Below are 144,179 nucleotides of genomic sequence, written 5' to 3'. Positions count from 1 at the left end.
TTAAAGCCAGATCGTCACATTGTCGGCCCTTCTCTCTGAAACGGTTGTACTTATCGTCTGCAAAGCTATGTCGCGCGCTGCGGTATGCCGAGACACTAAAAATACCATAGCAGAACACGGATGAAGCTTCTAAGTTGATGTAATAGCCAGTAAGAAGTAGTACAATTCAAGTTTTAGGCATCGATTATTGACTTTTAGCTGGCTTTGGTGCCTTGGACATGAGCTAGGACCTTAAGATTCTGCATGAAAAGAGGGTTAGCAGCTGAGTTGCACGGGAGAATGTGAAAAGTGTTCATATGTAGTAAAAACCTGAGAAATCCGTCCGTTTTCGTCATTTGTTATCGAATCGACTTAAAGCCAGATCGTCACATTGGCCGCTCTTCTTTCTGAAACGGTTGTACTTATAGTCTGCAAAGCTATGTCGCGTGATGCGGTATGCGGTGACACTAAAATCACCATAGTAGAACACAGATGAAGCTTCTAAGTTGATGTAATAGCCAGTAAGAAGTAGTAAAATTCAAGTTTTAGTTATCGATTATTGACTTTTTAGCAGGCTTTGGTGCCTTGGACAAGAGCTAGGACCTTAAGATTCTGCGTGAAAGCAGGACTAGCTGCCGAGTTGCACGGGAGAATGTGAAAAGTGGTCATATGTAGTAAAAACCCAAGAAATCCGTTCGTTATCGTCATTTGTTATCGAATCGTCTTAAAGCCAGATCGTGACATTGGCCGCTCTTCGCTCTGAAACGGTTGTACTTATCGTCCGCAAAGCTATGTCGCGTGCTGCGGTATGTGGAGACACTAAAAGCACCATAGGAGAACACAGACAAAGCTTATAAGTTGATGTAATAGCCAGTAAGAAGTAGTACAATTCCAGTTTTAGGTATCGATTATTGACTTTTTAGCTGGCTTTGGTGCCTTGGACATGAGCTAGGACCTCAAGATTCTGCATGAAAGGAGGACTAGCAGCCGAGTTGCACGAGAGAATGTGAAAAGTGTTCATATGTAGTAAAAACCTGAGAAGTCAGTACGTTTTCGTCATTGGTTATCGAATGGTCTTAAAGCCAGATCGTCACATTGGCCGCTCTTCTCTCTGAAACTCTTGTACTTATCGTCTGCTAAGCAATGTCGCGTGCTGCGGTATGTGGAGACACTAAAAGCACCATAGTAGAACACAGACAAAACTTCTAAGTTGATGTAATAGCAGGTAAGAAGTAGTACAATTCCAGTTTTAGGTATCGATTATTGACTTTTTAGCTGGCTTTGGTGCCTTGGACATGAGCTAGGACCTCAAGATTCTGCATGAAAGGAGGACTAGCAGCCGAGTTGCACGGGAGAATGTGAAAAGTGTTCATATGTAGTAAAACCCGAGATATCCGTCCGTTTTCGTCATTTGTTATGGAATTGACTTATAGCCAGATCGTCACATTGGCCGCTCTTCTCTCTGAAACGGTTGTACTTATCGTCTGCAAAGCTATGTCGCGTGCTGCGGTATGCGGAGACACTAAAAGAACCATAGTAGAACACAGATGAAGCTTCTAAGATGATGTAATAGCCAGTAAGAAGTAGTACAATTCAAGTTTTAGGTATCGATTATTGACTTCTTAGCTGGCTTTGGTGCCTTGGACATGAGCTAGGACCTTAAGATTCAGCATGAAAGGCGGACTTGCAGCCGAGTTGCTCGGGAGAATGTGAAAAGTGTTCATATGTAGTAAAAACCTGAGAAATCCGTCCGTTTTCGTCATTTGTTATCGAATCGACTTAAAGCCAGATCGTCACATTGGCCGCTCTTCTCTCCGAAACGGTTGTACTTATCGTCTGAAAGCTATGTCGCGTGCTGCGGTATGCGGAGACGCTAAAAGCACCATTGTAGAACACAGTCGAAGCTTCTAAGATGATGTAATAGCCAGTAAGAATTAGCACAATACCAGTTTTAGGTATCGATTATTGACTTTTTAGCTGGCTTTGGTCCCTTGGACATAAGCTAGGACCTTAAGATTCTGCATGAAAGCGGGACTAGCAGCCGAGTTGCACGGGAGAATGTGAAAAGAGTTCATATGTAGTAAAAACCTGAGAAATCCGTCCGTTTTCGTCGTTTGTTATCGAATCGACTTAAAGCCAGATCGTCACATTGGGCGCTCTTGTCTCTGAAACGGTTGCACTTATCGTCTGCAAAGCTATGTCGCGTGCTGCGGTATGCGGAGACACTAGAAGCAGCATAGTAGAACACAGATGAAGCTTCTAAGTTGATGTAATAGCCAGTAAGAAGTAGTACAATTCAAGTTTTAGGTATCGATTATTGATTTTGTAGCTGTCTTTGGTGCCTTGGACATGAGCTAGGACCTTAAGATTCTTCATGAAAGGAGGACTAGCAGCCGAGTTGCACGGGAAAATGTAAAAAGTGTTCATATGTAGTAAAAACCTGAGAAATCCGTCCGTTTTCGTCATTTGTTATCGAATCGACTTAAAGCCAGTTCGTGACATTGGCCGCTCTTCTCTCTGAAACGCTTGTACTTTTCGTCTGCAAAGCTATGTCGCGTACTGCGGTATGTGGAGACACTAAAAGCACCATAGTAGAACACAGATGAAGCTTCTAAGTTGATGTAATAGCCAGTAAGAAGTAGTACAACTCAAGTTTTAGGAATCGATTATTGACTTTTTAGCTGGCTTTGGTGCCTTGGACATGAGCTAGGACCATAAGATTCTGCATTAAAGGAGGGCTAGCAGCCGATTTGCAAGGGAGAATGTGAAAAGTGTTCATATCTAGTAAACACCTGAGAAATCCGTCCGTTTTCGTCATTTGTTATCGAATCGACTTAAAGCCAGATCGTCACATTGGCCGCTCTTCTCTCTGAAACGTATGTACTTATCGTCTGAAAGCTATGTCGCGTGCAGTGGTATGCGGAGACACTAAAAGCACCATAGTAGTACACAGATGAAGCTTCTAAGATGAAGTAATAGCCAGTAAGAATTAGTACAATAACATTTTTAGGTATCGATTATTGACTTTTTAGCTGGCTTTGGTGCCTTGGACATGAGCTAGGACCTTAAGATTCTGCATGAAAGGAGGACTAGCAGCCGAGTTGCACGGGAGGATGTGAAAAGTTTTCATATGAAGTAAAAACCTGAGAAACCCATTAGTTTTCGTCATTTGTTATCGAATCGACTTAGAGCCAGATCGTCAGATTGTCCGCTCTTCTCTCTGAAACGGTTGTACTTATCGTCTGAAAGCTATGTCGCGTGCTGTGGTATTCGGAGAAACTAAAAGCACCATAGTAGAACACAGATGAAGCTTCTAAGTTGATGTAATAGCCAGTAAGAAGTAGTACAATTCAAGTTTTAGGTATCGATTTTTGACTTTGTAGCTGGCTTATGTGCCTTGGACATGAGCTAGGACCTTAAGATTCTGCATGATAGGAGGACTAGCAGCCGAGTTGCATGGGAGAATGTGAAAAGTATTCATATGTAGTAAAAACCTGAGAAATACGTCCGTTTTCGTCATTTGTTATCGAATCGACTTAAAGCCAGATCGTCACATTGGCCGCTCTTCTCTCTGAAACGATTGTACTTATCGTCTGCAAAGCTATGTCGCGTGCTGCGGTATGCGGAGACACTAAAAACACCATAGTGGAGCACAGATGAAGCTTCTAAGTTGATGTAATAGCCAGTAAGAAGTAGTACAACACTAGTTTTAGGTATCGATTATTGACTTTTTAGCTGGCTTTGGTGCCTTGGACATGAGCTAGGACCTTAAGATTCTGCATGAAAGGAGGACCAGCAGCCGAGTTGCACGGGAGGATGTGAAAAGTTTTCATATGTAGTAAAAACCTGAGAAATCCATTAGTTTTCGTCATTTGTTATCGAATCGACTTAAAGCCAGATCGTCACATTTGCCGCTCTTCTCTCTGAAACGGTTGTACTTATCGTCTGCAAAGCTATGTCGCCTGCTGCGGTATGCGGAGACACTAAAAGCACCATAGTAGAACACAGATGAAGCTTCTAAGTTGATGTAATAGCCAGTAAGAAGTAGTACAATTCAAGTTTTAGGTATCGATTATTGACTTTTTAGCTGGCATTAGTGCCTTGGACATGAGCTAGGACCTTAAGATTCTGCATGAAAGGACGACTAGCAGCCGAGTTGCATGGGAGAATGTGAAAAGTGTTCATATGTAGTAAAAACCTGAGAAATTCGTCCGTTTTCGTCATTTGTTATTGAATCGACTTAATGCCAGATCGTCACATTTGCCGCTCTTCTCTCTGAAACGGTTGTACTTATCGTCTGCAAAGCTATGTCGCGTGCTGCGGTATGTGGAGACACTAAAAGCACCATAGTAGAACACAGATGAAGCTTCTAACTTGATGTAATAGCCAGTAAGAAGTAGTACAACTCAAGTTTTAGGAATCGATTATTGACTTTTTAGCTGGCTTTCGTGCCTTGGACATGAGCTAGGAACTTACGATTCTGCATGAAAGGAGGACTAGCAGCCGAGTAGCATGGGAGAATGTGAAAAGTGTTCATATGTAGTAAAAACCTGAGAAATCCGTCCGTTTTCGGCATTTGGTATCGAATCGACTTAAAGCCAGATCGTCGCATTGGCCGCTCTTCTCTCTGAAACGGTTGTACTTATCGTCTGCAAAGCTATGTCGCGTGCCGCGGTATGTGGAGACACAAAAAATACCATATTAGACACAGATGAAGCTTCTAAGTTGATGTAATAGCCAGTAAGAAGTAGTACTACTCAAGTTTTAGGTATCGATTATTGACTTTTTATCTGGCTTTGTTGCATTGGACATGAGCTAGGACCTTAAGATTCTGCATGAAAGGAGGACTAGCAGCCGAGTTGCACAGGACAATGTGAAAAGTGTTCATATGTAGTAAAAACCTGAGAAATCCGTCCGTTTTCGTCATCTGTTATCGAATCGACTTAAAGCCAGATCGTCGTATTGGCCGCTCTTCTCTCTGAAACGGTTGTACTTATCGTCTGCAAAGCTATGTCGCGTGCTGCGGTATGCGGAGACACTAAAAGCACCATAGTAGAACACAGATGAAGCTTCTAAGATGATGTAATAGCCAGTAAGAAATAGTACAATTCAAGTTTTAGGTATCGATTATTGACTTTTTATCTGGCTTTGGAGCCTTGGACATGAGCTAGGACCTTATGCTTCTCCATGACAGGAGGACTAGCAGCCGAGTTGCATGGGAGAATGTGAAAAGTGTTCACATGTAGTAAAAACCTGAGAAATCCGTCCGTTTTCGTCATTTGTTATCGAATCGACTTAAAGCCAGATCGTGACATTGGCCGCTCTTCTCTCTGAAACGCTTGTACTTATCGTCTGCAAAGCTATGTCGCGTGCTGCGGTATGCGGAGACACTAAAAGCACCATAGTAGAACACAGATGAAGCTTCTAAGTTGATATAATAGAAAGTATGAAGTAGTACAATTCAAGTTTTAGGTATCGATTATTGACGTTTTAGCTGGCTTTAGTGCCTTGGACATGAGCTAGGACATTAAGATTCTGCATGAAAGGACGACTAGCAGCCGAATTGCATGGGAGAATGTGAAAACTGTTCATACGTAGTAAAAACCTGAGAAATTCGTCCGTTTTCGTCATGTGTTATCGAATCGACTTAAAGCCAGATCGTGACATTGGCCGCTCTTCTCTCTGAAACGCTTGTACTTATCGTCTGCAAAGCTATGTCGCGTGCTGCGGTATGCGGCGACACTAAAAGCACCATAGTAGAACACAGATGAAGCTTCTAAGGCGATGTAATAGCCAGTAAGAAGTAGTACAATTCAATATTTAGGAATCGATTATTGACTTTTTAGCTGGCTTTGGTGACTTGGACATGAGCTAAGACCTGAAGATTCTGCATGAAAGGAGGACTAGCAGCCGAGTTGCACGGGAGAATGTGAAAAGTGTTCATATGTAGTAAAAACCTGAGAACTCCGTTCGTTATCGTTATTTGTTATCGAATCGACTTAAAGCCAGATCGTCACATTGGCCGCTCTTCTCTCTGAAACGGTTGTACTTATCGTCTGCAAAGCTATGTCGCGTGCTGCGGTATGCGGAGACACTAAAAGCATCATAGTAGAACACAGATGAAGCTTCTAAGTTGATGTAATAGCCAGTAAGAAGTAGTACAATTCAAGTTTTAGGTATCGATTATTGACTTTTAAGCTGGCTTTGGTGCCTTGGACGTGAGCTAGGACCTTATGGTTCTGCATGAAAGGAGGACTAGCAACCGAGTTGCATGGGAGAATGTGAAAAGTGTTCATAAGTAGTAAAAACCTGAAAAATCCGACCGTTTTCGTCATTTGTTGTCGAATCCACTTAAAGCCAGATCGTCACATTGGCCGCTCTTCTCTCTCAACCGGTGGTACTTATCGTCTGCAAAGCTATGTGTCGAGCTGCGGTATGCGGAGACACTAAAAGCACCATAGTAGAACACAGATGAAGCTTCTAAGTTGATGTAATAGCCAGTAAGACGTAGTATAATTCAAGTCTTAGGTATCGATTATTGACTTTTTAGCTGGCTTTGGTGCCTCGGACATGACTAGGACCTTAAGATTCTGCATGAAAGGAGGACTAGCAGCCGAGTTGCACGGGAGAATGTGAAAAGTGTTCATATGTAGTAAAAACCTTATATATCCGTTCGTTATCGTCATTGTTATCGAATCGACTTAAAGCCAGATCGTCACATTAGCCGCTCTTCTCTCTGAAACGGTTGTTCTTATCGACTGCAAAGCTATGTCGCGTGCTGCGGTATGCGGAGACACTAAAAGCACCATAGTAGAACACAGATGAAGCTTCTAAGTTGATGTAATAGTCAGTAAGAAGTAGTACAATTCAAGTTTTAGGTATTGATTATTGACTTTTTCGCTGGCTTTGGTGCCTTGGACATGAGCTAGGACCTTAAGATTCTGCATGAGAGTGGGACTAGCAGCCGAGTTGCACGGGAGAATGTGAAAAGTGTTCATATGTAGTAAAAACCAGAGAAATCCGTCCGTGTTCGACATTTGTTATCGAATCGACTTAAAGCCAGATCATCACATTGGCCGCTCTTCTCTCTGAAACGGTTCTACTTATCGTCTGCAAAGCTATGTCGCGTGCTGCGGTATGTGGAGACACTAAAAGCACCATAGTAGAACACAGATGAAGCTTCCAAGTTGATGTAATAGCCAGTAAGAAGTAGTACAATTCAAGTTTTAGGTATCGATTATTGACTTTTTAGCTGGCTTTGGTGCCTAGGATATAAGCTAGGACCTTAAGATTCTGCATGAAAGGAGGACTAGCAGCCGAGTTGCACTGGAGAATGTGGAAAATGTTCATGTGTAGTAAAAACCTGAAAAATTCTTCCGTTTTCGTCATTTGTTATCGAATTGACTTAAAGCCAGATCGTCACATTGGCCGCTCTTCTCTCTGAAACGGTTGTACTTATCGTCTGCAAAGCTATGTCGCCTGCTGCGGTATGCGGAGACACTAAAAGCACCATAGTAGAACACAGATGAAGCTTCTAAGTTGATGTAATAGCCAGTAAGAAGTAGTACAATTCAAGTTTTAGGTATCGATTATTGACTTTTTAGCTGGCTTTGGTGCCTTGGACATGAGCTAGGACCTTAAGATTCTGCATGAAAGGACGACTAGCAGCCGAGTTGCATGGGAGAATGTGAAAAGTGTTCATATGTAGTAAAAACCTGAGAAATTCGTCCGTTTTCGTCATTTGTTATTGAATCGACTTAATGCCAGATCGTCACATTTGCCGCTCTTCTCTCTGAAACGGTTGTACTTATCGTCTGCAAAGCTATGTCGCGTGCTGCGGTATGTGGAGACACTAAAAGCACCATAGTAGAACACAGATGAAGCTTCTAACTTGATGTAATAGCCAGTAAGAAGTAGTACAACTCAAGTTTTAGGAATCGATTATTGACTTTTTAGCTGGCTTTCGTGCCTTGGACATGAGCTAGGAACTTCCGATTCTGCATGAAAGGAGGACTAGCAGCCGAGTAGCATGGGAGAATGTGAAAAGTGTTCATATGTAGTAAAAACCTGAGAAATCCGTCCGTTTTCGGCATTTGGTATCGAATCGACTTAAAGCCAGATCGTCGCATTGGCCGCTCTTCTCTCTGAAACGGTTGTACTTATCGTCTGCAAAGCTATGTCGCGTGCCGCGGTATGTGGAGACACAAAAAATACCATATTAGACACAGATGAAGCTTCTAAGTTGATGTAATAGCCAGTAAGAAGTAGTACTACTCAAGTTTTAGGTATCGATTATTGACTTTTTATCTGGCTTTGTTGCATTGGACATGAGCTAGGACCTTAAGATTCTGCATGAAAGGAGGACTAGCAGCCGAGTTGCACAGGACAATGTGAAAAGTGTTCATATGTAGTAAAAACCTGAGAAATCCGTCCGTTTTCGTCATTTGTTATCGAATCGACTTAAAGCCAGATCGTCGTATTGGCCGCTCTTCTCTCTGAAACGGTTGTACTTATCGTCTGCAAAGCGATGTCGCGTGCTGCGGTATGCGGAGACACTAAAAGCACCATAGTAGAACACAGATGAAGCTTCTAAGATGATGTAATAGCCAGTAAGAAATAGTACAATTCAAGTTTTAGGTATCGATTATTGACTTTTTATCTGGCTTTGGAGCCTTGGACATGAGCTAGGACCTTATGCTTCTCCATGACAGGAGGACTAGCAGCCGAGTTGCATGGGAGAATGTGAAAAGTGTTCACATGTAGTAAAAACCTGAGAAATCCGTCCGTTTTCGTCATTTGTTATCGAATCGACTTAAAGCCAGATCGTGACATTGGCCGCTCTTCTTTCTGAAACGCTTGTACTTATCGTCTGCAAAGCTATGTCGCGTGCTGCGGTATGCGGAGACACTAAAAGCACCATAGTAGAACACAGATGAAGCTTCTAAGTTGATATAATAGAAAGTAAGAAGTAGTACAATTCAAGTTTTAGGTATCGATTATTGACTTTTTAGCTGGCTTTAGTGCCTTGGACATGAGCTAGGACATTAAGATTCTGCTTGAAAGGACGACTAGCAGCCGAATTGCATGGGAGAATGTGAAAACTGTTCATACGTAGTAAAAACCTTAGAAATTCGTCCGTTTTCGTCATGTGTTATCGAATCGACTTAAAGCCAGATCGTGACATTGGCCGCTCTTCTCCCTGAAACGCTTGTACTTATCGTCTGCAAAGCTATGTCGCGTGCTGCGGTATGTGGAGACACTAAAAGCACCATAGTAGAACACAGATGAAGCTTCTAAGTTGATGTAATAGAAAGTAAGAAGTAGTACAACTCAAGTTTTAGGAATCGTTTATTGACTTTTTAGCTGGCTTTCGTGCCTTGGACAAGAGCTAGGACCTTAAGATTCTGCATGAAAGGAGGACTACCAGCCGAGTTGCATGGGAGAATGTGAAAAGTGTTCATATGTAGTAAAAACCTGAGAAATCCGTCCGCTTTCGTCATTTGTTATCGAATCGACTTAAAGCCAGATCGTGACATTGGCCGCTCTTCTCTCTGAAACGGTTGTACTTATCGTCTGCAAAGCTGTGTCGCGTGCTGCGGTATGCGGCGACACTAAAAGCACCATAGTAGAACACAGATGAAGCTTCTAAGTTGATGTAATAGCCAGTAAGAAGTAGTACAATTCAAGTTTTAGGTATCGATTATTGACTTTTAAGCTGGCTTTGGTGCCTTGGACGTGAGCTAGGACCTTATGGTTCTGCATGAAAGGAGGACTAGCAACCGAGTTGCATGGGAGAATGTGAAAAGTGTTCATAAGTAGTAAAAACCTGAAAAATCCGACCGTTTTCGTCATTTGTTGTCGAATCCACTTAAAGCCAGATCGTCACATTGGCCGCTCTTCTCTCTCAACCGGTGGTACTTATCGTCTGCAAAGCTATGTGTCGAGCTGCGGTATGCGGAGACACTAAAAGCACCATAGTAGAACACAGATGAAGCTTCTAAGTTGATGTAATAGGCAGTAAGACGTAGTATAATTCAAGTTTTAGGTATCGATTATTGACTTTTTAGCTGGCTTTGGTGCCTCGGACATGACTAGGACCTTAAGATTCTGCATGAAAGGAGGACTAGCAGCCGAGTTGCACGGGAGAATGTGAAAAGTGTTCATATGTAGTAAAAACCTTATAAATCCGTTCGTTATCGTCATTGTTATCGAATCGACTTAAAGCCAGATCGTCACATTAGCCGCTCTTCTCTCTGAAACGGTTGTTCTTATCGACTGCAAAGCTATGTCGCGTGCTGCGGTATGCGGAGACACTAAAAGCACCATAGTAGAACACAGATGAAGCTTCTAAGTTGATGTAATAGTCAGTAAGAAGTAGTACAATTCAAGTTTTAGGTATTGATTATTGACTTTTTAGCTGGCTTTGGTGCCTTGGACATGAGCTAGGACCTTAAGATTCTGCATGAGAGTGGGACTAGCAGCCGAGTTGCACGGGAGAATGTGAAAAGTGTTCATATGTAGTAAAAACCAGAGAAATCCGTCCGTGTTCGACATTTGTTATCGAATCGACTTAAAGCCAGATCATCACATTGGCCGCTCTTCTCTCTGAAACGGTTCTACTTATCGTCTGCAAAGCTATGTCGCGTGCTGCGGTATGTGGAGACACTAAAAGCACCATAGTAGAACACAGATGAAGCTTCCAAGTTGATGTAATAGCCAGTAAGAAGTAGTACAATTCAAGTTTTAGGTATCGATTATTGACTTTTTAGCTGGCTTTGGTGCCTAGGATATAAGCTAGGACCTTAAGATTCTGCATGAAAGGAGGACTAGCAGCCGAGTTGCACTGGAGAATGTGGAAAATGTTCATGTGTAGTAAAAACCTGAAAAATTCTTCCGTTTTCGTCATTTGTTATCGAATTGACTTAAAGCCAGATCGTCACATTGGCCGCTCTTCTCTCTGAAACGGTTGTACTTATCGTCTGCAAAGCTATGTCGCGTGCTGCGGTATGCGGAGACACTAAAAGCACCATAGTAGAACACAGATGAAGCCTCTAATTTGATGTAATAGCCAGTAAGAAGTCGTATAATTCAAGATTTAGGTATCGATTATTGACTTTTTAGCTGGCTTTGGTGCCTTGGACATGAGCTAGGACCTTAAGATTCTGCATGAAAGGAGGACTAGCAGCCGAGTTGCACTCGAGAATGTGGAAAGTGTTCATATGTAGTAAAAACCAGAGAAATCCGTCCGTGTTCGACATTTGTTATCGAATCGACTTAAAGCCAGATCGTCACATTGGCTGCTCTTCTCTCTGAAACGGTTGTACTTATCGTCTGCAAAGCTATGTCGAGTGCTGCGGCATGCGGAGACACTAAAAGCCCCATAGTAGAACACAGATGAAGCTTCTAAGTTGATGTAATAGCCAGTAAGAAGTAGTACAATTCAAGTTATAGGTATCGATTATTGACTTTTTAGCAGGCTTTGGTACCTTGGACATGAGCTAGGACCTTATGATTCTGCATGAAAGGAGGACTAGCAGCCCAGTTACACGGGAGAATGTAAAAAGTGTTCATATGTAGTAAAAACCTTAAAAATCCGTTCGTTATCGTCATTGTTATCGAATCGACTTAAAGCCAGATCGTCACATTAGCCGCTCTTCTCTCTGAAACGGTTGTACTTATCGTCTGCAAAGCTATGTCGCGTGCTGCGGTATGCGGAGACACTAAAAGCACCATAGTAGAACACAGATGAAGCTTCTAAGTTGATGTAATAGTCAGTAAGAAGTAGTACAATTCAAATTTTAGGTATTGATTATTGACTTTTTAGCTGGCTTTGGTGCCTTGGACATGAGTTAGGAACTTAAGATTCTGCATGGAAGGAGGACTAGCAGCCGAGTTGCACGGGAGAATGTGAAAAGTGTTCATATGTAGTAAAAACCAGAGAAATCCGTCCGTGTTCGACATTTGTTATCGAATCGACTTAAAGCCAGATCGTCACATTGGCCGCTCTTCTCTCTGAAACGGTTGTACTTATCGTCTGCAAAGCTATGTCGAGTGCTGCGGCATGCGGAGACACTAAAAGCACCATAGTAGAACACAGATGAAGCTTCTAAGTTGATGTAATAGTCAGTAAGAAGTAGTACAATTCAAGTTTTAGGTATTGATTATTGACTTTTTAGCTGGCTTTGGTGCCTTGGACATGCGCTAGGACCTTAAGATTCTGCATGAAAGGAGGACTAGCAGCCGAGTTGCACTCGAGAATGTGAAAAGTGTTCATATGTAGTAAAAACCAGAGAGATCCGTAACTGTTCGACATTTGTTATCGATTCGACTTAAAGCCAGATCGTCACATTGGCCGCTCTTCTCTCTGAAACGGTTGTACTTATCGTCTGCAAAGCTAGGTCGAGTGCTGCGGCATGCGGAGACACTAAAAGCCCCATAGTAGAACACAGATGAAGCTTCTAAGTTGATGTAATAGCCAGTAAGAAGTAGTACAATTCAAGTTTTAGGTATCGATTGTTGACTTTTTACCCTTCTTTGGTGCCTTGGGCGTGAGCTAGGAACTTAAGATTTTGCATGATAGGAGGTCTAGCAGCCGCGTAGCACGTGAGAATGTGAAAAGTGTTCATATATAGTAAAAACCTGAGAAATACGTCCGTTTTCGTCATTTGTTATCGAATCGACTTAAAGCCATATCGTCACATTGGCCGCTCTTCTCTCTGAAACGGTTGTACTTATTGTCTGCAAAGCTATGTCGAGTGCTGCGGTATGCGGAGACACTAAAAGCACCATAGTAGAACACAGATGAAGCTTCTAAGTTGATGTAATAGCCAGTAAGAAGTAGTACAATTCAAGTTATAGGTATCGATTATTGAGTTTTTAGCTGGCTTTGGTACCTTGGACATGAGCTAGGACCTTATGATTCTAAATGAAAGGAGGACTAGCAGCCCAGTTACACGGGAGAATGTGAAAAGTGTTCATATGTAGTAAAAACCTAAGAAATCCGTCCGTTTCCGCCATTTGTTATCGAATCGACTTAAAGCCAGATCGTCACATTGGCCGCTCTTCTCTCTGAAACGGTTGTACTTATCGTCTGCAAAGCTATGTCGCGTGCTGCGGTATGCGGAGACACTAAAAGCATCATAGTAGAAAAAAGATGAAGATTCTAAGTTGATGTAATAGCCAGTAAGAAGTAGTACAATTCAAGTTTTAGGTATCGATTATTGACTTTTAAGCTGGCTTTGGTGCCTTGGACGTGAGCTAGGACCTTATGATTCTGCATGTAAGGAGGACTAGCAACCGAGTTGCATGGGAGAATGTGAAAAGTGTTCATATGTAGTAAAAACCTGAGAAATCCGACCGTTTTCGTCATTTGTTGTCGAATCCACTTAAAGCGAGATCGTCACATTGGCCGCTCTTCTCTCTCAACCGGTGGTACTTATCATCTGCAAATCTATGTGTCGTGCTGCGGTATGCGGAGACACTAAAAGCACCATAGTAGAACACAGATGAAGTTTCTAAGTTGATGTAACACCCAGTAAGAAGTAGTACAATTCAAGTTTTAGGTATCGATTATTGACTTTCTAGCTGGCTTTGGTGCCTTGGACATGAGCTGGGACCTTAAGATTCTGCATGAAAGGAGGAATAGCAGCCACGTTGCACTCGAGAATGTGAAAAGTGTACATATGTAGTAAAAACCAGAGAAATCCGTCCGTGTTCGACATTTGTTATCGAATCGACTTAAAGCCAGATCGTCACACTGGCCGCTCTTCTCTCTGAAACGGTTGTACTTATCGTCCGCAAAGCTATGTCGAGTGCTGCGGCATGCGGAGACACTAAAAGCCCCATAGTAGAACACAGATGAAGCTTCTAAGTTGATGTAATAGCCAGTAAGAAGTAGTACCATTCAAGTTTTAGGTATCGATTGTTGACTTTTTACCCTTCTTTGGTGCCTTGGGCATGAGCTAGGAACTTAAGATTTTGCATGATAGGAGGTCTAGCAGCCGCGTTGCACGTGAGAATGTAAAAAGTGTTCATATGTAGTAAAAGCCTGAGAAATCCGTCCGTGTTCGACATTTGTTATCGAATCGACTTAAAGCCAGATCGTCACATTGGCCGCTCTTCTCTCTGAAACGGTTGTACTTATTGTCTGCAAAGCTATGTCGAGTGCTGCGGTATGCGGAGACACTAAAAGCACCATAGTAGAACACAGATGAAGCTTCTAAGTTGATGTAATAGCCAGTAAGAAGTAGTACAATTCAAGTTATAGGTATCGATTTTTGACTTTTTAGCTGGCTTTGGTACCTTGGACATGAGCTAGGACCTTATGATTCTGCATGAAAGGAGGACTAGCAGCCCAGTTAAACGGGAGAATGTGAAAAGTGTTCATATGTAGTAAAAACATAAGAAATCCGTCCGTTTCCGCCATTTGTTATCGAATCGACTTAAAGCCAGATCGTCACATTGGACGCTCTTCTCTCTGAAACGGTTGTACTTATCGTCTGCAAAGCTATGTCGCGTGCTGCGGTATGCGGAGACACTAAAAGCGCCATAGTAGAACACAGATGAAGCTTCTAAGTTGATGTAATAGACAGTAAGAAGTAGTACAATTCAAGTTTTAGGTACTGATTATTGACTTTTAAGCAGGCTTTGGTGCCTTGGACGTGAGCCAGGACCTTATGATTCTGCATGAAAGGAGGACTAGCAACCGAGTTGCATGGGAGAATGTGAAAAGTGTTCATATGTAGTAAAAACCTGAGAAATCCGACCGTTTTCGTCATTTGTTGTCGAATCCACTTAAAGCCAGATCGTCACATTGGCCGCTCTTCTCTCTGAAACGGTTGTACTTATCGTCTGCAAAGCTATGTCGCGTGCTGCGGTATGCGGAGACACTAAAAGCATCATAGTAGAACAAAGATGAAGATTCTAAGTTGATGTAATAGCCAGTAAGAAGTAGTACAATTCAAGTTTTAGGTATCGATTATTGACTTTTAAGCTGGCTTTGGTGCCTTGGACGTGAGCTAGGACCTTATGATTCTGCATGAAAGGAGGACTAGCAACCGAGTTGCATGGGAGAATGTGAAAAGTGTTCATATGTAGTAAAAACCTGAGAAATCCGACCGTTTTCGTCATTTGTTGTCGAATCCACTTAAAGCGAGATCGTCACATTGGCCGCTCTTCTCTCTCAACCGGTGGTACTTATCATCTGCAAATCTACGTGTCGAGCTGCGGTATGCGGAGACACTAAAAGCACCATAGTAGAACACAGATGAAGTTTCTAAGTTGATGTAATACCCAGTAAGAAGTAGTACAATTCAAGTTTTAGGTATCGATTATTGACTTTCTAGCTGGCTTTGGTGCCTTGGACATGAGCTAGGACCTTAAGATTCTGCATGAAAGGAGGACTAGCAGCCAAGTTGCACTCGAGAATGTGAAAAGTGTTCATATGTAGTAAAAACCAGAGAAATCCGTCCGTGTTCGACATTTGTTATCGAATCGACTTAAAGCCAGATCGTTACATTAGCCGCTCTTCTCTCTGAAACGGTTGTACTTATCGTCTGCAAAGCTATGTCGCGTACTGCGGTATGCGGAGACACTAAAAGCACCATAGTAGAACACAGATGAAGCTTCTAAGTTGATGTAATAGTCAGTAAGAAGTAGTACAATTCAAGTTTTAGGTATTGATTATTGACTTTTTAGCTGGCTTTGGTGCCTTGGACATGAGTTAGGACCTTAAGATTCTGCATGGAAGGAGGACTAGCAGCCGAGTTGCACGGGAGAATGTGAAAAGTGTTCATATGTAGTAAAAACCAGAGAAATCCGTCCGTGTTCGACATTTGTTATCGAATCGACTTAAAGCCAGATCGTCACATTGGCCGCTCTTCTCTCTGAAACGCCTGTACTTGTCGTCTGCAAAGCTATGTCGCGTGCTGCGGTATGCGGAGACACTAAAAGCACCGTAGTAGAACACAGATGAATCTTTTAAGTTGATGTAATAGGCAGTAAGAAGTAGTACAATTCAAGTTTTAGGTATCGATTATTTACTTTTTAGCTGGCTTTGGTGCCTTGGACATGAGCTAGGACCTTAAGATTCTGCATGAAAGGAGGACTAGCAGCCGAGTTGCACTCGAGAATGTGAAAAGTGTTCATATGTAGTAAAAACCAGAGAAATCCGTAACTGTTCGACATTTGTTATCGATTCGACTTAAAGCCAGATCGTCACATTGGCCGCTCTTCTCTCTGAAACGGTTGTACTTATCGTCTGCAAAGCTAGGTCGAGTGCTGCGGCATGCGGAGACACTAAAAGCCCCATAGTAGAACACAGATGAAGCTTCTAAGTTGATGTAATAGCCAGTAAGAAGTAGTACAATTCAAGTTTTAGGTATCGATTGTTGACTTTTTACCCTTCTTTGGTGCCTTGGGCGTGAGCTAGGAACTTAAGATTTTGCATGATAGGAGGTCTAGCAGCCGCGTAGCACGTGAGAATGTGAAAAGTGTTCATATATAGTAAAAACCTGAGAAATACGTCCGTTTTCGTCATTTGTTATCGAATCGACTTAAAGCCATATCGTCACATTGGCCGCTCTTCTCTCTGAAACGGTTGTACTTATTGTCTGCAAAGCTATGTCGAGTGCTGCGGTATGCGGAGACACTAAAAGCACCATAGTAGAACACAGATGAAGCTTCTAAGTTGATGTAATAGCCAGTAAGAAGTAGTATAATTCAAGTTATAGGTATCGATTATTGAGTTTTTAGCTGGCTTTGGTACCTTGGACATGAGCTAGGACCTTATGATTCTGCATGAAAGGAGGACTAGCAGCCCAGTTACACGGGAGAATGTGAAAAGTGTTCATATGTAGTAAAAACCTAAGAAATCCGTCCGTTTCCGCCATTTGTTATCGAATCGACTTAAAGCCAGATCGTCACATTGGACGCTCTTCTCTCTGAAACGGTTGTACTTATCGTCTGCAAAGCTATGTCGCGTGCTGCGGTATGCGGAGACACTAAAAGCACCATAGTAGAACACAGATGAAGCTTCTAAGCTGATGTAATAGCCAGTAAGAAGTAGTACAATTCATGTTATAGGTATCGATTATTGACTTATTAGCTTGCTTTGGTGACTTGAACATGAGCTAGGACCTTAAGATTCTGCATGAAAGGAGGACTAGCAGCCGAGTTGCACTGGAGAATGTGGAAAATGTTCATATGTAGTAAAAACCTCAGAAATCCTTCCGTTTTCGTCATTTGTTTTCGAATTGACTTAAAGCCAGATCGTCACATTGGCCGCTCTTCTCTCTGAAACGGTTGTACTTATCGTCTGCAAAGCTATGTCGCGTGCTGCGGTATGCGGAGACACTAAAAGCATCATAGTAGAAAAAAGATGAAGATTCTAAGTTGATGTAATAGCCAGTAAGAAGTAGTACAATTCAAGTTTTAGGTATCGATTATTGACTTTTAAGCTGGCTTTGGTGCCTTGGACGTGAGCTAGGACCTTATGATTCTGCATGTAAGGAGGACTAGCAAGCGAGTTGCATGGGAGAATGTGAAAAGTGTTCATATGTAGTAAAAACCTGAGAAATCCGACCGTTTTCGTCATTTGTTATCGAATCCACTTAAAGCGAGATCGTCACATTGGCCGCTCTTCTCTCTCAACCGGTGGTACTTATCATCTGCAAATCTATGTGTCGAGCTGCGGTATGCGGAGACACTAAAAGCACCATAGTAGAACACAGATGAAGTTTCTAAGTTGATGTAACACCCAGTAAGAAGTAGTACAATTCAAGTTTTAGGTATCGATTATTGACTTTCTAGCTGGCTTTGGTGCCTTGGACATGAGCTAGGACCTTAAGATTCTGCATGAAAGGAGGAATAGCAGCCACGTTGCACTCGAGAATGTGAAAAGTGTACATATGTAGTAAAAACCAGAGAAATCCGTCCGTGTTCGACATTTGTTATCGAATCGACTTAAAGCCAGATCGTCACACTGGCCGCTCTTCTCTCTGAAACGGTTGTACTTATCGTCCGCAAAGCTATGTCGAGTGCTGCGGCATGCGGAGACACTAAAAGCCCCATAGTAGAACACAGATGAAGCTTCTAAGTTGATGTAATAGCCAGTAAGAAGTAGTACCATTCAAGTTTTAGGTATCGATTGTTGACTTTTTACCCTTCTTTGGTGCCTTGGGCATGAGCTAGGAACTTAAGATTTTGCATGATAGGAGGTCTAGCAGCCGCGTTGCACGTGAGAATGTAAAAAGTGTTCATATGTAGTAAAAGCCTGAGAAATCCGTCCGTGTTCGACATTTGTTATCGAATCGACTTAAAGCCAGATCGTCACATTGGCCGCTCTTCTCTCTGAAACGGTTGTACTTATTGTCTGCAAAGCTATGTCGAGTGCTGCGGTATGCGGAGACACTAAAAGCACCATAGTAGAACACAGATGAAGCTTCTAAGTTGATGTAATAGCCAGTAAGAAGTAGTACAATTCAAGTTATAGGTATCGATTTTTGACTTTTTAGCTGGCTTTGGTACCTTGGACATGAGCTAGGACCTTATGATTCTGCATGAAAGGAGGACTAGCAGCCCAGTTAAACGGGAGAATGTGAAAAGTGCTCATATGTAGTAAAAACCTAAGAAATCCGTCCGTTTCCGCCATTTGTTATCGAATCGACTTAAAGCCAGATCGACACATTGGACGCTCTTCTCTCTGAAACGGTTGTACTTATCGTCTGCAAAGCTATGTCGCGTGCTGCGGTAAGCGGAGACACTAAAAGCGCCATAGTAGAACACAGATGAAGCTTCTAAGTTGATGTAATAGACAGTAAGAAGTAGTACAATTCAAGTTTTAGGTATCGATTATTGACTTTTAAGCTGGCTTTGGTGCCTTGGACGTGAGCCAGGACCTTATGATTCTGCATGAAAGGAGGACTAGCAACCGAGTTGCATGGGAGAATGTGAAAAGTGTTCATATGTAGTAAAAACCTGAGAAATCCGACTGTTTTCGTCATTTGTTGTCGAATCCACTTAAAGCCAGATCGTCACATTGGCCGCTCTTCTCTCTGAAACGGTTGTACTTATCGTGTGCAAAGCTATGTCGCGTGCTGCGGTATGCGGAGACACTAAAAGCATCATAGTAGAACAAAGATGAAGATTCTAAGTTGATGTAATAGCCAGTAAGAAGTAGTACAATTCAAGTTTTAGGTATCGATTATTGACTTTTAAGCTGGCTTTGGTGCCTAGGACGTGAGCTAGGACCTTATGATTCTGCATGTAAGGAGGACTAGCAAGCGAGTTGCATGGGAGAATGTGAAAAGTGTTCATATGTAGTAAAAACCTGAGGAATCCGACCGTTTTCGTCATTTGTTATCGAATCCACTTAAAGCGAGATCGTCACATTGGCCGCTCTTCTCTCTCAACCGGTGGTACTTATCATCTGCAAATCTATGTGTCGAGCTGCGGTATGCGGAGACACTAAAAGCACCATAGTAGAACACAGATGAAGTTTCTAAGTTGATGTAACACCCAGTAAGAAGTAGTACAATTCAAGTTTTAGGTATCGATTATTGACTTTCTAGCTGGCTTTGGTGCCTTGGACATGAGCTAGGACCTCAAGATTCTGCATGAAAGGAGGAATAGCAGCCACGTTGCACTCGAGAATGTGAAAAGTGTACATATGTAGTAAAAACCAGAGAAATCCGTCCGTGTTCGACATTTGTTATCGAATCGACTTAAAGCCAGATCGTCACACTGGCCGCTCTTCTCTCTGAAACGGTTGTACTTATCGTCCGCAAAGCTATGTCGAGTGCTGCGGCATGCGGAGACACTAAAAGCCCCATAGTAGAACACAGATGAAGCTTCTAAGTTGATGTAATAGCCAGTAAGAAGTAGTACCATTCAAGTTTTAGGTATCGATTGTTGACTTTTTACCCTTCTTTGGTGCCTTGGGCATGAGCTAGGAACTTAAGATTTTGCATGATAGGAGGTCTAGCAGCCGCGTTGCACGTGAGAATGTAAAAAGTGTTCATATGTAATAAAAGCCTGAGAAATCCGTCCGTGTTCGACATTTGTTATCGAATCGACTTAAAGCCAGATCGTCACATTGGCCGCTCTTCTCTCTGAAACGGTTGTACTTATTGTCTGCAAAGCTATGTCGAGTGCTGCGGTATGCGGAGACACTAAAAGCACCATAGTAGAACACAGATGAAGATTCTAAGTTGATGTAATAGCCAGTAAGAAGTAGTACAATTCAAGTTATAGGTATCGATTTTTGACTTTTTAGCTGGCTTTGGTACCTTGGACATGAGCTAGGACCTTATGATTCTGCATGAAAGGAGGACTAGCAGCCCAGTTAAACGGGAGAATGTGAAAAGTGTTCATATGTAGTAAAAACCTAAGAAATCCGTCCGTTTCCGCCATTTGTTATCGAATCGACTTAAAGCCAGATCGTCACATTGGACGCTCTTCTCTCTGAAACGGTTGTACTTATCGTCTGCAAAGCTATGTCGCGTGCTGCGGTATGCGGAGACACTAAAAGCGCCATAGTAGAACACAGATGAAGCTTCTAAGTTGATGTAATAGACAGTAAGAAGTAGTACAATTCAAGTTTTAGGTATCGATTATTGACTTTTAAGCTGGCTTTGGTGCCTTGGACGTGAGCCAGGACCTTATGATTCTGCATGAAAGGAGGACTAGCAACCGAGTTGCATGGGAGAATGTGAAAAGTGTTCATATGTAGTAAAAACCTGAGAAATCCGACTGTTTTCGTCATTTGTTGTCGAATCCACTTAAAGCCAGATCGTCACATTGGCCGCTCTTCTCTCTGAAACGGTTGTACTTATCGTGTGCAAAGCTATGTCGCGTGCTGCGGTATGCGGAGACACTAAAAGCATCATAGTAGAACAAAGATGAAGATTCTAAGTTGATGTAATTGCCAGTAAGAAGTAGTACAATTCAAGTTTTAGGTATCGATTATTGACTTTTAAGCTGGCTTTGGTGCCTTGGACGTGAGCTAGGACCTTATGATTCTGCATGAAAGGAGGACTAGCAACCGAGTTGCATGGGAGAATGTGAAAAGTGTTCTATGTAGTAAAAACCTGAGAAATCCGACCGTTTTCGTCATTTGTTGTCGAATCCACTTAAAGCGAGATCGTCACATTGGCCGCTCTTCTCTCTCAACCGGTGGTACTTATCATCTGCAAATCTATGTGTCGAGCTGCGGTATGCGGAGACACTAAAAGCACCATAGTAGAACACAGATGAAGTTTCTAAGTTGATGTAATACCCAGTAAGAAGTAGTACAATTCAAGTTTTAGGTATCGATTATTGACTTTCTAGCTGGCTTTGGTGCCTTGGACATGAGCTAGGACCTTAAGATTCTGCATGAAAGGAGGACTAGCAGCCAAGTTGCACTCGAGAATGTGAAAAGTGTTCATATGTAGTAAAAACCAGAGAAATCCGTCCGTGTTCGACATTTGTTATCGAATCGACTTAAAGCCAGATCGTCACACTGGCCGCTCTTCTCTCTGAAACGGTTGTACTTATCGTCCGCAAAGCTATGTCGAGTGCTGCGGCATGCAGAGACACTAAAAGCCCCATAGTAGAACACAGATGAAGCTTCTAAGTTGATGTAATAGCCAGTAAGAAGTAGTACCATTCAAGTTTTAGGTATCGATTGTTGACTTTTTACCCTTCTTTGGTGCCTTGGGCATGAGCTAGGAACTTAAGATTTTGCATGATAGGAGGTCTAGCAGCCGCGTTGCACGTGAGAATGTGAAAAGTGTTCATGTGCAGTAAAAGCCTGAGAAATCCGTCCGTGTTCGACATTTGTTATCGAATCGACTTAAAGCCAGATCGTCACATTGGCCGCTCTTCTCTCTGAAACGGTTGTACTTATTGTCTGCAAAGCTATGTCGAGTGCTGCGGTATGCGGAGACACTAAAAGCACCATAGTCGAACACAGATGAAGCTTCTAAGTTGATGTAATAGCCAGTAAGAAGTAGTACAATTCAAGTTATAGGTATCGATTATTGAGTTTTTAGCTGGCTTTGGTACCTTGGACATGAGCTAGGACCTTATGATTCTGCATGAAACGAGGACTAGCAGCCCAGTTACACGGGAGAATGTGAAAAGTGTTCATATGTAGTAAAAACCTAAGAAATCCGTCCGTTTCCGCCATTTGTTATCGAATCGACTTAAAGCCAGATCGTCACATTGGACGCTCTTCTCTCTGAAACGGTTGTACTTATCGTCTGCAAAGCTATGTCGCGTGCTGCGGTATGCGGAGACACTAAAAGCGCCATAGTAGAACACAGATGAAGCTTCTAAGCTGATGTAATAGCCAGTAAGAAGTAGTACAATTCATGTTATAGGTATCGATTATTGACTTATTAGCTTGCTTTGGTGACTTGAACATGAGCTAGGACCTTAAGATTCTGCATGAAAGGAGGACTAGCAGCCGAGTTGCACTGGAGAATGTGGAAAATGTTCATATGTAGTAAAAACCTCAGAAATCCTTCCGTTTTCGTCATTTGTTTTCGAATTGACTTAAAGCCAGATCGTCACATTGGCCGCTCTTCTCTCTGAAACGGTTGTACTTATCGTCTGCAAAGCCATGTCGCGTGCTGCGGTATGCGGAGACACTAAAAGCATCATAGTAGAACAAAGATGAAGATTCTAAGTTGATGTAATACCCAGTAAGAAGTAGTACAATTCAAGTTTTAGGTATCGATTATTGACTTTCTAGCTGGCTTTGGTGCCTTGGACATGAGCTAGGACCTTAAGATTCTGCATGAAAGGAGGAATAGCAGCCAAGTTGCACTCGAGAATGTGAAAAGTGTACATATGTAGTAAAAACCAGAGAAATCCGTCCGTGTTCGACATTTGTTATCGAATCGACTTAAAGCCAGATCGTCACACTGGCCGCTCTTCTCTCTGAAACGGTTGTACTTATCGTCCGCAAAGCTATGTCGAGTGCTGCGGCATGCGGAGACACTAAATGCCCCATAGTAGAACACAGATGAAGCTTGTAAGTTGATGTAATAGCCAGTAAGAAGTAGTACCATTCAAGTTTTAGGTATCGATTGTTGACTTTTTACCCTTCTTTGGTGCCTTGGGCATGAGCTAGGAACTTAAGATTTTGCATGATAGGAGGTCTAGCAGCCGCGTTGCACGTGAGAATGTGAAAAGTGTTCATATGTAGTAAAAGCCTGAGAAATCCGTCCGTGTTCGACATTTGTTATCGAATCGACTTAAAGCCAGATCGTCACATTGGCCGCTCTTCTCTCTGAAACGGTTGTACTTATTGTCTGCAAAGCTATGTCGAGTGCTGCGGTATGCGGAGACACTAAAAGCACCATAGTAGAACACAGATGAAGCTTCTAAGTTGATGTAATAGCCAGTAAGAAGTAGTACAATTCAAGTTATAGGTATCGATTTTTGACTTTTTAGCTGGCTTTGGTACCTTGGACGTGAGCTAGGACCTTATGATTCTGCATGAAACGAGGACTAGCAGCCCAGTTAAACGGGAGTATGTGAAAAGTGTTCATATGTAGTAAAAACCTAAGAAATCCGTCCGTTTCCGCCATTTGTTATCGAATCGACTTAAAGCCAGATCGTCACATTGGACGCTCTTCTCTCTGAAACGGTTCTACTTATCGTCTGCAAAGCTATGTCGCGTGCTGCGGTATGCGGAGACACTAAAAGCGCCATAGTAGAACACAGATGAAGCTTCTAAGTTGATGTAATAGACAGTAAGAAGTAGTACAATTCAAGTTTTAGGTATCGATTATTGACTTTTAAGCTGGCTTTGGTGCCTTGGACGTGAGCCAGGACCTTATGATTCTGCATGAAAGGAGGACTAGCAACCGAGTTGCATGGGAGAATGTGAAAAGTGTTCATATGTAGTAAAAACCTGAGAAATCCGACCGTTTTCGTCATTTGTTGTCGAATCCACTTAAAGCCAGATCGTCACATTGGCCGCTCTTCTCTCTGAAACGGTTGTACTTATCGTGTGCAAAGCTATGTCGCGTGCTGCGGTATGCGGAGACACTAAAAGCATCATAGTAGAACAAAGATGAAGATTCTAAGTTGATGTAATAGCCAGTAAGAAGTAGTACAATTCAAGTTTTAGGTATCGATTATTGACTTTTAAGCTGGCTTTGGTGCCTTGGACGTGAGCTAGGACCTTATGATTCTGCATGAAAGGAGGACTAGCAACCGAGTTGCATGGGAGAATGTGAAAAGTGTTCATATGTAGTAAAAACCTGAGAAATCCGACCGTTTTCGTCATTTGTTGTCGAATCCACTTAAAGCGAGATCGTCACATTGGCCGCTCTTCTCTCTCAACCGGTGGTACTTATCATCTGCAAATGTATGTGTCGAGCTGCGGTATGCGGAGACACTAAAAGCACCATAGTAGAACACAGATGAAGTTTCTAAGTTGATGTAATACCCAGTAAGAAGTAGTACAATTCAAGTTTTAGGTATCGATTATTGACTTTCTAGCTGGCTTTGGTGCCTTGGACATGAGCTAGGACCTTAAGATTCTGCATGAAAGGAGGACTAGCAGCCAAGTTGCACTCGAGAATGTGAAAAGTGTTCATATGTAGTAAAAACCAGAGAAATCCGTCCGTGTTCGACATTTGTTATCGAATCGACTTAAAGCCAGATCGTCACACTGGCCGCTCTTCTCGATGAAACGGTTGTACTTATCGTCCGCAAAGCTATGTCGAGTGCTGCGGCATGCGGAGACACTAAAAGCCCCATAGTAGAACACAGATGAGGCTTCTAAGTTGATGTAATAGCCAGTAAGAAGTAGTACCATTCAAGTTTTAGGTATCGATTGTTGACTTTTTACCCTTCTTTGGTGCCTTGGGCATGAGCTAGGAACTTAAGATTTTGCATGATAGGAGGTCTAGCAGCCGCGTTGCACGTGAGAATGTGAAAAGTGTTCATATGTAGTAAAAGCCTGAGAAATCCGTCCGTGTTCGACATTTGTTATCGAATCGACTTAAAGCCAGATCGTCACATTGGCCGCTCTTCTCTCTGAAACGGTTGTACTTATTGTCTGCAAAGCTATGTCGAGTGCTGCGGTATGCGGAGACACTAAAAGCACCATAGTAGAACACAGATGAAGCTTCTAAGTTGATGTAATAGCCAGTAAGAAGTAGTACAATTCAAGTTATAGGTATCGATTTTTGACTTTTTAGCTGGCTTTGGTACCTTGGACGTGAGCTAGGACCTTATGATTCTGCATGAAAGGAGGACTAGCAGCCCAGTTAAACGGGAGTATGTGAAAAGTGTTCATATGTAGTAAAAACCTAAGAAATCCGTCCGTTTCCGCCATTTGTTATCGAATCGACTTAAAGCCAGATCGTCACATTGGACGCTCTTCTCTCTGAAACGGTTGTACTTATCGTCTGCAAAGCTATGTCGCGTGCTGCGGTATGCGGAGACACTAAAAGCGCCATAGTAGAACACAGATGAAGCTTCTAAGTTGATGTAATAGACAGTAAGAAGTAGTACAATTCAAGTTTTAGGTATCGATTATTGACTTTTAAGCTGGCTTTGGTGCCTTGGACGTGAGCCAGGACCTTATGATTCTGCATGAAAGGAGGACTAGCAACCGAGTTGCATGGGAGAATGTGAAAAGTGTTCATATGTAGTAAAAACCTGAGAAATCCGACCGTTTTCGTCATTTGTTGTCGAATCCACTTAAAGCCAGATCGTCACATTGGCCGCTCTTCTCTCTGAAACGGTTGTACTTATCGTGTGCAAAGCTATGTCGCGTGCTGCGGTATGCGGAGACACTAAAAGCATCATAGTAGAACAAAGATGAAGATTCTAAGTTGATGTAATAGCCAGTAAGAAGTAGTACAATTCAAGTTTTAGGTATCGATTATTGACTTTTAAGCTGGCTTTGGTGCCTTGGACGTGAGCTAGGACCTTATGATTCTGCATGAAAGGAGGACTAGCAACCGAGTTGCATGGGAGAATGTGAAAAGTGTTCATATGTAGTAAAAACCTGAGAAATCCGACCGTTTTCGTCATTTGTTGTCGAATCCACTTAAAGCGAGATCGTCACATTGGCCGCTCTTCTCTCTCAACCGGTGGTACTTATCATCTGCAAATCTATGTGTCGAGCTGCGGTATGCGGAGACACTAAAAGCACCATAGTAGAACACAGATGAAGTTTCTAAGTTGATGTAATACCCAGTAAGAAGTAGTACAATTCAAGTTTTAGGTATCGATTATTGACTTTCTAGCTGGCTTTGGTGCCTTGGACATGAGCTAGGACCTTAAGATTCTGCATGAAAGGAGGACTAGCAGCCAAGTTGCACTCGAGAATGTGAAAAGTGTTCATATGTAGTAAAAACCAGAGAAATCCGTCCGTGTTCGACATTTGTTATCGAATCGACTTAAAGCCAGATCGTCACACTGGCCGCTCTTCTCTCTGAAACGGTTGTACTTATCGTCCGCAAAGCTATGTCGAGTGCTGCGGCATGCGGAGACACTAAAAGCCCCATAGTAGAACACAGATGAAGCTTCTAAGTTGATGTAATAGCCAGTAAGAAGTAGTACCATTCAATTTTTAGGTATCGATTGTTGACTTTTTACCCTTCTTTGGTGCCTTGGGCATGAGCTAGGAACTTAAGATTTTGCATGATAGGAGGTCTAGCAGCCGCGTTGCACGTGAGAATGTGAAAAGTGTTCATGTGTAGTAAAAGCCTGAGAAATCCGTCCGTGTTCGACATTTGTTATCGAATCGACTTAAAGCCAGATCGTCACATTGGCCGCTCTTCTCTCTGAAACGGTTGTACTTATTGTCTGCAAAGCTATGTCGAGTGCTGCGGTATGCGGAGACACTAAAAGCACCATAGTAGAACACAGATGAAGCTTCTAAGTTGATGTAATAGCCAGTAAGAAGTAGTACAATTCAAGTTATAGGTATCGATTTTTGACTTTTTAGCTGGATTTGGTACCTTGGACATGAGCTAGGACCTTATGATTCTGCATGAAAGGAGGACTAGCAGCCCAGTTAAACGGGAGAATGTGAAAAGTGTTCATATGTAGTAAAAACCTAAGAAATCCGTCCGTTTCCGCCATTTGTTATCGAATCGACTTAAAGCCAGATCGTCACATTGGACGCTCTTCTCTCTGAAACGGTTGTACTTATCGTCTGCAAAGCTATGTCGCGTGCTGCGGTATGCGGAGACACTAAAAGCGCCATAGTAGAACACAGATGAAGCTTCTAAGTTGATGTAATAGCCAGTAAGAAGTAGTACAATTCAAGTTTTAGGTATCGATTATTGACTTTTAAGCTGGCTTTGGTGCCTTGGACGTGAGCCAGGACCTTATGATTCTGCATGAAAGGAGGACTAGCAACCGAGTTGCATGGGAGAATGTGAAAAGTGTTCATATGTAGTAAAAACCTGAGAAATCCGACCGTTTTCGTCATTTGTTGTCGAATCCACTTAAAGCGAGATCGTCACATTGGCCGCTCTTCTCTCTCAACCGGTGGTACTTATCATCTGCAAATCTATGTGTCGAGCTGCGGTATGCGGAGACACTAAAAGCACCATAGTAGAACACAGATGAAGTTTCTAAGTTGATGTAATACCCAGTAAGAAGTAGTACAATTCAAGTTTTAGGTATCGATTATTGACTTTCTAGCTGGCTTTGGTGCCTTGGACATGGCTAGGACCTTAAGATTCTGCATGAAAATAGGACTAGCAGCCGAGTTCCACGGGAGAATGTGAAAAGTGTTCATATGTTGTAAAAACATTAAAAATCCGATCGTTATCGTCATTGTTATCAAATCGTCTTAAAGCAAGATCGTCACATTAGCCGCTCTTCTCTCTGAAGCGGTTGTACTTATCGACTGCAAAGCTATGTCGCGTGCTGCGGTATGCGGAGACACTAAAAGCACCATAGTAGAACACAGATGAAGCTTCTAAGTTGGTGTAATAGTCAGCAAGAAGTAGTACAATTCAAGTTTTAGGTATTGATTATTACCTTTTTAGCTGGCTTTGGTGCCTTGGACATGAGCTAGGACCTTAAGATTCTGCATGAAAGGAGGACTAGCAGCCGAGTTGCACGGGAGAATGTGAAAAGTGTTCATATGTAGTAAAAACCAGGGAAATCCGTCCGTTTTCGACATTTGTTATCGAATCGACTTAAAGCCAGATCGTCACATTGGACGCTCTTCTCTCTGAAACGGTTGTACTTATCGTCTGCAAAGCTATGTCGCGTGCTGCGGTATGCGGAGACACTAAAAGCTCCATAGTAGAACACAGATGAAGCTTCTAAGTTGATGTAATAGCAGGTAAGAAGTAGTATAATTCAAGTTTTAGGTATCGATTATTGACTTTTTAGCTGGCTTTGGTGCCTTGGACATGGCTAGGACCTTAAGATTCTGCATGAAAATAGGACTAGCAGCCGAGTTGCACGGGAGAATGTGAAAAGTGTTCATATGTAGTAAAAACATTAAAAATCCGATCGTTATCGTCATTGTTATCGAATCGACTTAAAGCCAGATCGACACATTGGCCGCTCTTCTCTCTGAAACGGTTGTACTTATCGTCTGCAAAGCTATGTCGAGTGCTGCGGCATGCGGAGACACTAAAAGCACCATAGTAGAACACAGATTAAGCTTCTAAGTTGAAGTAATAGCCAGTAAGAAGTAGTACAATTCACGTTTTAGGTATCGATTGTTGACTTTTTACCCTTCTTTGGTGCCTTGGGCATGAGCTAGTAACTTAAGATTTTGCATGATAGGAGGTCTAGCAGCCGCGTTGCACGTGAGAATGTGAAAAGTGTTCATATGTAGTAAAAACCTGAGAAATCCGTCCGTTTCCGTCATTTGTTATCGAATCGACTTAAAGCCAGATCGTCACATTGGCGCTCTTCTCTCTGAAACGGTTGTACTTATCGTCTGCAAAGCTATGTCGCGTGCTGCGGTATGCGGAGCCACTAAAAGCACGATAGTAGAACACAGATGAAGCTTCTAAGGCGATGTAATAGCCAGTAAGAAGTAGTACAATTCAAGTTTTAGGTATCGATTATTGACTTTTTAGCTGGCTTTGGTGACTTGGACATGAGCTAAGACCTTAAGATTCTGCATGAAACAAAGACTAGCAGCCGAGTTGCACGGGAGAATGTGAAAAGTGTTCATATGTAGTAAAAACCTGAGAAATCCGTCCGTTTTCGTCATTTGTTATCGAATCGACTTAAAGCCAGATCGTCACATTGGCCGCGCTTCTCTCTGAAACGGTTCTACTTATCTTCTGCAAAGCTATGTCGCGGGCTGCGGTATGCTGAGGCACTAAAAGCACCATAGTAGAACACAGATGAAGCTTCTAAGTTGATGTAATAGCCAGTAAGAAGTAGTACAATTCAAGTTTTAGGTATCGATTATTCACTTTTTAGCTGGCTTTGGTGCCTTGGACATGAGATAGGACTTTAAGATTCTACATAAAATGAGGACTAGCAGCCGAGTTGCATGGGAGAATGTGAAAAGTGTTCATATGTAGTAAAAACCTGAGAAATCCGTCCGTTTTCGTCATATGTTATCGAATCGACTTAAAGCCAGATCGTCACATTGGCGCTCTTCTCTCTGAAACGGATGTACTTATCGTCTGCAAAGCTATGTCGCGTGCTGCGGTATGCGGAGACATTAAAAGCACCATAGTAGAACACAGATGAAACTTCTAAGTTGATGTAATAGCCAGTAAGATGTAGTACAATTCAAGTTTTAGGTATTGATTATTGACTTTTTAGCTGTGTTTGGTGCCTTAGACATGAGCTAGGACATTAAAATTCTGCATGAAAGGAGGACTAGCAACCGAGTTGCACGGGAGATGTGCAAAGTGTTCATATGTAGTAAAAACCTGAGAAATCCGTCCGTTTTCGTCATATGTTATCGAATCGACTTAAAGCCAGATCGTCACATTGGCGCTCTTCTCTCTGAAACGGTTGTACTTTTCGTCTGCAAAGCTATGTCGCGTGCTGCGGGAGGCGGAGACACTAAAAGCACCATAGTAGAACACAGATGAAGCTTCTAACAAGATATAATAGTCAGTAAGAAGTAGTACAATTCAAGTTTTAGGTATCGATTATTGACATTTTAGCTAGCTTTGGTGCCTTGGACATGAGTTAGGACCTTAAGATTCTGCATGAAAGGAGGTCTAGCAGCCGAGTTGTACGGGAGAATGTGAAAAGTGTTCATATGTAGTAAAAACCTGAGAAATCCGTCCGTTATCGTTATTTGTTATCGAATCGACTTAAAGCCAGATCGTCACATTGGCCGCTATTCTCTCTGAAACGGTTGTACTTATCGTCTGCAAAGCTATGTCGCGTGCTGCGGTATGCAGCGGCACTGAAATCAACATAGCGGAACACAGATGAAGCTTCTAAGTTGATGTAATAGCCAGTAAGAAGTAGTACAATTCAAGTTTTAGATATCGATTATTGACTTTTTAACTGGCTTTGGTGCCTTGGACATAAGATATGTCCTTAAGATTCTGCATGAAAGGAGGACTAGCAGCCGAGTTGCATGGGAGAATGTGAAAAGTGTTCATATGTAGTAAAAACCTGAGAAATCCGTCCGTTTTCGTCATTTGTTATCGAATCAACTTGAAGCCAGATCGTCACATTGCCCGCTCTTCTCTCTGAAACGGTTGTACTTATCGTCTGCAAAGCTATGTCGCGTGCTGCGGTATGCGGAGACACTAAAAGCTCCATAGTAGAACACAGATGAAGCTTCTAAGTTGATGTAATAGCAGGTAAGAAGTAGTATAATTCAAGTTTTAGGTATCGATTATTGACTTTTTAGCTGGCTTTGGTGCCTTGGACATGGCTAGGACCTTAAGATTCTGGATGAAAATAGGACTAGCAGCCGAGTTGCACGGGAGAATGTGAAAAGTGTTCATATGTAGTAAAAACATTAAAAATCCGATCGTTATCGTCATTGTTATCGAATCGACTTAAAGCCAGATCGACACATTGGCCGCTCTTCTCTCTGAAACGGTTGTACTTATCGTCTGCAAAGCTATGTCGAGTGCTGCGGCATGCGGAGACACTAAAAGCACCATAGTAGAACACAGATTAAGCTTCTAAGTTGAAGTAATAGCCAGTAAGAAGTAGTACAATTCACGTTTTAGGTATCGATTGTTGACTTTTTACCCTTCTTTGGTGCCTTGGGCATGAGCTAGTAACTTAAGATTTTGCATGATAGGAGGTCTAGCAGCCGCGTTGCACGTGAGAATGTGAAAAGTGTTCATATGTAGTAAAAACCTGAGAAATCCCTCCGTTTTCGTCATTAGTTATCGAATCGACTTAAAGCCGGATCGTCACATTGGCCGCTCTTCTCTCTGAAACGGTTGTACTTATCGTCTGCAAAGCTATGTCGCGTGCTGCGGTATGCGGAGACACTAAAAGCACCATAGTAGAACACAGATGAAGCTTCTAAGTTGATGTAATAGCCAGTAAGAAGTAGTACAATTCAAGTTTTAGGTATCGATTATTCACTTTTTAGCTGGCTTTGGTGCCTTGGACATGAGATAGGACTTTAAGATTCTACATAAAATGAGGACTAGCAGCCGAGTTGCATGGGAGAATGTGAAAAGTGTTCATATGTAGTAAAAACCTGAGAAATCCGTCCGTTTTCTTCATATGTTATCGAATCGACTTAAAGCCAGATCGTCACATTGGCGCTCTTCTCTCTGAAACGGATGTACTTATCGTCTGCAAAGCTATGTCGCGTGCTGCGGTATGCGGAGACATTAAAAGCACCATAGTAGAACACAGATGAAACTTCTAAGTTGATGTAATAGCCAGTAAGATGTAGTACAATTCAAGTTTTAGGTATTGATTATTGACTTTTTAGCTGTGTTTGGTGCCTTAGACATGAGCTAGGACATTAAAATTCTGCATGAAAGGAGGACTAGCAACCGAGTTGCACGGGAGATGTGCAAAGTGTTCATATGTAGTAAAAACCTGAGAAATCCGTCCGTTTTCGTCATATGTTATCGAATCGACTTAAAGCCAGATCGTCACATTGGCGCTCTTCTCTCTGAAACGGTTGTACTTTTCGTCTGCAAAGCTATGTCGCGTGCTGCGGGAGGCGGAGACACTAAAAGCACCATAGTAGAACACAGATGAAGCTTCTAACAAGATATAATAGTCAGTAAGAAGTAGTACAATTCAAGTTTTAGGTATCGATTATTGACATTTTAGCTAGCTTTGGTGCCTTGGACATGAGTTAGGACCTTAAGATTCTGCATGAAAGGAGGTCTAGCAGCCGAGTTGTACGGGAGAATGTGAAAAGTGTTCATATGTAGTAAAAACCTGAGAAATCCGTCCGTTATCGTTATTTGTTATCGAATCGACTTAAAGCCAGATCGTCACATTGGCCGCTATTCTCTCTGAAACGGTTGTACTTATCGTCTGCAAAGCTATGTCGCGTGCTGCGGTATGCAGCGGCACTGAAATCAACATAGCGGAACACAGATGAAGCTTCTAAGTTGATGTAATAGCCAGTAAGAAGTAGTACAATTCAAGTTTTAGATATCGATTATTGACTTTTTAACTGGCTTTGGTGCCTTGGACATAAGATATGTCCTTAAGATTCTGCATGAAAGGAGGACTAGCAGCCGAGTTGCATGGGAGAATGTGAAAAGTGTTCATATGTAGTAAAAACCTGAGAAATCCGTCCGTTTTCGTCATTTGTTATCGAATCAACTTGAAGCCAGATCGTCACATTGCCCGCTCTTCTCTCTGAAACGGTTGTACTTATCGTCTGCAAAGCTATGTCGCGTGCTGCGGTATGCGGAGACACTAAAAGCTCCATAGTAGAACACAGATGAAGCTTCTAAGTTGATGTAATAGCAGGTAAGAAGTAGTATAATTCAAGTTTTAGGTATCGATTATTGACTTTTTAGCTGGCTTTGGTGCCTTGGACATGGCTAGGACCTTAAGATTCTGGATGAAAATAGGACTAGCAGCCGAGTTGCACGGGAGAATGTGAAAAGTGTTCATATGTAGTAAAAACATTAAAAATCCGATCGTTATCGTCATTGTTATCGAATCGACTTAAAGCCAGATCGACACATTGGCCGCTCTTCTCTCTGAAACGGTTGTACTTATCGTCTGCAAAGCTATGTCGAGTGCTGCGGCATGCGGAGACACTAAAAGCACCATAGTAGAACACAGATTAAGCTTCTAAGTTGAAGTAATAGCCAGTAAGAAGTAGTACAATTCACGTTTTAGGTATCGATTGTTGACTTTTTACCCTTCTTTGGTGCCTTGGGCATGAGCTAGTAACTTAAGATTTTGCATGATAGGAGGTCTAGCAGCCGCGTTGCACGTGAGAATGTGAAAAGTGTTCATATGTAGTAAAAACCTGAGAAATCCCTCCGTTTTCGTCATTAGTTATCGAATCGACTTAAAGCCAGATCGTCACATTGGCCGCTCTTCTCTCTGAAACGGTTGTACTTATCGTCTGCAAAGCTATGTCGCGTGCTGCGGTATGCGGAGACACTAAAAGCACCATAGTAGAACACAGATGAAGCTTCTAAGTTGATGTAATAGCCAGTAAGATGTAGTACAATTCAAGTTTTAGGTATCGATTATTGACTTTTTAGCTAGCTTTGGTGTCTTGGACATGAGATAGGCCCTTAAGATTCTGCATGAAAGTAGGACTAGCAGCCGAGTTGCGAGGGAGAAAGTGAAAAGTGTTCATATGTAGTAAAAACCTGAGAAATCCGTCCGTTTCCGTCATTTGTTATCGAATCGACTTAAAGCCAGATCGTCACATTGGCGCTCTTCTCTCTGAAACGGTTGTACTTATCGTTTGCAAAGCTATGTCGCGTGCTGCGGTATGCGGAGCCACTAAAAGCACGATAGTAGAACACAGATGAAGCTTCTAAGGCGATGTAATAGCCAGTAAGAAGTAGTACAATTCAAGTTTTAGGTATCGATTATTGACTTTTTAGCTGGCTTTGGTGACTTGGACATGAGCTAAGACCTTAAGATTCTGCATGAAACAAAGACTAGCAGCCGAGTTGCACGGGAGAATGTGAAAAGTGTTCATATGTAGTAAAAACCTGAGAAATCCGTCCGTTTTCGTCATTTGTTATCGAATCGACTTAAAGCCAGATCGTCACATTGGCCGCGCTTCTCTCTGAAACGGTTCTACTTATCTTCTGCAAAGCTATGTCGCGGGCTGCGGTATGCTGAGGCACTAAAAGCACCATAGTAGAACACAGATGAAGCTTCTAAGTTGATGTAATAGCCAGTAAGAAGTAGTACAATTCAAGTTTTAGGTATCGATTATTCACTTTTTAGCTGGCTTTGGTGCCTTGGACATGAGATAGGACCTTAAGATTCTACATAAAAGGAGGACTAGCAGCCGAGTTGCATGGGAGAATGTGAAAAGTGTTCATATGTAGTAAAAACCTGAGAAATCCGTCCGTTTTCGTCATATGTTATCGAATCGACTTAAAGCCAGATCGTCACATTGGCGCTCTTCTCTCTGAAACGGATGTACTTATCGTCTGCAAAGCTATGTCGCGAGCTGCGGTATGCGGAGACATTAAAAGCACTATATTAGAACACAGATGAAACTTCTAAGTTGATGTAATAGCCAGTAAGATGTAGTACAATTCAAGTTTTAGGTATTGATTATTGACTTTTTAGCTGTGTTTGGTGCCTTAGACATGAGCTAGGACATTAAAATTCTGCATGAAAGGAGGACTAGCAACCGAGTTGCACGGGAGATGTGCAAAGTGTTCATATGTAGTAAAAACCTGAGAAATCCGTCCGTTTTCGTCATATGTTATCGAATCGACTTAAAGCCAGATCGTCACATTGGCGCTCTTCTCTCTGAAACGGTTGTACTTATCGTCTGCAAAGCTATGTCGCGTGCTGCGGGAGGCGGAGACACTAAAAGCACCATAGTAGAACACAGATGAAGCTTCTAAGGCGATGTAATAGCCAGTAAGAAGTAGTACAATTCAAGTTTTAGGTATCGATTATTGACTTTTTAGCTGGCTTTGGTGACTTGGACATGAGCTAAGACCTTAAGATTCTGCATGAAACGAGGACTAGCTGCCGAGTTGCACGGGAGAATGTGAAAAGTGTTCATATGTACTAAAAACCTGAGAAATCCGTCCGTTTTCGTCATTTGTTATCGAATCGACTTAAAGCCAGATCGTCACATTGGCCGCTCTTCTCTCTGAAACGGTTGTACTTATCGACTGCAAAGCTATGTCGCGTGCTGCGGTATGCGGAGACACTAAAAGCACCATAGTAGAACACAGATGAAGCTTCTAACAAGATATAATAGTCAGTAAGAAGTAGTACAATTCAAGTTTTAGGTATCGATTATTGACATTTTAGCTAGCTTTGGTGCCTTGGACATGAGTTAGGACCTTAAGATTCTGCATGAAAGGAGGTCTAGCAGCCGAGTTGTACGGGAGAATGTGAAAAGTGTTCATATGTAGTAAAAACCTGAGAAATCCGTCCGTTTTCGTCATTTGTTATCGAATCGACTTAAAGCCAGTTCGTCACATTGGGCGCTCTACTCTCTGAAACGGTTGTACTTATCGTCTGCAAAGCTATGTCGCGTGCTGCGGTATGCGGAGACATTAAAAGCACCATAGTAGAACACAGATGAAGCTTCTAAGTTGATGTAATAGCCAGTAAGAAGTAGTACAATTCAAGTTTTAGGTATTGATTATTGACTTTTTAGCTGTGTTTGTTGCCTTAGACATGAGCTAGGACCTTAAAATTCTGCATGAAAGGAGGACTAGCAGCCGAGTTGCACGGGAGAATGTGAAAAGTGTTCATATGTAGTAAAAACCTGAGAAATCCGTCCGTTTTCGTCATTTGTTATCGAATCGACTTAAAGCCAGATCGTCACATTGGCGCTCTTCTCTCTGAAACGGTTGTACTTATCGTCTGCAAAGCTATGTCGCGTGCTGCGGTATGCGGAGACACTAAAAGCACCATAGTAGAACACAGATGAAGCTTCTAAGGCGATGTAATAGCCAGTAAGAAGTAGTAGAATTCAAGTTTTAGGTATCGATTATTGATTTTTTAGCTGGCTTTGGTGACTTGGACATGAGCTAAGACCTTAAGATTCTGCATGAAACGAGGACTAGCAGCCGAGTTGCACGGGAGAATGTGAAAAGTGTTCATATGTAGTAAAAACCTGAGAAAACCGTCCGTTTTCGTCATTTGTTATCGAATCGACTTAAAGCCAGATCGTCACATTGGCCGCTCTTCTCTCTTAAACGGTTGTACTTATCGACTGCAAAGCTATGTCGCGTGCTGCGGTATGCGGAGACACTAAAAGCACCATAGTAGAACACAGATGAAGCTTCTAACATGATGTAATAGTCAGTAAGAAGTAGTACAATTCAAGTTTTAGGTATCGATTATTCACTTTTTGGCTGGCTTTGGTGCCTTGGACATGAGCTAGGACCTTAAGATTCTGCATGAAAGGAGGACTAGCAGCCGAGTTGCATGGGAGAATGTGAGAAGTGTCCATATGTAGTAAAAACCTGAGAAATCCGTCCGTTTTCGTCATTTGTTATCGAATCGACTTAAGGCCAGATCGTCACATTGGGCGCCCTACTCTCTGAAACGGTTGTACTTATCGTCTGCAAAGCTATGTCGCGTGCTGCGATATGCGGAGACACTAAAAGCACCATAGTAGAACACAGATGAAGCTTCTAAGTTGATGTAATAGCCAGTAAGAAGTAGTACCATTCAAGTTTTAGGTATCGATTGTTGACTTTTTACCCTTCTTTGGTGCCTTGGGCATGAGCTAGGAACTTAAGATTTTGCGTAATAGGAGGTCTAGCAGCCGCGTTGCACGTGAGAATGTGAAAAGTGTTCATATGTAGTAAAAACCTGAGAAATCCGTCCGTTTTCGTCATTTGTTGTCGAATCGACTAAAAGCCAGATCGTCACATTGGCCGCTCTTCTCTCTGAAACGGTGGTACTTATAGACTGCAAAGCTATGTGTCATGCTGCGGTATGCTGAGACACTAAAAGCACCATAGTAGAACACAGATGAAGCTTCTAAGTTGAGTAATATCCAGTAAGATGTAGTACAATTCAAGTCTTAGGTATCGATTATTGACTTTTTACCATTCTTTGGTGCCTTGGACATGAGGTAGGACCTTAAAATTCTGCATGAACGGAGGACTAGCAGCCGAGTTGCAAAGGAGAATGTGAAAAGTGTTCATATGTAGTAAAAACCTGAGAAATCCGTCCGTTTTCGTCAGTTGTTATCGAATCGACGTAAAGCCAGATCGTCACATTGGCCGCCCTTCTCTCTGAATCGGTTGTACTTATTGTCTGCAAAGCTATGTCACGTGCTGCGGTATGTGGAGACACTAAAAGCGCCATAGTAGAACACAGATGAAGCTTCTAAGTTAATGTAATAGCCAGTAAGAAGTAGTGCAATTCAAGTTTTAGGTATCGATTATGACTTTTTAGCTGGCTTTGGTGCCTTGGACATGAGCTAGGACCTTAAGATTCTGCATGAAAAGAGGACTAGCAGCGGAGTTGCACTGGAGAATGTGGAAAATGTTCATGTGTAGTAAAATCCTGAGAAATCCTTCCGTTTTCGTCATTTGTTATCGAATCGACTTAAAGCCAGATCGTCACATTGGGCGCTCTACTCTCTGAAACGGTTCTACTTACCGTCTGCAAAGCTATGTCGTGTGCTGCGGTATGCGGAGACACTAAAAGCACCATAGTAGAACACAGATGAAGCTTCTAAGTTGATGTAATAGCCAGTAAGAAGTAGTACCATTTAAGTTTTAGGTATCGATTATTGCCTTTTTGCTGGCTTTGGTGCCTTGGACATGAGCTAGGACCTTAAGATTCTGCATTAAAGGAGGACTAGCAGCCGAGTTGCACGTTAGAATGTGAAAAGTGTTCATATGTAGTAAAAACCAGAGAAATCCGTCCGTGTTCAACATTTGTTATCGAATCGACTTAAAGCCAGATCGTCACATTGGGCGCTCTACTCTCTAAAAAGGTTGTACTTATCGTCTGCAAAGCTATGTCGCGTGTTGCGGTATGTGGAGACACCAAAAGCACCATAGTAGAACACAGATTATGCTTCTAAGTTGATGTAATATACAGTAAGATGTAGCACAATTCAAGTTATAGGTATCGATTATTGACTATTTAGTTGGCTTTGGTGCCTTGGACATGAGCTAGGACCTTAAAATTCTGCATGAAAGGAGGACTAGCAGCCACGTTGCACGGGAGAATGTGAAAAGTGTTCATATGTAGTAAAATCCTGAGAAATCCGTCCGTTTTCGTCATTTGTTATCGAATCGACTTAAAGCCAGATCGCCACATTGGCCGCTCTTCTCTCTGAAACGGTTGTACTTATTGTCTGCAAAGCTATGTTGATTGCTGCGGTTGGAGACACTAAAAGCACCATAATAGAACACAGATGAAGCTTCTAAGTTGATGTAATAGCCAGTAAGAAGTAGTACAATTCAAGTTTTAGGTATCGATTATTGACTTTTTAGCAGGCTTTGGTACCTTGGACATGAGCTAGGACCGTAAGATTCCGCATGAAAGGAGGACTAGCTGCCGAGTTGCACGGGAGGATGTGAAAAGTGTTCATATGTAGTAAAAACCTGAGAAATCCAACCGTTTCCGCCATTTGTTATCGAATCGACTTAAAGCCAGATCGTCACATTGGCCGCTCTTCTCTCTGAAACGGTTGTACTTATCGTCTGCAAAGCTATGTCGCGTGCTGCGGTATGCGGAGACACTAAAAGCACCATAGTAGAACACAGATGAAGCTTCTAAGCTGTTGTAATAGCCAGTAAGAAGTAGTACAATTCATGTTATAGGTATCGATTATTGACTTCTTAGCTGGCTTTGGTGCCTTGAACATGAGCTAGGACCTTAAGATTCTGCATGAAAGGAGGACTAGCAGCCGAGTTGCACTGGAGAATGTGAAAAGTGTTCATATGTAGTAAAAACCAGCGAAATCCGTCCGTGTTCAACATTTGTTATCGAATCGACTTAAAGGCAGATCGTCACATTGGGCGCTCTACTCTCTAAAACGGTTGTACTTATCTTCTGCAAAGCTATGTCGCGTGTTGCGGTATGTGGAGACACTAAAAGCACCATAATAGAACACAGATGAAGCTTTATGTTGATGTAATAGCCAGTAAGAAGTAGTACAATTCAAGTTTTAGGTATCGATTGTTGACTTTTTACCCTTCTTTGGTGCCTTGGGCATGAGCTAGGAACTTAAGATTTTGCATGATAGGAGGTCTAGCAGCCGCGTTGCACGTGAGAATGTGAAAAGTGTTCATATGTAGTAAAAACGTGAGAAATCCGTCCGTTTTCGTCATTTGTTATCGAATCGACTTAAAGCCAGATCGTCACATCGGGCGCTCTACTCTCTAAAACGGTTGTACTTATCGTCTGCAAAGCTATGTCGCGTGCTGCGGTATGCGGAGACACTAAAAGCACCATAGTAGAACACAGATTAAGCTTCTAAGTTGATGTAATAGCCAGTAAGAAGTAGTACAATTCAAGTTATAAGTATCGATTATTGACTTTTTAGTTGGCTTTGGTGCCTTGGACATGAGCTAGGACCTTAAAATTCTGCATGAAAGGAGGACTAGCAGCCACGTTGCACAGGAGAATGTGAAAAGTGTTTATATATAGTAAAATCCTGAGAAATACGTCCGTTTTCGTCATTTGTTATCGAATCGACTTAAAGCCAGATCGTTACAATGGCCGCTCTTCTCTCTGAAACGGTTGTATTTATTGTCTGCAAAGCTATGTCGAGTGCTGCGGTTGGAGACACTAAAAGCACCATAGTAGAACACAGATGAAGCTCCTAAGTTGATGTAATAGCCAGTAAGAAGTAGTACAGTTCAAGTTTTAGGTATCGATTATTGACTTTTTAGCAGGCTTTGGTACCTTGGACATGAGCTAGGACCGTAAGATTCTGCATGAAAGGAGGACTAGCAGCCGAGTTGCATAGGAGAATGTGAAAAGTGTTCATATGTAGTAAAAGCCTGAGAAATCCGTACGTGTTCGACATTTGTTATCGAATCGACTTAAAGCCAGATCGACACATTGGCCGCTCTTCTCTCTGAAACGGATGTACTTATCGTCTGCAAAGCTATGTCGCGTGCTGCGGTATGCGGAGACACTAAAATCACCATTGTAGAACACAGATGAAGCTTCTAAGTTGAGTAATATCCAGTAAGATGTAGTACAATTCAAGTCTTAGGTATCGAATATTGACTTTTTTCCATTCTTTGGTGCCTTGCACATGAGCTAGGACCTTAAAATTCTGCATGAACGGAAGACTAGCAGCCGAGTTGCACGGGAGAATGTGAAAAGTGTTCATATGTAGTAAAAACCTGAGAAATCCGTCCGTTTTCGTCATTTGTTATCGAATCGACGTAAAGCCAGATCGTCACATTGGCCGCCCTTCTCTCTGAAACGGTTGTACTTATTGTCTGCAAAGCTATGTCACGTGCTGCGGTATGTGGAGACACTAAAAGCGGCATAGTAGAACACAGATAAAGCTTCTAAGTTAATGTAATAGCCAGTAAGAAGTAGTGCAATTCAAGTTTTAGGTATCGATTATTGACTTTTTAGCTGGCTTTGGTGCCTTGGACATGAGCTAGGACCTTAAGATTCTGCATGAAAAGAGGACTAGCAGCCGAGTTGCACTGGAGAATGTGGAAAATGTTCATGTGTAGTAAAAACCTGAGAAATCCTTCCGTTTTTGTCATTTGTTATCGAATCGACTTAAAGCCAGATCGTCACATTGGCCGCTCTTCTCTCTTAAAAGGGTTACTTATCGTCTGCAAAGCTATGTCGCGTGCTGCGGTATGCGGAGACACTAAAAGCACCATAGTAGAACACAGATGAAGCTTCTAAGTTGATGTAATAGCCAGTAAGAAGTAGTACCATTCAAGTTTTAGGTATCGATTATTGCCTTTTTGCTGGCTTTGGTGCCTTGGACATGAGCTAGGACCTTAAGATTCTGCATTAAATTAGGACTAGCAGCCGAGTTGCACGTTAGAATGTGAAAAGTGTTCATATGTAGTAAAAACCTGAGAAATCCAACCGTTTCCGCCATTTGTTATCGAATCGACTTAAAGCCAGATCGTCACATTGGCCGCTCTTCTCTCTGAAACGGTTGTACTTATCGTCTGCAAAGCTATGTCGCGTGCTGCGGTATGCGGAGACACTAAAAGCACCATAGTAGAACACAGATTAAGCTTCTAAGTTGATGTAATAGCCAGTAAGAAGTAGTACAATTCAAGTTATAGGTATCGATTATTGACTTTTTAGTTGGCTTTGGTGCCTTGGACATGAGCTAGGACCTTAAAATTCTGCATGAAAGGAGGACTAGCAGCCACGTTGCACGGGAGAATGTGAAAAGTGTTCATATATAGTAAAATCCTGAGAAATACGTCCGTTTTCGTCATTTGTTATCGAATCGACTTAAAGCCAGATCGTTACATTGGCCGCTCTTCTCTCTGAAACCGTTGTACTTATTGTCTGCAAAGCTATGTCGAGTGCTGCAGTATGCGGAGACACTAAAAGCACCATAGTAGAACAGAGATCAAGCTTCTAAGTTGATGTAATAGCCAGTAAGAAGTAGTACAATTCAAGTTTTAGGTATCGATTATTGACTTTTTAGCAGACTTTGGTACCTTGGACATGAGCTAGGACCGTAAGATTCTGCATGAAAGGAGGACTAGCTGCCGAGTTTCACGGGAGGATGTGAAAAGTGTTCATATGTAGTAAAAACCTGAGAAATCCGTCCGTGTTCGTCATTTGTTATCGAATCGACTTAAAGCCAGATCGTCACATTGGCCGCTCTTCTCTCTGAAACGGTTGTACTTATCGTCTGCAAAGCTATGTCGCGTGCTGCGGTATGCGGAGACACTAAAAGCACCATAGTAGAACACAGATGAAGCTTCTAAGCTGTTGTAATAGCCAGTAAGAAGTAGTACAATTCATGTTATAGGTATCGATTATTGACTTCTTAGCTGGCTTTGGTGCCTTGAACATGAGCTAGGACCTTAAGATTCCGCATGAAAGGAGGACTAGCAGCCGAGTTGCACTGGAGAATGTGAAAAGTGTTCATATGTAGTAAAAACCAGAGAAATCCGTCCGTGTTCAACATTTGTTATCGAATCGACTTAAAGCCAGATCGTCACATTGGGCGCTCTACTCTCTAAAACGGTTGTACTTATCTTCTGCAAAGCTATGTCGCGTGTTGCGGTATGTGGAGACACTAAAAGCACCATAGTAGAACACAGATGAAGCTTCTAAGTTGATGTAATAGCCAGTAAGAAGTGGTACAATTCAAGTTTTAGGTATCGATTGTTGACTTTTTACCCTTCTTTGGTGCCTTGGGCATGAGCTAGGAACTTAAGATTTTGCATGATAGAAGGTCTAGCTGCCGCGTTGCACGTGAGAATGTGAAAAGTGTTCATATGTAGTAAAAACCTGAGAAATCCGTCCGTTTTCGTCATTTGTTATCGAATCGACTTAAAGCCAGATCGTCACATTGGGCGCTCTACTCTCTAAAACGGTTGTACTTATCGTCTGCAAAGCTATGTCGCGTGCTGCGGTATGCGGAGACATTAAAAGCACCATAGTAGAACACAGATTAAGCTTCTAAGTTGATGTAATAGCCAGTAAGAAGTAGTAAAATTCAAGTTATAGGTATCGATTATTGACTTTTTAGTTGGCTTTGGTGCCTTGGACATGAGCTAGGACCTTAAAATTCTGCATGAAAGGAGGACTAGCAGCCACGTTGCACGGGAGAATGTGAAAAGTGTTTATATATAGTAAAATCCTGAGAAATACGTCCGTTTTCGTCATTTGTTATCGAATGGACTTAAAGCCAGATCGTCACATTGGCCGCTCTTCTCTCTGAAACGGATGTACTTATCGTCTGCAAAGCTATGTCGCGTGCTGCGGTATGCGGAGACACTAAAATCACCATTGTAGAACACAGATGAAGCTTCTAAGTTGAGTAATATCCAGTAAGATGTAGTCAATTCAAGTCATAGGTATCGATTATTGACTTTTTACCATTCTTTGGTGCCTCGCACATGAGCTAGGACCTTAAAATTCTGCATTAACGGAAGACTAGCAGCCGAGTAGCACGGGAGAATGTGAAAGGTGTTCATATGTAGTAAAAACCTGAGAAATCCGTCCGTTTTCGTCATTTGTTATCGAATCGACTAAAAGGAAGATCGTCACATTGGGCGCTCTACTCTCTAAAACGGTTGTACTTATCGTCTGCAAAGCTATGTCGCGTGCTGCGGTATGTGGAGACACTAAAAGCACCATAGTAGAACACAGATGAAGCTTCTAGGTTGATGTAATAGCCAGTAAGAAGTAGTACAATTCAAGTTATAGGTATCGATTATTGACTTTTTAGCTGGCTTTGGTACCTTGGACATGAGCTAGCAGCTTATGATTCTGCATGAAAGGAGGACTAGCAGCCCAGTTGCACGGGAGAATGTGAAAAGTGTTCATATGTAGTAAAAACCTAAGAAAGCCGTCAATTTCCGCCATTTGTTATCGAATCGACTTAAAGCCAGATCGTCACATTGGCCGCTCTTCTCTCTGAAACGGTTGTACTTATCGTCTGCAAAGCTATGTCGCGTGCTGCGGTATGCGGAGACACTAAAAGCACCATAGTAGAACACAGATTAAGCTTCTAAGTTGATGTAATAGCCAGTAAGAAGTAGTACAATTCAAGTTATAGGTATCGATTATTGACTTTTTAGTTGGCTTTGGTGCCTTGGACATGAGCTAGGACCTTAAAATTCTGCATGAAAGGAGTACGAGCAGCCACGTTGCACGGGAGAATGTGAAAAGTGTTTATAAATAGTAAAATCCTGAGAAATACGTCCATTTTCGTCATTTGTTATCGAATCGACTTAAATCCAGATCGTTACATTGACCGCTCTTCTCTCTGAAACGGTTGTACTTATTGTCTGCAAAGCTATGTCGAGTGCTGCGGTTGGAGACACTAAAATCACCATAGTAGAACACAGATGAAGCTCCTAAGTTGATGTAATAGCCAGTAAGAAGTAGTACAGTTCAAGTTTTAGGTATCGATTATTGACTTTTTAGCAGGCTTTGGTACCCTGGACATGAGCTAGGACCGTAAGATTCTGCATGAAAGGAGGACTAGCAGCCGAGTTGCATGGGAGAATGTGAAAAGTGTTCATATGTAGTAAAAGCCTGAGAAACCCGTACGGGTTCGGCATTTGTTATCGAATCGACTTAAAGCCAGATCGTCACATTGGCCGCTCTTCTCTCTGAAACGGATGTACTTATCGTCTGCAAAGCTATGTCGCGTGCTGCGGTATGCGGAGACACTAAAATCACCATTGTAGAACACAGATGAAGCTTCTAAGTTGAGTAATATCCAGTAAGATGTAGTACAATTCAAGTCTTAGGTATCGATTATTAACTTTTTACCATTCTTTGGTGCCTTGCACATGAGCTAGGTCCTTAAAATTCTGCATGAACGGAAGACTAGCAGCCGAGTTGCACGGGAGAATGTGAAAAGTGTTCATATGCAGTAAAAACCTGAGAAATCCGTCCGTTTTCGTCATTTGTTATCGAATCGACTTAAAGCCAGATCGTCACATTGGGCGCTCTACTCTCTAAAACGGTTGTTCTTATCGTCTGCAAAGCTATGTCGCGTGCTGCGGTATGTGGAGACACTAAAAGCACCATAGTAGAACACAGATGAAGCTACTAAGTTGATGTAATAGCCAGTAAGAAGTAGTACAATTCAAGTTATAGGTATCGATTATTGACTTTTTAGCTGGCTTTGGTACCTTGGACATGAGCTAGCACCTTATGATTCTGCATGAAAGGAGGACTAGCAGCCGAGTTGCACGGGAGAATGTGAAAAGTGTTCATATGTAGTAAAAACCTAAGAAAGCTGTCCGTTTCCGCCATTTGTTATCGAATCGACTTAAAGCCAGATCGTCACATTGGCCGCTCTTCTCTCTGAAACGGTTGTACTTATCGTCTGCAAAGCTATGTCGCGTGCTGCGGTATGCGGAGACACTAAAAGCACCATAGTAGATCACAGACGAAGCTGCTAAGTTGATGTAATAGGTAGTAAGAAGTAGTACAATTCAAGTTTTAGGTATCGATTATTGACTTTATACCATTCTTTGGTGCCTTGGAAATGAGCTAGGACCTTAAAATTCTGCATGAACGGAGCACTAGCAGCCGAGTTGCATGGGAGAATGTGAAAAGTGTTCATATGTAGTAAAAACCTGAGAAATCCGTCCGTTTTCGTCATTTGTTATCGAATCGACTTAAAGCCAGATCGTCACATTGGCGCTCTTCTCTCTGAAACGGTTTACTTATCGTCTGCAAAGCTATGTCGCGTGCTGCGGTATGCGGAGACACTAAAAGCACCATAGTAGAACACAGATGAAGCTTCTAAGGCGATGTAATAGCCAGTAAGAAGTAGTACAATTCAAGTTTTAGGTATCGATTATTGACTTTTTAGCTGGCTTTGGTGACTTGGACATGAGCTAAGACCTTAAGATTTTGCATGAAACGAGGACTAGCAGCCGAGTTCCACGGGAGAATGTGAAAAGTGTTCATATGTAGTAAAAACCTGAGAATTCCGTCCGTTTTCGTCATTTGTTATCGAATCGACTTAAAGCCAGATCGTTACATTGGCCGCTCTTCTCTCTGAAACGGTTGTACTTATTGTCTGCAAAGCTATGTCGAGTGCTGCGGTATGCGGAGACACTAAAAGCACCATAGTAGAACACAGATGAAGCTTCTAAGTTGATGTAATAGCCAGTAAGAGGTATTACAATTCAAGTTTTAGGTATCGATTATTGACTTTATACCATTCTTTGGTGCCTTGGACATGAGCTAGGACCTTAAAATTCTGCATGGACGGAGCACTAGCAGCCGAGTTCCATGGGAGAATGTGAAAAGTGTTCATATGTAGTAAAAACTTGAGAAATCCGTCCGTTTTCGTCATTTGTTATCGAATCGACTTAAAGCCAGATCGTCACATTGGCGCTCTTCTCTCTGAAACGGTTGTACTTATCGTCTGCAAAGCTATGTCGCGTGATGCGATATGCGGAGACACTAAAAGCACCATAGTAGAACACAGATGAAGCTACTAAGTTGATGTAATAGCCAGTAAGAAGTAGTACAATTCAAGTTATAGGTATCGATTATTGACTTTTTAGCTGGCTTTGGTACCTTGGACATGAGCTAGCACCTTATGATTCTGCATGAAAGGAGGACTAGCAGCCGAGTTGCACGGGAGAATGTGAAAAGTGTTCATATGTAGTAAAAACCTAAGAAAGCTGTCCGTTTCCGCCATTTGTTATCGAATCGACTTAAAGCCAGATCGTCACATTGGCCGCTCTTCTCTCTGAAACGGTTGTACTTATCGTCTGCAAAGCTATGTCGCGTGCTGCGGTATGCGGAGACACTAAAAGCACCATAGTAGATCACAGACGAAGCTGCTAAGTTGATGTAATAGGTAGTAAGAAGTAGTACAATTCAAGTTTTAGGTATCGATTATTGACTTTATACCATTCTTTGGTGCCTTGGAAATGAGCTAGGACCTTAAAATTCTGCATGAACGGAGCACTAGCAGCCGAGTTGCATGGGAGAATGTGAAAAGTGTTCATATGTAGTAAAAACCTGAGAAATCCGTCCGTTTTCGTCATTTGTTATCGAATCGACTTAAAGCCAGATCGTCACATTGGCGCTCTTCTCTCTGAAACGGTTTACTTATCGTCTGCAAAGCTATGTCGCGTGCTGCGGTATGCGGAGACACTAAAAGCACCATAGTAGAACACAGATGAAGCTTCTAAGGCGATGTAATAGCCAGTAAGAAGTAGTACAATTCAAGTTTTAGGTATCGATTATTGACTTTTTAGCTGGCTTTGGTGACTTGGACATGAGCTAAGACCTTAAGATTTTGCATGAAACGAGGACTAGCAGCCGAGTTCCACGGGAGAATGTGAAAAGTGTTCATATGTAGTAAAAACCTGAGAATTCCGTCCGTTTTCGTCATTTGTTATCGAATCGACTTAAAGCCAGATCGTTACATTGGCCGCTCTTCTCTCTGAAACGGTTGTACTTATTGTCTGCAAAGCTATGTCGAGTGCTGCGGTATGCGGAGACACTAAAAGCACCATAGTAGAACACAGATGAAGCTTCTAAGTTGATGTAATAGCCAGTAAGAGGTATTACAATTCAAGTTTTAGGTATCGATTATTGACTTTATACCATTCTTTGGTGCCTTGGACATGAGCTAGGACCTTAAAATTCTGCATGGACGGAGCACTAGCAGCCGAGTTCCATGGGAGAATGTGAAAAGTGTTCATATGTAGTAAAAACTTGAGAAATCCGTCCGTTTTCGTCATTTGTTATCGAATCGACTTAAAGCCAGATCGTCACATTGGCGCTCTTCTCTCTGAAACGGTTGTACTTATCGTCTGCAAAGCTATGTCGCGTGATGCGATATGCGGAGACACTAAAAGCACCATAGTAGAACACAGATGAAGCTTCTAAGTTGATGTAATAGCCAGTAAGATGTAGTACCATTCAAGTTTTAGGTATCGATTCTTGACTTTTTAGCTGGATTTGGTGCCTTGGACATGAGGTAGGACCTTAAAATTCTGTATGAACGGAGGACTAGCAGCCGAGTTGCAAAGGAGAATGTGAAAAGTGTTCATATGTAGTAAAAACCTGAGAAATCCGTCCGTTTTCGTCAGTTGTTATCGAATCGACGTAAAACCAGATCGTCACATTGGCCGCCCTTCTCTCTGGAACGGTTGTACTTATTGTCTGCAAAGCTATGTTACGTGCTGCGGTATGTGGAGACACTAAAAGCGCCATAGTAGAACACAGATGAAGCTTGTAAGTTGATGTAATAGCCAGTAAGAAGTAGTGCAATTCAAGTTTTTGGTATCGATTATTGATTTTTTAGCAGGCTTTGGTGCCTTGGACATGAGCTAGGACCTTAAGGTTCTGCATGAAAGGAGGACTAGCAGCCGAGTTGCACTGGAGAATGTGGAAAATGTTCATATGTAGTAAAAACCTGAGAAATCCTTCCGTTTTCGTCATTTGTTATCGAATCGACTTAAAGCCAGATCGTCACATTGGGCGCTCTACTCTCTGAAACGGTTCTACTTACCGTCTGCAAAGCTATGTCGCGTGCTGCGGTATGCGGAGACACTAAAAGCACCATAGTAGAACACAGATGAAGCTTCTAAGTTGATGTAATAGCCAGTAAGAAGTAGTACAATTCAAGTTTTAGGTATCGATTGTTGACTTTTTACCCTTCTTTGGTGCCTTGGGCATGAGCTAGGAACTTAAGATTTTGCGTGATAGGAGGTCTAGCAGCCGCGTTGCACGTGAGAATGTGAAAAGTGTTCATATGTAGTAAAAACCTGAGAAATCCGTCCGTTTTCGTCATTTGTTGTCGAATCGACTTAAAGCCAGATCGTCACATTGGCCGCTCTTCTCTCTGAAACGGTGGTACTTATAGACTGCAAAGCTATGTGTCGTGCTGCGGTATGCGGAGACACTAAAAGCACCATAGTAGAACACAGATGAAGCTTCTAAGTTGAGTAATATCCAGTAAGATGTAGTACAATTCAAGTCTTAGGTATCGATTATTGACTTTTTACCATTCTTTGGTGCCTTGGACATGAGGTAGGACCTTAAAATTCTGCATGAACGGAGGACTAGCAGCCGAGTTGCAAAGGAGAATGTGAAAAGTGTTCATATGTAGTAAAAACCTCAGAAATCCGTCCGTTTTCGTCAGTTGTTATCGAATCGACGTAAAACCAGATCGTCACATTGGCCGCCCTTCTCTCTGGAACGGTTGTACTTATAGTCTGCAAAGCTATGTCACGTGCTGCGGTATGTGGAGAAACTAAAAGCGCCATAGTAGAACACAGATGAAGCTTCTAAGTTGATGTAATAGCCAGCAAGAAGTAGTACAATTCAAGTTTTAGGTATCGATTGTTGACTTTTTACCCTTCTATGGTGCCTTGGGCATGAGCTAGGAACTTAAGATTTTGCATGATAGGAGGTCTAGCAGCCGCGTTGCACGTGAGAATGTGAAAAGTGTTCATATGTAGTAAAAACCTGAGAAATCCGTCCGTTTTCGTCATTTGTTATCGAATCGACTTAAAGCCAGATCGTCACATTGGGCGCTCTAATCTCTAAAACGTTGTACTTATCGTCTGCAAAGCTATGTCGCGTGCTGCGGTATGCGGAGACACTAAAAGCACCATAGTAGAACACAGATTAAGCTTCTAAGTTGATGTAATAGCCAGTAAGAAGTGGTACAATTCAAGTTATAGGTATCGATTATTGACTTTTTAGTTGGCTTTGGTGCCTTGGACATGAGCTAGGACCTTAAGATTCTGCATGAAAGGAGGACTAGCAGCCACGTTGCACGGGAGAATGTGAAAAGTGTTCATATATAGTAAAATCCTGAGAAATACGTCCGTTTTCGTCATTTGTTATCGAATCGACTTAAAGCCAGATCGTTACATTGGCCGCTCTTCTCTCTGAAACGGTTGTACTTATTGTCTGCAAAGCTATGTCGAGTGCTGCGGTTGGAGGCACTAAAAGCACCATAGTAGAACACAGATGAAGCTTCTAAGTTGATGTAATAGCCAGTAAGAAGTAGTACAATTCAAGTTTTAGGTATCGATTATTGACTTTTTAGCAGGCTTTGGTACCTTGGACATGAGCTAGGACCGTAAGATTCTGCATGAAAGGAGGACTAGCAGCCGAGTTGCATGGGAGAATGTGAAAAGTGTTCATATGTAGTAAAAGCCTGAGAAATCCGTACGTGTTCGACATTTGTTATCGAATCGACTTAAAGCCAGATCGTTACATTGGCCGCTCTTCTCTCTGAAACGGTTGTACTTATTGTCTGCAAAGCTATGTCGAGTGCTGCAGTATGCGGAGACACTAAAAGCACCATAGTAGAACACAGATCAAGCTTCTAAGTTGATGTAATAGCCAGTAAGAAGTAGTACCATTCAAGTTTTAGGTATCGATTATTGCCTTTTTGCTGGCTTTGGTGCCTTGGACATGAGCTAGTACCTTAAGATTCTGCATTAAAGGAGGACTAGCAGCCGAGTTGCACGTTAGAATGTGAAAAGTGTTCATATGTAGTAAAAACCAGAGAAATCCGTCGGTGTTCAACATTTGTTATCGAATCGACTTAAACCCAGATCGTCACATTGGGCGCTCTACTCTCTAAAACGGTTGTACTTATCGTCTGCAAAGCTATGTCGCGTGTTGCGGTATGTGGAGACACTAAAAGCACCATAGTAGAACACAGATTAAGCTTCTAAGTTGATGTAATAGCCAGCAAGAAGTAGTACAATTCAAGTTTTAGGTATCGATTGTTGACTTTTTACCCTTCTTTGGTGCCTTGGGCATGAGCTAGGAACTTAAGATTTTGCATGATAGGAGGCCTAGCAGCCGCGTTGCACATGAGAATGTGAAAAGTGTACATATGTAGTAAAAACCTGAGAAATCCGTCCGTTTTCGTCATTTGTTATCGAATCGACTTAAAGCCAGATCGTCACATTGGGCGCTCTACTCTCTAAAACGGTTGTACTTATCGTCTGCAAAGCTATGTCGCGTGCTGCGGTATGCGGAGACACTAAAAGCACCATAGTAGAACACAGAATAAGCTTCTAAGTTCATGTAATAGCCAGTAAGAAGTAGTACAATTCAAGTTTTAGGAATCGATTATTGACTTTTTAGCTGGCTTTGGTACCTTGGACATGAGCTAGGACCGTAAGATTCTGCATGAAAGGAGGACTAGCTGCCGAGTTGCACGGGAGGATGTGAAAAGTGTTCATATGTAGTAAAAACCTGAGAAATCCAACCGTTTCCGCCATTTGTTATCGAATCGACTTAAAGCCAGATCGTCACATTGGCCGCTCTTCTCTCTGAAACGGTTGTACTTATCGTCTGCAAAGCTATGTCGCGTGCTGCGGTATGCGGAGACACTAAAAGCACCATAGTAGAACACAGATGAAGCTTCTAAGTTGATGTAATAGCCAGTAAGAAGTAGTACAATTCAAGTTTTAGGTATCGATTGTTGACTTTTTACCCTTCTTTGGTGCCTTGGGCATGAGCTAGGAACTTAAGATTTTGCATGATAGGAGGTCTAGCAGCCGCGTTGCACGTGAGAATGTGAAAAGTGTTCATATGTAGTAAAAACCTGAGAAATCCGTCCGTTTTCGTCATTTGTTATCGAATCGACTTAAAGCCAGATCGTCACATTTGGCGCTCTACTCTCTAAAACGGTTGTACTTATCGTCTGCAAAGCTATGTCGCGTGTTGCGGTATGTGGAGACACTAAAAGCACCATAGTAGAACACAGATGAAGCTTCTAAGTTGATGTAATAGCCAGTAAGAAGTAGTACAATTCAAGTTTTAGGTATCGATTGTTGACTTTTTACCCTCCTTTGGTGCCTTGGGCATGAGCTAGGAACTTAAGATTTTGCATGATAGGAGGTCTAGCAGCCGCGTTGCATGTGAGAATGTGAAAAGTGTTCATATGTAGTAATAACTTAATAAATCCGTCCGTTTTCGTCATTTGTTATCGAATCGACTTGAAGCCAGATCGTCACATTGGCCGCTCTACTCTCTAAAACGGTTGTACTTATCGTCTGCAAAGCTATGTCGCGTGCTGCGGTATGCGGAGACACTAAAAGCACCATAGTAGAACACAGATTAAGCTTCTAAGTTGATGTAATAGCCAGTAAGAAGTAGTGCAATTCAAGTTTTAGGTATCGATTGTAGACTCTTTAGCTGGCTTTGGTGCCTTGAACATGAGCTAGGACCTTAAGATTCTGCATTAAAGGAGGACTAGCAGCCGAGTTGCATGGGAGAATGTGAAAAGTGTTCATATGTAGTAAAAACCTGAGAAATCCGTCCGTTTTCGTCATTTGTTATCGAATCGACTTAAAGCCAGATCGTCACATTGGCAGCTCTCCTCTCTGAAACGGTTCTACTTATCGTCTGAAAGCTATGTCGCGTGCTGCGGAATGCGGAGACACTAAAAGCACCATAGTAGAACACAGATGAAGCCTCTAATTTGATCTAATAGCCAGTAAGAAGTAGTACAAATCAAGTTTTAGGTCTCGATTATTGACTTTTTAGCTGGCTTTGGTGCCTTGAACATGAGCTAGGACCTTAAGATTCTGCATGAAAGGAGGACTAGCAGCCGAGTTGCACGGGAGAATGTGAAAAGTGTTCATATGTAGTAAAAACCTTAGAAATCCTTTCGTTATCGTCATTGTTATCGAATCGACTTAAAGCCAGATCGTCACATTAGCCGCTCTTCTCTCTGAAACGGTTGTACTTATCGACTGCAAAGCTATGTCGCGTGCTGCGGTATGCGGAGACACTAAAAGCACCATAGTAGAACACAGATGAAGCTTCTAAGATGATGTAATAGCCAGTAAGAAGTAGTACAATTCAAGTTTTAGGTATCGATTATTGACTTTTTAGCTGGCTTTGGTGTTTTGGACATGAGCTAGGACCTTAAGATTCTGCATTAAAGGAGGACTAGCAGCCGATTTGCACGGGAGAATGTGAACAGTTTTCATATGTAGTAAAAACCTGAGAAATCCGTCCGTTTTCGTCATTTGTTATCGAATCGACGTAAAGCCAGATCGCCACATTGGCCGCTCTTCTCTCTGAAATGGTTGTAGTTATCGTCTGCAAAGCTATGTCGCGTGCTGCGGTATGCTGAGACACTAAAGGCACCATAGTAGAACACAGATGAAGCTTCTAAGTATGTAATAGCCAGGAAGAAGTAGTACAATTCAAGTTTTAGGTATCGATTATTGACTTTTTAGCTGGCTTTGGTGCCTTGGACGTGAGCTAGGACCTTATGATTCTACATGAAAGGAGGACTAGCAGCCGATTTGCACGGGAGAATGTGAAAAGTGTTCATATGTAGTAAAAACCTGAGAAATCCAACCGTTTCCGCCATTTGTTATCGAATCGACGTAAAGCCAGATCGTCACATTGGCCGCTCTTCTCTCAGAAAAAGTTGTACTTATCGTCTGCAAAGCTATGTCGCGTGCTGCGGTATGCGGACACACTAAAAGCACCATAGTAGAACACCGATGAAACTTCTAAATTGATGTAATAGCCAGTAAGAAGTAGTACAATTAAAGTTTTAGGTATCGGTTATTGACTTTTTACCCTTCTTTGGTGCCTTGGACATGAGCTAGGAAATTAAGATTTTGCATGAAGGAGGACTAGCAGCCGAGTTGCACGGGAGAATGTGAAAAGTGTTCATATGTAGTAAAAACCTGAGAAATCGGTCCGTTTTCGTCATTTGTTATTGAACCGACTTAAAGCCAGATCGTCACATTGGCCGCTCTTCTCTCTGAAACGGTTGTACTTATCGTCTGCAAAGCTCTGTCGCGTGCTGCGGTATGCTGAGACACTAAAAGCACCATAGTAGAACACAGATGAAGCTTCTAAGTTGATGTAATAGCCAGGAAGAAGTAGTACAATTCAAGTTTCAGGTATCGATTATTGACTTTTTAGCTGCCTTTGGTGCCTTGGACATGAGCTAGGACCTTATGATTCTACATGACAGGAGGACTAGCATCCGATTTGCACGGGAGAATGTGAAAAGTGTTCATATGTAGTAAAAACCTGAGAAATCCGTCAGTTTTCGTCATTTGTTATCGAATCGACTTAAAGCTAGATCGTCACATTGGCCGCTCTTCTCTCAGAAAAAGTTGTACTTATCGTCTGCAAAGCTATGTCGCGTGCTGCGGTATGCGGACACACTAAAAGCACCATAGTAGAACACAGATGAAACATCTAAATTGATGTAATGGCCAGTAAGAAGTAGTACAATTCAAGTTTTAGGTATCGGTTATTGACTTTTTACCCTTCTTTTTTGCCTTGCACATGAGCTAGGAAATTAAGATTTTGCATGAAGGAGGACTAGCAACCGAGTTGCACGGGAGAATGTGAAAAGTGTTCATATGTAGTAAAAACCTGAGAAATCCGTCCGTTTTCGTCATTTGTTATCGAATCTTCTTCAAGCCAGATCGTCACATTGGCCGCTCTTCTCTCTGAAACGGTTGTACTTATCGACTGCAAAGCTATGTCGCGTGCTGCGGTATGCGGAGACACTAAAAGCACCATAGTAGAACACAGATGAAGCTTCTAAGATGATGTAATAGCCAGTAAGAAGTAGTACAATTCAAGTTTTAGGTATCGATTATTGACTTTTTAGCTGGCTTTGGTGTTTTGGACATGAGCTAGGACCTTAAGATTCTGCATTAAAGGAGGACTAGCAGCCGATTTGCACGGGAGAATGTGAACAGTTTTCATATGTAGTAAAAACATGAGAAATCCGTCCGTTTTCGTCATTTGTTATCGAATCGACGTAAAGCCAGATCGCCACATTGGCCGCTCTTCTCTCTGAAATGGTTGTAGTTATCGTCTGCAAAGCTATGTCGCGTGCTGCGGTATGCTGAGACACTAAAAGCACCATAGTAGAACACAGATGAAGCTTCTAAGTATGTAATAGCCAGGAAGAAGTAGTACAATTCAAGTTTTAGGTATCGATTATTGACTTTTTAGCTGGCTTTGGTGCCTTGGACGTGAGCTAGGACCTTATGATTCTACATGAAAGGAGGACTAGCAGCCGATTTGCACGGGAGAATGTGAAAAGTGTTCATATGTAGTAAAAACCTGTGAAATCCGTCCGTTTTTGTCGTTTGTTATCGAATCGACTTAAAGCTAGATCGTCACATTGGCCGCTCTTCTCTCTGAAACGGTTGTACTTATCGATTGCAAAGCTATGTCGCGTGCTGCGGTATGCGGAGACACTAAAAGCACCATAGTAGAACACAGATGAAGCTTCTAAGTTGATGTAATAGCCAGTAAGAAGTAGTACAATTCAAGTTTTAAGTATTGAATATTGACTTTTTTGCTGGCTTTGGTGCCTTGGACATGAGCTAGGACCTTCACATTCTGCATGAAAGGAGGACTAGCAGCCGCGTTGCACGGGAGGATGTAAAAAGTGTTCATATGTAGTAAAAACCTGTGAAATCCGTCCGTTTTCGTCATTTGTTATCGAATCGACGTAAAGCCAGATCGTCACATTGGCCGCTCTTCTCTCAGAAAAAGTTGTACTTATCGTCTGCAAAGCTATGTCGCGTGCTGCGGTATGCGGACACACTAAAAGCACCATAGTAGAACACCGATGAAACTTCTAAATTGATGTAATAGCCAGTAAGAAGTAGTACAATTAAAGTTTTAGGTATCGGTTATTGACTTTTTACCCTTCTTTGGTGCCTTGGACATGAGCTAGGAAATTAAGATTTTGCATGAAGGAGGACTAGCAGCCGAGTTGCACGGGAGAATGTGAAAAGTGTTCATATGTAGTAAAAACCTGAGAAATCGGTTCGTTTTCGTCATTTGTTATTGAACCGACTTAAAGCCAGATCGTCACATTGGCCGCTCTTCTCTCTGAAACGGTTGTACTTATCGTCTGCAAAGCTATGTCGCGTGCTGCGGTATGCAGAGACACTAAAATCACCATAGTAGAACACAGATGAGGCTTCTAAGTTGATGTAATAGCCAGTAAGAAATAATACAATTCAAGTTTTAGGTATCGATTATTGACTTTTTAGCTGGCTTTGGTACTTTGACATGAGCTAGGACCTTAACATTCTGCATGAAAGGAGGACTAGAAGCCGTGTTGCACGGGAGAATGTGAATAGTGTTCATATGTAGTAAAAACCTGAGACATCCGTCCGTTTTCGTCATTTGTTAACGAATCGACTTAAAGCCAGATCGTCACATTGGCCGCTCTTCTCTCTGAAACGGTTGTACTTATCGTCTGCAAAGCTATGTCGCGTGCTGCGGTATGCTGAGACACTAAAAGCACCATAGTAGAACACAGATGAAGCTTCTAAGTTGATGTAATAGCCAGGAAGAAGTAGTACAATTCAAGTTTCAGGTATCGATTATTGACTTTTTAGCTGCCTTTGGTGCCTTGGACATGAGCTAGGACCTTATGATTCTACATGACAGGAGGACTAGCATCCGATTTGCACGGGAGAATGTGAAAAGTGTTCATATGTAGTAAAAACCTGAGAAATCCGTCAGTTTTCGTCATTTGTTATCGAATCGACTTAAAGCTAGATCGTCACATTGGCCGCTCTTCTCTCAGAAAAAGTTGTACTTATCGTCTGCAAAGCTATGTCGCGTGCTGCGGTATGCGGACACACTAAAAGCACCATAGTAGAACACAGATGAAACATCTAAATTGATGTAATGGCCAGTAAGAAGTAGTACAATTCAAGTTTTAGGTATCGGTTATTGACTTTTTACCCTTCTTTGGTGCCTTGCACATGAGCTAGGAAATTAAGATTTTGCATGAAGGAGGACTAGCAACCGAGTTGCACGGGAGAATGTGAAAAGTGTTCATATGTAGTAAAAACCTGAGAAATCCGTCCGTTTTCGTCATTTGTTATCGAATCTTCTTCAAGCCAGATCGTCACATTGGCCGCTCTTCTCTCTGAAACGGTTGTACTTATCGACTGCAAAGCTATGTCGCGTGCTGCGGTATGCGGAGACACTAAAAGCACCATAGTAGAACACAGATGAAGCTTCTAAGATGATGTAATAGCCAGTAAGAAGTAGTACAATTCAAGTTTTAGGTATCGATTATTGACTTTTTAGCTGGCTTTGGTGTTTTGGACATGAGCTAGGACCTTAAGATTCTGCATTAAAGGAGGACTAGCAGCCGATTTGCACGGGAGAATGTGAACAGTTTTCATATGTAGTAAAAACATGAGAAATCCGTCCGTTTTCGTCATTTGTTATCGAATCGACGTAAAGCCAGATCGCCACATTGGCCGCTCTTCTCTCTGAAATGGTTGTAGTTATCGTCTGCAAAGCTATGTCGCGTGCTGCGGTATGCTGAGACACTAAAAGCACCATAGTAGAACACAGATGAAGCTTCTAAGTATGTAATAGCCAGGAAGAAGTAGTACAATTCAAGTTTTAGGTATCGATTATTGACTTTTTAGCTGGCTTTGGTGCCTTGGACGTGAGCTAGGACCTTATGATTCTACATGAAAGGAGGACTAGCAGCCGATTTGCACGGGAGAATGTGAAAAGTGTTCATATGTAGTAAAAACCTGTGAAATCCGTCCGTTTTTGTCGTTTGTTATCGAATCGACTTAAAGCTAGATCGTCACATTGGCCGCTCTTCTCTCTGAAACGGTTGTACTTATCGATTGCAAAGCTATGTCGCGTGCTGCGGTATGCGGAGACACTAAAAGCACCATAGTAGAACACAGATGAAGCTTCTAAGTTGATGTAATAGCCAGTAAGAAGTAGTACAATTCAAGTTTTAAGTATTGAATATTGACTTTTTTGCTGGCTTTGGTGCCTTGGACATGAGCTAGGACCTTCACATTCTGCATGAAAGGAGGACTAGCAGCCGCGTTGCACGGGAGGATGTAAAAAGTGTTCATATGTAGTAAAAACCTGTGAAATCCGTCCGTTTTCGTCATTTGTTATCGAATCGACGTAAAGCCAGATCGTCACATTGGCCGCTCTTCTCTCAGAAAAAGTTGTACTTATCGTCTGCAAAGCTATGTCGCGTGCTGCGGTATGCGGACACACTAAAAGCACCATAGTAGAACACCGATGAAACTTCTAAATTGATGTAATAGCCAGTAAGAAGTAGTACAATTAAAGTTTTAGGTATCGGTTATTGACTTTTTACCCTTCTTTGGTGCCTTGGACATGAGCTAGGAAATTAAGATTTTGCATGAAGGAGGACTAGCAGCCGAGTTGCACGGGAGAATGTGAAAAGTGTTCATATGTAGTAAAAACCTGAGAAATCGGTCCGTTTTCGTCATTTGTTATTGAACCGACTTAAAGCCAGATCGTCACATTGGCCGCTCTTCTCTCTGAAACGGTTGTACTTATCGTCTGCAAAGCTATGTCGCGTGCTGCGGTATGCAGAGACACTAAAATCACCATAGTAGAACACAGATGAGGCTTCTAAGTTGATGTAATAGCCAGTAAGAAATAATACAATTCAAGTTTTAGGTATCGATTATTGACTTTTTAGCTGGCTTTGGTACTTTGACATGAGCTAGGACCTTAACATTCTGCATGAAAGGAGGACTAGAAGCCGTGTTGCACGGGAGAATGTGAATAGTGTTCATATGTAGTAAAAACCTGAGACATCCGTCCGTTTTCGTCATTTGTTAACGAATCGACTTAAAGCCAGATCGTCACATTGGCCGCTCTTCTCTCTGAAACGGTTGTACTTATCGTCTGCAAAGCTATGTCGCGTGCTGCGGTATGCTGAGACACTAAAAGCACCATAGTAGAACACAGATGAAGCTTCTAAGTTGATGTAATAGCCAGGAAGAAGTAGTACAATTCAAGTTTCAGGTATCGATTATTGACTTTTTAGCTGCCTTTGGTGCCTTGGACATGAGCTAGGACCTTATGATTCTACATGACAGGAGGACTAGCATCCGATTTGCACGGGAGAATGTGAAAAGTGTTCATATGTAGTAAAAACCTGAGAAATCCGTCAGTTTTCGTCATTTGTTATCGAATCGACTTAAAGCTAGATCGTCACATTGGCCGCTCTTCTCTCAGAAAAAGTTGTACTTATCGTCTGCAAAGCTATGTCGCGTGCTGCGGTATGCGGACACACTAAAAGCACCATAGTAGAACACAGATGAAACATCTAAATTGATGTAATGGCCAGTAAGAAGTAGTACAATTCAAGTTTTAGGTATCGATTATTGACTTTTTAGCTGGCTTTGGTGCCTTGGACATGAGCGAGGACCTTAAGCTTCTGCATGAAAGGAGGATTAGCAGCGGAGTTGCACGGGAGAATAAGAAAAGTGTTCATATGTAGTAGAAACCTAGAAATCCGTCCGATTTCGTCATTTGTTATCGAATCTTCTTCAAGCCAGATCGTCACATTGGCCGCTCTTCTCTCTGAAACGGTAGTACTTATCGTCTGCAAAGCTATGTCGCGTGCTGCGGTATTCTGAGACACTAAAAGCACCATAGTAGAACACAGATGAAGCTTATAAGTTGATGTAATAGCCAGTAAGAAGTAGTACAATCCAAGTTTTAGGTATCGATTATTGTCTTTATAGCTGGCTTTGGTGCCTTGGACATGAGCCAGGACTTTAACATTCTGCATGAAATGAGGACTAGCAGCCGAGTTGCACGGGAGAATGTGAAAAGTGTTCATATGTAGTAAAAACCTGAGAAATCGGTCCGTTTTCGTCATTTGTTATCGAATCGACTTAAAGCCAGATCGTCTCATTGGCCGCTCTTCTCTCTGAAACGGTTGTACTTATCGTCTGTAAGCTATGTCGCGTGCTGCGGTATGCGGAGACAGTAAAAGCACCATAGTAGAACACAGATGAAGCTTCTAAGTTGATGTAATAGCCAGTAAGAAGTAGTACAATTCAAGTTTTAGGTATCGATTATTGACTTTTTAGCTGGCTTTGGTGCCTTGGACATGAGCTAGGACCTTATGATTCTGCATGAAGGGAGGACTAGCAGCCGATTTGCACGGGAGAATGTGAAAAGTGTTCATGTGTCGTAAAAACCTGAGAAATCCGTCCGTTTTCGTCATTTGTTATCGAATCGACGTAAAGCCAGATCTTCACATTGGCCGCTCTTCTCTCTGAAACGGTAGTACTTATCGTCTGCATAGCTATGTCGCGTGCTGCGGTATGCGGAGACACTAAAATCACCATAGTAGAACACAGATGAAGCTTATAAGTTGATGTAATTGCCAGTAAGAAGTAGTACAATTCAAGTTTTAGATATCGATTATTGACTTTTTAGCTGGCTTTGGTACCTTGGACATGAGCTAGGACCTTAAGATTCTGCATGAAAGGAGGACTAGCAGCCGAGTTGCACGGGATAATGTGAAAAATGTTCATATGTAGTAAAAACCTGAGACATCCGTCCGTTTACGTCATTTGTTATCGAATCTACTTAAAGCCAGATCGTCACATTGGCCGCTCTTCTCTCTGAAACGGTTGTACTTATCGTCTGCAAAGCTATGTCGCGTGCTGCGGTATGCGGAGACAGTAAAAGCACCATAGTAGAACACAGATGAAGCTTCTAAGTTGATGTAATAGCCAGTAAGAAGTAGTACAATTCAAGTTTTAGGTATCGATTATTGACTTTTTAGCTGGCTTTGGTGCCTTGGACATGAGCTAGGACCTTAAGCTTCTGCATGAATGGAGGATTAGCAGTGGAGTTGCACGGGAGAATATGAAAAGTGTGCATATGTAGTAAAAACCTAGAAATCCGTCCGTTTTCGTCATTTGTTATCGAACCTTCTTCAAGCCAGATCGTCACATTGGCCGCTCTTCTCTCTGAAACGGTTGTACTTATCGTCTGCAAAGCTATGTCGCGTGCTGCGGTATTCTGAGACACTAAAAGCACCATAGTAGAACACAGATGAAGCTTCTAAGTTGATGTAATAGCCAGTAAGTAGTAGTACAATTCAAGTTTTAGGTATCGATTATTGACTTTATAGCTGGCTTTGGTGAATTGGACATAAGCCGGGACCTTAACATTCTGCATGAAAGGAGGACTAGCAGCCAATTTGCACGGGAGAATGTGAAAAGTGTTCATATGTAGTAAAAACCTGAGAAATCCGTCCGTTTTCGTCATTTGTTATCGAATGACTTAAAGCCAGATCGTCTCATTGGCCGCTCTTCCCACTGAAACGGTTGTACTTATCATCTGCAAAGCTATGTCGCGTGCTGCGGTATGCGGAGACACTAAAAGCACCATAGTAGAACACAGATAAAGCTTCTAAGTTGATGTAATAGCCAGTAAGAAGTAGTACAATTCAAGTTTTAGGTATCGATTATTGACTTTTTAGCTGGCTTTGGTGCCTTGGACATGAGCTAGGACCTTATGATTCTGCATGAAGGGAGGACTAGCAGCCGATTTGCACGGGAGAATGTGAACAGTTTTCATATGTAGTAAAAACCTGAGAAATCCGTCCGTTTTCGTCATTTGTTATCGAATCGACGTAAAGCCAGATCGCCACATTGGCCGCTCTTCTCTCTGAAATGGTTGTAGTTATCGTCTGCAAAGCTATGTCGCGTGCTGCGGTATGCTGAGACACTAAAAGCACCATAGTAGAACACAGATGAAGCTTCTAAGTATGTAATAGCCAGGAAGAAGTAGTACAATTCAAGTTTTAGGTATCGATTATTGACTTTTTAGCTGGCTTTGGTGCCTTGGACATGAGCTAGGACCTTATGATTCTACATGAAAGGAGGACTAGCAGCCGATTTGCACGGGAGAATGTGAAAAGTGTTCATATGTAGTAAAAACCTGTGAAATCCGTCCGTTTATGTCGTTTGTTATCGAATCGACTTAAAGCTAGATCGTCACATTGGCCGCTCTTCTCTCTGAAACGGTTGTACTTATCGATTGCAAAGCTATGTCGCGTGCTGCGGTATGCGGAGACACTAAAAGCACCATAGTAGAACACAGATGAAGCTTCTAAGTTGATGTAATAGCCAGTAAGAAGTAGTACAATTCAAGTTTTAGGTATTGAATATTGAATTTTTAGCTGGCTTTGGTGCCTTGGACATGAGCTAGGACCTTCACATTCTGCATTGAAAGGAGGACTAGCAGCCGAGTTGCACGGGAGAATGTGAAAAGTGTTCATATGTAGTAAAAACTTGAGAAATCGGTCCCTTTTCGTCATTTGTTATCGTATCGACTTAAAGCCAGATCGACACATTGGCCGCTCTTCTCTCTGAAACACTTGTACTTATCGTCTGCAAAGCTATGTCGCGTGCTGCGGTATGCTGAGACACTAAAAGCACCATAGTAGAACACAGATGAAGCTTCTAAGTTGATGTAATAGCCATTAAGAAGTAGTACAATTCAAGTTTTAGGTATTGAATATTGACTTTTTAGCTGGCTTTGGTGCCTTGGACATGAACTTGGACCTTAAGATTCTGCATGAAAGGAGGACGAGGAGCCAAGTTGCACGGGAGAATGTGAAAAGTGTTCATATGTAGTAAAAACCTGAGAAATCCGTCCGTTTTCGTCATTTGTTATCGAATCGACTTAAAGCCAGATCGTCTCATTGGCCGCTCTTCTCTCTGAAGCGGTTGTACTTATCGTCTGCAAAGCTATGTCGCTTGCTGCGGAATGCGGAGACACTACAATCACCATAGTAGAACACAGATGAAGCTTATAAGTTGATGTAATTGCCAGTAAGAAGTAGTACAATTCAAGTTTTAGGTATCGATTATTGACTTTTTAGCTGGCTTTGGTACCTTGGACATGAGCTAGGACCTTAAGATTCTGCATGAAAGGAGGAGTAGCAGCCGAGTTGCACGGGAGAATGTGAAAAATGTTCATATGTAGTAAAAACCTGAGAAATCCGTCCGTTTTCGTCATTTGTTATCGAATCGACTTAAAGCCAGATCGTCACATTGGGCGCTCTACTCTCTGAAACGGTTGTTCTTATCGTCTGCAAAGCTATGTCGCGTGCTGCGGTATGCGGACACACTAAAAGCGCCATAGTAGAACACAGATGAAGCTTCTAAGTTGATGTAATAGCCAGTAAGAAGTAGTACAATTCAAGTTTTAGGCATCGGTTATTGCCTTTTTCCCTTCTTTGGTGCCTTGGACATGAGCCAGGAAATTAAGATTTTGCATGAAGGAGGACTAGCAGCCGAGATGCACGGGAGAATGTGAAAAGTGTTCATATGTAGTAAAAACCTGAGAAATCACTCCGTTTTCGTCATTTGTTATCGAATCGACTTAAGGGCAGATCGTCACATTGGGCGCTCTTCTCTCTGAAACGGTTGTACTTATCGTCTGCAAAGCTATGTCGCGTGCTGCTGTATGCTGAGACACTAAAATCACTATAGTAGAACACAGATGAAGCTTCTAAGTTGATGTAATAGCCAGTAAGAAGTAGTACAATTCAAGTTTTAGGTATCGATTATTGACTTTTTAGCTGGCTTTGGTGCCTTGGACATGAGCTAGGACCTTATGATTCTGCATGAAGGGAGGACTAGCAGCCGATTTGCACGGGAGAATGTGAACAGTTTTCATATGTAGTAAAAACCTGAGAAATCCGTCCGTTTTCGTCATTTGTTATCGAATCGACGTAAAGCCAGATCGCCACATTGGCCGCTCTTCTCTCTGAAATGGTTGTAGTTATCGTCTGCAAAGCTATGTCGCGTGCTGCGGTATGCTGAGACACTAAAAGCACCATAGTAGAACACAGATGAAGCTTCTAAGTATGTAATAGCCAGGAAGAAGTAGTACAATTCAAGTTTTAGGTATCGATTATTGACTTTTTAGCTGGCTTTGGTGCCTTGGACATGAGCTAGGACCTTATGATTCTACATGAAAGGAGGACTAGCAGCCGATTTGCACGGGAGAATGTGAAAAGTGTTCATATGTAGTAAAAACCTGTGAAATCCGTCCGTTTATGTCGTTTGTTATCGAATCGACTTAAAGCTAGATCGTCACATTGGCCGCTCTTCTCTCTGAAACGGTTGTACTTATCGATTGCAAAGCTATGTCGCGTGCTGCGGTATGCGGACACACTAAAAGCACCATAGTAGAACACAGATGAAGCTTCTAAGTTGATGTAATAGCCAGTAAGAAGTAGTACAATTCAAGTTTTAGGTATTGAATATTGAATTTTTAGCTGGCTTTGGTGCCTTGGACATGAGCTAGGACCTTCACATTCTGCATGAAAGGAGGACTAGCAGCCGAGTTGCACGGGAGAATGTGAAAAGTGTTCATATGTAGTAAAAACTTGAGAAATCGGTCCGTTTTCGTCATTTGTTATCGAATCGACTTAAAGCCAGATCGACACATTGGCCGCTCTTCTCTCTGAAACACTTGTACTTATCGTCTGCAAAGCTATGTCTCGTGCTGCGGTATGCTGAGACACTAAAAGCACCATAGTAGAACACAGATGAAGCTTCTAAGTTGATGTAATAGCCATTAAGAAGTAGTACAATTCAAGTTTTAGGTATTGAATATTGACTTTTTAGCTGGCTTTGGTGCCTTGGACATGAGCTTGGACCTTAAGATTCTGCATGAAAGGAGGACGAGGAGCCAAGTTGCACGGGAGAATGTGAAAAGTGTTCATATGTAGTAAAAACCTGAGAAATCCGTCCGTTTTCGTCATTTGTTATCGAATCGACTTAAAGCCAGATCGTCTCATTGGCCGCTCTTCTCTCCGAAACGGTTGTACTTATCGTCTGCAAAGCTATGTCGCTTGCTGCGGAATGCGGAGACACTAAAATCACCATAGTAGAACACAGATGAAGCTTATAAGTTGATGTAATTGCCAGTAAGAAGTAGTACAATTCAAGTTTTAGGTATCGATTATTGACTTTTTAGCTGGCTTTGGTACCTTGGACATGAGCTAGGACCTTAAGATTCTGCATGAAAGGAGGAGTAGCAGCCGAGTTGCACGGGAGAATGTGAAAAATGTTCATATGTAGTAAAAACCTGAGAAATCCGTCCGTTTTCGTCATTTGTTATCGAATCGACTTAAAGCCAGATCGTCACATTGGGCGCTCTACTCTCTGAAACGGTTGTTCTTATCGTCTGCAAAGCTATGTCGCGTGCTGCGGTATGCGGACACACTAAAAGCGCCATAGTAGAACACAGATGAAGCTTCTAAGTTGATGTAATAGCCAGTAAGAAGTAGTACAATTCAAGTTTTAGGTATCGGTTATTGCCTTTTTCCCTTCTTTGGTGCCTTGGACATGAGCCAGGAAATTAAGATTTTGCATGAAGGAGGACTAGCAGCCGAGATGCACGGGAGAATGTGAAAAGTGTTCATATGTAGTAAAAACCTGAGAAATCACTCCGTTTTCGTCATTTGTTATCGAATCGACTTAAGGGCAGATCGTCACATTGGGCGCTCTTCTCTCTGAAACGGTTGTACTTATCGTCTGCACAGCTATGTCGCGTGCTGCTGTATGCTGAGACACTAAAATCACTATAGTAGAACACAGATGAAGCTTCTAAGTTGATGTAATAGCCAGTAAGAAGTAGTACAATTCAAGTTTTAGGTACTGAATATTGACGTTTTAGCTGGCTTTGGTGCCTTGGACATGAGCTAGGACCTTAAGATTCTGCATGAAAGGAGGACTAGCAGCCGAGTTGCACGGGAGAATGTGAAAAGTGTTCATATGTAGTAAAAACCTGAGATATCGGTCCGTTTTCGTCATTTGTTATCGAATCGACTTAAAGCCAGATCGTACATTGGCCGCTCTCTGTCTGAAAAAGTTGTACTTATCGTCTGCAAAGCTATGTCGCGTGCTGCGGTATGCGGACCCACTAAAAGCGCCATAGTAGAACACAGATGAAGCTTCTAAGTTGATGTAATAGCCAGTAAGAAGTAGTACAATTCAAGTTTTAGGTATCGGTTATTGCCTTTTTCCCTTCTTTGGTGCCTTGGACATGAGCCAGGAAATTAAGATTTTGCATGAAGGAGGACTAGCAGCCGAGATGCACGGGAGAATGTGAAAAGTGTTCATATGTAGTAAAAACCTGAGAAATCACTCCGTTTTCGTCATTTGTTATCGAATCGACTTAAGGGCAGATCGTCACATTGGGCGCTCTTCTCTCTGAAACGGTTGTACTTATCGTCTGCAAAGCTATGTCGCGTGCTGCTGTATGCTGAGACACTAAAATCACTATAGTAGAACACAGATGAAGCTTCTAAGTTGATGTAATAGCCACTAAGAAGTAGTACAATTCAAGTTTTAGGTATCGATTATTGACTTTTTAGCTGGCTTTGGTGCCTTGGACATGAGCTAGGACCTTATGATTCTGCATGAAGGGAGGACTAGCAGCCGATTTGCACGGGAGAATGTGAACAGTTTTCATATGTACTAAAAACCTGAGAAATCCGTCCGTTTTCGTCATTTGTTATCGAATCGACGTAAAGCCAGATCGCCACATTGGCCGCTCTTCTCTCTGAAATGGTTGTAGTTATCGTCTGCAAAGCTATGTCGCGTGCTGCGGTATGCTGAGACACTAAAAGCACCATAGTAGAACACAGATGAAGCTTCTAAGTATGTAATAGCCAGGAAGAAGTAGTACAATTCAAGTTTTAGGTATCGATTATTGACTTTTTAGCTGGCTTTGGTGCCTTGGACATGAGCTAGGACCTTATGATTCTACATGAAAGGAGGACTAGCAGCCGATTTGCACGGGAGAATGTGAAAAGTGTTCATATGTAGTAAAAACCTGTGAAATTCGTCCGTTTATGTCGTTTGTTATCGAATCGACTTAAAGCTAGATCGTCACATTGGCCGCTCTTCTCTCTGAAACGGTTGTACTTATCGATTGCAAAGCTATGTCGCGTGCTGCGGTATGCGGAGACACTAAAAGCACCATAGTAGAACACAGATGAAGCTTCTAAGTTGATGTAATAGCCAGTAAGAAGTAGTACAATTCAAGTTTTAGGTATTGAATATTGAATTTTTAGCTGGCTTTGGTGCCTTGGACATGAGCTAGGACCTTCACATTCTGCATGAAAGGAGGACTAGCAGCCGAGTTGCACGGGAGAATGTGAAAAGTGTTCATATGTAGTAAAAACTTGAGAAATCGGTCCGTTTTCGTCATTTGTTATCGAATCGACTTAAAGCCAGATCGACACATTGGCCGCTCTTCTCTCTGAAACACTTGTACTTATCGTCTGCAAAGCTATGTCGCGTGCTGCGGTATGCTGAGACACTAAAAGCACCATAGTAGAACACAGATGAAGCTTCTAAGTTGATGTAATAGCCATTAAGAAGTAGTACAATTCAAGTTTTAGGTATTGAATATTGACTTTTTAGCTGGCTTTGGTGCCTTGGACATGAGCTTGGACCTTAAGATTCTGCATGAAAGGAGGACGAGGAGCCAAGTTGCACGGGAGAATGTGAAAAATGTTCATATGTAGTAAAAACCTGAGATATCGGTCCGTTTTCGTCATTTGTTATCGAATCGACTTAAAGCCAGATCGTCACATTGGCCGCTCTTCTGTCTGAAAAAGTTGTACTTATCGTCTGCAAAGCTATGTCGCGTGCTGCGGTATGCGGACACACTAAAAGCGCCATAGTAGAACACAGATGAAGCTTCTAAGTTGATGTAATAGCCAGTAAGAAGTAGTACAATTCAAGTTTTAGGTATCGGTTATTGCCTTTTTCCTTCTTTGGTGCCTTGGACATGAGCCAGGAAATTAAGATTTTGCATGAAGGAGGACTAGCAGCCGAGATGCACGGGAGAATGTGAAAAGTGTTCATATGTAGTAAAAACCTGAGAAATCACTCCGTTTTCGTCATTTGTTATCGAATCGACTTAAGGGCAGATCGTCACATTGGGCGCTCTTCTCTCTGAAACGGTTGTACTTATCGTCTGCAAAGCTATGTCGCGTGCTGCTGTATGCTGAGACACTAAAATCACTATAGTAGAACACAGATGAAGCTTCTAAGTTGATGTAATAGCCAGTAAGAAGTAGTACAATTCAAGTTTTAGGTATCGATTATTGACTTTTTAGCTGTCTTTGGTGCCTTGGACATGAGCTAGGACCTTAAGATTCTGCATGAAAGGAGGACTAGCAGCCGAGTTGCACGGGAGAATATGAAAAGTGTTCATATGTAGTAAAAACCTGAGAAATCCGTCCGTTTTCGTCATTTGTTATCGAATCGACTTAAAGCCAGATCGTCACATTGGCCGCTCTTCTGTCTGAAAAAGTTGTACTTATCGTCTGCAAAGCTATGTCGCGTGCTGCGGTATGCGGACACACTAAAAGCGCCATAGTAGAACACAGATGAAGCTTCTAAGTTGATGTAATAGCCAGTAAGAAGTAGTACAATTCAAGTTTTATGTATCGGTTATTGCCTTTTTCCCTTCTTTGGTGCCTTGGACATGAGCCAGGAAATTAAGATTTTGCATGAAGGAGGACTAGCAGCCGAGATGCACGGGAGAATGTGAAAAGTGTTCATATGTAGTAAAAACCTGAGAAATCACTCCGTTTTCGTCATTTGTTATCGAATCGACTTAAGGGCAGATCGTCACATTGGGCGCTCTTCTCTCTGAAACGGTTGTACTTATCGTCTGCAAAGCTATGTCGCGTGCTGCTGTATGCTGAGACACTAAAATCACTATAGTAGAACACAGATGAAGCTTCTAAGTTGATGTAATAGCCAGTAAGAAGTAGTACAATTCAAGTTTTAGGTACTGAATATTGACGTTTTAGCTGGCTTTGGTGCCTTGGACATGAGCTAGGACCTTAAGATTCTGCATGAAAGGAGGACGAGGAGCCGAGTTGCATGGGAGAATGTGAAAAGTGTTCATATGTAGTAAAAACCTGAGAAATCGGTCCGTTTTCGTCATTTGTTATCGAATCGACTTAGAGCCAGATCGTCACATTGGCCGCTCTTCTCTCTGAAACGGTTGTACTTCTCGTCTGCAAAGCTATGTCGCGTGCTGCGGTATGCGGACACACTAAAAGCACCATAGTAGAACACAGATGTTGCTTGTAAGTTGATGTAATAGCCAGTAAGAGATAGTACAATTCAAGTTTAGGTATCGATTATTGACTTTTTAGCTGGCTTTGGTGCCTTGGACATGAGCTAGGACCTTAAGATTCTGCATGAAAGGAGGACTAGCAGCCGAGTTGCACGGGAGAATGTGAAAAGTGTTCATATGTAGTAAAAACCTGAGATATCGGTCCGTTTTCGTCATTTGTTATCGAATCGACTTAAAGCCAGATCGTCACATTGGCCGCTCTTCTGTCTGAAAAAGTTGTACTTATCGTCTGCAAAGCTATGTCGCGTGCTGCGGTATGCGGACACACTAAAAGCGCCATAGTAGAACACAGATGAAGCTTCTAAGTTGATGTAATAGCCAGTAAGAAGTAGTACAATTCAAGTTTTAGGTATCGGTTATTGCCTTTTTCCCTTCTTTGGTGCCTTGGACATGAGCCAGGAAATTAAGATTTTGCATGAAGGAGGACTAGCAGCCGAGATGCACGGGAGAATGTGAAAAGTGTTCATATGTAGTAAAAACCTGAGAAATCACTGCGTTTTCGTCATTTGTTATCGAATCGACTTAAGGGCAGATCGTCACATTGGGCGCTCTTCTCTCTGAAACGGTTGTACTTATCGTCTGCAAAGCTATGTCGCGTGCTGCTGTATGCTGAGACACTAAAATCACTATAGTAGAACACAGATGAAGCTTCTAAGTTGATGTAATAGCCAGTAAGAAGTAGTACAATTCAAGTTTTAGGTATCGATTATTGACTTTTTAGCTGTCTTTGGTGCCTTGGACATGAGCTAGGACCTTAAGATTCTGCATGAAAGGAGGACTAGCAGCCGAGTTGCACGGGAGAATATGAAAAGTGTTCATATGTAGTAAAAACCTGAGAAATCCGTCCGTTTTCGTCATTTGTTATCGAATCGACTTAAAGCCAGATCGTCACATTGGCCGCTCTTCTGTCTGAAAAAGTTGTACTTATCGTCTGCAAAGCTATGTCGCGTGCTGCGGTATGCGGACACACTAAAAGCGCCATAGTAGAACACAGATGAAGCTTCTAAGTTGATGTAATAGCCAGTAAGAAGTAGTACAATTCAAGTTTTAGGTATCGGTTATTGCCTTTTTCCCTTCTTTGGTGCCTTGGACATGAGCCAGGAAATTAAGATTTTGCATGAAGGAGGACTAGCAGCCGAGATGCACGGGAGAATGTGAAAAGTGTTCATATGTAGTAAAAACCTGAGAAATCACTCCGTTTTCGTCATTTGTTATCGAATCGACTTAAGGGCAGATCGTCACATTGGGCGCTCTTCTCTCTGAAACGGTTGTACTTATCGTCTGCAAAGCTATGTCGCGTGCTGCTGTATGCTGAGACACTAAAATCACTATAGTAGAACACAGATGAAGCTTCTAAGTTGATGTAATAGCCAGTAAGAAGTAGTACAATTCAAGTTTTAGGTACTGAATATTGACGTTTTAGCTGGCTTTGGTGCCTTGGACATGAGCTAAGACCTTAAGATTCTGCATGAAAGGAGGACGAGGAGCCGAGTTGCATGGGAGAATGTGAAAAGTGTTCATATGTAGTAAAAACCTGAGAAATCGGTCCGTTTTCGTCATTTGTTATCGAATCGACTTAGAGCCAGATCGTCACATTGGCCGCTCTTCTCTCTGAAACACTTGTACTTATCGTCTGCAAAGCTAAGTCGCATGCTGCGGTATGCACAGACACTAAAAGCACCATAGTAGAACACAGATGAAGCTTCTAAGTTGATGTAATAGCCAGTAAGAAGTAGTACAATTCAAGTTTTAGGTATCGATTATTGACTTTTTAGCTATCTTTGGTGCCTTGGACATGAGCTAGGACCATAAGATTCTGCATGAAAGGAGGACTAGCAGCCGAGTTGCACGGGAGAATGTGAAAAGTGTTCATATGTAGTAAAAACCTGAGAAATCCGTCCGTTTTCGTCATTTGTTATCGAATCGACTTAAAGCCAGATCGTCACATTGGCCGCTCTTCTCTCTGAAACGGTTGTACTTGTCGTCTGCAAAGCTATGTCGCGTGCTGCGGTATGCTGAGACACTAAAAGCACCATAGTAGAACACAGATGAAGCTTCTAAGTTGATGTAATAGGCAGTAAGATATAGTACAATTCAAGTTTTAGGTATCGATTATTGACTTTTTAGCTGGCATTGGTGCCTTGGACATGAGCTAGGACCTTAAGATTCTGCATGAAAGGCGGACTAGCAGCCGAGTTGCACGGGAGAATGTGAAAAGTGTTCATATGTAGTAAAAACCTGAGAAATCCGTCCGTTTTCGTCATTTGTTATCGAATCGACTTAAAGCCAGATCGTCACATTGGGCGCTCTTCTCTCTGAAACGGTTGTACTTATCGTCTGCAAAGCTATGTCGCGTGCTGCGGTATGCTGAGACACTAAAAGCACCATAGTAGAACACAGATCAAGCTTCTAAGTTGATGTAATAGCCAGTCAGAAGTAGTACAACCCAAGTTTTAGTTATTGAATATTGAATTTTTAGCTGGCTTTGGTGCCTTGGACATGAGCTAGGACCTTAATATTTTGCATGAAAGGAGGACTAGCAGCCGAGTTGCACGGGAGAATGTGAAAAGTCTTCAAATGTAGTAAAAACCTGAGAAATCCGTTTGTTTTCGTCATTTGTTATCGAATCGACTTAAAGCCAGATCGTCACATTGGCCGCCCTTCTCTCTGAAACGGTTGTACTTATCGATTGCAAAGCTATGTCGCGTGCTGCGGTATGCAGAGACACTAAAAATACCATAGTAGAACACAGATGAATCTTCTAAGTTGATGTAATAGCCAGTAAGAAGTAGTACAATTCAAGTTTTAGGTATCGATTATTGACTTTTTAGCTGGCTTTGGTGCCTTGGACATGAGCTAGGACCTTAAGATTCTGCATGAAAGGAGGATTAGCAGCGGAGTTGCACGGGAGAATGTGAAAAGTGTTCATATGTAGTAAAAACCTGAGACATCCGATCGTTTTCGTCATTTGTTATCGAATCGACTTAAATCCAGATCGTCACATTGGCCGCTCTTCTCTCTGAAACACTTGTACTTATCGTCTGCAAAGCTATGTCGCATGCTGCGGTATGCAGAGACACTAAAAGCACCATAGTAGAACACAGATGAAGCTTCTAAGTTGATGTAATAGCTAGTAAGAAGTAGTACAATTCAAGTTTTAGGTATCGGTTATTGACTTTTTACCCTTCTTTGGTGCCTTGGACATGAGCTAGGAAATTTAGATTTTGCATGAAGGAGGAGTAGCAGCCGAGTTGCACGGGAGAATGTGAAAAGTGTTCATATGTAGTAAAAACCTGAGAAATCCGTCCGTTTTCGTCATTTGTTATCGAATCGACTTAAAGGCAGATCGCCACATTGGCCGCTCTTCTCTCTGAAACACTTGTACTCATCGTCTGCAAAGCTATGTCGCGTGCTGCGGTATGCTGAGACACTAAAATCACCGTAGTAGAACACAGATGAGGCTTCTAAGTCGATGTAATAGCCAGTAAGAAGTAATACAATTCAAGTTTTAGGTATCGATTATTGACATTTTAGCTGGCGTTGGTACCTTGGACATGAGCTAGGTTCTTAAGATTCTGCATGAAAGGAGGACTAGCAGCCGAGTTGCACGGGAGAATGTGAATAGTGTTCATATGTAGTAAAAACCTGAGACATCCGTCCGTTTTCGTCATTTGTTATCGAATCGACTTAAAGCCAGACCGTCACATTGGCCGCTCTTCTCTCTGAAACGGTTGTACTTCTCGTCTGCAAAGCTATGTCGCGTGCTGCGGTATGCGGAGACACTAAAAGCACCATAGTAGAACACAGATGAAGCTTCTAAGTTGACGTAATAGCCAGGAAGAAGTAGTACAATCCAAGTTTTAGGTATCGATTATTGACTTTTTAGCTGGCTTTGGTGCCTTGGACATCAGCTACGACCTTAAGTTTCTGCATGAAAGGAGGACTAGCAGCCGAGTTGAACGGGAGAATGTGAAAAGTGTTCATATGTAGTAAAAACCTGAGAAATCCGTCCGTTTTCGTCATTTGTTATCGAATCGACTTAAAGCCAGATCGTCACATTGGCCGCTCTTCTCTCTGAAACGGTTGTACTTACCGATTGCAAAGCTATGTCGCGTGCTGCGGTATGCAGAGACACTAAAAATACCATAGTAGAACACAGATCAAGCTTCTAAGTTGATGTAATAGCCAGTAAGAAGTAGTACAATTCAAGTATTAGGTATTCAATATTGAATTTTTAGCTGGCTTTGGTGCCTTGGACATGAGCTAGGACCTTACGATTCTGCATGAAAGGAGGATTAGCAGCGGAGTTGCACGGGAGAATATGAAAAGTGTTCATATGTAGTAAAAACCTGAGAAATCCGTCCGTTTTCGTCATTTGTTATCGAATCGACTTAAAGCTAGATCGTCACATTGGCCGCTCTTCTCTCTGAAAAATTTGTACATATCGTCTGCAAAGCTATGTCGCGTGCTGCGGTATGCGGACACACTAAAGGCACCATAGTAGAACACAGATGAAGCTTCTAAGTTGATGTAATAGCCAGTAAGAAGTAGTACAATTCAAGTTTTAGGTATCGATTATTGACTTTTTAGCTATCTTTGGTGCCTTGGACATGAGCTAGGACCGTAAAATTCTGCATGAACTTAGGATTAGCAGCGGAGTTGCACGGGAGAATGTGAAAAGTGTTCATATGTAGTAAAAACCTGAGACATCCGTCCGTTTTCGTCATTTGTTATCGAATGGACTTAAAGCCAGATCGTCAAATTGGCCGCTCTTCTCTCTGAAATGGTTGTACTTATCGTCTGCAAAGCTATGTCGCGTGCTGCGGTATGCGGAGACAGTAAAAGCACCATAGTAGAACACAGATGAAGCTTCTAAGTTAATGTAATAGGCAGTAAGATATAGTACAATTCAAGTTTTAGCTATCGATTATTGACTTTTTAGCTGGCTTTGGTAACTTGGACATGAGCTAGGACCTTAAGATTCTGCATGAAAGGAGGACTAGCAGCCGACTTGCACGGGAGAATGTGAATAGTGTTCATATGTAGTAAAAACCTGAGACATCCGTCCGTTTTCGTCATTTGTTATCGAATCGACTTAAAGCCAGATCGTCACATTGGCCGCTCTTCTCTCTGAAACGGTTGTACTTCTCGTCTGCAAAGCTATGTCGCGTGCTGCGGTATGCGGAGACAGTAAAAGCACCATAGTGGAACACAGATGAAGCTTCTAAGTTGATGTAATAGCCAGTAAAATATAGTAAAATTCAAGTTTTAGGTATCGATTATTGACTTTTTAGCTGGCTTTGGTACCTTGGACATGAGCTAGGTTCGTAAGATTCTGCATGAAAGGAGGACTAGCAGCCGACTTGCACGGGAGAATGTGAATAGTGTTCATATGTAGTAAAAACCTGTGAAATCCGTCCGTTTATGTCGTTTGTTATCGAATCGACTTAAAGCTAGATCGTCACATTGGCCGCTCTTCTCTCTGAAACGGTTGTACTTCTCGTCTGCAAAGCTATGTCGCGTGCTGCGGTATGCGGCGACAGTAAAAGCACCATAGTAGAACACAGAAGAAGCTTCTAAGTTGATGTAATAGCCATTAAGAAGTAGTACAATTCAAGTTTTAGTTATCGATTATTGACTTTTTAACTGGCTTTGGTGCCTTGGACATGAGCTAGGACCTTAAGATTCTGCATGGAAGGAGGACTAGCAGCCGAGTTGCACGGGAAAATGTGAAAAGTGTTCAAATGTAGTAAAAACCTGAGAAATACGTCCTTTTTCGTCATTTGTTATCGAATTGACTTAAACCCAGATCGTCACATTGGCCGCTCTTATCTCTGAAACGCTTGTACTTATCGTCTGCAAAGCTATGTTGCGTGCTGCGGTATGCGGAGACACTAAAAGCACCATAGTAGAACACAGATGAAGCTGCAAAGTTGATGTAATAGCCAGTAAGAAGTAGTACAATCCAAGTTTTAGGTATCGATTATTGACTTTTTAGCTGGCTTTGGTGCCTTGGACATGAGCAACGACCTTAAGATTCTGCATGAAAGGAGGACTAGCAGCCGAGTTGAACGGGAGAATGTGAAAAGTGTTCATATCTAGTAAAAACCTGAGAAATCCGTCCGTTTTCGTCATTTGTTATCGAATCGACTTCAAGCCAGATCGTCACATTGGCCGCTCTTCTCTCTGAAAAATTTGTACATATCGTCTGCAAAGCTATGTCGCGTGCTGCGGTATGCGGACACACTAAAAGCACCATAGTAGAACACAGATGAAGCTTCTAAGTTGATGTAATAGCCAGTAAGAAGTAGTACAATTCAAGTTTTAGGTATCGATTATTGACTTTTTAGCTATCTTTGGTGCCTTGGACATGAGCTAGGACCATAAGATTCTGCATGAAAGGAGGACTAGCAGCCGAGTTGCACGGGAGAATGTGAAAAGTGTTCATATGTAGTAAAAACCTGAGAAATCCGTCCGTTTTCGTCATTTGTTATCGAATCGACTTAAAGCCAGATCGTCACATTGGCCGCTCTTCTCTCTGAAACGGTTGTACTTGTCGTCTGCAAAGCTATGTAGCGTGCTGCGGTATGCTGAGACACTAAAAGCACCATAGTAGAACACAGATGAAGCTTCTAAGTTGATGTAATAGGCAGTAAGATATAGTACAATTCAAGTTTTAGGTATCGATTATTGACTTTTTAGCTGGCATTGGTGCCTTGGACATGAGCTAGGACCTTAAGATTCTGCATGAAAGGCGGACTAGCAGCCGAGTTGCACGGGAGAATGTGAAAAGTGTTCATATGTAGTAAAAACCTGAGAAATCCGTCCGTTTTCGTCATTTGTTATCGAATCGACTTAAAGCCAGATCGTCACATTGGGCGCTCTTCTCTCTGAAACGGTTGTACTTATCGTCTGCAAAGCTATGTCGCGTGCTGCGGTATGCTGAGACACTAAAAGCACCATAGTAGAACACAGATCAAGCTTCTAAGTTGATGTAATAGCCAGTCAGAAGTAGTACAACCCAAGTTTTAGTTATTGAATATTGAATTTTTAGCTGGCTTTGGTGCCTTGGACATGAGCTAGGACCTTAATATTCTGCATGAAAGGAGGACTAGCAGCCGAGTTGCACGGGAGAATGTGAAAAGTCTTCAAATGTAGTAAAAACCTGAGAAATCCGTTTGTTTTCGTCATTTGTTATCGAATCGACTTAAAGCCAGATCGTCACATTGGCCGCTCTTCTCTCTGAAACGGTTGTACTTATCGATTGCAAAGCTATGTCGCGTGCTGCGGTATGCAGAGACACTAAAAATACCATAGTAGAACACAGATGAATCTTCTAAGTTGATGTAATAGCCAGTAAGAAGTAGTACAATTCAAGTTTTAGGTATCGATTATTGACTTTTTAGCTGGCTTTGGTGCCTTGGACATGAGCTAGGACCTTAAGATTCTGCATGAAAGGAGGATTAGCAGCGGAGTTGCACGGGAGAATGTGAAAAGTGTTCATATGTAGTAAAAACCTGAGACATCCGATCGTTTTCGTCATTTGTTATCGAATCGACTTAAATCCAGATCGTCACATTGGCCGCTCTTCTCTCTGAAACACTTGTACTTATCGTCTGCAAAGCTATGTCGCATGCTGCGGTATGCAGAGACACTAAAAGCACCATAGTAGAACACAGATGAAGCTTCTAAGTTGATGTAATAGCTAGTAAGAAGTAGTACAATTCAAGTTTTAGGTATCGGTTATTGACTTTTTACCCTTCTTTGGTGCCTTGGACATGAGCTAGGAAATTTAGATTTTGCATGAAGGAGGAGTAGCAGCCGAGTTGCACGGGAGAATGTGAAAAGTGTTCATATGTAGTAAAAACCTGAGAAATCCGTCCGTTTTCGTCATTTGTTATCGAATCGACTTAAAGGCAGATCGCCACATTGGCCGCTCTTCTCTCTGAAACACTTGTACTTATCGTCTGCAAAGCTATGTCGCGTGCTGCGGTATGCTGAGACACTAAAATCACCATAGTAGAACACAGATGAAGCTTCTAAGTTGATGTAATAGCTAGTAAGAAGTAGTACAATTCAAGTTTTAGGTATCGGTTATTGACTTTTTACCCTTCTTTGGTGCCTTGGACATGAGCTAGGAAATTTAGATTTTGCATGAAGGAGGAGTAGCAGCCGAGTTGCACGGGAGAATGTGAAAAGTGTTCATATGTAGTAAAAACCTGAGAAATCCGTCCGTTTTCGTCATTTGTTATCGAATCGACTTAAAGGCAGATCGCCACATTGGCCGCTCTTCTCTCTGAAACACTTGTACTTATCGTCTGCAAAGCTATGTCGCGTGCTGCGGTATGCTGAGACACTAAAATCACCGTAGTAGAACACAGATGAGGCTTCTAAGTCGATGTAATAGCCAGTAAGAAGTAATACAATTCAAGTTTTAGGTATCGATTATTGACATTTTAGCTGGCGTTGGTACCTTGGACATGAGCTAGGTTCTTAAGATTCTGCATGAAAGGAGGACTAGCAGCCGAGTTGCACGGGAGAATGTGAATAGTGTTCATATGTAGTAAAAACCTGAGACATCCGTCCGTTTTCGTCATTTGTTATCGAATCGACTTAAAGCCAGACCGTCACATTGGCCGCTCTTCTCTCTGAAAAGGTTGTACTTCTCGTCTGCAAAGCTATGTCGCGTGCTGCGGTATGCGGAGACACTAAAAGCACCATAGTAGAACACAGATGAAGCTTCTAAGTTGACGTAATAGCCAGGAAGAAGTAGTACAATCCAAGTTTTAGGTATCGATTATTGACTTTTTAGCTGGCTTTGGTGCCTTGGACATCAGCTACGACCTTAAGTTTCTGCATGAAAGGAGGACTAGCAGCCGAGTTGAACGGGAGAATGTGAAAAGTGTTCATATGTAGTAAAAACCTGAGAAATCCGTCCGTTTTCGTCATTTGTTATCGAATCGACTTAAAGCCAGATCGTCACATTGGCCGCTCTTCTCTCTGAAACGGTTGTACTTACCGATTGCAAAGCTATGTCGCGTGCTGCGGTATGCAGAGACACTAAAAATACCATAGTAGAACACAGATCAAGCTTCTAAGTTGATGTAATAGCCAGTAAGAAGTAGTACAATTCAAGTATTAGGTATTCAATATTGAATTTTTAGCTGGCTTTGGTGCCTTGGACATGAGCTAGGACCTTACGATTCTGCATGAAAGGAGGATTAGCAGCGGAGTTGCACGGGAGAATATGAAAAGTGTTCATATGTAGTAAAAACCTGAGAAATCCGTCCGTTTTCGTCATTTGTTATCGAATCGACTTAAAGCTAGATCGTCACATTGGCCGCTCTTCTCTCTGAAAAATTTGTACATATCGTCTGCAAAGCTATGTCGCGTGCTGCGGTATGCGGACACACTAAAGGCACCATAGTAGAACACAGATGAAGCTTCTAAGTTGATGTAATAGCCAGTAAGAAGTAGTACAATTCAAGTTTTAGGTATCGATTATTGACTTTTTAGCTATCTTTGGTGCCTTGGACATGAGCTAGGACCGTAAAATTCTGCATGAACTTAGGATTAGCAGCGGAGTTGCACGGGAGAATGTGAAAAGTGTTCATATGTAGTAAAAACCTGAGACATCCGTCCGTTTTCGTCATTTGTTATCGAATGGACTTAAAGCCAGATCGTCAAATTGGCCGCTCTTCTCTCTGAAATGGTTGTACTTATCGTCTGCAAAGCTATGTCGCGTGCTGCGGTATGCGGAGACAGTAAAAGCACCATAGTAGAACACAGATGAAGCTTCTAAGTTAATGTAATAGGCAGTAAGATATAGTACAATTCAAGTTTTAGCTATCGATTATTGACTTTTTAGCTGGCTTTGGTAACTTGGACATGAGCTAGGACCTTAAGATTCTGCATGAAAGGAGGACTAGCAGCCGACTTGCACGGGAGAATGTGAATAGTGTTCATATGTAGTAAAAACCTGAGACATCCGTCCGTTTTCGTCATTTGTTATCGAATCGACTTAAAGCCAGATCGTCACATTGGCCGCTCTTCTCTCTGAAACGGTTGTACTTCTCGTCTGCAAAGCTATGTCGCGTGCTGCGGTATGCGGAGACAGTAAAAGCACCATAGTGGAACACAGATGAAGCTTCTAAGTTGATGTAATAGCCAGTAAAATATAGTAAAATTCAAGTTTTAGGTATCGATTATTGACTTTTTAGCTGGCTTTGGTACCTTGGACATGAGCTAGGTTCTTAAGATTCTGCATGAAAGGAGGACTAGCAGCCGACTTGCACGGGAGAATGTGAATAGTGTTCATATGTAGTAAAAACCTGTGAAATCCGTCCGTTTATGTCGTTTGTTATCGAATCGACTTAAAGCTAGATCGTCACATTGGCCGCTCTTCTCTCTGAAACGGTTGTACTTCTCGTCTGCAAAGCTATGTCGCGTGCTGCGGTATGCGGCGACAGTAAAAGCACCATAGTAGAACACAGAAGAAGCTTCTAAGTTGATGTAATAGCCATTAAGAAGTAGTACAATTCAAGTTTTAGTTATCGATTATTGACTTTTTAACTGGCTTTGGTGCCTTGGACATGAGCTAGGACCTTAAGATTCTGCATGGAAGGAGGACTCGCAGCCGAGTTGCACGGGAAAATGTGAAAAGTGTTCAAATGTAGTAAAAACCTGAGAAATACGTCCTTTTTCGTCATTTGTTATCGAATTGACTTAAACCCAGATCGTCACATTGGCCGCTCTTATCTCTGAAACGCTTGTACTTATCGTCTGCAAAGCTATGTTGCGTGCTGCGGTATGCGGAGACACTAAAAGCACCATAGTAGAACACAGATGAAGCTGCAAAGTTGATGTAATAGCCAGTAAGAAGTAGTACAATCCAAGTTTTAGGTATCGATTATTGACTTTTTAGCTGGCTTTGGTGCCTTGGACATGAGCAACGACCTTAAGATTCTGCATGAAAGGAGGACTAGCAGCCGAGTTGAACGGGAGAATGTGAAAAGTGTTCATATCTAGTAAAAACTTGAGAAATCCGTCCGTTTTCGTCATTTGTTATCGAATCGACTTCAAGCCAGATCGTCACATTGGCCGCTCTTCTCTCTGAAAAATTTGTTCATATCGTCTGCAAAGCTATGTCGCGTGCTGCGGTATGCGGACACACTAAAAGCACCATAGTAGAACACAGATGAAGCTTCTAAGTTGATGTAATAGCCAGTAAGAAGTAGTACAATTCAAGTTTTAGGTATCGATTATTGACTTTTTAGCTATCTTTGGTGCCTTGGACATGAGCTAGGACCATAAGATTCTGCATGAAAGGAGGACTAGCAGCCGAGTTGCACGGGAGAATGTGAAAAGTGTTCATATGTAGTAAAAACCTGAGAAATCCGTCCGTTTTCGTCATTTGTTATCGAATCGACTTAAAGCCAGATCGTCACATTGGCCGCTCTTCTCTCTGAAACGGTTGTACTTGTCGTCTGCAAAGCTATGTAGCGTGCTGCGGTATGCTGAGACACTAAAAGCACCATAGTAGAACACAGATGAAGCTTCTAAGTTGATGTAATAGGCAGTAAGATATAGTACAATTCAAGTTTTAGGTATCGATTATTGACTTTTTAGCTGGCATTGGTGCCTTGGACATGAGCTAGGACCTTAAGATTCTGCATGAAAGGCGGACTAGCAGCCGAGTTGCACGGGAGAATGTGAAAAGTGTTCATATGTAGTAAAAACCTGAGAAATCCGTCCGTTTTCGTCATTTGTTATCGAATCGACTTAAAGCCAGATCGTCACATTGGGCGCTCTTCTCTCTGAAACGGTTGTACTTATCGTCTGCAAAGCTATGTCGCGTGCTGCGGTATGCTGAGACACTAAAAGCACCATAGTAGAACACAGATCAAGCTTCTAAGTTGATGTAATAGCCAGTCAGAAGTAGTACAACCCAAGTTTTAGTTATTGAATATTGAATTTTTAGCTGGCTTTGGTGCCTTGGACATGAGCTAGGACCTTAATATTCTGCATGAAAGGAGGACTAGCAGCCGAGTTGCACGGGAGAATGTGAAAAGTCTTCAAATGTAGTAAAAACCTGAGAAATCCGTTTGTTTTCGTCATTTGTTATCGAATCGACTTAAAGCCAGATCGTCACATTGGCCGCTCTTCTCTCTGAAACGGTTGTACTTATCGATTGCAAAGCTATGTCGCGTGCTGCGGTATGCAGAGACACTAAAAATACCATAGTAGAACACAGATGAATCTTCTAAGTTGATGTAATAGCCAGTAAGAAGTAGTACAATTCAAGTTTTAGGTATCGATTATTGACTTTTTAGCTGGCTTTGGTGCCTTGGACATGAGCTAGGACCTTAAGATTCTGCATGAAAGGAGGATTAGCAGCGGAGTTGCACGGGAGAATGTGAAAAGTGTTCATATGTAGTAAAAACCTGAGACATCCGATCGTTTTCGTCATTTGTTATCGAATCGACTTAAATCCAGATCGTCACATTGGCCGCTCTTCTCTCTGAAACACTTGTACTTATCGTCTGCAAAGCTATGTCGCATGCTGCGGTATGCAGAGACACTAAAAGCACCATAGTAGAACACAGATGAAGCTTCTAAGTTGATGTAATAGCTAGTAAGAAGTAGTACAATTCAAGTTTTAGGTATCGGTTATTGACTTTTTACCCTTCTTTGGTGCCTTGGACATGAGCTAGGAAATTTAGATTTTGCATGAAGGAGGAGTAGCAGCCGAGTTGCACGGGAGAATGTGAAAAGTGTTCATATGTAGTAAAAACCTGAGACATCCGTCCGTTTTCGTCATTTGTTATCGAATCGACTTAAAGCCAGATCGTCACATTGGCCGCTCTTCTCTCTGAAACGGTTGTACTTACCGATTGCAAAGCTATGTCGCGTGCTGCGGTATGCAGAGACACTAAAAATACCATAGTAGAACACAGATCAAGCTTCTAAGTTGATGTAATAGCCAGTAAGAAGTAGTACAATTCAAGTATTAGGTATTCAATATTGAATTTTTAGCTGGCTTTGGTGCCTTGGACATGAGCTAGGACCTTACGATTCTGCATGAAAGGAGGATTAGCAGCGGAGTTGCACGGGAGAATATGAAAAGTGTTCATATGTAGTAAAAACCTGAGAAATCCGTCCGTTTTCGTCATTTGTTATCGAATCGACTTAAAGCTAGATCGTCACATTGGCCGCTCTTCTCTCTGAAAAATTTGTACATATCGTCTGCAAAGCTATGTCGCGTGCTGCGGTATGCGGACACACTAAAGGCACCATAGTAGAACACAGATGAAGCTTCTAAGTTGATGTAATAGCCAGTAAGAAGTAGTACAATTCAAGTTTTAGGTATCGATTATTGACTTTTTAGCTATCTTTGGTGCCTTGGACATGAGCTAGGACCGTAAAATTCTGCATGAACTTAGGATTAGCAGCGGAGTTGCACGGGAGAATGTGAAAAGTGTTCATATGTAGTAAAAACCTGAGACATCCGTCCGTTTTCGTCATTTGTTATCGAATGGACTTAAAGCCAGATCGTCAAATTGGCCGCTCTTCTCTCTGAAATGGTTGTACTTATCGTCTGCAAAGCTATGTCGCGTGCTGCGGTATGCGGAGACAGTAAAAGCACCATAGTAGAACACAGATGAAGCTTCTAAGTTAATGTAATAGGCAGTAAGATATAGTACAATTCAAGTTATAGGTATCGATTATTGACTTTTTAGCTGGCATTGGTGCCTTGGACATGAGCTAGGACCTTAAGATTCTGCATGAAAGGAGGACTAGCAGCCGAGTTGCACGGGAGAATGTGAAAAGTGTTCATATGTAGTAAAAACCTGAGAAATCGGTCCGTTTTCGTCATTTGTTATCGAATCGACTTAAAGCCAGATCGTCACATTGGCCGCTCTTCTCTCTGAAACGGTTGTACTTATCGTCTGCAAAGCTATGTCGCGTGCTGCGGTATGCTGAGACACTAAAAGCACCATAGTAGAACACAGGTGAAGCTTCTAAGTTGATGTAATAGCCAGTAAGAAGTAGTACAATTCAAGTATTAGGTATTCAATATTGAATTTTTAGCTGGCTTTGGTGCCTTGGACGTGAGCTAGGACCTTACGATTCTGCATGAAAGGAGGATTAGCAGCGGAGTTGCACGGGAGAATATGGAAAGTGTTCATATGTAGTAAAAACCTGAGAAATCCGTCCGTTTTCGTCATTTGTTATCGAATCGACTTAAAGCTAGATCGTCACATTGGCCGCTCTTCTCTCTGAAACGGTTGTACTTACCGTCTGCAAAGCTATGTCGCGTGCTGCGATATGCTGAGACACTATGAGCACCATAGTAGAACACAGATGAAGTTTCTAAGTTGATGTAATTTCCAGTAAGAAGAAGTACAATTCAAGTTTTAGGTATTCAATATTGAATTTTTAGCTGGCTTTGGTGCCTTGGACATGAGCTGGGACCTTAAGATTCTGCATGAAAGGAGGACTAGCAGCCCTGTTGCACGGGAGAATGTGAAAAGTGTTCATATGTAGTAAAAACCTGAGAAATCGGTCCGTTTTCGTGATTTTTTATCGAATCGACTTAAAGCCAGATCGTCACATTGGCCGCTCTTCTCTCTGAAACGGTTGTACTTATCGTCTGCAAAGCTATGTCGCGTGCTGCGGTATGCGGAGACACTAAAATCACCATAGTAGAACACAGATGAAGCTTCTAAGTTGATGTAATAGCCAGTAAGAAGTAGTACAATTCAAGTTTTAGGTATCGATTATTGACTTTTTAGCTGGCTTTGGTGCCTTGGACATGAGATAGGAAAATAAGATTCTGCACGAAAGGAGGATTAGCAGCGGAGTTGCACGGGAGAACGTGAAAAGTGTTCATATGTAGTAAAAACCTGAGAAATCCGTCCGTTTTCGTCATTTGTTATCGAATCGACTTAAAGCCAGATCGTCACATTGGCCGCTCTTCTCTCTGAAACGGTTGTACTTATCGTCTGCAAAGCTATGTCGCGTGCTGCGGTATGCGGAGACAGTAAAAGCACCATAGTAGAACACAGATGAAGCTTCTATGTTGATGTAATAGCCAGTAAGATATAGTGCAATACAATTTTTAGGTATCGATTATTGACTTTTTAGCTGGCATTGGTGCCTTGGACATGAGCTAGGACCTTAAGATTCTGCATGAAAGGAGGACTAGCAGCGGAGTTGCACGGGAGAATATGAAAAGTGTCATATGTAGTAAAAACCTGAGAAATCCGTCCGTTTTCGTCATTTGTTATCGAATCGACTTAAAGCCAGATCGTCACATTGGCCGCTCTTCTCTCTGAAACGGTTGTACTTATCGTCTGCAAAGCTATGTCGCGTGCTGCGGTATGCGGACACACTAAAAGCACCATAGTAGAACACAGATGAAGCTTCTAAGTTGATGTAATAGCTAGTAAGAAGTAGTACAAATAAAGTTTTAGGTATCGGTTATTGACTTTTTACCCTTCTTTGGTGCCTTGGACATGAGCTAGGAAATTTAGATTTTGCATGAAGGAGGAGTAGCAGCCGAGTTGCACGGGAGAATGTGAAAAGTGTTCATATGTAGTAAAAACCTGAGAAATCCGTCCGTTTTCGTCATTTGTTATCGAATCGACTTAAAGCCAGATCGTCACATTGGCCGCTCTTCTCTCTGAAACGGTTGTACTTCTCGTCTGCAAAGCTATGTCGCGTGCTGCGGTATGCGGAGACAGTAAAAGCACCATAGTAGAACACAGATGAAGCTTCTAAGTTGATGTAATAGCCAGTAAGATATAGTAAAATTCAAGTTTTAGGTATCGATTATTTACTTTTTAGCTGGCTTTGGTGCCTTGGACATGAGCTAGGACCTTAAGATTCTGCATGAAAGGAGGATTAGCAGCGGAGTTGCACGGGAGATAATGAAAAGTGTTCATATGTAGTAAAAACCTAGATATCCGTCCGTTTTCGTCATTTGTTATCGAATCGACTTCAAGCCAGATCGTCACATTGGCCGCTCTTCTATCTGAAAAAGTTGTACTTATCGTCTGCAAAGCTATGTCGCGTGCTGCGGTATGCGGACACACTAAAAGCACCATAGTAGAACACAGATCAAGCTTCTAAGTTGATGTAATAGCCGGTAAGAAGTAATACAATTAAAGTTTTAGGTATCGGTTATTGACTTTTTACGCTTCTTTGGCTACTTGGACATGAGCTAGGAAATTAAGATTTTGCATGAAGGAGGACTAGCAGCCGAGTGGCACGGGAGAATGAGAATAGTGTTCATATGTAGTAAAAACCTTAGAAATCCGTCCGTTTTCGTCATTTGTTATCGAATCGACTTAAAGCCAGATCGTCACATTGGCCGCTCTTCTCTCTGAAACGGTTGTACTTATCGTCTGCAAAGCTATGTCGCGTGCTGCGGTATGCTGAGACACTAAAAGCATAATAGTAGAACACAGATGAAGCTTCTAAGTTGATGTAATAGCCTGTAAGAAGTAGTACAATTCAAGTTTTAGGTATTGAATATTGACTTTTTAGCTGGTTTTGGTGCCTAGGACATGAGCTAGGACCGTAAGATTCTGCATGAAAGGAGGACTAGCAGCCGAGTTGCACGGGAGAATGTGAAAAGTGTTCATATGTAGTAAAAACCTGAGAAAACCGTCCGTTTTCGTCAATTTTTAACGAATCGACTTCAAGCCAGATCGTCACATTGGGCGCTCTTCTCTCTGAAACGGTTGTACTGATCGTCTGCAAAGCTATGTCGCGTGCTGCGGTATGCGGAGACACTAAAAGCACCATAGTAGAACACAGATGAAGCTTCTAAGTTGATGTAATAGCCAGTAAGAAGTAGTACAATTCAAGTTTTAGGTATCGATTATTGACTTTTTAGCTGGCTTTGGTGCCTTGGACATGAGCTAGGACCTTATGATTCAGCATGAAAGGAGGACAAGCAGCCGAGTTGCACGGGAGAATGTGAAAAGTGTTCATCTGTATTAAAAACCTGAGAAATCCGTCCGTTTTCGTCATTTGTTATCGAATCTACATAAAGCCAGATCGTCACATTGCCCGCTCTTCTCTCTGAAACGCTTGTACTTATCGTCTGCAAAGCTATGTCGCGTGCTGCGGTATGCGGACACACTAAAAGCACCATAGTAGAACACAGATCAAGCTTCTAAGTTGATGTAATAGCCAGTAAGAAGCAGTACAATTAAAGTTTTAGGTATCGGTTATTGACTTTTTACGCTTCTTTGGTGCCTTGGACATGAGCTAGGAAATTAAGATTTTGCATGAAGGAGGACTAGCAGCCGAGTTGCATGGGAGAATGTGAATAGTGTTCATATGTAGTAAAAACCTTAGAAATCCGTCCGTTTTCGTCATTTGTTATCGAATCGACTTAAAGCCAGATTGTCACATTGGCCGCTCTTCTCCCTGAAACGGTTGTACTTATCGTCTGCAAAGCTATGTCGCGTGCTGCGGTATGCGGACACACTAAAAGCACCATAGTAGAACACAGATGAAGCTTCTAAGTTGATGTAATAGGCAGTAAGAAGTAGTACAATTCAAGTTTTAGGTATCGATTATTGACTTTTTAGCCGGCTTTGGTGCCTTGGACATGAGCTAGGACCTTAAGATTCTGCATGAAAGGAGGACTAGCAGCCGAGTTGCACGGGAAAATGTGAAAAGTGTTCAAATGTAGTAAAAACCTGAGAAATACGTCCGATTTCGCCATTTGTTATCGAATCGACTTAAAGCCAGATCGTCACATTGGCCGCTCTTCTCTCTGAAACGGTTGTACTTATCGTCTGCAAAGCTATGTCGCGTGCTGCGGTATGCGGAGACAGTAAAAGCACCATAGTAGAACTCAGATGAAGCTTCTAAGTTGATGTAATAGCCAGTAAGATATAGTAAAATTCAAGTTTTAGGTATCGATTATTGACTTTTTAGCTGGCTTTGGTGCCTTGGACATGAGCTAGGACCTTAAGATTCTGCATGAAAGGAGGATTAGCAGCGGAGTTGCACGGGAGATAATGAAAAGTGTTCATATGTAGTAAAAACCTAGAAATCCGTCCGTTTTCGTCATTTCTTATCGAATCGACTTAAAGCCAGATCGTCACATTGGCCGCTCTTCTCTCTGAAACGCTTGTACTTATCGTCTGGAAAGCTATGTCGCGTGCTGCGGTATGCGGAGACAGTAAAAGCACCATAGTAGAACACACATGAAGCTTCTAAGTTGATGTAATAGGCAGTAAGAAGTAGTACAATTCAAGTTTTAGGTATCGATTATTGACTTTTTAGCCGGCTTTGGTGCCTTGGACATGAGCTAGGACCTTAAGATTCTAAATGAAAGGAGGACTAGCAGCCGAGTTGCACGGGAAAATGTGAAAAGTGTTCAAATGTAGTAAAAACCTGAGAAATACGTCCGATTTCGTCATTTGTTATCGAATATACTTAAAGCCAGATCGTCACATTGGCCGCTCTTCTCTCTGAAACGGTTGTACTTCTCGTCTGCAAAGCTATGTCGCGTGCTGCGGTATGCGGAGACAGTAAAAGCACCATAGTAGAACTCAGATGAAGCTTCTAAGTTGATGTAATAGCCAGTAAGATATAGTAAAATTCAAGTTTTAGGTATCGATTATTTACTTTTTAGCTGGCTTTGGTGCCTTGGACATGAGCTAGGACCTTAAGATTCTGCATGAAAGGAGGATTAGCAGCTGAGTCGCACGGGAGAATATGAAAAGTGTTCATATGTAGTAAAAACCTAGAAATCCGTCCGTTTTCTTGATTTGTTATCGAATCGACTTAAAGCCAGATCGTCACATTGGCCGCTCTTCTCTCTGAAAAATTTGTACATATCTTCTGCAAAGCTATGTCGCGTGCTGCGGTATGCGGACACACTAAAAGCACCATAGTAGAACACAGATGAAGCTTCTAAGTTGATGTAATAGCCAGGAAGAAGTAGTACAATTAAAGTTTTAGGTATCGGTTATTGACTTTTTACCCTTCTTTGGTGCCTTGGACATGAGCCAGGAAATTAAGATTTTGCATGAAGGAGGACTAGCAGCCGAGTTGCACGGGAGAATGTGAAAAGTGTTCATATGTAGTAAAAACCTGAGAAAACCGTCCGTTTTCGTCAATTGTTATCGAATCGACTTCAAGCCCAATCGTCACATTGGGCGCTCTTCTCTCTGAAACGGTTGTACTTATCGTCTGCAAAGCTATGTCGCGTGCTTCGGTATTCTGAGACACTAAAAGCACCATAGTTGAACACAGATGAAGCTTCTAAGTTGATGTAATAGCCAGTAAGAAGTAGTACAATTAAAGTTTTAGGTATCGGTTATTGACTTTTTACCCTTATTTGGTGCCTTGGACATGAGCTAGGAAATTAAGATTTTTCATGAAGGAGGACTAGCAGCCGAGTTGCACGGGAGAATGTGAAAAGTGTTCATATGTAGTAAAAACCTGAGAAATCCGTCCGTTTGCGTCATTTGTTATCGAATCGACTTAAAGCCAGATCGTCACATTGCCCGCTCTTCTCTCTGAAACGGTTGTACTTATCGTCTGCAAAGCTATGTCGCGTGCTGCGTTATGCGGAGACACTAAAAGCACCATAGTAGAACACAGATGAAGCCTCTAAGTTGATGTAATAGGCAATAATAAGTAGTACAATTCAAGTTTTGGTATCAATTATTGACGTTTAACCGGCTTTGGTGCCTTGGACATCAGATACGACCTTAAGTTTCTGCATGAAAGGAGGACTAGCAGCCGAGTTGCACGGGAAAATGTGAAAAGTGTTCAAATGTAGTAAAAACCTGAGAAATTCGTCCGTTTTTGCCATTTGTTATCGAATCGACTTAAAGCCAGATCGTCACATTGGCCGCTCTTCTCTCTGAAACGGTTGTACTTCTCGTCTGCAAAGCTATGTCGCGTGCTGCGGTATGCGGCGACAGTAAAAGCACCATAGTAGAACACAGAAGAAGCTTCTAAGTTGAAGTAATAGCCATTAGGAAGTAGTACAATTCAAGTTTTAGTTATCGATTATTGACTTTTTAACTGGCTTTGGTGCCTTGCACATGAGCTAGGACCTTAAGATTCTGCATGGAAGGAGGACTAGCAGCCGAGTTGCACGGGAAAATGTGAAAAGTGTTCAAATGTAGTAAAAACCTGAGAAATACGTCCTTTTTCGTCATTTGTTATCGAATTGACTTAAACTCAGATCGTCACATTGGCCGCTCTTATCTCTGAAACGCTTGTACTTATCGTCTGCAAAGCTATGTTGCGTGCTGCGGTATGCGGAGACACTAAAAGCACCATAGTAGAACACAGATGAAGCTGCAAAGTTGATGTAATAGCCAGTAAGAAGTAGTACAATCCAAGTTTTAGGTATCGATTATTGACTTTTTAGCTGGCTTTGGTGCCTTGGACATGAGCAACGACCTTAAGATTCTGCATGAAAGGAGGACTAGCAGCCGAGTTGAACGGGAGAATGTGAAAAGTGTTCATATCTAGTAAAAACCTGAGAAATCCGTCCGTTTTCGTCATTTGTTATCGAATCGACTTCAAGCCAGATCGTCACATTGGCCGCTCTTCTCTCTGAAAAATTTGTACATATCGTCTGCAAAGCTATGTCGCGTGCTGCGGTATGCGGACACACTAAAAGCACCATAGTAGAACACAGATGAAGCTTCTAAGTTGATGTAATAGCCAGTAAGAAGTAGTACAATTCAAGTTTTAGGTATCGATTTTTGACTTTTTAGCTATCTTTGGTGCCTTGGACATGAGCTAGGACCATAAGATTCTGCATGAAAGGAGGACTAGCAGCCGAGTTGCACGGGAGAATGTGAAAAGTGTTCATATGTAGTAAAAACCTGAGAAATCCGTCCGTTTTCGTCATTTGTTATCGAATCGACTTAAAGCCAGATCGTCACATTGGCCGCTCTTCTCTCTGAAACGGTTGTACTTGTCGTCTGCAAAGCTATGTCGCGTGCTGCGGTATGCTGAGACACTAAAAGCACCATAGTAGAACACAGATGAAGCTTCTAAGTTGATGTAATAGGCAGTAAGATATAGTACAATTCAAGTTTTAGGTATCGATTATTGACTTTTTAGCTGGCATTGGTGCCTTGGACATGAGCTAGGACCTTAAGATTCTGCATGAAAGGCGGACTAGCAGCCGAGTTGCACGGGAGAATGTGAAAAGTGTTCATATGTAGTAAAAACCTGAGAAATCCGTCCGTTTTCGTCATTTGTTATCGAATCGACTTAAAGCCAGATCGTCACATTGGCCGCTCTTCTCTCTGAAACGGTTGAACTTATCGTCTGCAAAGCTATGTCGCGTGCTGCGGTATGCTGAGACACTAAAAGCACCATAGTAGAACACAGATCAAGCTTCTAAGTTGATGTAATAGCCAGTCAGAAGTAGTACAACCCAAGTTTTAGTTATTGAATATTGAATTTTTAGCTGGCTTTGGTGCCTTGGACATGAGCTAGGACCTTAATATTCTGCATGAAAGGAGGACTAGCAGCCGAGTTGCACGGGAGAATGTGAAAAGTCTTCAAATGTAGTAAAAACCTGAGAAATCCGTTTGTTTTCGTCATTTTTTATCGAATCGACTTAAAGCCAGATCGTCACATTGGCCGCTCTTCTCTCTGAAACGGTTGTACTTATCGATTGCAAAGCTATGTCGCGTGCTGCGGTATGCAGAGACACTAAAAATACCATAGTAGAACACAGATGAATCTTCTAAGTTGATGTAATAGCCAGTAAGAAGTAGTACAATTCAAGTTTTAGGTATCGGTTATTGACTTTTTACCCTTCTTTGGTGCCTTGGACATGAGCTAGGAAATTTAGATTTTGCATGAAGGAGGAGTAGCAGCCGAGTTGCACGGGAGAATGTGAAAAGTGTTCATATGTAGTAAAAACCTGAGAAATCCGTCCGTTTTCGTCATTTGTTATCGAATCGACTTAAAGGCAGATCGCCACATTGGCCGCTCTTCTCTCTGAAACACTTGTACTTATCGTCTGCAAAGCTATGTCGCGTGCTGCGGTATGCTGAGACACTAAAATCACCGTAGTAGAACACAGATGAGGCTTCTAAGTCGATGTAATAGCCAGTAAGAAGTAATACAATTCAAGTTTTAGGTATCGATTATTGACATTTTAGCTGGCGTTGGTACCTTGGACATGAGCTAGGTTCTTAAGATTCTGCATGAAAGGAGGACTAGCAGCCGAGTTGCACGGGAGAATGTGAATAGTGTTCATATGTAGTAAAAACCTGAGACATCCGTCCGTTTTCGTCATTTGTTATCGAATCGACTTAAAGCCAGACCGTCACATTGGCCGCTCTTCTCTCTGAAACGGTTGTACTTCTCGTCTGCAAAGCTATGTCGCGTGCTGCGGTATGCGGAGACACTAAAAGCACCATAGTAGAACACAGATGAAGCTTCTAAGTTGACGTAATAGCCAGGAAGAAGTAGTACAATCCAAGTTTTAGGTATCGATTATTGACTTTTTAGCTGGCTTTGGTGCCTTGGACATCAGCTACGACCTTAAGTTTCTGCATGAAAGGAGGACTAGCAGCCGAGTTGAACGGGAGAATGTGAAAAGTGTTCATATGTAGTAAAAACCTGAGAAATCCGTCCGTTTTCGTCATTTGTTATCGAATCGACTTAAAGCCAGATCGTCACATTGGCCGCTCTTCTCTCTGAAACGGTTGTACTTACCGATTGCAAAGCTATGTCGCGTGCTGCGGTATGCAGAGACACTAAAAATACCATAGTAGAACACAGATCAAGCTTCTAAGTTGATGTAATAGCCAGTAAGAAGTAGTACAATTCAAGTATTAGGTATTCAATATTGAATTTTTAGCTGGCTTTGGTGCCTTGGACATGAGCTAGGACCTTACGATTCTGCATGAAAGGAGGATTAGCAGCGGAGTTGCACGGGAGAATATGAAAAGTGTTCATATGTAGTAAAAACCTGAGAAATCCGTCCGTTTTCGTCATTTGTTATCGAATCGACTTAAAGCTAGATCGTCACATTGGCCGCTCTTCTCTCTGAAAAATTTGTACATATCGTCTGCAAAGCTATGTCGCGTGCTGCGGTATGCGGACACACTAAAGGCACCATAGTAGAACACAGATGAAGCTTCTAAGTTGATGTAATAGCCAGTAAGAAGTAGTACAATTCAAGTTTTAGGTATCGATTATTGACTTTTTAGCTATCTTTGGTGCATTGGACATGAGCTAGGACCGTAAAATTCTGCATGAACTTAGGATTAGCAGCGGAGTTGCACGGGAGAATGTGAAAAGTGTTCATATGTAGTAAAAACCTGAGACATCCGTCCGTTTTCGTCATTTGTTATCGAATGGACTTAAAGCCAGATCGTCAAATTGGCCGCTCTTCTCTCTGAAATGGTTGTACTTATCGTCTGCAAAGCTATGTCGCGTGCTGCGGTATGCGGAGACAGTAAAAGCACCATAGTAGAACACAGATGAAGCTTCTAAGTTAATGTAATAGGCAGTAAGATATAGTACAATTCAAGTTATAGGTATCGATTATTGACTTTTTAGCTGGCATTGGTGCCTTGGACATGAGCTAGGACCTTAAGATTCTGCATGAAAGGAGGACTAGCAGCCGAGTTGCACGGGAGAATGTGAAAAGTGTTCATATGTAGTAAAAACCTGAGAAATCGGTCCGTTTTCGTCATTTGTTATCGAATCGACTTAAAGCCAGATCGTCACATTGGCCGCTCTTCTCTCTGAAACGGTTGTACTTATCGTCTGCAAAGCTATGTCGCGTGCTGCGGTATGCTGAGACACTAAAAGCACCATAGTAGAACACAGGTGAAGCTTCTAAGTTGATGTAATAGCCAGTAAGAAGTAGTACAATTCAAGTATTAGGTATTCAATATTGAATTTTTAGCTGGCTTTGGTGCCTTGGACGTGAGCTAGGACCTTACGATTCTGCATGAAAGGAGGATTAGCAGCGGAGTTGCACGGGAGAATATGGAAAGTGTTCATATGTAGTAAAAACCTGAGAAATCCGTCCGTTTTCGTCATTTGTTATCGAATCGACTTAAAGCTAGATCGTCACATTGGCCGCTCTTCTCTCTGAAACGGTTGTACTTACCGTCTGCAAAGCTATGTCGCGTGCTGCGATATGCTGAGACACTATGAGCACCATAGTAGAACACAGATGAAGTTTCTAAGTTGATGTAATTTCCAGTAAGAAGAAGTACAATTCAAGTTTTAGGTATTCAATATTGAATTTTTAGCTGGCTTTGGTGCCTTGGACATGAGCTGGGACCTTAAGATTCTGCATGAAAGGAGGACTAGCAGCCCTGTTGCACGGGAGAATGTGAAAAGTGTTCATATGTAGTAAAAACCTGAGTAATCTGTCCGTTTTCGTGATTTTTTATCGAATCGACTTAAAGCCAGATCGTCACATTGGCCGCTCTTCTCTCTGAAACGGTTGTACTTATCGTCTGCAAAGCTATGTCGCGTGCTGCGGTATGCGGAGACACTAAAATCACCATAGTAGAACACAGATGAAGCTTCTAAGTTGATGTAATAGCCAGTAAGAAGTAGTACAATTCAAGTTTTAGGTATCGATTATTGACTTTTTAGCTGGCTTTGGTGCCTTGGACATGAGATAGGAAAATAAGATTCTGCACGAAAGGAGGATTAGCAGCGGAGTTGCACGGGAGAACGTGAAAAGTGTTCATATGTAGTAAAAACCTGAGAAATCCGTCCGTTTTCGTCATTTGTTATCGAATCGACTTAAAGCCAGATCGTCACATTGGCCGCTCTTCTCTCTGAAACGGTTGTACTTATCGTCTGCAAAGCTATGTCGCGTGCTGCGGTATGCGGAGACAGTAAAAGCACCATAGTAGAACACAGATGAAGCTTCTATGTTGATGTAATAGCCAGTAAGATATAGTGCAATACAATTTTTAGGTATCGATTATTGACTTTTTAGCTGGCATTGGTGCCTTGGACATGAGCTAGGACCTTAAGATTCTGCATGAAAGGAGGACTAGCAGCGGAGTTGCACGGGAGAATATGAAAAGTGTCATATGTAGTAAAAACCTGAGAAATCCGTCCGTTTTCGTCATTTGTTATCGAATCGACTTAAAGCCAGATCGTCACATTGGCCGCTCTTCTCTCTGAAACGGTTGTACTTATCGTCTGCAAAGCTATGTCGCGTGCTGCGGTATGCGGACACACTAAAAGCACCATAGTAGAACACAGATGAAGCTTCTAAGTTGATGTAATAGCTAGTAAGAAGTAGTACAAATAAAGTTTTAGGTATCGGTTATTGACTTTTTACCCTTCTTTGGTGCCTTGGACATGAGCTAGGAAATTTAGATTTTGCATGAAGGAGGAGTAGCAGCCGAGTTGCACGGGAGAATGTGAAAAGTGTTCATATGTAGTAAAAACCTGAGAAATCCGTCCGTTTTCGTCATTTGTTATCGAATCGACTTAAAGCCAGATCGTCACATTGGCCGCTCTTCTCTCTGAAACGGTTGTACTTCTCGTCTGCAAAGCTATGTCGCGTGCTGCGGTATGCGGAGACAGTAAAAGCACCATAGTAGAACACAGATGAAGCTTCTAAGTTGATGTAATAGCCAGTAAGATATAGTAAAATTCAAGTTTTAGGTATCGATTATTTACTTTTTAGCTGGCTTTGGTGCCTTGGACATGAGCTAGGACCTTAAGATTCTGCATGAAAGGAGGATTAGCAGCGGAGTTGCACGGGAGATAATGAAAAGTGTTCATATGTAGTAAAAACCTAGAAATCCGTCCGTTTTCGTCATTTGTTATCGAATCGACTTCAAGCCAGATCGTCACATTGGCCGCTCTTCTATCTGAAAAAGTTGTACTTATCGTCTGCAAAGCTATGTCGCGTGCTGCGGTATGCGGACACACTAAAAGCACCATAGTAGAACACAGATCAAGCTTCTAAGTTGATGTAATAGCCGGTAAGAAGTAATACAATTAAAGTTTTAGGTATCGGTTATTGACTTTTTACGCTTCTTTGGCTACTTGGACATGAGCTAGGAAATTAAGATTTTGCATGAAGGAGGACTAGCAGCCGAGTTGCACGGGAGAATGTGAATAGTGTTCATATGTAGTAACAACCTTAGAAATCCGTCCGTTTTCGTCATTTGTTATCGAATCGACTTAAAGCCAGATCGTCACATTGGCCGCTCTTCTCTCTGAAACGGTTGTACTTATCGTCTGCAAAGCTATGTCGCGTGCTGCGGTATGCTGAGACACTAAAAGCATAATAGTAGAACACAGATGAAGCTTCTAAGTTGATGTAATAGCCTGTAAGAAGTAGTACAATTCAAGTTTTAGGTATTGAATATTGACTTTTTAGCTGGTTTTGGTGCCTAGGACATGAGCTAGGACCGTAAGATTCTGCATGAAAGGAGGACTAGCAGCCGAGTTGCACGGGAGAATGTGAAAAGTGTTCATATGTAGTAAAAACCTGAGAAAACCGTCCGTTTTCGTCAATTTTTAACGAATCGACTTCAAGCCAGATCGTCACATTGGGCGCTCTTCTCTCTGAAACGGTTGTACTGATCGTCTGCAAAGCTATGTCGCGTGCTGCGGTATGCGGAGACACTAAAAGCACCATAGTAGAACACAGATGAAGCTTCTAAGTTGATGTAATAGCCAGTAAGAAGTAGTACAATTCAAGTTTTAGGTATCGATTATTGACTTTTTAGCTGGCTTTGGTGCCTTGGACATGAGCTAGGACCTTATGATTCAGCATGAAAGGAGGACAAGCAGCCGAGTTGCACGGGAGAATGTGAAAAGTGTTCATCTGTATTAAAAACCTGAGAAATCCGTCCGTTTTCGTCATTTGTTATCGAATCTACATAAAGCCAGATCGTCACATTGGCCGCTCTTCTCTCTGAAACGCTTGTACTTATCGTCTGCAAAGCTATGTCACGTGCTGCGGTATGCGGAGACACTAAAAGCACCATAGTACAACACAGATGAAGCTTCTAAGTTGATGTAATAGCCAGTAAGAAGTAGTACAATTCAAGTTTTAGGTATCGATTATTGACTTTTTAGCTGGCTTTCGTGCCTTGGACATGACCTAGGACCTTATGATTCTGCATGAAAGGAGGACTAGCAGCCGAGTTGCACGGGAGAATGTGAAAAGTGTTCATCTGTATTAAAAACCTGAGAAATCCGTCCGTTTTCGTCATTTGTTATCGAATCTACATAAAGCCAGATCGTCACATTGCCCGCTCTTCTCTCTGAAACGCTTGTACTTATCGTCTGCAAAGCTATGTCGCGTGCTGCGGTATGCGGACACACTAAAAGCACCATAGTAGAACACAGATCAAGCTTCTAAGTTGATGTAATAGCCAGTAAGAAGCAGTACAATTAAAGTTTTAGGTATCGGTTATTGACTTTTTACGCTTCTTTGGTGCCTTGGACATGAGCTAGGAAATTAAGATTTTGCATGAAGAGGACTAGCAGCCGAGTTGCATGGGAGAATGTGAAAAGTGTTCATATGTAGTAAAAACCTTAGAAATCCGTCCGTTTTCGTCATTTGTTATCGAATCGACTTAAAGCCAGATTGTCACATTGGCCGCTCTTCTCCCTGAAACGGTTGTACTTATCGTCTGCAAAGCTATGTCGCGTGCTGCGGTATGCGGACACACTAAAAGCACCATAGTAGAACACAGATGAAGCTTCTAAGTTGATGTAATAGGCAGTAAGAAGTAGTACAATTCAAGTTTTAGGTATCGATTATTGACTTTTTAGCCGGCTTTGGTGCCTTGGACATGAGCTAGGACCTTAAGATTCTGCATGAAAGGAGGACTAGCAGCCGAGTTGCACGGGAAAATGTGAAAAGTGTTCAAATGTAGTAAAAACCTGAGAAATACGTCCGATTTCGCCATTTGTTATCGAATCGACTTAAAGCCAGATCGTCACATTGGCCGCTCTTCTCTCTGAAACGGTTGTACTTATCGTCTGCAAAGCTATGTCGCGTGCTGCGGTATGCGGAGACAGTAAAAGCACCATAGTAGAACTCAGATGAAGCTTCTAAGTTGATGTAATAGCCAGTAAGATATAGTAAAATTCAAGTTTTAGGTATCGATTATTGACTTTTTAGCTGGCTTTGGTGCCTTGGACATGAGCTAGGACCTTAAGATTCTGCATGAAAGGAGGATTAGCAGCGGAGTTGCACGGGAGATAATGAAAAGTGTTCATATGTAGTAAAAACCTAGAAATCCGTCCGTTTTCGTCATTTCTTATCGAATCGACTTAAAGCCAGATCGTCACATTGGCCGCTCTTCTCTCTGAAACGCTTGTACTTATCGTCTGGAAAGCTATGTCGCGTGCTGCGGTATGCGGAGACAGTAAAAGCACCATAGTAGAACACAGATGAAGCTTCTAAGTTGATGTAATAGGCAGTAAGAAGTAGTACAATTCAAGTTTTAGGTATCGATTATTGACTTTTTAGCCGGCTTTGGTGCCTTGGACATGAGCTAGGACCTTAAGATTCTAAATGAAAGGAGGACTAGCAGCCGAGTTGCACGGGAAAATGTGAAAAGTGTTCAAATGTAGTAAAAACCTGAGAAATACGTCCGATTTCGTCATTTGTTATCGAATCTACTTAAAGCCAGATCGTCACATTGGCCGCTCTTCTCTCTGAAACGGTTGTACTTCTCGTCTGCAAAGCTATGTCGCGTGCTGCGGTATGCGGAGACAGTAAAAGCACCATAGTAGAACTCAGATGAAGCTTCTAAGTTGATGTAATAGCCAGTAAGATATAGTAAAATTCAAGTTTTAGGTATCGATTATTTACTTTTTAGCTGGCTTTGGTGCCTTGGACATGAGCTAGGACCTTAAGATTCTGCATGAAAGGAGGATTAGCAGCGGAGTCGCACGGGAGAATATGAAAAGTGTTCATATGTAGTAAAAACCTAGAAATCCGTCCGTTTTCTTGATTTGTTATCGAATCGACTTAAAGCCAGATCGTCACATTGGCCGCTCTTCTCTCTGAAAAATTTGTACATATCTTCTGCAAAGCTATGTCGCGTGCTGCGGTATGCGGACACACTAAAAGCACCATAGTAGAACACAGATGAAGCTTCTAAGTTGATGTAATAGCCAGGAAGAAGTAGTACAATTAAAGTTTTAGGTATCGGTTATTGACTTTTTACAGTTCTTTGGTGCCTTGGACATGAGCCAGGAAATTAAGATTTTGCATGAAGGAGGACTAGCAGCCGAGTTGCACGGGAGAATGTGAAAAGTGTTCATATGTAGTAAAAACCTGAGAAAACCGTCCGTTTTCGTCAATTGTTATCGAATCGACTTCAAGCCAAATCGTCACATTGGGCGCTCTTCTCTCTGAAACGGTTGTACTTATCGTCTGCAAAGCTATGTCGCGTGCTTCGGTATGCTGAGACACTAAAAGCACCATAGTTGAACACAGATGAAGCTTCTAAGTTGATGTAATAGCCAGTAAGAAGTAGTACAATTAAAGTTTTAGGTATCGGTTATTGACTTTTTACCCTTATTTGGTGCCTTGGACATGAGCTAGGAAATTAAGATTTTTCATGAAGGAGGACTAGCAGCCGAGTTGCACGGGAGAATGTGAAAAGTGTTCATATGTAGTAAAAACCTAGAAATCCGTCCGTTTTCGTCATTTGTTATCGAATCGACTTAAAGCCAGATCGTCACACTGGCCGCTCTTCTCTCTGAAACGGTTGTACTTATCGTCTGCAAAGCTATGTCGCGTGCTGCGGTATGCGGACACACTAAAAGCACCATAGTAGAACACAGATGAAGCTTCTAAGTTGATGTAATAGCTAGTAAGAAGTAGTACAAATAAAGTTTTAGGTATCGGTTATTGACTTTTTACCCTTCTTTGGTGCCTTGGACATGAGCTAGGAAATTTAGATTTTGCATGAAGGAGGAGTAGCAGCCGAGTTGCACGGGAGAATGTGAAAAGTGTTCATATGTAGTAAAAACCTGAGAAATCCGTCCGTTTTCGTCATTTGTTATCGAATCGACTTAAAGCCAGATCGTCACATTGGCCGCTCTTCTCTCTGAAACGGTTGTACTTCTCGTCTGCAAAGCTATGTCGCGTGCTGCGGTATGCGGAGACAGTAAAAGCACCATAGTAGAACACAGATGAAGCTTCTAAGTTGATGTAATAGCCAGTAAGATATAGTAAAATTCAAGTTTTAGGTATCGATTATTTACTTTTTAGCTGGCTTTGGTGCCTTGGACATGAGCTAGGACCTTAAGATTCTGCATGAAAGGAGGATTAGCAGCGGAGTTGCACTGGAGATAATGAAAAGTGTTCATATGTAGTAAAAACCTAGAAATCCGTCCGTTTTCGTCATTTGTTATCGAATCGACTTCAAGCCAGATCGTCACATTGGCCGCTCTTCTATCTGAAAAAGTTGTACTTATCGTCTGCAAAGCTATGTCGCGTGCTGCGGTATGCGGACACACTAAAAGCACCATAGTAGAACACAGATCAAGCTTCTAAGTTGATGTAATAGCCGGTAAGAAGTAATACAATTAAAGTTTTAGGTATCGGTTATTGACTTTTTACGCTTCTTTGGCTACTTGGACACGAGCTAGGAAATTAAGATTTTGCATGAAGGAGGACTAGCAGCCGAGTTGCACGGGAGAATGTGAATAGTGTTCATATGTAGTAAAAACCTTAGAAATCCGTCCGTTTTCGTCATTTGTTATCGAATCGACTTAAAGCCAGATCGTCACATTGGCCGCTCTTCTCTCTGAAACGGTTGTACTTATCGTCTGCAAAGCTATGTCGCGTGCTGCGGTATGCTGAGACACTAAAAGCATAATAGTAGAACACAGATGAAGCTTCTAAGTTGATGTAATAGCCTGTAAGAAGTAGTACAATTCAAGTTTTAGGTATTGAATATTGACTTTTTAGCTGGTTTTGGTGCCTAGGACATGAGCTAGGACCGTAAGATTCTGCATGAAAGGAGGACTAGCAGCCGAGTTGCACGGGAGAATGTGAAAAGTGTTCATATGTAGTAAAAACCTGAGAAAACCGTCCGTTTTCGTCAATTTTTAACGAATCGACTTCAAGCCAGATCGTCACATTGGGCGCTCTTCTCTCTGAAACGGTTGTACTGATCGTCTGCAAAGCTATGTCGCGTGCTGCGGTATGCGGAGACACTAAAAGCACCATAGTAGAACACAGATGAAGCTTCTAAGTTGATGTAATAGCCAGTAAGAAGTAGTACAATTCAAGTTTTAGGTATCGATTATTGACTTTTTAGCTGGCTTTGGTGCCTTGGACATGAGCTAGGACCTTATGATTCAGCATGAAAGGAGGACAAGCAGCCGAGTTGCACGGGAGAATGTGAAAAGTGTTCATCTGTATTAAAAACCTGAGAAATCCGTCCGTTTTCGTCATTTGTTATCGAATCTACATAAAGCCAGATCGTCACATTGGCCGCTCTTCTCTCTGAAACGCTTGTACTTATCGTCTGCAAAGCTATGTCACGTGCTGCGGTATGCGGAGACACTAAAAGCACCATAGTACAACACAGATGAAGCTTCTAAGTTGATGTAATAGCCAGTAAGAAGTAGTACAATTCAAGTTTTAGGTATCGATTATTGACTTTTTAGCTGGCTTTCGTGCCTTGGACATGACCTAGGACCTTATGATTCTGCATGAAAGGAGGACTAGCAGCCGAGTTGCACGGGAGAATGTGAAAAGTGTTCATCTGTATTAAAAACCTGAGAAATCCGTCCGTTTTCGTCATTTGTTATCGAATCTACATAAAGCCAGATCGTCACATTGCCCGCTCTTCTCTCTGAAACGCTTGTACTTATCGTCTGCAAAGCTATGTCGCGTGCTGCGGTATGCGGACACACTAAAAGCACCATAGTAGAACACAGATCAAGCTTCTAAGTTGATGTAATAGCCAGTAAGAAGCAGTACAATTAAAGTTTTAGGTATCGGTTATTGACTTTTTACGCTTCTTTGGTGCCTTGGACATGAGCTAGGAAATTAAGATTTTGCATGAAGGAGGACAGGCAGCCGAGTTGCATGGGAGAATGTGAAAAGTGTTCATATGTAGTAAAAACCTTAGAAATCCGTCCGTTTTCGTCATTTGTTATCGAATCGACTTAAAGCCAGATTGTCACATTGGCCGCTCTTCTCCCTGAAACGGTTGTACTTATCGTCTGCAAAGCTATGTCGCGTGCTGCGGTATGCGGACACACTAAAAGCACCATAGTAGAACACAGATGAAGCTTCTAAGTTGATGTAATAGGCAGTAAGAAGTAGTACAATTCAAGTTTTAGGTATCGATTATTGACTTTTTAGCCGGCTTTGGTGCCTTGGACATGAGCTAGGACCTTAAGATTCTGCATGAAAGGAGGACTAGCAGCCGAGTTGCACGGGAAAATGTGAAAAGTGTTCAAATGTAGTAAAAACCTGAGAAATACGTCCGATTTCGCCATTTGTTATCGAATCGACTTAAAGCCAGATCGTCACATTGGCCGCTCTTCTCTCTGAAACGGTTGTACTTATCGTCTGCAAAGCTATGTCGCGTGCTGCGGTATGCGGAGACAGTAAAAGCACCATAGTAGAACTCAGATGAAGCTTCTAAGTTGATGTAATAGCCAGTAAGATATAGTAAAATTCAAGTTTTAGGTATCGATTATTGACTTTTTAGCTGGCTTTGGTGCCTTGGACATGAGCTAGGACCTTAAGATTCTGCATGAAAGGAGGATTAGCAGCGGAGTTGCACGGGAGATAATGAAAAGTGTTCATATGTAGTAAAAACCTAGAAATCCGTCCGTTTTCGTCATTTCTTATCGAATCGACTTAAAGCCAGATCGTCACATTGGCCGCTCTTCTCTCTGAAACGCTTGTACTTATCGTCTGGAAAGCTATGTCGCGTGCTGCGGTATGCGGAGACAGTAAAAGCACCATAGTAGAACACAGATGAAGCTTCTAAGTTGATGTAATAGGCAGTAAGAAGTAGTACAATTCAAGTTTTAGGTATCGATTATTGACTTTTTAGCCGGCTTTGGTGCCTTGGACATGAGCTAGGACCTTAAGATTCTAAATGAAAGGAGGACTAGCAGCCGAGTTGCACGGGAAAATGTGAAAAGTGTTCAAATGTAGTAAAAACCTGAGAAATACGTCCGATTTCGTCATTTGTTATCGAATCTACTTAAAGCCAGATCGTCACATTGGCCGCTCTTCTCTCTGAAACGGTTGTACTTCTCGTCTGCAAAGCTATGTCGCGTGCTGCGGTATGCGGAGACAGTAAAAGCACCATAGTAGAACTCAGATGAAGCTTCTAAGTTGATGTAATAGCCAGTAAGATATAGTAAAATTCAAGTTTTAGGTATCGATTATTTACTTTTTAGCTGGCTTTGGTGCCTTGGACATGAGCTAGGACCTTAAGATTCTGCATGAAAGGAGGATTAGCAGCGGAGTCGCACGGGAGAATATGAAAAGTGTTCATATGTAGTAAAAACCTAGAAATCCGTCCGTTTTCTTGATTTGTTATCGAATCGACTTAAAGCCAGATCGTCACATTGCCCGCTCTTCTCTCTGAAACGGTTGTACTTATCGTCTGCAAAGCTATGTCGCGTGCTGCGTTATGCGGAGACACTAAAAGCACCATAGTAGAACACAGATGAAGCCTCCAAGTTGATGTAATAGGCAATAAGAAGTAGTACAATTCAAGTTTTGGTATCAATTATTGACTTTTAACCGGCTTTGGTGCCTTGGACATGAGCTAGGACCTTAAGATTCTGCATGAAAGGAGGACAAGCAGCCGAGTTGCACGGGAGAATGTGAAAAGTGTTCATATGTAGTAAAAACCTGAGAAATTCGTCCGTTTTCGTCATTTGTTATCGAATCGACTTAAAGCCAGATTGTCACACTGGCCGCTCTTCTCTCTGAAACGGTTGTACTTATCGTCTGCAAAGCTTTGTCGCGTGCTGCGGTATGCTGAGACACTAAAAGCATCATAGTAGAACACAGATGAAGCTTCTAAGTTGATGTAATAGCCAAGAAGAAGTAGTACAATTCAAGTTTTAGGTATCGATTATTGACTTTTTAGATGGCTTTGGTGCCTTGGACATGAGCTAGGACCTTAAGATTCTGCATGAAAGGAGGACTAGCAGCCGAGTTACATGGGAGAATGTGAAAAGTGTCCATATGTAGTAAAAACCTGAGTAATCCGTCCGTTTCCGTCATTTGTTATGGAATCGACTTAAAGCCAGGTCGTCACATTGGCCGCTCTTCTCTCTGAAACGGTTGTACATATCTTCTGCAAAACTATGTCGCGTGCTGCGGTATGCGGAGACACTAAAATCACCATAGTAGAACACAGATGAAGCTTCAAAGTTGATGTAATAGCCAGTAAGAAGTAGTACAATTCAAGTGTTAGGTATCGATTATTGACTTTTTAGCTGGCTTTGGTGCCTTGGACATGAGCTAGGACCTTAAGATTCTGCATGAAAGGAGGACTAGCAGCCGAGTTGCACGGGAAGATGTGAAAAGTGTTCAAATGTAGTAAAAACCTGAGAAATACCGCCGTTTTCGTCATTTGTTATCGAATCGACTTAAAGCCAGATCGTCACATTGGCCGCTCTTCTTTCTGAAACGCTTGTACTTATCGTCTACAAAGCTATGTCGAGTTTTGCGGTATGCGGAGACACTAAAAGCACCATAGTAGAACACAGATGAATCTTCTAAGTTGATGTGATAGCCAGTAAGAAGTAGTACAATTCAAGTTTTAGGTATCGATTATTTACTTTTTAGCTGCCTTTCTTGCCTTGGACATGAGCTAGGACCTTGAGATTCTGCATGAAAGGAGGACTAGCAGCCGAGTTGCACGGGAGAATGAGAAAAGTGTTCATATGTAGTAAAAGCCTGAGAAATCCGTCCGCTTTCGTCAGTTGTTATCGAATCGACTTAAAGCCAGATCGTCACATAGGCCGCTCTTCTCTCTGAAACGGTTGTACTTATCGTCTACAAAGCTATGTCGCGTGCTCCGATATGCGGAGACACTAAGAGCACCATAGTAGAACACAGATGAAGCTTCTAAGTTGATGTAATACCCAGTAAGACGTAGTACAATTCAAGTTTTAGGTATCGATTATTGACTTTATAGCTGGATTTGGTGCCTTGGACATGAGCTAGGACCTGAACATTCTGCATGAAAGGAGGACTAGCAGCCGAGTTGCATGGGAGAATGTGAAAAGTGTTCATATGTAGTAAAAACCTGAGAAATACGTACGTTTTCGTCATTTGTTATCGAATCGACTTAAAGCCAGATCGTCACATTGGCAGCTCTTCTCTCTGAATCGGTTGTACTTATCGTCTGCAAAGCTACGTCACGTGCTGCGGTATCTGGAGACACTAAAATCACCACAGTAGAAGACAGATGAAGCATCTAAGTTGATGTAATAACCAGTAAGAAGTAGTACAATTCAAGTTTTAGGTATCGATTATTGACGTTTTAGCTGGCTTTGGTGCCCTGGACATGAGCTAGGACCTTAACATTCTGCATGAAAGGAGGACTATCAGCCGAGTTGCACGGGAGAATGTGAAAAGTGTTCATATGTAGTAAAAACCTGAGAAATCCGTCCGTTTTCGTCATTTGTTATCGAATCGACTTAAAGCCAGATCGTCACATTGGCCGCTCTTCTCTCTGTAACGGTTGTACTTATCGTCTGCAAAGCTATGTCGCCTGCTGCGGTATGCTGAGACACTAAAAGCACCATAGTAGAACACAGATGAAGCTTCTAAGTTGATGTAATAGCCAGGATGAAGTAGTACAATTCAATTTTAGGTATCGATTATTGACTTTTTAGCTGGCTTTGGTGCCTTGGACATGAGCTAGGACCTTAACATTCTGCATGAAAGGGGGACTAGCAGCCGATTTGCACGGGAGAATGTGAAAAGTGTTCATATGTAGTAAAAACCTGAGAAATCCGTCCGTTTTCGTCATTTGTTTTCGAATCGACTTAAGGCCAGATCGTCACATTGGCCGCTCTTCTCTCTGAAACGGTTGTACTTATCGATAGCAAAGCTATGTCGCGTGCTGCGGTATGCGGAGACACGAAAAGCACCATAGTAGAACACAGATGAAGCTTCTAAGTTGATGTAATAGCCAGTAAGAAGTAGTACAATTCAAGTTTTAGGTATCGATTATTGACTTTTTAGCTGGCTTTGGTGCCTTGGACATGAGCTAGGACCTTAAGATTCTGCATGAAATGAGGACTAGCAGCCGAGTTGCACGGGAAGATGTGAAAAGTGTTCAAATGTAGTAAAAACCTGAGAAATACCGCCGTTTTCGTCATTTGTTATCGAATCGACTTAAAGCCACATCGTCACATTGGCCGCTCTTCTCTCTGAAACGGTTGTACTTATCGTCTACAAAGCTATGTCGCGTGCTCCGATATGCGGAGACACTAAAAGCACCACAGTAGAACACAGATGAAGCTTCTAAGTTGATGTAATAACCAGTAAGAAGTAGTACAATTCAAGCTTTAGGTATCGATTATTGACTTTTTAGCTGGCTTTGGTGCCTTGGACATGAGCTAGGACCTTAACATTCTGCATGAAAGGAGGACTATCAGCCGAGTTGCACGGGAGAATGTGAAAAGTGTTCATATGTAGTAAAAACCTGAGAAATCCGTCCGTTTCCTTCATTTGTTATCGAATCGACTTAAAGCCAGATCGTCACATTGGCCGCTCTTCTCTCTGAAACGGTTGTACTTATCGTCTGCAAAGCTATGTCGCGTGCTGCGGTATGCGGAGACACTAAAAGCACCATAGTAGAACACAGATGAATCTTCTAAGTTGATGTAATACCCTAGTAAGATATAGTACAATTCAAGTTTTAGGTTTCGATTATTGACTTCTTAGCTGGCTTTGGTGCCTTGGACGTGAGCTTGGACCTTAACATTCGGCATGAAAGGAGGACTAGCAGCCGAGTTGCACGGGAGAATGTGAAAAGTGTTCATATGTAGTAAAAACCTGAGAAATCCGTCCGTTTTCGTCATTTGTTATCGAATCGACTTAAAGCCAGATCGTCACATTGGCCGCTCTTCTCTCTGAAACGGTTGTACTTATCGTCTACAAAGCTATGTCACGTGCTGCGGTATGCGGAGACACTAAAATCACCACAGTAGAACACAGATGAACCTTCTAAGTTGATGTAACATCCAGTATGAAGTAGTACAATTCAAGTTTTAGGTATCAATTATTGACTTTTTAGCTGGCTTTGGTGCCTTGGACATGAGCTAGGACCTTAAGATACTGCATGAAAGGAGGACTAGCAGCCGAGTTGCACGGGAGAATGTGAAAAGTGTTCAAATGTAGTAAAAACCTGAGAAATCCGTCCGTTTTCGTCATTTGTTATCGAATCGACATAAAGCCAGATCGTCACATTGGCCGCTCTTCTCTCTGAAACGGTTGTACTTATCGTCTGCCAAGCTATGTCGCGTGCTGCCGTATGCTGAGACACTAAAAGCACCATAGTAGAACACAGATCAAGCTTCTAAGTTGATGTAATAGCCAGTAAGATGTAGTACAATTCAAGTTTTAGGTATTGAATATTGATATTTAGTTGGCTTTGGTGCCTTGGACATGAGCTAGGACCTTAAGATTCAGCATGAAAGGAGGACTAGCAGCCGAGGTGCAAGGGAGAATGTGAAAAGTGTTCATATGTAGTAAAAACCTGAGAAATCGGTCCGTTTTCGTCATTTGTTATCGAATCGACTTAAAGCCAGATCGTCACATTGGCCGCTCTACTCTCTGAAACGGTTGTACTTATCGTCTGCAAAGCTATGTCGCGTGCTGCGGTATGCGGAGACACTAAAATCATTATAGTAGAACAAAGATGAAGCTTCTAAGTTGATGTAATAGCCAGTAAGAAGTAGTACAACTCAAGTTTTAGGTACCGATTATTGACTTTTTAGCTGGCTTTGGCGCCTTGGACATGACCTAGGACCTTAAGATTCTGCATGAAAGGAGGACTAGCAGCCGAGTTGCACGGGAGAATGTGAAAAGTGTTCATATGTAGTAAAAACCTGAGAAATCCGTCCGTTTTCGTCATTTGCTATCGAATCGACTTAAAGCCAGATCGTCACATTGGCCGCTCTTCTCTCTGAAACGGTTGTACTTATCGTCTGCAAAGCTATGTCGCGTGCTGCGGTATGCGGAGACACTAAAATCACCATAGTAGAACACAGATGAAGCTTCTAAGTTGATGTAATAGCCAGTAAGAAGTAGTACAACTCAAGTTTTAGGTATCGATTATTGACTTTTTAGCTGGCTTTGGTGCCTTGGACATGAGCTAGGACCTTAACATTCTGCATGAAAGGAGGACTAGCAGCCGAGTTGCACGGGAGAATGTGAAAAGTGTTCATATGTAGTAAAAACCTGAGAAATCCGTCCGTTTTCGTCATTTGTTATCGAATCGACTTAAAGCCAGATCGTCACAGAGGCCGCTCTTCTCTCTGAAACGCTTGTACTTATCGTCTACAAAGCTATGTCGCGTGCTCCGATATGCGGAGACACTAAAAGCACCACAGTAGAACACAGATGAAGCTTCTAAGTTGATGTAATAACCAGTAAGAAGTAGTACAATTCAAGCTTTAGGTATCGATTATTGACTTTTTAGCTGGCTTTGGTGCCTTGGACATGAGCTAGGACCTTAACATTCTGCATGAAAGGAGGACTATCAGCCGAGTTGCACGGGAGAATGTGAAAAGTGTTCATATGTAGTAAAAACCTGAGAAATCCGTCCGTTTCCTTCATTTGTTATCGAATCGACTTAAAGCCAGATCGTCACATTGGCCGCTCTTCTCTCTGAAACGGTTGTACTTATCGTCTGCAAAGCTATGTCGCGTGCTGCGGTATGCGGAGACACTAAAAGCACCATAGTAGAACACAGATGAATCTTCTAAGTTGATGTAATACCCTAGTAAGATATAGTACAATTCAAGTTTTAGGTTTCGATTATTGACTTCTTAGCTGGCTTTGGTGCCTTGGACGTGAGCTTGGACCTTAACATTCGGCATGAAAGGAGGACTAGCAGCCGAGTTGCACGGGAGAATGTGAAAAGTGTTCATATGTAGTAAAAACCTGAGAAATCCGTCCGTTTTCGTCATTTGTTATCGAATCGACTTAAAGCCAGATCGTCACATTGGCCGCTCTTCTCTCTGAAACGGTTGTACTTATCGTCTACAAAGCTATGTCACGTGCTGCGGTATGCGGAGACACTAAAATCACCACAGTAGAACACAGATGAACCTTCTAAGTTGATGTAACATCCAGTATGAAGTAGTACAATTCAAGTTTTAGGTATCAATTATTGACTTTTTAGCTGGCTTTGGTGCCTTGGACATGAGCTAGGACCTTAAGATACTGCATGAAAGGAGGACTAGCAGCCGAGTTGCACGGGAGAATGTGAAAAGTGTTCAAATGTAGTAAAAACCTGAGAAATCCGTCCGTTTTCGTCATTTGTTATCGAATCGACATAAAGCCAGATCGTCACATTGGCCGCTCTTCTCTCTGAAACGGTTGTACTTATCGTCTGCCAAGCTATGTCGCGTGCTGCGGTATGCTGAGACACTAAAAGCACCATAGTAGAACACAGATCAAGCTTCTAAGTTGATGTAATAGCCAGTAAGATGTAGTACAATTCAAGTTTTAGGTATTGAATATTGATATTTAGTTGGCTTTGGTGCCTTGGACATGAGCTAGGACCTTAAGATTCAGCATGAAAGGAGGACTAGCAGCCGAGGTGCATGGGGGAATGTGAAAAGTGTTCATATGTAGTAAAAACCTGAGAAATCGGTCCGTTTTCGTCATTTGTTATCGAATCGACTTAAAGCCAGATCGTCACATTGGCCGCTCTACTCTCTGAAACGGTTGTACTTATCGTCTGCAAAGCTATGTCGCGTGCTGCGGTATGCGGAGACACTAAAATCATTATAGTAGAACAAAGATGAAGCTTCTAAGTTGATGTAATAGCCAGTAAGAAGTAGTACAACTCAAGTTTTAGGTACCGATTATTGACTTTTTAGCTGGCTTTGGTGCCTTGGACATGACCTAGGACCTTAAGATTCTGCATGAAAGGAGGACTAGCAGCCGAGTTGCACGGGAGAATGTGAAAAGTGTTCATATGTAGTAAAAACCTGAGAAATCCGTCCGTTTTCGTCATTTGCTATCGAATCGACTTAAAGCCAGATCGTCACATTGGCCGCTCTTCTCTCTGAAACGGTTGTACTTATCGTCTGCAAAGCTATGTCGCGTGCTGCGGTATGCGGAGACACTAAAATCACCATAGTAGAACACAGATGAAGCTTCTAAGTTGATGTAATAGCCAGTAAGAAGTAGTACAACTCAAGTTTTAGGTATCGATTATTGACTTTTTAGCTGGCTTTGGTGCCTTGGACATGAGCTAGGACCTTAACATTCTGCATGAAAGGAGGACTAGCAGCCGAGTTGCACGGGAGAATGTGAAAAGTGTTCATATGTAGTAAAAACCTGAGAAATCCGTCCGTTTTCGTCATTTGTTATCGAATCGACTTAAAGCCAGATCGTCACAGAGGCCGCTCTTCTCTCTGAAACGCTTGTACTTATCGTCTACAAAGCTATGTCGCGTGCTGCGATATGCGGAGACACTAAAAGCACCATAGTAGAACAGAGATGAAGCTTCTACGTTGATGTAATAGCCAGTAAGAAGTAGTACAATTAAAGTTTTAGGTATCGGTTATTGACTTTTTACCCTTCCTTGGTGCCTTGGACACGAGCTAGGAACTTAAGATTTTGCATGATGGAGGACTAGCAGCCGAGTTGCACGGGAGAATGTGAAAAGTGTTCATATGTAGTAAAAACCTGAGAAATCCGTCCGTTTTCGTCATTTGTTATCGAATCGACTTCAAGCCAGATCGTCACATTGGCCGCTCTTCTCTCTGAAACGGTTGTACTTATCGTCTGCAAAGCTATGTCGCGTGCTGCGGTATGCGGAGACACTAAAAGCACCATAGTAGAACACAGATGAAGCTTCTAAGTTGATGTAATACCCAGTAAGAATTAGTACAATTCAAGTTTTAGGTTTCGATTATTGACTTTTTAGCTGGCTTTGGTGCCTTGGACGTGAGCTTGGACCTTAACATTCTGCATGAAAGGAGGACTATCAGCCGAGTTGCACGGGAGAATGTGAAAAGTGTTCATATGTAGTAAAAACCTGAGAAATCCGTCCGTTTTCGTCATTTGTTATCGAATCGACTTAAAGCCAGATCGTCACATTGGCCGCTCTTCTCTCTGAAACGGTTGTACTTATCGTCTGCAAAGCTATGTCGCCTGCTGCGGTATGCTGAGACACTAAAAGCACCATAGTAGAACACAGATGAAGCTTCTAAGTTGATGTAATAGGCAGGAAGAAGTAGTACAATTCAAGTTTTAGGTATCGAATATTGACTTTTTAGCTGGCTTTGGTGCCTTGGACATGAGCTAGGACCTTAAGATTCTGCATGAAAGGAGGACTAGCAGCAGAGTTGCACGGGAGAATATGAAAAGTGTTCATTTGTAGTAAAAACCTGAGAAATCGGTCCGTTTTCGTCATTTGTTATCGAATCGACTTAAAGCCAGATCGTCACATTGGCCGCCCTTCTCTCTGAAACGGTTCTACTTATCGTCTGCAAAACTATTTCGCGTGCTGCGGTATTCTGAGACACTAAAAGCACCATAGTAGAACACAGATGAAGCTTATAAGTTGATGTAATAGCCAGGAAGAAGTAGTACAATTCAATTTTAGGTATCGATTATTGACTTTTTAGCTGGCTTTGGTGCCTTGGACATGAGCTAGGACCTTAACATTCTGCATGAAAGGAGGACTAGCAGCCGATTTGCACGGGAGAATGTGAAAAGTGTTCATATGTAGTAAAAACCTGAGAAATCCGTCCGTTTTCGTCATTTGTTTTCGAATCGACTTAAAGCCAGATCGTCACATTGGCCGCTCTTCTCTCTGAAACGGTTGTACTTATCGATAGCAAAGCTATGTCGCGTGCTGCGGTATGCGGAGACACGAAAAGCACCATAGTAGAACACAGATGAAGCTTCTAAGTTGATGTAATAGCCAGTAAGAAGTAGTACTATTCAAGTTTTAGGTATCGATTATTGACTTTTTAGCTGGCTTTGGTGCCTTGGACATGAGCTGGGACCTTATGATTCTGCATGAAAGGAGGACTAGCAGCCGAGTTGCACGGGAAGATGTGAAAAGTGTTCAAATGTAGTAAAAATCTGAGAAATACCGCCGTTTTCGTCATTTGTTTTCGAATCGACTTAAAGCCACATCGTCACATTGGCCGCTCTTCTTTCTGAAACGCTTGTACTTATCGTCTGCAAAGCTATGTCGAGTTTTGCGGTATGCGGAGACACTAAAAGCACCATAGTAGAACACAGATGAATCTTCTAAGTTGATGTAATAGCCAGTAAGAAGTAGTACAATTCAAGTTTTAGGTATCGATTATTTACTTTTTAGCTGGCTTTGGTGCCTTGGACATGAGCTAGGACCTTAAGATTCTGCATGAAAGGAGGACTAACAGCCGAGTTGCACGGGAGAATGAGAAAGGTGTTCACATGTAGTAAAAGCCTGAGAAATCCGTCCGCTTTCGTCATTTGTTATCGAATCTACTTAAAGCCAGACCGTCACATAGGCCGCTCTTCTCTCTGAAACGGTTGTACTTATCGTCTACAAAGCTATGTCGCGTGCTCCGATATGCGGAGACACTAAAAGCACCATAGTAGAACACAGATGAAGCTTCTAAGTTGATGTAATACCCAGTAAGACGTAGTACAATTCAAGTTTTAGGTATCGATTATTGACTTTATAGCTGGATTTGGTGCCTTGGACATGAGCTTGGACCTGAACATTCTGCATGAAAGGAGGACTAGCAGCCGAGTTGCACGGGAGAATGTGAAAAGTGTTCATATGTAGTAAAAACCTGAGAAATCCGTCCGTTTTCGTCATTTGTTATCGAATCGACTTAAAGCCAGATCGTCACATTGGCAGCTCTTCTCTCTGAATCGGTTGTACTTATCGTCTGAAAAGCTACGTCACGTGCTGCGGTATCTGGAGACACTAAAATCACCACAGTAGAACACAGATGAAGCTTCTAAGTTGATGTAATAACCAGTAAGAAGTAGTACAATTCAAGCTTTAGGTATCGATTATTGACTTTTTAGCTGGCTTTGGTGCCTTGGACATGAGCTAGGACCTTAACATTCTGCATGAAAGGAGGACTATCAGCCGAGTTGCACGGGAGAATGTGAAAAGTGTTCATATGTAGTAAAAACCTGAGAAATCCGTCCGTTTCCTTCATTTGTTATCGAATCGACTTAAAGCCAGATCGTCACATTGGCCGCTCTTCTCTCTGAAACGGTTGTACTTATCGTCTGCCAAGCTATGTCGCGTGCTGCGGTATGCTGAGACACTAAAAGCACCATAGTAGAACACAGATCAAGCTTCTAAGTTGATGTAATAGCCAGTAAGATGTAGTACAATTCAAGTTTTAGGTATTGAATATTGATCTTTAGTTGGCTTTGGTGCCTTGGACATGAGCTAGGACCTTAAGATTCAGCATGAAAGGAGGACTAGCAGCCGAGGTGCAAGGGAGAATGTGAAAAGTGTTCATATGTAGTAAAAACCTGAGAAATCGGTCCGTTTTCGTCATTTGTTATCGAATCGACTTAAAGCCAGATCGTCACATTGGCCGCTCTACTCTCTGAAACGGTTGTACTTATCGTCTGCAAAGCTATGTCGCGTGCTGCGGTATGCGGAGACACTAAAATCATTATAGTAGAACAAAGATGAAGCTTCTAAGTTGATGTAATAGCCAGTAAGAAGTAGTACAACTCAAGTTTTAGGTACCGATTATTGACTTTTTAGCTGGCTTTGGTGCCTTGGACATGACCTAGGACCTTAAGATTCTGCATGAAAGGAGGACTAGCAGCCGAGTTGCACGGGAGAATGTGAAAAGTGTTCATATGTAGTAAAAACCTGCGAAATCCGTCCGTTTTCGTCATTTGCTATCGAATCGACTTAAAGCCAGATCGTCACATTGGCCGCTCTTCTCTCTGAAACGGTTGTACTTATCGTCTGCAAAGCTATGTCGCGTGCTGCGGTATGCGGAGACACTAAAATCACCATAGTAGAACACAGATGAAGCTTCTAAGTTGATGTAATATCCAGTATGAAGTAGTACAATTCAAGTTTTAGGTATCGATTATTGACTTTTAAGCTGGCTTTGGTGCCTTGGACGTGAGCTAGGACCTTATGATTCTGCATGAAAGGAGGACTAGCAACCGAGTTGCATGGGAGAATGTGAAAAGTGTTCATATGTAGTAAAAACCTGAGAAATCCGACCGTTTTCGTCATTTGTTGTCGAATCCACTTAAAGCGAGATCGTCACATTGGCCGCTCTTCTCTCTGAAACGGTTGTACTTATCGTCTGCAAAGCTATGTCGCGTGCTGCGGTATGCGGAGACACTAAAATCACCATAGTAGAACACAGATGAAGCTTCTAAGTTGATGTAATAGCCAGTAAGAAGTAGTACAACTCAAGTTTTAAGTATCGATTATTGACTTTTTAGCTGGCTTTGGTGCCTTGGACATGACCTAGGACCTTAAGATTCTGCATGAAAGGAGGACTAGCAGCCGAGTTGCACGGGAGAATGTGACAAGTGTTCATATGTAGTAAAAACCTGAGAAATCCGTCCGTTTTCGTCATTTGTTATTGAATCGACTTAAAGCCAGATCGTCACATTGGCCGCTCTACTCTCTGAAACGGTTGTACTTATCGTCTGCAAAGCTATGTCGCGTGCTGCGGTATGCGGAGACACTAAAATCACCATAGTAGAACACAGATGAAGCTTCTAAGTTGATGTAATAGCCAGTAAGAAGTAGTACAACTCAAGTTTTAGGTATCGATTATTGACTTTTTAGCTGGCTTTGGTGCCTTGGACATGACCTAGGACCTTAAGATTCTGCATGAAAGGAGGACTAGCACCCGAGTTGCATGGGAGAATGTGAAAAGTGTTCATATGTAGTAAAAACCTGAGAAATCCGTCCGTTTTCGTCATTTGCTATCGAATCGACTTAAAGCCAGATCGTCACATTGGCCGCTCTTCTCTCTGAAACGGTTGTACTTATCGTCTGCAAAGCTATGTCGCGTGCTGCGGTATGCGGAGACACCAAAATCACCATAGTAGAACACAGATGAAGCTTCTAAGTTGATGTAATAGCCAGTAAGAAGTAGTACAATTCAAGTTTTAGGTATCGATTATTGAATTTTTAGCTGGCTTTGGTGCCTTGGACATGAGCTAGGACCTTAACATTCTGCATGAAAGGAGGACTAGCAGCCGAGTTGCACGGGAGAATGTGAAAAGTGTTCATATGTAGTAAAAACCTGAGAAATCCGTCCGTTTTCGTCATTTGTTATCGAATCGACTTAAAGCCAGATCGTCACATTGGCCGCTCTTCTCTCTGAAACGGTTGTACTTATCGTCTGCAAAGCTATGTCGCGTGCTGCGGTATGCTGAGACACTAAAAGCACCATAGTAGAACACACATCAAGCTTCTAAGTTCATGTAATAGCCAGTAAGAAGTAGTACAATTCAAGTTTTAGGTATTGAATATTGATCTTTAGCTGGCTTTGGTGCCTTGGACATGAGCTAGGAACTTAAGATTTTGCATGAAAGGAGGACTAGCAGCCGCGATGCGCGGGAGAAAGTGAAAAGTGTTCATATGTAGTAAAAAAATGAGAAATCCGTCCGTTTTCGTCATTTGTTATCGAATCGACTTCAAGCCAGATCGTCACATTGGCCGCTCTTCTCTCTGAAACGGTTGTACTTATCGTCTGCAAAACTATTTCGCGTGCTGCGATATGCTGAGACACTAAAAGCACCATAGTAGAACACAGATGAAGCTTCTAAGTTGATGTAATTGCCAGGAAGAAGTAGTACAATTCAAGTTTTAGGTATCGATTATTGACTTTTTAGCTGGCTTTGGTGCTTTGGACATGAGCTAGGACCTTAACATTCTGCATGAAAGGAGGACTAGCAGCCGATTTGCACGGGAAAATGTGAAAAATGTTCATATGTAGTAAAAACCTGAGAAATCCGTCCGTTTTCGTCATTTGTTATCGAATCGACTTAAAGCCAGATCGTCACATTGGCCGCTCTTCTCTCTGAAACGCTTGTACTTATCGTCTACAAAGGTATGTCGCGTGCTGCGATATGCGGAGACACTAAAAGCACCATAGTAGAACAGAGATGAAGCTTCTACGTTGATGTAATAGCCAGTAAGAAGTAGTACAATTAAAGTTTTAGGTATCGGTTATTGACTTTTTACCCTTCCTTGGATCCTTGGACACGAGCTAGGAACTTAAGATTTTGCATGATGGAGGACTAGCAGCCGAGTTGCACGGGAGAATGTGAAAAGTGTTCATATGTAGTAAAAACCTGAGAAATCCGTCTGTTTTCGTCATTTGTTATCGAATCGACTTAAAGCCAGATCGTCACATTTGCCGCTCTTCTCTCTGAAACGGTTGTACTTATCGTCTGCAAAGCTATGTCGCGTGCTGCGGTATGCGGAGACACTAAAAGCACCATAGTAGAACACAGATGAAGCTTCTAAGTTGATGTAATACCCAGTAAGAATTAGTACAATTCAAGTTTTAGGTTTCGATTATTGACTTTTTAGCTGGCTTTGGTGCCTTGGACGTGAGCTTGGACCTTAACATTCTGCATGAAAGGAGGACTAGCAGCCGAGTTGCACGGGAGAATGTGAAAAGTGTTCATACGTAGTAAAAACCTGAGAAATCCGTCCGTTTTCGTCATTTGTTATCGAATCGACTTAAAGCCAGATCGTCACATTGGCCGCTCTTCTCTCTGAAACGGTTGTAATTATCGTCTGCAAAGCTATGTCACGTGCTGCGGTATGGGAGACACTAAAATCACCACAGTAGAACACAGATGAACCTTCTAAGTTGATGTAATATCCAGTATGAAGTAGTACAATTCAAGTTTTAGGTATCAATTATTGACTTTTTAGCTGGCTTTGGTGCCTTGGACATGAGCTAGGACCTTAAGATACTGCATGAAAGGAGGACTAGCAGCCGAGTAGCACGGGAGAATGTGAAAAGTGTTCAAATGTAGTAAAAACCTGAGAAATCCGACCGTTTTCCTCATTTGTTATCGAATCGACATAAAGCCAGATCGTCATATTGGCCGCTCTTCTCTCTGAAACGGTTGTACTTATCGTCTGCAAAGCTATGTCGCGTGCTGCGGTATGCTGAGACACTAAAAGCACCATAGTAGAACACAGATCAAGCTTCTAAGTTGATGTAATAGCCAGTAAGATGTAGTACAATTCAAGTTTTAGGTATTGAATATTGATCTTTAGCTGGCTTTGGTGCCTTGGACATGAGCTAGGACCTTAAGATTCAGCATGAGAGGAGGACTAGCAGCCGAAGTGCAAGGGAGAATGTGTAAATAGTTCATATGTAGTAAAAACCTGAGAAATCCATCCGTTTTCGTCATTTGTTATCGAATCGACTTCAAGCCAGATCGTCACATTGGCCGCTCTTCTCTCTGAAACGGTTGTACTTATCGTCTGCAAAACTATTTCGCGTGCTGCGATATGCTGAGACACTAAAAGCACCATAGTAGAACACAGATGAAGCTTCTAAGTTGATGTAATAGCCAGGAGGAAGTAGTACAATTCAAGTTTTAGGTATCGATTATTGACTTTTTAACTGGCTTTGGTGCCTTGGACATGAGCTAGGACCTTAACATTCAGCATGAAAGGAGGACTAGCAGCCGATTTGCACGGGAAAATGTGAAAAGTGTTCATATGTAGTAAAAACCTGAGAAATCCGTCCGTTTTCGTCATTTGTTATCGAATCGACTTAAAGCCAGATCGTCACATTGGCCGCTCTTCTCTCTGAAACGGTTGTACTTATCGTCTACAAAGCTATGTCGCGTGCTGCGATATGCGGAGACACTAAAAGCATCATAGTAGAACAGAGATGAAGCTTCTACGTTGATGTAATAGCCAGTAAGAAGTAGTACAATTAAAGTTTTAGGTATCGGTTATTGACTTTTTACCCTTCCTTGGTGCCTTGGACACGAGCTAGGAACTTAATATTTTGCATGATGGAGGACTAGCAGCCCAGTTGCACGGGAGAATGTGAAAAGTGTTCATATGTAGTAAAAACCTGAGAAATCCGTCCGTTTTCGTCATTTGTTATCGAATCGACTTAAAGCCAGATCGTCACATTGGCCGCTCTTCTCTCTGAAACGCTTGTATTTATCGTCTGCAAAGCGATGTCACGTGCTGCGGTATGGGAGACACTAAAATCACCACAGTAGAACACAGATGAACCTTCTAAGTTGATGTAATATCCAGTATGAAGTAGTACAATTCAAGTTTTAGGTATCAATTATTGACTTTTTAGCTGGCTTTGGTGCCTTGGACATGAGCTAGGACCTTAAGATACTGAATGAAAGGAGGACTAGCAGCCGAGTTGCACGGGAGAATTTGAAAAGTGTTCAAATGTAGTAAAAACCTGAGAAATCCGTCCGTTTTCGTCATTTGTTATCGAATCGACATAAAGCCAGATCGTCACATTGGCCGCTCTTCTCTCTGAAACGGTTGGACTTATCGTCTGCAAAGCTATGTCGCGTGCTGCGGTATGCTGAGACACTAAAAGCACCATAGTAGAACACAGATCAAGCTTCTAAGTTGATGTAATAGCCAGTAAGATGTAGTACAATTCAAGTTTTAGGTATCAATTATTGACTTTTTAGCTGGCTTTGGTGCCTTGGACATGAGCTAGGACCTTAAGATACTGAATGAAAGGAGGACTAGCAGCCGAGTTGCACGGGAGAATGTGAAAAGTGTTCAAATGTAGTAAAAACCTGAGAAATCCGTCCGTTTTCGTCATTTGTTATCGAATCGACTTAAAGCCAGATCGTCACATTGGCCGCTCTTCTCTCTGAAACGGTTGGACTTATCGTCTGCAAAGCTATGTCGCGTGCTGCGGTATGCTGAGACACTAAAAGCACCATAGTAGAACACAGATCAAGCTTCTAAGTTGATGTAATAGCCAGTAAGATGTAGTACAATTCAAGTATTAGGTATTGAATATTGATCTTTAGCTGGCTTTGGTGCCTTGGACATGAGCTAGGACCTTAAGATTCAGCATGAAAGGAGGAATAGCAGCCGAGTTGCAAGGGAGAATGTGAAAAGTGTTCATATGTAGTAAAAACCTGAGAAATCGGTCCGTTTTCGTCATTTGTTATCTAATCGACTTAAAGCCAGATCGTCACATTGGCCGCTCTACTCTCTGAAACGGTTGTACTTATCGTCTGCAAAGCTATGTCGCGTGCTGCGGTATGCGGAGCAACTAAAATCACCATAGTAGAACACAGATGAAGCTTCTAAGTTGATGTAATAGCCAGTAAGAAGTAGTACAACTGAAGTTTTAGGTATCGATTATTGACTTTTTAGCTGGCTTTGGTGCCTTGGACATGAGCTAGGACCTTAAGATTCTGCATGAAAGGAGGACTAGCAGCCGAGTTGCACGGGAAATGTGAAAAGTGTTCAAATGTAGGAAAAACCTGAGAAATCCGTCCGTCTTCGTCATTTGTTATCGAATCGACTTAAAGCCAGATCGTCACATTGGCCTCTCTTCTCTCTGAAACGCTTGTACTTATCGTCTGCAAAGGTATGTCGCGTGCTGCGGTATGTGGAGACACTAAAAGCACCATAGTAGAACACAGATGAAGCTTCTAAGTTGATGTAATACCCAGTACGAAGAAGTACAATTCAAGTTTGAGGTATCGCTTATTTACTTTTTAGCTGGCTTTGGTGCCTTGGACATGAGCTAGGACCTTAAGATTCTGCATGAAAGGAGGACTAGCAGCCGAGTTCCACGGGAGAATGAGAAAAGTGTTCATATGTAGTAAAAACCTGAAAATTCGTCCGCTTTCGTCATTTGTTATCGAATCTACATAAAGTCAGATCGTCACATTGGCCGCTCTTCTCTCTGAAACGGTTGTACTTATCGTCTACAAAGCTATGTCACGTGCTGCGATATGCGAAGACACGAAAAGCACCATAGAAGAACACGGATAAAGCTTCTAAGTTGATGTAATAGCCAGTAAGAAGTAGTACAATTAAAGTTTTAGGTATCGGTTATTGACTTTTTACCCTTCTTTGGTGCCTTGGACACGAGCTAGGAACTTAAGATTTTGCATGATGGAGGACTAGCAGCCCAGTTGCACGGGAGAATGTGAAAAGTGTTCATATGTAGTAAAAACCTGAGAAATCCGTCCGTTTTCGTCATTTGTTATCGAATCGACTTAAAGCCAGATCGTCACATTGGCCGCTCTTCTCTCTGAAACGCTTGTACTTATCGTCTGCAAAGCTATGTCGCGTGCTGCGGTATGCGGAGACACTAAAATCACCATAGTTGGACACAGATGAAGCTTCTAAGTTGATGTAATAGCCAGTAAGAAGTAGTACAATTCAAGTTTTCGGTATCGATTATTGACTTTTTAGCTGGCTTTGGTGCCTTGGACATGAGCTAGGACCTTAAGATTCTGCATGAAAGGAGGACTAGCAGCCGAGTTCCACGGGAGAATGAGAAAAGTGTTCATATGTAGTAAAAACCTGAAAATTCGTCCGCTTTCGTCATTTGTTATCGAATCTACTTAAAGCCAGATCGACACATTGGCCGCTCTTCTCTCTGAAACCGTTGTACTTATCGTCTACAAAGCTATGTCGCGTGCTGCGATATGCGGAGACACTAAAAGCACCATAGTAGAACACAGATGAAGCTTCTAAGTTGATGTAATAGCCAATAAGAAGTAGTACAATTAAAGTTTTAGGTATCGGTTATTGACTTTTTACCCTTCTTTGGTGCCTTGGACACGAGCTAGGAACTTAAGATTTTGCATGATGGAGGACTAGCAGCCCAGTTGCACGGGAGAATGTGAAAAGTGTTCATATGTAGTAAAAACCTGAGAAATCCGTCCGTTTTCGTCATTTGTTATCGATCGACTTAAAGCCAGATCGTCACATTGGCCGCTCTTCTCTCTGAAACGGTTGTACTTATCGTCTGCAAAGCTATGTCGCGTGCTGCGGTATGCGGAGACACTAAAAGCACCATAGTAGAACACAGATGAAGCTTCTAAGTTGATGTAATACCCAGTAAGAATTAATACAATTCAAGTTTTAGGTATCGATTAATGACTTTTTAGCTGGCTTTGGTGCCTTGGACGTGAGCTTGGACCTTAACATTCTGCATGAAAGGAGGACTAGCAGCCGAGTTGAACGGGAGAATGTGAAAAGTGTCCATATGTAGTAAAAACCTGAGAAATCCGTCCGTTTTCGTCATTTGTTATCGAATCGACTTAAAGCCAGATCGTCACATTGGCCGCTCTTCTCTCTGAAACGGTTGTACTTATCGTGTGCAAAGCTATGTCACGTGCTGCGGTATGCGGAGACACTAAAATCACCACAGTAGAACACAGATAAACCTTCTAAGTTGATGTAATATCCAGTATGAAGTAGTACAATTCAGGTTTTAGGTATCAATTATTGACTTTTTAGCTGGCTTTGGTGCCTTGGACATGAGCTAGGACCTTAAGATTCTGCATGAAAGGAGGACTAGCAGCCGAGTTGCACGGGAGAATGTGAAACGTGTTCATATGTAGTAAAAACCTGAGAAATCCGTCCGTTTTCGTCATTTGTTATCGAATCGACTTCAAGCCAGATCGTCACATTGGCCGCTCTTTTCTCTGAAATGGTTGTACTTATCGTCTGCAAAGCTATGTCACGTGCTGCGGTATGCGGAGACACTAAAATCACCACAGTAGAACACAGATGAAGCTTCTAAGTTGATGTAATATCCAGTAAGAAGTAGTACAATTCGAGTTGTAGGTATTGAATATTGATCTTTAGCAGTCTTTGGTGCTTTGGACATGAACTAGGACCTTAAGATTCAGCATGAAAGAAGGACTAGCAGCCGAGTTGCACGGGAGAATGTGTAAACTGTTCATATGTAGTAAAAACCTGAAAAATCCGTCCGTTTTCGTCATTTGTTATCGAATCGACTTAAAGCCAGATCGTCACATTGGCCGCTCTTCCCTCTGAAACGCCTGTACTTGTCGTCTGCAAAGCTATGTCGCGTGCTGCGGTATGCGGAGACACTAAAAGCACCGTAGTAGAACACAGATGAATCTTTTAAGTTGATGTAATAGGCAGTAAGAAGTAGTACAATTCAAGTTTTAGGTATCGATTATTTACTTTTTAGCTGGCTTTGGTGCCTTGGACATGAGCTAGGACCTTAAGATTCTGCATGAAAGGAGGACTAGCAGCCGAATTGCACGGGAGAATGAGAAAAGTGTTCATATGTAGTAAAAATCTGAGAAATCCTTCCGCTTTCGTCATTTGTTATCGAATCTACTTAAAGCAAGATCGTCACATTGGCCGCTCTTCTCTCTGAAACGGTTGTACTTATCGTCTACAAAGCTATGTCACGTGCTGCGATATGCGGAGACACTAAAAGCACCATAGTAGAACACGGATAAAGCTTCTAAGTTGATGTAATAGCCAGTAAGAAGTAGTACAATTAAAGTTTTAGGTATCGGTTTTTGACTTTTTACCCTTCTTTGGTGCCTTGGACACGAGCTAGGAACTTAAGATTTTGCATGATGGAGGACTAGCAGCCCAGTTGCACGGGAGAATGTGAAAAGTGTTCATATGTAGTAAAAACCTGAGAAATCCGTCCGTTTTCGTCATTTGTTATCGAATCGACTTAAAGCCAGATCGTCACATTGGCCGCTCTTCTCTCTGAAACGGTTGTACTTATCGTCTGCAAAGCTATGTCACGTGCTGCGGTATGCGGAGACACTAAAATCACCACAGTAGAACACAGATGAACCTTCTATGTTGATGTAATATCCAGTATGAAGTAGTACAATTCAGGTTTTAGGTATCAATTATTGAGTTTTTAGCTGGCTTTGGTGCCTTGGACATGAGCTAGGACCTTAAGGTTCTGCATGATAGGAGGACTAGCAGCCGATTTGCACGGGAGAATGTGAAAAGTGTTCATATGTAGTAAAAACGTGAGAAATCCGTCCGTTTTCGTCATTTGTTATCGAATCGACATAAAGCCAGATCGTCACATTGGCCGCTCTTCTCTCTGAAACGGTTGTACTTATCGTCTGCAAAGCTATGTCACGTGCTGCGGTATGCGGAGACACTAAAATCACCACAGTAGAACACAGATGAACCTTCTGAGTTGATGTAATATCCAGTATGAAGTAGTACAATTCAGGTTTTAGGTATCAATTATTGACTTTTTAGCTGGCTTTGGTGCCTTGGACATGAGCTAGGACCTTAAGATTCTGCATGAAAGGAGGACTAGCAGCCGATTTGCACGGGAGAATGTGAAAAGTGTTCATATGTAGTAAAAACCTGTGAAATCCGTCCGTTTTCGTCATTTGTTATCGAATCGACTTAAAGCCAGATCGTCACATTGGCCGCTCTTCTCTCTGAAACGGTTGTACTTTTCGTCTGCAAAACTATGTCGCGTGCTGCGGCATGCGGAGAAACTAAAAGCACCGTTGTAGAACACAGATGAAGCTTCTAAGATGATGTAATAGCCAGTAAGAAGTAGTACAATTCAAGTTTTAGGTATTGATTATTGACTTTTTAGCTGGCCTTGGTGCCTTGGACATGGGCTAGGACCTTAAGATTCAGCATGTAAGGAGGACTAGCAGCCGAGTTGCACGGGTGAATGTGAAAAGTGTTCATATGTAGTAAAAACCTGTGAAATCCGTCCGTTTTCGTCATTTGTTATCGAATCGACTTAAAGCCAGATCGTCACATTGGCCGCTCTTCTCTCTGAAACGGTTGTACTTTTCGTCTGCAAAACTATGTCGCGTGCTGCGGCATGCGGAGAAACTAAAAGCACCGTTGTAGAACACAGATGAAGCTTCTAAGATGATGTAATAGCCAGTAAGAAGTAGTACAATTCAAGTTTTAGGTATTGATTATTGACTTTTTAGCTGGCTTTGGTGCCTTGGACATGGGCTAGGACCTTAAGATTCTGCATGAAAGGAGGACTAGCAGCCGAGTTGCAAGGGAGAATGTGAAAAGTGTTCATATGAAGTAAAAACCTGAAAAATCGGTCCGTTTTCGTCATTTGTTATCGAATCGACTTAAAGCCAGATCGTCACATTGGCCGCTCTACTCTCTGAAACGGTTGTACTTATCGTCTGTAAAGCTATGTCACGTGCTGCGGTATGCGGAGACACTAAAATCACCATAGTAGAACACAGATGAAGCTTCTAAGTTGATTTAATAGCCAGTAAGAAGTAGTACAACTCAAGTTTTAGGTATCGATTATTGACTTTTTTGCTGGCTTTGGTGGCGTGGACATGGGCTAGGACTTTAAGATTCTGCACAAAAGGAGGACTAGCAGCCCAGTTGCACGGGAGAATGTGAAAAGTGTTCATATGTAGTAAAAACATGAGACATCCGTCCGCTTTCGTCATTTGTTATTGAATCGACTTAAAGCGAGATCGTCAAATTGGCCGCTCTTCTCTCTGAAACGGTTGTACTTATCGTCTGCAAAGCTATGTCTCGTGCTGCGGTATGCGGAGACACTAAAATCACCACAGTAGAACACAGATGATGCTTCTAAGTTTATGTAATATCCAGTAAGAAGTAGTACAATTCGAGTTGTAGGTATCGATTATTGACTTTTTAGCTGGCTTTGGTGCCTTGGACATGAACTAGGACCTTAAGACTCTGCATGAAAGGAGGACTAGCAGCCGAGTTGCACGGGAGAATGTGAAAAGTGTTCATATGTAGTAAAAATCTAAGAAATTCGTCCGTTTTCGTCATTTGTTATCGAATCGACTTAAAGCCAGATCGTCACATTGGCCGCTCTTCTCACTGAAACGGTTGTACTTATAGTCTGCAAAGCTATGTCGCGTGCTGCGGTATGTGGAGACACTAAAAGCACCATAGTAGAACACAGATGAAGCTTCTAAGTTGATGTAATAGCCAGTAAGAAGTAGTAGAATTCAAGTTTTAGGTATCGATTATTGACTTTATAGCTGGCTTTGGTGCCTTGGACATGAGCTAGGACCTTAAGATTCTGCATGGAAGGAGGACTAGCAGCCGAGTTACACGGGAGAATGTGAAATATGTTCATATGTAGTAAAAACCTGAGAAATCCGTCCGTTTTCGTCATTTGTTATCGAATCGACTTAAAGCCAGATCGTCACAATGGCCGCTCTTCTCTCTGAAACGCTTGTACTTATCGTCTGCAAAGCTATGTCGCGTGCTGCGGAATGCGAAGACACTAAAATCACCATAGTAGAACACAGATGAAGCATCTAAGTTGATGTAATAGCCTGTAAGAAGTAATCCAATTCAAGTTTTAGGTATCGATTATTGACTTTTTAGCTGGCTTTGGTGCCTTGGACATGAGCTAGGACCTTAAGATTCTGCATGAAAGGAGGACTAGCAGCCGAGTTGCACGTGAGAATATGAAAAGTGTTCATATGTAATAAAAACCTGAGAAATCCGTCCGTTTTCGTCATTTGTTATCGAATCGACTTAAAGCCAGATCGTCACATTGGCCGCTCTTCTCTATGGACGGTTGTACTTATCGTCTACAAAGCTATGTCGCGTGCTGCTGTATGCGGAGACACTAAAAGCACCATAGTAGAACACAAATGAAGCTTCTAAGTTGATGTAATAGCCCGTAAGAAGTAGTAAAATTCAAGTTTTAGGTATCGGTTATTGACTTTTTACCCTTCTTTGGTGCCTTGGACACAAGCTAGGAACTTAAGATTTTGCATGAAGGATGACTAGCAGCCGAGTTGCACGGGAGAATGTGAAAAGTGTTCATATGTAGGAAAAACCTGAGAAATCCGTCCGTTTTCGTCATTTGTTATCGAATCGACTTAAAGTCAAATCGTCACATTGGCCGCTCTTCTCTCTGAAACGGTTGTACTTATCGTCTGCAAAGCTATGTCGCGTGCTGCGGTATGCTGAGACACTAAAGGCACCATAGTAGAACACAGATCAAGCATCCAAGTTGATGTAATAGCCAGTAAGAAGTAGTACAATTCAAGTTTTAGGTATTGAATACTGAATTTTTAGCTGGCTTTGGTGCCTTGGACATGAGCTAGGACCTTAATATTCTGCATGAAAGGTGGACTAGCAGCCGAGTTGCAGGGGAGAATGTGAAAAGTGTTCAAATGTAGTAAAAACCTGAGAAATACGTCCGTTTTCGTCATTTGTTATCGAATCGACTTAAGGCCAGATCGTCACATTGGCCGCTCTTCTCTCTGGACGGTTGTACTTATCGTCTACAAAGCTATGTCGCGTGCTGCTGTATGCGGAGACACTAAAAGCACCATAGTAGAACACAGATGAAGCTTCTAAGTTGATGTAATAGCCCGTAAGAAGTAGTACAATTCAAGTTTTAGGTATCGATTATTGACTTTTTAGCTGGCTTTGGTGCCTTGGACATGAGCTAGGACCTTAATATTCTGCATGAAAGGAGGACTAGCAGCCGAGTTGCAGGGGAGAATGTGAAAAGTGTTCAAATGTAGTAAAAACCTGAGAAATACGTCCGTTTTCGTCATTTGTTATCGAATCGACTTAAGGCCAGATCGTCACATTGGCCGCTCTTCTCTCTGGACGGTTGTACTTATCGTCTACAAAGCTATGTCGCGTGCTGCGGTATGCGGACACACTAAAAGCACCATAGTAGAACACAAATGAAGCTTCTAAGTTGATGTAATAGCTAGTAAGAAGTAGTAAAATTCCAACTTTAGGTATCGGTTATTGACTTTTTACCCTTCTTTGGTGCCTTGGACACAAGCTAGGAACTTAAGATTTTGCATGAAGGATGACTAGCAGCCGAGTTGCACGGGAGAATGTGAAAAGTGTTCATATGTAGTAAAAACCTGAGAAATCCGTCCGTTTTCGTCATTTGTTATCGAATCGACTTAAAGCCAGATCGTCACATTGGCCGCTCTTCTCTCTGAAACGGTTGTACTTATCGTCTGCAAAGCTATGTCGCGTGCTGCGGAATGCGGAGACACTAAAGGCACCATAGTAGAACACAGATCAAGCTTCCAAGTTGATGTAATAGCCAGTAAGAAGTAGTACAATTCAAGTTTTAGGTATTGAATACTGAATTTTTAGCTAGCTTTGGTGCCTTGGACATGAGCTAGGACCTTAATATTCTGCATGAAAGGTGGACTAGCAGCCGAGTTGCACGGGAGAATGTGAAAAGTGTTCATATGTAGGAAAAACCTGAGAAATCCGTCCGTTTTCGTCATTTGTTATCGAATCGACTTAAAGCCAGATCGTCACATTGGCCGCTCTTCTCTCTGAAACGGTTGTACTTATCGTCTGCAAAGCTATGTCGCGTGCTGCGGTATGCTGAGACACTAAAGGCACCATAGTAGAACACAGATCAAGCTTCCAAGTTGATGTAATAGCCAGTAAGAAGTAGTACAATTCAAGTTTTAGGTATTGAATACTGAATTTTTAGCTGGCTTTGGTGCCTTGGACATGAGCTAGGACTTTAAGATTCTGCATAAAAGGAGGACTAGCAGCCGAGTTGCACGGGAGAATGTGAAAAGTATTCATATGTATTAAAAACCTGAGACATCCGTCCGTTTTCGTCATTTGTTATGGAATCGACTTAAAGCCAGATCGTCACATTGGCCGCTCTTCTCTCTGAAACGGTTGTACTTCTCGTCTGCAAAGCTATGTCGCGTGCTGCGGTATGCGGAGACACAACAATCACCATAGTAGAAAACAGATGAAGCATCTAAGTTGATGTAATAGCCAGTAAGAAGTAGTACAATTCAAGTTTTAGGTACCGATTATTGACTTTTTAGCTGGCTTTGGTGCCTTGGACATGAGCTAGGACCTTAACATTCTGCATGAAAGGAGGACTAGCAGCCGAGTTGCATGGGAGAATGTGAAAAGTGTTCATTTGCAGTAAAAACCTTAGAAATCCGTCCGTCTTCGTCATTTGTTATCGAATCGACTTAAAGCCAGATCGTCACATTGGCCGCTCTTCTCTCTGAAACGCTTGTACTTATCGTCTGCAAAGCTATGCCGCGTGCTGCGGTATGCGGAGACACTAAAATCACCATAGTAGAAGACAGATGAAGCATCTAAGTTGATGTAATAGCCAGTAAGAAGTAATCCAATTCAAGTTTTAAGTATCGATTATTGACTTTTTAGCTGGCTTTGGTGCCTTGGACATGAGCTAGGACCTTAACATTCTGCATTAAAGGAGTACTAGCAGCCGAGTTGCATGGGAGAATGTGAAAAGTGTTCATATGTAGTAAAAACCTGAGAAATCCGTCCGTTTTCGTCATTTGTTATCGAATCGACTTAAACCCAGATCGTCATATAGGCCGCTCTTCTCTCTGTAACGGTTGTACTTATCGTCTGCAAAGCTATGCCACGTGCTGCGGTATGCGGAGACACTAAAATCACCATAGTAGAACACAGATCAAGCTTCTAAGTTGATGTAATAGCCAGTAAGAAGTAGTTGAATTCATGTTTTAGGTATCGATTATTGAGTTTTTAGCTGGCTTTGGTGCCTTGGACATGAGCTAGGACCTTAAGATTCTGCATGAAAGGAGGACTAGCAGCCGAGTTGCAGGGGAGAATGTGAAAAGTGTTCATATGTAGTAAAAACCTGAGACATCCGTAAGTTTTCGTCATTTGTTATCGAATCGACTTAAAGCCAGATCGTCACAATGGCCGCTCTTCACTCTGAAACGGTTGTACTTATCGTCTGCAAAGCTATGTCGCGTGCTGCGGTATGCGGACACACTAAAAGCACAATAGTAGAACACAAATGAAGCTTCTAAGTTGATGTAATAGCCAGTAAGACGTAGTAAAATTCAAGTTTTAGGTATCGGTTATTGACTTTTTAACCTTCTTTGGTGCCTTGGACACGAGCTAGGAACTTAAGATTTTGCATGAAGGAGGACTAGCAGCCGAGTTGCACGGGAGAATGTGAAAAGTGTTCATATGTAGTAAAAACCTGAGAAATCCGTCCGTTTTCGTCATTTGTTGTCGAATCGACTTAAAGCCAGATCGTCACATTGGCCGCTCCTCTCTCTGAAACGGTTGTACTTCTCGTCTGCAAAGCTATGTCGCGTGCTGCGGTATGCGGAGACACTAAAGTCACCATAGTAGAACACAGATGAAGCATCTAAGTTGATGTAATAGCCAGTAAGAAGTAGTCCAATTCAAGTTATAGGTACCGATTATTGACTTTTTAGCTGGCTTTGGTGACTTGGACATGAGCTAGGACCTTAACATTCTGCATGAAAGGAGGACTAGCAGCCGAGTTGCACGGGAGAATGTGAAAAGTGTTCATATGTAGTAAAAACCTCAGAAATCCGTCCGTTTTCGTCATTTGTTATCGAATCGACTTAAAGCCAGATCGTCACATTGGCCGCTCTTCTCTCTGAAACGGTTGTACTTCTCGTCTGCAAAGCTATGTCGCGTGCTGCGGTATGCGGAGACACTAAAGTCACCATAGTAGAACACAGATGAAGCATCTAAGTTGATGTAATAGCCAGTAAGAAGTAGTCCAATTCAAGTTATAGGTACCGATTATTGACTTTTTTGCTGGCTTTGGTGACTTGGACATGAGCTAGGACCTTAACATTCTGCATGAAAGGAGGACTAGAGGCCGAGTTGCACGGGAGAATGTGAAAAGTGTTCATATGTAGTAAAAACCTTAGAAATCCGTCCGTCTTCGTCATTTGTTATCGAATCGACTTAAAGCCAGATCGTCACATTGGCCGCTCTTCTCTCTGAAACGCTTGTACTTATCGTCTGCAAAGCTATGTCGCGTGCTGCGGTATGCGGAGACACTAAAATCACCATAGAAGAAGACAGATGAAGCATCTAAGTTGATGTAATAGCCAGTAAGAAGTAATCCAATTCAAGTTTTAGGTATCGATTATTGACTTTTTAGCTGGCTTTGGTGCCTTGGACATGAGCTAGGACCTTAACAATCTGCATTAAAGGAGGACTAGCAGCCGAGTTGCATGGGAGAAAGTGAAAAGTGTTCATATGTAGTAAAAACCTGTGAAATCCGTCCGTTTTCGTCATTTGTTATCGAATCGACTTAAAGCCAGATCGTCACATTGGCCGCTCTTCTCTCTGAAGCGGTTGTACTTATCGTCTGCAAAGCTATGTCGCGTGCTGCGGTATGCTGAGACACTAAAGGCACCATAGTAGAACACAGATCAAGCTTCTAAGTTGATGTAATAGCCAGTAAGAAGTAGTACAATTCAAGTTTTAGGTATTGAATATTGAATTTTTAGCTGGCTTTGGTGCCTTGGACATGAGCTAGGACCTTAATATTCTGCATGAAAGGAGGACTAGCAGCCGAGTTGCAGGGGAGAATGTGAAAAGTGTTCAAATGTAGTAAAAACCAGAGAAATCCGTCCGTTTTCGTCATTTGTTATCGAATCGACTTAGAGCCAGATCGTCACATTGGCCGCTCTTCTCTCTGAAACGGTTGTACTTATCGTCTTCAAAGGTATGTCGCGTGTTGCCGTAGGCGGAAACAGGAAAAGCACCATAGTAGAACACAGATGAAGCTTCTAAGTTGATGTAATAGCCAGTAAGAAGTAGTCCAATTCAAGATTTAGGTATAGATTATTGACTTTTTAGCTGGGTATGGTGCCTTGGACATGAGCTAGGACTTTAATATTCTGCATGAAAGGAGGACTAGCAGCCGAGTTGCATGGGGGAATGTGAAAAGTGTTCAAATGTAGTAACAACCTGAAAAATACGTCCGTTTTCGTCATTTGTTTTCGAATCGACTTAAAGCCAGATCGTCACATTGGCCGCTCTTCTCTCTGAAACGGTTATACTTATCGTCTGCAAAGTTATGTCGCGTGCTACGGTATGCGGAGACACTAAATGCACCATAGTAGAACACAGATTAATCTTCTAAGTTGATGTAATACCCAGTAATAAGTAGTAAAATTCAAGTTTCAGGTATCGATTATTGACTTTTTAGCTGGCTTTGGTGCCTTGGACATGAGCTAGGACCTTAACATTCTGCATGAAAGGAGGACTAGCAGCCGAGTTGCACGGGAGAATGTGAAAAGTGTTCATATGTAGTAAAAACCTTAGAAATCCGTCCTTTTCGTCATTTGTTATCGGATCGACTTAAAGCCAGATCGTCATATTGGCCGCTCTTCTCTCTGAAACGCTTGTACCTATCGTCTGCAACGCTATGTCGCGTGCTGCGGTATGCGGAGACACTAAAATCACCATAGTAGAACACAGATGAAGCATCTAAGTTGATGTAATAGCCAGTAAGAAGTAATCCAATTCAAGTTTTAGGTATCGATTATTGACTTTTTAGCTGGCTTTGGTGCCTTGGACATGAGCTAGGAACTTAAGATTTTGCATGAAAGGAGGACTAGTAGCCGCGATGCGCGGGAGAATGTGAAAAGTGTTCATATGTAGTACAAACCTGAGAAATCCTTCTGTTTTCGTCATTTGTTATCGAATCGACTTAAAGCCAGATCATCACATTCCCCGCAGTTCTGTCTTAAACGGTTACATTTATCGTCTGCAAAGCTATGTTGCGTGCTGCGGTATGCGGAGACACTAAAAGCACCATGGTGGATCACAGATGAAGCATCTAAGTTGATGTAATAGCCAGTAAGATTTAGTGCAATTCAAGTTTTAGGTATCGATTATTGACTTTTTAGCTGGCTTTGGTGCCTTGGACATGAGCTAGGACCTTAAGATTCTGCATGAAAGGAGGACTAGCAGCCGAGTTGCACGGGAGAATGTGAAAAGTTTTCATATGTAGTAAAAACCTAAGAAATTCGTCCGTTTTCGTCATTTGTTATCGAATCGACTTAAAGCCAGATCGTCACATTGGCCGCTCTTCTCTCTGAAACGGTTGTACTTATCGTCTGCAGAGCTATGTCGCGTTCTGCGGTATGCGGAGAGACTAAAAGCACCGTAGTAGAACACAGATGAAGCTTCTAAGTTGATGTAATAGCCAGGAAGAAGTAGTACAATTCAAGTTTTAGGTATTGATTATTGACTTTTTAGCTACCTTTGGTGCCTTGGACATGAGCTAGGACTTTAAGATTCTGCATAAAAGGAGGACTAGCAGCCGAGTTGCATGGGAGAATGTGAGAAGTGTTCATATGTAGTAAAAACCTGAGAAATCCGTCCGTTTTCGTCATTTGTTATCGAATCGACTTAAAGCCAGATCGTCACATTGGCCGCTCTTCTCTCTGAAACGCTTGTACTTATCGTCTGCAAAGCTATGTCGCGTGCTGCGGTATGCGGACACACTAAAAGCACCATAGTAGAACACAAATGAAACTTCTAAGTTGATGTAATAGCCAGTAAGAAGTAGTAAAATTCAAGTTTTAGGTATCGGTTATTGACTTTTTACCCTTCTTTGGTGCCTTGGACACAAGCTAGGAACTTAAGATTTTGCATGAAGGATGACTAGCAGCCGAGTTGCACGGGAGAATGTGAAAAGTGTTCATATGTAGTAAAAACCTGAGAAATCCGTCCGTTTTCGTCATTTGTTATCGAATCGACTTAAAGCCAGATCGTCACATTGGCCGCTCTTCTCTCTGAAACGGTTGTACTTATCGTCTGCAAAGCTATGTCGCGTGCTGCGGTATGCTCAGACACTAAAGGCACCATAGTAGAACACAGATGAAGCTTCTATGTTGATGTAATAGCCAGTAAGAAGTGGTCAAATTCAAGATTTAGGTATCGATTATTGACTTTTTAGCTGGCTTTGGTGCCTTGGACATGAGCTAGGACCTTAACATTCTGCATTAAAGGAGGACTAGCAGCCGAGTTGCATGGGAGAATGTGAAAAGTGTTCATATGTAGTAAAAACCTGAGAAATCTGTCCGTTTTCGTCATTTGTTATCGAATCGACTTAAACCGAGGTCGTCATATTGGCCGCTCTTCTCTCTGAAACGGTTGTACTTATCGTCTGCAAAGCTATGCCGCGTCCTGCGGTATGCGGAGACACTAAAATCACCATAGTAGAACACAGATCAAGCTTCTAAGTTGATGTAATAGCCAGTAAGAAGTAGTCCAATTCAAGTTTTAGGTATCGATTATTGAATTTTTAGCTGGCTTTGATGCCTTGGACATGAGCTAGGACCTTAAGATTCTGCATGAAAGGAGGACTAGCAGCCGAGTTGCACGGGAGAATGTGAAAAGTGTTCATATGTAGTAAAAACCTGAGAAATCCGTCCGTTTCCGTCAATTGTTATCGAATCGACTTAAAGCCAGATCGTCACATTGGCCGCTCTTCTCTCTGAAACGCTTGTACTTATCGTCTGCAAAGCTATGTCGCGTGCTGCGGTATGCGGAGACACTAAAATCACCATAGTAGAACACAGATGAAGCATCTAAGTTGATGTAATAGCCAGTAAGAAGTAATCCAATTCAAGTTTTAGCAATCGATTATTGACATTTTAGCTGTCTTTGGTGACTTGGACATGAGCTAAGACCTTAAGATTCTGCATGAAAGGAGGACTAGCAGCCGAGTTGCACGGGAGAATGTGAAAAGTGTTCATATGCAGTAAAAACCTGAGACATCCGTAAGTTATCGTCATTTGTTATCGAATCGACTTAAAGCCAGATCGTCACATTGGCCGCTCTTCTCTCTGAAACGGTTGTACTTATCGTCTGCAAAGCTATGTCGCGTGCTGCGGTATGCGGACACACTAAATGCACAATAGTAGAACACAGATGAAGCATCTAAGTTGATGTAATAGCCAGTAAGAAGTAGTAAAATTCAAGTTTTAGGTATCGGTTATTGACTTTTTAACCTTCTTTGGTGCCTTGGACACGAGCTAGGAGCTTAAGATTTTGCATGAAGGAGGACTAGCAGCCGAGTTGCACGGGAGAATGTGAAAAGTGTTCATATGTAGTAAAAACCTGAGAAATCCGTCCGTTTTCGTCATTTGTTATCGAATCGACTTAAAGCCAGATCGTCACATTGGCCGCTCTTCTCTCTGAAACGGTTGTACTTATCGTCTGCAAAGCTATGTCGCGTGCTGCGGTATGCTCAGACACTAAAGGCACCATAGTAGAACACAGATGAAGCTTCTATGTTGATGTAATAGCCAGTAAGAAGTGGTCAAATTCAAGATTTAGGTATCGATTATTGACTTTTTAGATGGCTTTGGTGCCTTGGACATGAGCTAGGACTTTAAGATTCTGCATAAAAGGAGGACTAGCAGCCCAGTTGCACGGGAGAATGTGAAAAGTATTCATATGTATTAAAAACCTGAGCCATCCGTCCGTTTTCGTCATTTGTTATCGAATCGACTTAAAGCCAGATCGTCACTTTGGCCGCTCTTCTCTCTGAAACGGTTGTACTTCTCGTCTGCAAAGCTATGTCGCGTGCTGCGGTATGCGGAGACACAACAATCACCATAGTAGAAAACAGATGAAGCATCTAAGTTGATGTAATAGCCAGTAAGAAGTAGTACAATTCAAGTTTTAGGTACCGATAATTGACTTTTTAGCTGGCTTTGGTGCCTTGGACATGAGCTAGGACCTTAACATTCTGCATTAAAGGAGGACTAGCAGCCGAGTTGCATGGGAGAATGTGAAAAGTGTTCATATGTAGTAAAAACCTGAGAAATCCGTCCGTTTTCGTCATTTGTTATCGAATCGACTTAAACCGAGGTCGTCATATTGGCCGCTCTTCTCTCTGAAACGGTTGTACTTATCGTCTGCAAAGCTATGCCGCGTGCTGCGGTATGCGGAGACACTAAAAACACCATAGTAGAACACAGATCAAGCTTCTAAGTTGATGTAATAGCCAGTAAGAAGTAGTTGAATTCAAGTTTTAGGTATCGATTATTGAGTTTTTAGCTGGCTTTGATGCCTTGGACATGAGCTAGGACCTTAAGATTCTGCATGAAAGGAGGACTAGCAGCCGAGTTGCACGGGAGAATGTGAAAAGTGTTCATATGTAGTAAAAACCTGAGAAATCCGTCCGTTTCCGTCAATTGTTATCGAATCGACTTAAAGCCAGATCGTCACATTGGCCGCTCTTCTCTCTGAAACGCTTGTACTTATCGTCTGCAAAGCTATGTCGCGTGCTGCGGTATGCGGAGACACTAAAATCACCATAGTAGAACACAGATGAAGCATCTAAGTTGATGTAATAGCCAGTAAGAAGTAATCCAATTCAAGTTTTAGCAATCGATTATTGACATTTTAGCTGTCTTTGGTGACTTGGACATGAGCTAAGACCTTAAGATTCTGCATGAAAGGAGGACTAGCAGCCGAGTTGCACGGGAGAATGTGAAAAGTGTTCATATGCAGTAAAAACCTTAGACATCCGTAAGTTATCGTCATTTGTTATCGAATCGACTTAAAGCCAGATCGTCACATTGGCCGCTCTTCTCTCTGAAACGGTTGTACTTATCGTCTGCAAAGCTATGTCGCGTGCTGCGGTATGCGGACACACTAAATGCACAATAGTAGAACACAGATGAAGCATCTAAGTTGATGTAATAGCCAGTAAGAAGTAGTAAAATTCAAGTTTTAGTTATCGGTTATTGACTTTTTAACCTTCTTTGGTGCCTTGGACACGAGCTAGGAGCTTAAGATTTTGCATGAAGGAGGACTAGCAGCCGAGTTGCACGGGAGAATGTGAAAAGTGTTCATATGTAGTAAAAACCTGAGAAATCCGTCCGTTTTCGTCATTTGTTATCGAATCGACTTAAAGCCAGATCGTCACATTGGCCGCTCTTCTCTCTGAAACGGTTGTACTTATCGTCTGCAAAGCTATGTCGCGTGCTGCGGTATGCGGACACACTAAAAGCACAATAGTAGAACACAGATGAAGCATCTAAGTTGATGTAATAGCCAGTAAGAAGTAGTCCAATTCAAGTTATAGGTACCGATTATTGACTTTTTAGCTGGCTTTGGTGACTTGGACATGAGCTATTACCTTAACATTCTGCATGAAAGGAGGACTAGCAGCCGAGTTGCACGGGAGAATGTGAAAAGTGTTCATATGTAGTAAAAACCTTAGAATTCGTCCGTCTTCGACATTTGTTATCGAATCGACTTAAAGCCAGATCGTCACATTGGCCGCTCTTCTCTCTGAAACGCTTGTACTTATCGTCTGCAAAGCTATGTCGCGTGCTGCGGTATGCGGAGACACTAAAATCACCATAGTAGAAGACAGATGAAGCATCTAAGTTGATGTAATAGCCAGTAAGAAGTAATCCAATTCAAGTTTTAGGTATCGATTATTGACTTTTTAGCTGGCTTTGGTGCCTTGGACATGAGCTAGGACCTTAACAATCTGCATTAAAGGCGGATTAGCAGCCGAGTTGCATGGGAGAATGTGAAAAGTGTTCATATGTAGTGAAAACCTGAGAAATCCGTCCGTTTTCGTCATTTGTTATCGAATCGACTTAAAGCCAGATCGTCACATTGGCCGCTCTTCTCTCTGAAACGGTTGTACTTATCGTCTTCAAAGCTATGTCGCGTGTTGCCGCAGGCGGAAACAGGAAAAGCACCATAGTAGAACACAGATGAAGCTTCTAAGTTGATGTAATAGCCAGTAAGAAGTAGTCCAATTCAAGATTTACGTATAGATTATTGACTTTTTAGCTGGCTTTGGTGCCTTGGACATGAGCTAGGACCTGAACATTCTGCATGAAAGGAGGACTAGCAGCCGAGTTGCACGGGAGAATGTGAAAAGTGTTCATATGTAGTAAAAACCTTAGAAATCCGACCGTTTTCGTCATTTGTTATCGGATCGACTTAAAGCCAGATCGTCATATTGGCCGCTCTTCTCTCTGAAACGCTTGTACCTATCGTCTGCAACGCTATGTCGCGTGCTGCGGTATGCGGAGACACTAAAATCACCATAGTAGAACACAGATGAAGCATCTAAGTTGATGTAATAGCCAGTAAGAAGTAATCCAATTCAAGTTTTAGGTATCGATTATTGACTTTTTAGCTGGCTTTGGTGCCTTGGACATGAGCTAGGAACTTAAGATTTTGCATGAAAGGAGGACTAGCAGCCGCGATGCGCGGGAGAATGTGAAACGTGTTCATATGTAGTGCAAACCTGAGAAATCCTTCTGTTTTCGTCATTTGTTATCGAATCGACTTAAAGCCAGATCATCACATTCCCCGCAGTTCTGTCTTAAACGGTTACATTTATCGTCTGCAAAGCTATGTTGCGTGCTGCGGTATGCGGAGACACTAAAAGCACCATGGTGGATCACAGATGAAGCATCTAAGTTGATGTAATAGCCAGTAAGATTTAGTGCAATTCAAGTTTTAGGTATCGATTATTGACTTTTTAGCTGGCTTTGGTGCCTTGGACATGAGCTAGGACCTTAAGATTCTGCAATAAAGGAGGACTAGCAGCCGAGTTGCACGGGAGAATGTGAAAAGTGTTCATATGTAGTAAAAACCTGAGAAATCCGTCCGTTTTCGTCATTTGTTATCGAATCGACTTAAAGCCAGATCGTCACATTGGCCGCTCTTCTCTCTGAAACGGTTGTACTTATCGTCTGCAAAGCTATGTCGCGTGCTGCGGTATGCTCAGACACTAAAGGCACCATAGTAGAACACAGATGAAGCTTCTATGTTGATGTAATAGCCAGTAAGAAGTGGTCAAATTCAAGATTTAGGTATCGATTATTGACTTCTTAGATGGCTTTGGTGCCTTGGACATGAGCTAGGACTTTAAGATTCTGCATAAAAGGAGGACTAGCAGCAAAGTTGCACGGGAGAATGTGAAAAGTATTCATATGTATTAAAAACCTGAGCCATCCGTCCGTTTTCGTCATTTGTTATCGAATCGACTTAAAGCCAGATCGTCACTTTGGCCGCTCTTCTCTCTGAAACGGTTGTACTTCTCGTCTGCAAAGCTATGTCGCGTGCTGCGGTATGCGGAGACACAACAATCACCATAGTAGAAAACAGATGAAGCATCTAAGTTGATGTAATAGCCAGTAAGAAGTAGTACAATTCAAGTTTTAGGTACCGATAATTGACTTTTTAGCTGGCTTTGGTGCCTTGGACATGAGCTAGGACCTTAACATTCTGCATTAAAGGAGGACTAGCAGCCGAGTTGCATGGGAGAATGTGAAAAGTGTTCATATGTAGTAAAAACCTGAGAAATCCGTCCGTTTTCGTCATTTGTTATCGAATCGACTTAAACCGAGGTCGTCATATTGGCCGCTCTTCTCTCTGAAACGGTTGTACTTATCGTCTGCAAAGCTATGCCGCGTGCTGCGGTATGCGGAGACACTAAAATCACCATAGTAGAACACACATCAAGCTTCTAAGTTGATGTAATAGCCAGTAAGAAGTAGTTGAATTCAAGTTTTAGGTATCGATTATTGAGTTTTTAGCTGGCTTTGATGCCTTGGACATGAGCTAGGACCTTAAGATTCTGCATGAAAGGAGGACTAGCAGCCGAGTTGCACGGGAGAATGTGAAAAGTGTTCATATGTAGTAAAAACCTGAGAAATCCGTCCGTTTCCGTCAATTGTTATCGAATCGACTTAAAGCCAGATCGTCACATTGGCCGCTCTTCTCTCTGAAACGCTTGTACTTATCGTCTGCAAAGCTATGTCGCGTGCTGCGGTATGCGGAGACACTAAAATCACCATAGTAGAACACAGATGAAGCATCTAAGTTGATGTAATAGCCAGTAAGAAGTAATCCAATTCAAGTTTTAGCAATCGATTATTGACATTTTAGCTGTCTTTGGTGACTTGGACATGAGCTAAGACCTTAAGATTCTGCATGAAAGGAGGACTAGCAGCCGAGTTGCACGGGAGAATGTGAAAAGTGTTCATATGCAGTAAAAACCTGAGACATCCGTAAGTTATCGTCATTTGTTATCGAATCGACTTAAAGCCAGATCGTCACATTGGCCGCTCTTCTCTCTGAAACGGTTGTACTTATCGTCTGCAAAGCTATGTCGCGTGCTGCGGTATGCGGACACGCTAAATGCACAATAGTAGAACACAGATGAAGCATCTAAGTTGATGTAATAGCCAGTAAGAAGTAGTAAAATTCAAGTTTTAGTTATCGGTTATTGACTTTTTAACCTTCTTTGGTGCCTTGGACACGAGCTAGGAGCTTAAGATTTTGCATGAAGGAGGACTAGCAGCCGAGTTGCACGGGAGAATGTGAAAAGTGTTCATATGTAGTAAAAACCTGAGAAATCTGTCCGTTTTCGTCATTTGTTATCGAATCGACTTAAAGCCAGATCGTCACATTGGCCGCTCTTCTCTCTGAAACGGTTGTACTTATCGTCTGCAAAGCTATGTCGCGTGCTGCGGTATGCGGACACACTAAAAGCACAATAGTAGAACACAGATGAAGCATCTAAGTTGATGTAATAGCCAGTAAGAAGTAGTCCAATTCAAGTTATAGGTACCGATTATTGACTTTTTAGCTGGCTTTGGTGACTTGGACATGAGCTATTACCTTAACATTCTGCATGAAAGGAGGACTAGCAGCCGAGTTGCACGGGAGAATGTGAAAAGTGTTCATATGTAGTAAAAACCTTAGAATTCGTCCGTCTTCGTCATTTGTTATCGAATCGACTTAAAGCCAGATCGTCACATTGGCCGCTCTTCTCTCTGAAACGCTTGTACTTATCGTCTGCAAAGCTATGTCGCGTGCTGCGGTATGCGGAGACACTAAAATCACCATAGTAGAAGACAGATGAAGCATCTAAGTTGATGTAATAGCCAGTAAGAAGTAATCCAATTCAAGTTTTAGGTATCGATTATTGACTTTTTAGCTGGCTTTGGTGCCTTGGACATGAGCTAGGACCTTAACAATCTGCATTAAAGGCGGATTAGCAGCCGAGTTGCATGGGAGAATGTGAAAAGTGTTCATATGTAGTAAAAACCTGTGAAATCCGTCCGTTTTCGTCATTTGTTATCGAATCGACTTAAAGCCAAATCGTCACATTGGCCGCTCTTCTCTCTGAAACGGTTGTACTTATCGTCTGCAAAGCTATGTCGCGTGCTGCGGTATGCTGAGACACTAAAGGCACCATAGTAGAACACAGATGAAGCTTCTATGTTGATGTAATAGCCAGTAAGAAGTGGTCAAATTCAAGATTTAGGTATCGATTATTGACTTTTTAGCTGGCTTTGGTGCCTTGGACATGAGCTAGGACCTTAACATTCTGCATTAAAGGAGGACTAGCAGCCGAGTTGCATGGGAGAATGTGAAAAGTGTTCATATGTAGTAAAAACCTGAGAAATCTGTCCGTTTTCGTCATTTGTTATCGAATCGACTTAAACCGAGGTCGTCATATTGGCCGCTCTTCTCTCTGAAACGGTTGTACTTATCGTCTGCAAAGCTATGCCGCGTCCTGCGGTATGCGGAGACACTAAAATCACCATAGTAGAACACAGATCAAGCTTCTAGGTTGATGTAATAGCCAGTAAGAAGTAGTCCAATTCAAGTTTTAGGTATCGATTATTGACTTTTTAGCTGGCTTTGATGCCTTGGACATGAGCTAGGACCTTAAGATTCTGCATGAAAGGAGGACTAGCAGCCGAGTTGCACGGGAGAATGTGAAAAGTGTTCATATGTAGTAAAAACCTGAGAAATCCGTCCGTTTCCGTCAATTGTTATCGAATCGACTTAAAGCCAGATCGTCGCATTGGCCGCTCTTCTCTCTGAAACGCTTGTACTTATCGTCTGCAAAGCTATGTCGCGTGCTGCGGTATGCGGAGACACTAAAATCACCATAGTAGAACACAGATGAAGCATCTAAGTTGATGTAATAGCCAGTAAGAAGTAATCCAATTCAAGTTTTAGCAATCGATTATTGACATTTTAGCTGTCTTTGGTGACTTGGACATGAGCTAAGACCTTAAGATTCTGCATGAAAGGAGGACTAGCAGCCGAGTTGCACGGGAGAATGTGAAAAGTGTTCATATGCAGTAAAAACCTGAGACATCCGTAAGTTATCGTCATTTGTTATCGAATCGACTTAAAGCCAGATCGTCACATTGGCCGCTCTTCTCTCTGAAACGGTTGTACTTATCGTCTGCAAAGCTATGTCGCGTGCTGCGGTATGCGGACACACTAAATGCACAATAGTAGAACACAGATGAAGCATCTAAGTTGATGTAATAGCCAGTAAGAAGTAGTAAAATTCAAGTTTTAGGTATCGGTTATTGACTTTTTAACCTTCTTTGGTGCCTTGGACACGAGCTAGGAGCTTAAGATTTTGCATGAAGGAGGACTAGCAGCCGAGTTGCACGGGAGAATGTGAAAAGTGTTCATATGTAGTAAAAACCTGAGAAATCCGTCCGTTTTCGTCATTTGTTATCGAATCGACTTAAAGCCAGATCGTCACATTGGCCGCTCTTCTCTCTGAAACGGTTGTACTTATCGTCTGCAAAGCTATGTCGCGTGCTGCGGTATGCTCAGACACTAAAGGCACCATAGTAGAACACAGATGAAGCTTCTATGTTGATGTAATAGCCAGTAAGAAGTAGTCCAATTCAAGTTATAGGTACCGATTATTGACTTTTTAGCTGGCTTTGGTGACTTGGACATGAGCTATTACCTTAACATTCTGCATGAAAGGAGGACTAGCAGCCGAGTTGCACGGGAGAATGTGAAAAGTGTTCATATGTAGTAAAAACCTTAGAATTCGTCCGTCTTCGTCATTTGTTATCGAATCGACTTAAAGCCAGATCGTCACTTTGGCCGCTCTTCTCTCAGAAACGGTTGTACTTCTCGTCTGCAAAGCTATGTCGCGTGCTGCGGTATGCGGAGACACAACAATCACCATAGTAGAAAACAGATGAAGCATCTAAGTTGATGTAATAGCCAGTAAGAAGTAGTACAATTCAAGTTTTAGGTACCGATAATTGACTTTTTAGCTGGCTTTGGTGCCTTGGACATGAGCTAGGACCTTAACATTCTGCATTAAAGGAGGACTAGCAGCCGAGTTGCATGGGAGAATGTGAAAAGTGTTCATATGTAGTAAAAACCTGAGAAATCCGTCCGTTTTCGTCATTTGTTATCGAATCGACTTAAACCGAGGTCGTCATATTGGCCGCTCTTCTCTCTGAAACGGTTGTACTTATCGTCTGCAAAGCTATGCCGCGTGCTGCGGTATGCGGAGACACTAAAATCACCATAGTAGAACACACATCAAGCTTCTAAGTTGATGTAATAGCCAGTAAGAAGTAGTTGAATTCAAGTTTTAGGTATCGATTATTGAGTTTTTAGCTGGCTTTGATGCCTTGGACATGAGCTAGGACCTTAAGATTCTGCATGAAAGGAGGACTAGCAGCCGAGTTGCACGGGAGAATGTGAAAAGTGTTCATATGTAGTAAAAACCTGAGAAATCCGTCCGTTTCCGTCAATTGTTATCGAATCGACTTAAAGCCAGATCGTCACATTGGCCGCTCTTCTCTCTGAAACGCTTGTACTTATCGTCTGCAAAGCTATGTCGCGTGCTGCGGTATGCGGAGACACTAAAATCACCATAGTAGAACACAGATGAAGCATCTAAGTTGATGTAATAGCCAGTAAGAAGTAATCCAATTCAAGTTTTAGCAATCGATTATTGACATTTTAGCTGTCTTTGGTGACTTGGACATGAGCTAAGACCTTAAGATTCTGCATGAAAGGAGGACTAGCAGCCGAGTTGCACGGGAGAATGTGAAAAGTGTTCATATGCAGTAAAAACCTGAGACATCCGTAAGTTATCGTCATTTGTTATCGAATCGACTTAAAGCCAGATCGTCACATTGGCCGCTCTTCTCTCTGAAACGGTTGTACTTATCGTCTGCAAAGCTATGTCGCGTGCTGCGGTATGCGGACACACTAAATGCACAATAGTAGAACACAGATGAAGCATCTAAGTTGATGTAATAGCCAGTAAGAAGTAGTAAAATTCAAGTTTTAGTTATCGGTTATTGACTTTTTAACCTTCTTTGGTGCCTTGGACACGAGCTAGGAGCTTAAGATTTTGCATGAAGGAGGACTAGCAGCCGAGTTGCACGGGAGAATGTGAAAAGTGTTCATATGTAGTAAAAACCTGAGAAATCCGTCCGTTTTCGTCATTTGTTATCGAATCGACTTAAAGCCAGATCGTCACATTGGCCGCTCTTCTCTCTGAAACGGTTGTACTTATCGTCTGCAAAGCTATGTCGCGTGCTGCGGTATGCGGACACACTAAAAGCACAATAGTAGAACACAGATGAAGCATCTAAGTTGATGTAATAGCCAGTAAGAAGTAGTCCAATTCAAGTTATAGGTACCGATTATTGACTTTTTAGCTGGCTTTGGTGACTTGGACATGAGCTATTACCTTAACATTCTGCATGAAAGGAGGACTAGCAGCCGAGTTGCACGGGAGAATGTGAAAAGTGTTCATATGTAGTAAAAACCTTAGAATTCGTCCGTCTTCGACATTTGTTATCGAATCGACTTAAAGCCAGATCGTCACATTGGCCGCTCTTCTCTCTGAAACGCTTGTACTTATCGTCTGCAAAGCTATGTCGCGTGCTGCGGTATGCGGAGACACTAAAATCACCATAGTAGAAGACAGATGAAGCATCTAAGTTGATGTAATAGCCAGTAAGAAGTAATCCAATTCAAGTTTTAGGTATCGATTATTGACTTTTTAGCTGGCTTTGGTGCCTTGGACATGAGCTAGGACCTTAACAATCTGCATTAAAGGCGGATTAGCAGCCGAGTTGCATGGGAGAATGTGAAAAGTGTTCATATGTAGTAAAAACCTGAGAAATCCGTCCGTTTTCGTCATTTGTTATCGAATCGACTTAGAGCCAGATCGTCACATTGGCCGCTCTTCTCTCTGAAACGGTTGTACTTATCGTCTTCAAAGGTATGTCGCGTGTTGCCGCAGGCGGAAACAGGAAAAGCACCATAGTAGAACACAGATGAAGCTTCTAAGTTGATGTAATAGCCAGTAAGAAGTAGTCCAATTCAAGATTTACGTATAGATTATTGACTTTTTAGCTGGCTTTGGTGCCTTGGACATGAGCTAGGACCTGAACATTCTGCATGAAAGGAGGACTAGCAGCCGAGTTGCACGGGAGAATGTGAAAAGTGTTCATATGTAGTAAAAACCTGAGAAATCCGTCCGTTTCCGTCAATTGTTATCGAATCGACTTAAAGCCAGATCGTCACATTGGCCGCTCTTCTCTCTGAAACGCTTGTACTTATCGTCTGCAAAGCTATGTCGCGTGCTGCGGTATGCGGAGACACTAAAATCACCATAGTAGAACACAGATGAAGCATCTAAGTTGATGTAATAGCCAGTAAGAAGTAATCCAATTCAAGTTTTAGCAATCGATTATTGACATTTTAGCTGTCTTTGGTGACTTGGACATGAGCTAAGACCTTAAGATTCTGCATGAAAGGAGGACTAGCAGCCGAGTTGCACGGGAGAATGTGAAAAGTGTTCATATGCAGTAAAAACCTGAGACATCCGTAAGTTATCGTCATTTGTTATCGAATCGACTTAAAGCCAGATCGTCACATTGGCCGCTCTTCTCTCTGAAACGGTTGTACTTATCGTCTGCAAAGCTATGTCGCGTGCTGCGGTATGCGGACACACTAAATGCACAATAGTAGAACACAGATGAAGCATCTAAGTTGATGTAATAGCCAGTAAGAAGTAGTAAAATTCAAGTTTTAGTTATCGGTTATTGACTTTTTAACCTTCTTTGGTGCCTTGGACACGAGCTAGGAGCTTAAGATTTTGCATGAAGGAGGACTAGCAGCCGAGTTGCACGGGAGAATGTGAAAAGTGTTCATATGTAGTAAAAACCTGAGAAATCCGTCCGTTTTCGTCATTTGTTATCGAATCGACTTAAAGCCAGATCGTCACATTGGCCGCTCTTCTCTCTGAAACGGTTGTACTTATCGTCTGCAAAGCTATGTCGCGTGCTGCGGTATGCGGACACACTAAAAGCACAATAGTAGAACACAGATGAAGCATCTAAGTTGATGTAATAGCCAGTAAGAAGTAGTCCAATTCAAGTTATAGGTACCGATTATTGACTTTTTAGCTGGCTTTGGTGACTTGGACATGAGCTATTACCTTAACATTCTGCATGAAAGGAGGACTAGCAGCCGAGTTGCACGGGAGAATGTGAAAAGTGTTCATATGTAGTAAAAACCTTAGAATTCGTCCGTCTTCGACATTTGTTATCGAATCGACTTAAAGCCAGATCGTCACATTGGCCGCTCTTCTCTCTG

Source organism: Schistocerca gregaria, unplaced genomic scaffold (assembly GCF_023897955.1).
Source record: "Schistocerca gregaria isolate iqSchGreg1 unplaced genomic scaffold, iqSchGreg1.2 ptg000244l, whole genome shotgun sequence".
NCBI classification, from domain to species: Eukaryota; Metazoa; Arthropoda; class Insecta; order Orthoptera; family Acrididae; genus Schistocerca; species Schistocerca gregaria.
Note: the sequence above shows the minus strand (reverse complement) of the source record.